Raw genomic sequence first — 144,179 nt, 5'->3', positions numbered from 1 at the left:
CCAGAATATCTCCAGAGAAGATCATGTATTTGGTCTACTTTGTATTCAGGACTAGTTTCAACTTAAATTAATCTTGTAATTTGTCAAATGCTTGTTGTGGGATTTTAGTGGCTCACTGTTCAGTGTTTAAAAAGCAGTACAAAACTTCATTATATGCATACAGATGGGCATCACAGTTTCTTATAGTAGATGCGATATATTTGACAGAAACTGTGAAGAAGACAGGACCCAAAATTGAACTTTGAGGAACCCAAAACTACTTTTCTGTAACAATTGCAGCTGCATATTATAGATGACAGCATTGGATGTTTCAGCTAAATCACACAGAGAGCAGCACAGTGTTTCCCTCTGCTGCGTTTGTCTACAGCAGATATTTGTAACCAATCAGATCCCAGAACCAGCTCAACTTGCTCCTTTTGATGTATGGAAGCAGCAACTATATTCCAAGCTCTCACTAGATGTTTGAGCTGCTCAACTGATCTCTAAGGCTGACCTGAATCAACCACTCAAGGAATTAATTTTGGGCACATATGTTTGCAGTCATATCCATTTGGTCACCAGGCAGAGCTCATGACCATGGGTGAGGGTTGGAACATAAACCAACTAGTGAATCTAGAACTTGCCTTCCAGCTCAGCTCCATCTTCACCACGACAGTCCAGTACTGCCAACACTTCCCCAATGCATCTGTTCATCTCATGCTCCACTTTCCCATCACTTGTGAATGTAAGTTCCTTCACTTGAGGCAGCAACTCACCCCCAACGCAGAAAGAGAAGTCCTACATCAGACAACCATGGCCTCAGTCCAGTGTACACTGAAGATCACAGTCTGATTAAGCCAACAGAACCAAGTCATCTGCAAAGAGCAGACACACCTTGGTAAAGATAAGCACTCACCAGAAACATGATTGACTTTGTACCCAGAATACAAACACAGCTTTCACTTTATTGGTCCACAGACCAGATGGTAGCAATGGCTCTGGTGCTCCATAGTCCTGCGGTATCCTCCAGAGAGGTGGCCTGATCCGAACAGTCTCTACCCAACCTTAACCAAACTGTGATTGCCATGTAACAAAATTGCAGAAATACTTATTAAAAAAGAAAATACTGAAGGTTTTGCATGATTGCCACCCTCAGTTTTCTTTCTGGAAACACGGTTGACAACCTTCTTTGCAATAAAGCCGATGTTCAGCATTACTGTTACACTACATTTGCCCACAGTATTACCTATTAAAAGGTCTGTCTGAATATCTCCAATGAAATGGCTTTAAAATCACCAAAGGCAAATGGCAACAATTTCTGTAACTCATTTTTACAACACTCCATCCCCAGGAAGCTGTAGAAAAATGTTAACTTTGCTCCTGCTGAAAAGTGAGTTCAGGCCCTTAAGCTCATCAGCAATTAATTAGAGATTTCTAATGATGGAACCACAGTTATGAATAATCACGTCTCAAACCACAGGAGTTAGCATATCCTGAAGGGAGAGCAACAAGCAGGCTTATTTTAATTATTATCAGTCTTATTTCATTTATTTATTTTTTCAGCCAGCACACATTAACCTTTGCTATCTAAACTGATAAAAATCTCTTTCGTTTTCAAAGCTCAAGTCAGGCATTAAATGAACAGATTAACCAACAGTTTCTTGTCATTAGCGATGCAATGGAACCATCCTTGTCTCCTTTTCTATCCATTATCTCTTGATGGTGTATTCTCAGATAAATAAATAGAAATGTTTTAAAGCAATTTCGTTTAAATGGAGTCAAATGCCTTTGGTCTGGTTTAACCTGGTTTTGCACTTGTAGGGTTTTTTTTTGTGAACACAAAAGGGTTCGAGTCAACACTGCTATCATGTCTAATCTATACCAGTTCAATCAGACATACACAAAAACAACCAGTACAAGGAGGAGCTGCACCTTCCTCATTTCTACCCATTGCATTTTTAACTTTGTGAGCTCTTTGACGATTTTGTGGCATCACTTAGTGTTTTCATATTAACATCACAGGAAGGATTACTGTTGTGGATTAGAGGGACTGAGTCATGTGTGGGTAGAACAGGTAAGCAGAAGCAGAAGTGTTGCTATGGTGTTGGATTTGAAAGTACTCTTTATGTTTCAAGATATCAGACTTGCGTGGGCAAAGTCTGTGCAGTTGTCATCCATCCGACCTCCAAGCTCAAGTCACATTTCTCTGTGCAGCATTTGATCTCAAATATAATGTCTCAAGAGAAATCAGAATGGTGTTCACAGAACTAAAACTGTGAAAATGAGTCAAAAAATCAGTGAAGCTCTTTTACAGAAACCAAGCCACAAGAGTAAAATATCACAATACCTTTTGCTTCTTAAAGGTCTTAATTGGAAAAATAATATATTTTACAGATGATAAAACACCTTCCTGTGAAGAATATAGCTGAAAGTGTATTTTGAGAAGAAACACAAAAAGGAAAATGGTTCAGCAAAAAAAGAGCCACAAGTTATCACCAGTAAAAGGAGCTTCCAGCAGGAGGCAGAAACCTGTTTTAGAAAATTTAATTGCATCTCATTAAATATAGATATGTTCATATAATAACTATGTCATCCAGTGGAGTCATTAAGTTTGCACTAGCCAATAGCCAAAACTAATTAAATTTTAGGTCAATTGTGTTGTGTGTCAACACATGAGGAGATCAGATCTTTGGCCCATAATTTATCCCTTGCAGGAAATGCTTTTTGGCATTCAATGCCACAAAAAGTATGCACATATTGTAAATCAATTAGACTAAGAGCTGTGAAATCAGAGCATGAGCACACAAAATTGGCAACATAAAAGAAAAAGAAAAAGGGATTGTATTTCAGCACAGTTTATAAATTCAGCCGAGTATATCATTGCTGAATAAAACATGTTATCATAGTTCTTTATGATTCTCCAGACACTTTCACCTGTGAAGTGAGCAACACAACCCCCATAGTTAAGCCCTGGCAAGAAACAGCAAAGTCTACAAAAGACGCACACACATACAAACATCGCACCACACAAACAGTTCACCTTTCCTTGTTTTCTACAGAAAGGCAACCCGGTGGGCTGAACATACTGGCTGCTATACAGCATGTGTACAAAAAAAAAAAAATCCCATCAGTGCAAAAATGTGATCCAGCTCAGTTCACAAATTGTTTGCCCTCTCTGCTACAAAACTGTGTGCTTGCAAATAATATTTTTAAGAGCCAGTACCTGAGAATGAACCTACCAGTTATCTGGCCTCAGTTCACTCTTCTGAACAGATTCAACTATTTGGTGTGTGCAAAGAGAGAATCTCTCAAAAGCAAGTGATTCAACAACACTTAAGTCGAAAATAGGAATGAAAAGAAAATTGATGAAGGTTGCTTGATAGTTTACAAATTAAACAGCAATATCTTCAATTACTAAGTCAATAAATAGGTGCGATCACTTCTTTTATGCTTCTGTTTTGATTCTTCATGGTTTTTCAGTTTCATGCTCCTATCTGTTCCATTTGTATGTGAAGTGAGCATTATGCAAAGTAAATTACTACATTCTCGATTACACCGTGGAGTGGGTAAGCTGGAGTCTGAAGCACAGGGATGTATCTAATGCTTCACTGCTAGTCAGGTGGGGGGGTGCACATGTGAACATATGTATGTACCGGTAATTACATGAGTGCACTGCATAAACGGTGGCTACAGTGCATTACAATGCTGCAGTTTCCTCCAACTTCAATTGATTTGCTGCGGCCTCCAGAAGTGATTAGAACTTGTTCTTCATACAGCGCCGTGCACTGCTGCCGCTCATCAAAGGAAGATAGTATCTTGACAGGGTCTGAATTAAAATAATTCTCACCTTCTACTATCCAGTCATCGCTTTACTCATCAACTTTGCATAAAATGTCAATTGCCCACACTGCTGTCACTTTGAAATTTCGTCAGAAAACCTTGTTACATTGTCTGATTTCTCTCTTTTTGAATGAATATGACATGACTTTATAATGTCACCACCATATGGCGCCTGTAATAAGGACTCCATTCACAGAAGTACTATTTAGCTGATTTATGTTGATAATCTGACATAATGATTGTGTTATTATCCAGATTTCATGGTGAAACTTCACAGATGCATCAGAGATTTACAACCGTACTGTATAAAAGCCAGTAAACCTGCTGTGCGCAACAATGTGGCCTTGTCATGTTATTTTAAGCATGGGAAGCATCCCAATAGACTCTTAAGCACTCACATTGATTAGCTGTTGCATAACCTGAAACAGTGCCAAAGGGTTAAAGCCTGGTTTTAATGTAGTTCAAGCATTACTAAGCTTCAGTCTTGGGCTGTTTTCCAAAAGGACAATTTAAGAGAATTACTGGAGGCACATCAAGTTGTCAAGATACCCATTCCATCAATGAAAGCCTAAAGAAACATTGTGCTGCTGAATAGAAATGCATCCCTCACATGTGGGCTTTGTTAATTTGCCGCATGCATATCCTAAATTAGCTTTAAGCTGCAACAGGACAGGGGAATGGCTGCAACATTGTATACACTCCTGTAAGGCTCCTTTACTGCATGCGGCGTGTTTCAGTTGTGTTTCTGAAAAGTGCACTGGGAACTGTGTGGGCTGACATCATGAAATAATAGCAGCAGTCTCTAGACTCCATTTGAGGGCATTTATAAAGAGCACAATTATTTGTGTTTGGAAGAGGTGAGAAGACTGTGTTGTTCATTTGGGTTTGCTGCACTTACATCCACAGGATATTTCGTGTGTCTGCTGCTCGGCATCACTGCCACTGCCATTATCTGCAATGTCTGATGTGAAAGCTAATAAACCGGGTGTATGAAACACAGAGGGACCTTTCTGGATATGGGTGCATTTTTGGTAAAATGGTAAATTAAAGTCATACTCACGTCAGCAGAAAGCCTTAAATAAAACAAGCACGTAAATGCATTATCACTTTTCAGAGCAGAACTAAACATCTGAATGCTATTTTTTAGGGTTGTGAGAGTGACTGTATATGCTTTTGGGACAAAACTATTCATATTTTCTGATCCAAAGGGAGGCTGCACAGTGGTTTGGTAGTTAGCACTGTCGTCTTGCAGCTAGAAGATCCCAGGTTCACATCCCGACCTGGTCCTGGGATCTTTCCGCATGGAATTTGCATGTTCTCGTTGTGCATGCGTGGGCTTTCTCCGGGTACTACGGCTTCCTCCCTGAAACATACTGAGGTTAATTGGTAATTGTAAATTGTCTGTAGGTGTGTATGTGAGTGTGCTTGTTTGTCTCTCTGTGTAACCCTAAGATAGGTTGATGACCTTCACCCGAAGTCAGCTGGGATAGGCTCCAGTGTATAAATAATGATGGATGGATAAACCAAAGGTATCTGTGGACATTGATGGAACCCTTTAAAACTCATCCTTGTGTATCAAAATTGCATATTTAGATTTTTTTTTCCCCATGAAAATAAGCAATGTATGCTTTAAAAATGGCTTAGATGTAACTTTACACCATTGTAATAATATGAAGGCTTATGAAGTCCCAGCCTCTTTCTCCACCAATCCCTCCATCACTTGCTGCAGCTTGAGCACACCAGCTCACTTACAACTCTGCTCAAACACTGTAAAACTACTCAACACCATACACCGATAAACTGTAATACTGGAATAATTCAGTCGTACATGTTAGAACTGGGGCTGCACGGTTGCTCGGTGGTTAGCACTGTCGTCTCACATTTGGAAGAACCCAGTTTACATCCCGGCCTGGGTTTGGGATCTTTCTGCATGGAGTTTGCATGTTCTCCCTGTGCATGTGTGTGTTTTCTCTGAGTACTCCGGCTTCCTCCCACAGTCCAAAAACATGCTCAGTTTAGTTGGTGATTCTACATTGTCCATTGGTGTGAATGTTAGTGTACTTGTTTGTCTCTATGTGTTTACCATAATGGATGGATGAATGTTAGAACCGGAAACTGGTTATGAAGAAAAATACTGAATTTTAAACCCCACCCTGAAACAGAGTGGAATTGGTTGATGAGGTTTGTTACATACAAAACACTGAAAGTTTATATCCGATTTTTTGAAACAGTAATTGGAATACTGCACTTTTGAGGTGAAAATGCACGGCATCGATTGCTAATTTTGCTCAAGATGTATCTTCCAGCTTCTGAAAAACACCATTTGAACATGTTAACAAGGTAAAAATCTTCATTTTTACTGGGGAGCATCAAATGTTTAATGGCACGTATATGCTCAAACTATAGGCTCAACTTTGTGCTAACACATCTACAGTTGTATAAAATAAAGGGCTTAACAGACATGTCAGCATTGGTTATTTGTAGACATTTGATCTTTTTTCAGTAAGACAACTTCAAATGGGCCATATTTGAGGAAAATGGCAATAATTAGGAATTGCATATAAACACAGAGCTGGGAGAGGAATCCGATAATCCTCGTACAGTTGGCTGGGCATTACAAAACTGTATTTTGGCTTATTACCAGTATTGTTTCGCAGTAGCAGAAAATACACCAACAACTTTAATGTACACAGAGTCTCTGTCTGTGTTTGCAGTCCTTCACTGTGACTGTGTAACAAAAGCTAATAAAAACAACTGGTGCGCTTGCAGTGCTGAGGAAAGGTCTGCAAAAAGAGACTGAATATACTTACCATCTCACCTGTTTCCTTCAAATGTACAGTCTATGTCACTATAAGGGACTGCTACACAATTCCTGTTTGGAATTTTAATAGTGTTTTGTTTATGACAAGCCAAATGGGTTAAAAAACATCTAAACTATTGGCACTGTCCAGACTTTATTTGTGCCAGATTTTTGATGAAATCCACAGTTGCTGGTTTAACCCCCATCAAAGCATCTAATTCCATATTTTTCATGAATTTTGTTCCTTTCCTCAGTGAGGTTGCAGCTGTTGGCAGAGTACCCGGGCAAAGGTTGCGTGAAGAGACACATCTGATATCCACTTTATGGAGTTATCTTGGCAGCTGATGTACAGTTACTAATTTAAAGTTGCAGTTGGATCAGACCCTTCTAGAGGCCCTGCAGCCCTCTGGTCCCTGTGGATTGTCCTCAGAGAAGAATTAACTTGATGTAACTTAAAAAAATCTCTGTAATTCATCATGTTGTTCAATATAAAGATCTTGTTTGTAAAATGCAGAGAAATAGGTGTGCTGTATTTCATAGGTTGTGTTTGAAAAGTGAATAATCGTGTGTATTTAAAGGGGAAACTGCTTAAAATCCATTCAGAGTGGTTGAGGAAGAACATATATAAACGTGTGAAAATAGCTGTATAAAGCTTGTAACGTCAGATAAATTATCTCAATGGATCACTTGTTTCAGCATTTGCCGGGACTAAGGAATGCAAATTTGAAAATGAAAATAAAAAGGTTACATTTATTTAAGCTTGACTCATATTCCTGCATTAAATCTATGCATAGCCTGTGTAAATTGCCTATGCTGCTGTGTTGAATTTCTTTGTGTATCTCAAGCAGCGGCATCTGAAATGAATCGTCTTGTGTTGGAGTTTAAGCCAATAAATTTTTTAACAAAAGTTATTTTAACCTAAGTTACTGCAACTCAAAAAACAGAGAACATATCAGAACCGACTGACGGCAGACTGCTGGAGTTATGAAAATGAGAAAATGGCATAAATATTACAAAAGTTTCACTTAAGCATTAACTTTGTGCAAATCAATTCAAGTCAGTCAAGCCATGTTACTACCAGGCAGACCAATGACAGGTCTTTATAGCAGTAATGTATAACTACCTCTGCATTCCAAATACTTTTTCTTTTTTACTTCCAGTAAGTACTACAGCTGCCCGTAAAGTACAGACCGTTACACGCAGTATGCATACAACTGTGACATAATACTATATATATTTAATGCTACTGTCTGTTGAAATTGGAACAACTTGCTCGTATTCCAAGAGCAGTCTGTAGCATGAAATCTGCTGCATAACAAATTGTGGGTCAAAATGGTCAGAAAAGCACACAGATTTGCACTGACCTGATGTAGGAGGACGTTCTATTATTTTGTGCATTTGACATAATATGTTGTAGGACATACTAAATGGGTATGGAAAGTGAAATACACCCTACAGTTCTGTGTTGGTGCAGGATCTGCAGCTTCACCATAAATACGGCTTAAATTTATTGCAGAGGTGCAAATCCCAATTCCAGTGAATATGGGACATGGTGTAAAATGTAAAAAAAAAACAAAAAAACCCAAAACAGAATACAATGATATTGAAATCTTGTTCAACCTATATTCAATCGAATATACTACAAAGACAAGATATTTAATATTCAAACTGATAAAGTTTGTTGTTTTCTTGCTAATATTCACTCATTTTGAAAAAAAAGCTGGGGCAGGGGAATGTTTACCACTATATTACCTCAACTTTTCTTTTAACAGCACCCAAGAAGTGTTTGGGAATTAAGGACATTAATTGTTGAAGCATTGTAGGTGGAATTCTTTCCCATTCTTGCTTGATGTATGACTTCAGTCGCTCAACAGTCCGGGGTCTCTGTTGTCCTATTTTACCCTTAATAATGTGAAACACATTTTCAATAGGAGACAGGTCGGGACTGCAGGCAGGCCAGTCTACAACCCCAACTTTTACTACAAAGTCATGGTGTTGTAACGCATGTAGAATGTTTCTTGCCATTGTATTGCTGAAATAAGCAGGGATGTCCCCGAAAAAGATGTTGCTGAATGGTCCTTTACACACACTTTTCCATTTTGTGTCAGTCCATCTCAGATGAACTCAGGCCCAGAGAACTCGGTGGCATGTCTGTGTGTTGTTAATATGTTGCATTCACTTTGCATGGTAGAAAACCCCATCCTTGCTTGTGAACGACTGAGCCTTTCAGGGATTCTCCTTTCCAACTGATCTGCTCACCTGTGGAATGTTCCAAACAGGAGTTTTTTGAGCATTTCTCAAACTTGCCAGTCTTTTGTTGTTCAATTCCCCTACTTTTTTTGGAATGTGTTGCAGGCATCAAATTCAAAATGAGTGAATATTTGCCAAAAAAGACAATAAAGTTTATCAGTTTCAACATTAAATATCTTGTCTTTGTAGTGTATTTGATTGAATATAGGTTGAAAAAGATTTGTAAATCATTGTTTTCTGTTTTATTTATATTTTACACAACGTCCCGAATTCCTTGGAATCGGGGTTTACAGGTAGAGATAAACTTTGAAAATAAGTGAGCAAACGTACATCTGCAGCCTCCCCTTAATGCTACATTAGAGGACAACTAGCATAGCATACCCAAATCTCTAACTAAAATGGTAATTGAGTTGCATTTTGGGCAATTTAGGCACCAGGATTTGATAAAGAGAGCATATCTGATACAATATAGCATAACTAGTTTACTTCTATCCATCCATCCATTATCTATACACCGCTTGATCCTCAGACTGGAGTCTGTCCCATCTGACTTAGGGTGAAGGCAGCGTACAACCTGGACAAGTCGCCAGTCTATCGCAGGGCTCCGTATATAGACAAACAATCACACTCACATTTACATCTATGGACAATTCAGAGTTACCAGTTAACCTCGGCATGTTTATGGACTGTAGGAGGAAGCCGGAGTACCTGGAGAAAACCCACGCACGCACAGGAAGAACATGGAAATTCCATACAGAAAGATTCCGGGAAGGCGGGGATGTGAACCAGGGATCTTCTCGCTGCAATGCAAAAGTGCTAACCACCAAGCCACTGTGCAGCCTACTTTACTTCGATCTCAGCATATATACAGATAATAAGGATTTCTTTTTTTTATATAAGAATTAGGATGTTTTCCTGAAGGCTTAAAGTGGAAACATTGCAATCAAGCAACCTCTAAGTGATTGTTTCTGGGGGGAATCTTTGTCTGGAAGATTCTTTTTTTTGATACCTTCTATTAAGAATATGAATAGACGGCTACTAAGATGACGACTAAGATGACCACAAGAGGGATCACAACATCCAGAGTGGAATAACTGCAGTTAAGCTGAATCTTGTCCAGCAGATCTTTAGTTTGGAGATTTCTTTGAGGGTTCTTGGATTCACCAATTTTTCCTTCTTCTAAAAAATCCCTCACCCCTGCCGTAGAGCCACACACACAAACAAACAAATCACAGCTATACAGAAACCCAAATAAAAGGATAGGATGGCCCTCACTTTTTTCAGTAGACGAGTTACTGTATCTGACCTCTCCTGATTATGTAAATGCTAAAAAAAAGGTTTGTCCGGCAGTTTAATTATTGCTTGCAGACGGAGGTTTTTTTTTGGATTTGGTCAAAAAATGAGAAATGTTACGTGGGAGTGCAGAATTTGCTTGCATTAGTATTTTCTTTGTTTTCCACTGGGAAAGCCCAGCCTGACCTGGTGTGCTCTGTGAAATTCTGGCCTGAGCTGATGGACACTGACTGAGCATAAATATTCAAACTCCACGGCACCATCTGTGCTGCCACATTAGAAACAGCACTATCATTTCACAAAACAAAAGCTTTAATGCCACATCTACTTGTAGAATTACAATATGTTGCTGCCGCTTCAAGAACATAGTGACATTTTTAAAAGTGCACCATTATTCAAACTCTACAGAAAATTTTAAAAAGGACGATTTACATAATGCAAAAGAGGGGATGAGCAGAGATTTACAAAGGACGTATTGTTATCTCTGACACAGAGGGTGTGCAGATGAACACGCTGGGAAATATAGATCAGTGCTATCCAAAAATTTCCAACAGAAGAAACATTATCTAATGTTATGTAATATTAGCAAAGATACAAGGACTTCATTTCCTTTGTGCTTTCATTTTAAACAATGCTTCAGCTTTGCTCTTCCCTGTTGTCAATATGCAAAGGCTATTTGTACGCGTATTCATTGTTGAATATTTCTAATGTGGTCTAGTGTTGCTACAAAAGCAGCTTTCCTTCTCTTGACTGCCACTGAATATAATCATCTGTAGGAAAAAGAAAAAAAAATGCATAAGCATAAGTGTTTTTTAATTAAAGACTCTTGCTTAGAAATGCCTGAAGCAGCCTCTAATCTCAAAGCAGCATGTTGTTGAGAATAGGGATGTATTATTTTCAGGTCAAAATTAAATTCTCTGCAAAGGTTCCTATCAGAATCAAAGGCCTGAAAAAATGGGCGTCACTTCTTCATGTTTTCAAATTGGATTTTGTTTCCCAGATATGAGGAAAAATAGGCTGTCTGATGTCTTTATTGCGTGGAGGAAGTTGGTGGAGCTTTTTATGTCGCCTTGCTGCTTTATTCAGGCCGGCTCCATTTACTTAGCACTAGTCACTTTTTTTTTTTATTGCAGCCTCTTTTACTCGTCTTGAATGGTGAAAAGTTAGCCGACTGCATGTGGATGTACCTGAAAGCACCTGGTAGAAAGAGAGAGAAAGCAATGTCTACACTTAACAGTTAGTAAAATATTCAGTTTGGTAATGTCAACATTCAACTTTAGTTAAATATTTAGCTTAGCAAACTCTTAATTTAGGATTTAGTTAAATATTTAGTTTGGCAAACTCTATGTATGATGTTCTTAAATATTTATTTAGAAAAATTTAACATGTAGTGAAATATTTAGTTTGGGATCAGCTTCTGTAGTGTCAAAATATGCATGTATTTTAACCAAAATCACAAAAGCATACTTCTGGAAACACAACGAATACAGGAAATTACATCCCGTTTGAAAACATGCTGTATTTTTGACTGCATTAGTTTGATCTATGCAGATGCTTTTTCAGCAGCCGAATTCATGTTTCTTGACATAAAAAGTGAGGAAACTATTCACTGTTTGTCTTCAGCAGCTATTTAAAGGTCGTGGCACCAGTTTTCCGCAGTACAGCATGCATTGTGAAATATGTTTATCACTTTGATGGCTAAGTTTGAATTCAAAGAAAGTTTCTGGAACTTGAAGAAATCTTCCCGGTGAACCTCCAGACCTGTTACTGTGGCAAACTAAAGGCCAATTCAGGGTTTCTGTATGAATGATGCAGACTTTGAAAGTGTATAGGGGATATGCCATGTGGTTCTATTCATACAATAACAGCTGCACAACATTGGTGCAGACAGCCTCAAAAACACATTGGCTCCCGTGGATTCTTCTGAAATGCTATGACTTCGCAATTTTTACAAGAAAAAACTGTTACAGAATTGGCGCCTTGTCAGAGATTATTCCTGAGGACTGCCAAACACAGCAGGCTAATATAGCAAAGGGCTTCTATCACCAACAATGGAAAGCATGTATAAATCAAAACACCTCCAAAGTCCAACAGTGTCTGCTTCAACTACAACTCTTGTAATGTTCAATTCTAAAAGTGTGGTCGACTGAGCATCTCTTAGTACAGTCTCTTCTCAAAATGATCATTTGTTTTCAGCACCATTCGTTTCAACTGGCACATGCGCAGATGGCATACTGGTTGTGCAGACAATCCACGCAGTCACAGATTCTTTGGCTGCCCCAGAATGTCCACGGAGGCGTCCATGTTGACCCACGCAGACTTGGGTGGAAATTTGCATCACGCAGACAGATCCTGGTGATCATGCCAACATGAAAAGCATGAACTGGTCCTAACCGCCTACATGTATCTGCAGACTGACTAAAGTTAGAATCAGTAAGAAGTAAGTTGGTGTGCTTGAGCTGCACTGAGCGGGGGAGTGGTGAGTTGAGAGAGAATTAGGGATTTCAAGCTATGATAAAACCTAACCAAGTGTTATTTGGCCTGTGATGTCACATCTTAAAACAAGAAAAGCAGTCAGAGAACGCAGGACTCTGCCAAGGCTGTTCATTCCTCAATTTGTGTATTCTGAAATCATGGCAACATAGAATGTAGCCATTTAATATAGATCTACCCACAAACTAAACAAATAAATAAAAAATTACCTTGCGGTGAGCAAGGTAATTGTGTTTTGCATGTGTATGTTATGTACAGATCCCGAATTGCCTGACTGAAATATGTAGCGGTGGTGCGAATTGATGTAGGCAGCTGACATAGCACACTTGTTGTCATAGTTACAGTGATGCCTTGCCACTATCTCGCAATGATACAGAAATCTTTAACAAATCTACGGATCCAGACCATAAGCTGCATCACTGCCAAAATCTAATGTGTGGGTCTCTGTGTCATTTCTGACCTTCCCTGAAAATTTCATCCACATCTGTTGGTCAGTTTTTGAGTAATGTTGTGAACAGACAGATTAACAGAAGGACAAACATACGCCGATCGTCACATAACTCCACCACGTTCCTTGGTGGAGTAATAAATGTTTTCCAAGGTAAAAGATTCATTTTTCACCCTGCCTATTCGCAAGTCAAATCAGAAGACACGTTAATTCAGTGTGGCCTTGTGAAAGGAACAATGGACATTCCCCACAGATAAGCCATGATGATTTAAAACAGTCTGGTTTTTGGATATTCAGTGCTAAAATCATGAAACATGCCCAGCCAAAAAGAAGTCCTGCATATAGCCCCTCAAACAAAAACAATGTCTCATTTTTACACTTCAGTTTTTGTATGAAATAAACAAAAACGATCTAACAAAATGAGTGAGCTTTGCAGGAGTTACAAGGGAGATTTTATTTAGCTGTTTCCCCCTGTTAAATGACTACTGTCTGCAGCGTCATGCTCACACTATAAGAGTCTCATTAAGAAAGCAAATCATCATATTTCTTCAACATCCAACTCTCTGTGCCACTATTAGACATTCATTCAGTTCAGTGTGATGGTTCTGCAGTCACACACAGAATGTAAAGTTAAGCCCCATGCCTTTCAATCCTCCCACATACGCTGAAACTTCAGATAAGCATTTCCAACAAACGACCTTGGACAAACAAATATACCCCGACCCTGAGCAGGAAACAGGAAAGGGCCAAACTTAACAATAGGCTAGTAAAGAAATATTAGACGTGTTTCTGTGAGATTTCTTTTTACGCTGCATGCTTGTGAAAAATTGGTCAAAACATCTTTGGGAGAAGAGGATGAAGCCACTGCGGCATTAAAAAACGAAATGCTGAATCAGAAAATACAATCAAATTCCATAACAGAGCTTTCTCTTATCATCCTGCTATTAAATCCTTTGTTGTTTACAAATGCATAATTGATACAGTTGCTATCTTTCATTAGTAACTTTTCACCGTCTGCATCCCAGCTCAGCTTCAAAGGGTTATGTGCAAATGTAGCAAAGATTAACAGTTTATTTTTTCCCCCCTCATTGAGCATCTGATAAGAAATCGGCACAATGAGTGGTGACAATCTCTTTCTGACACATGTTGAGAAATATGCTTATCGCTGCGTGACACGGGGGGAATGTTAATTGAGCAAAGTTTATCACGACGAAGAATTCAAATGACAACAGTATTTTTTTCGGGCAGATAAAATTATCATTTCAAATGTCTTCCCATTCACTCCCCCTCTCACCTCCCTGACCTCCCCCATAGAGGGAAAATGTCCTCTGAATTTTAAATCGCCACTGTAAAGATCCTTGTTGTGAAAAGGTTGGAAGGTCTTATTTTTTTCATTTAGCCTTTGAGACCATCACTGACGACCATGTTATTATTAGCAAACTAACTTTGGATCCAGGCCGCTGAAGTTCCTGACATGCAGTTGATGACATTAAACTTCCGGGTGTCACTTTAAATATTCATCGAAATTTTATGATCTATTTTGAGATGGAATGAAAATGCCATCTGGGCAACAAAACTTTCATGATTTATTGATTTAAAAGCTCACCCCTTTGAAGAGCGCGCTCACATCCTATATTTCTCACTCCATCTGCTATGTTGATTTGCCAGCTTTTATACACTGGCTTGTTTTTGGTTTTTTTCCTGCATACATGTTTGCAATTCCAAACTTTTGCCAAAGTAATATCTTTCCTGTGCTATAGAGTGGACAAGTAAACCTGTCTGTCGTGAGCCAGTTTTCTTTCTGAAGTCATACACAGGCAAAAAAAAAAGAAAAGGAAAAAAAAACATCACTGCCAGCAGCAAATTTCACTAATAATGTAAATTCAGCGCCTAATTGGCAGCACACCAGCTGTTTCCCATCAAAATAATGAGTATGTTTTTTTTTATGAGAAAATTATTTATCTTCTTTTAGACAGTGAGAGCTCAGCTTCAGTTTCCGTGTCTTTCCACGCCGACTGCAGCTCTACAGCCTGAGGTTTCCAGATCCAGCTTGAACCTGCCAGCAGCCAGAAAGGACAGGGGGAGGCTTTTCACCACCAACAGGCAGCTCAGGACTGACTGATTAATTTCCTGCCTTTGTTGATGAAGACAATATAAGCCCCTTCGTATGTCTTCCTCCTCGTCTTCCTCCTTGTTAATGGCTCGCTGCACAGTTTGATTGTATGCAGATGAGGGAACCTGATGAAGCCTGATGTCTGTGCACATGCATAACTGCAGGGTCTCAGATCTGCCACTTGAGTGCGACTTATTAATGATTTCTGGGACTCCAACTCATACATATGCGCTGCACAATATAAAAGGTTAATAGGTATTTTACTTTCACAGTCTAAAGGAAGGCAGGAGCTGCTGGTCACACTGCACTTCTTGCTGGGTATTAAATAAAAAAGCCTTCTGGCATCCAGCATTAGAGATTGAATGATAGCCATTCAGGAGCTTTAATGACTTGCTGATTTAATGAGATTGCTTCAACTTGTACTGTCTGTGAAACTGAAGGTATCCAGGTTCTCATTAAGTCCTTGTTGGATTTTAATGAGTAAATATTTTAAAAAGTGTCACAGATCAATATCTGCTTGCTGCTCATAAGAACATGGCCATGTGTTTGGATTTTATCTGGAAATGTGAAGTTACAGACATATAAAAATGTAGTCAGACAAAATACCATGAATCTACAGCCATATTAGCATCTCTGTGAGGGCATGATTGAAGTTAATTGCTAACATCAGCATGCTATACTCAATCAAGCGATCAGACATATTTATATTTAAAGTGCAAAATCACTATGCAGCGTAGTCTCAATATATTTACATGGGAGGAAACATACAGCAAGCAAATAGAATAATAAAAACTAAAAGACATCAATTAAAATTATAGTCATTCTAGAGAAAAGGGGCAAAATCAGCACATACTGTGAGGCCAGGTGTTTAATTTTCTTTTATATTTTTTTGTCAGCTGAAGAAATGACAAGAAGACCAGCATCTAGAGTGTGAAGGTGGTGAGCCGGTGTTTATGGCATGGCTAATTTAGATAAGTAAGGTGGTAAAATTCACATTTTTACTCACTGTGAGCTCATTTTCACTGCTTTATAAATTCCCTCACCTCTATCAAAACAGTACAATCATGGCTAAAAGTAGAGAGAACACAAAAATGTCTTTTGTGCAGCATGAAACAGATATAATGCCATAAATCAAATGAAAATTTAATTTGTTCAAATATTTACTTTGCAAATATTGAACAAACATAGAATGAAATGTGCAACAAGAAGTGGTTTTACATACGATACAAAGATAGATGTTTTACCAGTTAGATATTTAATTTGTTCCCATACTTGACTCCTCTTTGCTCTATGTGAACACAGCCTGCAGTTCAGCCGAGAGCCCCTGAACTTTTGACTGCAGCTCAAAATTTGACAGAATTTTTGTCTGTGGCTTTCAGTCATGGCTTCACAGTTGCAACAAGCACCAACTTTTTTTGTTTTTTTGTTGTCATTAGAATCAGGTTGCTGCAAATGATTTACTTTACTAGTTTTTTAAAGGAGATGTGCAGTATAAGGTGATTTTGCTGAAATATCATGATTAGATTTGGTTCCCGGTTGAACTCCATGTCACAGATGAGAAGTTCAAGGATAGTGACAAAGTTGGAAATAAGACAATTCTTTTTGTTTTCACAGCAAGTCTTCAGAGGGTTAAAACAAGAACCTTAAAATCAATTCTAGCTTGCACTGGCAGCCAGGATTGATATATATAACCCTATTTTTTGGCAATATTTTTGCTGTAGCATTCTGAGCTAGATGAAGCAGCACAACATAGCACAACAAGGAAGCTAGCATTTCCTATTTAGTGACAAATGCAAAGCAGAGGAGGAGGACAGATTGTTATTATTGTTTGTTGTTTTGCACATATTTGCTCAAAAATCTGGGCAATGATGATTTAAATACAAATCAGGGCATCAGTAGAGTCAAATGTCTGCACAAAAATCCACTCAGTACTCGAGTTTAGCTAAATAATGGCTCCAAAAGTGTAGATTTAGACACTGAATAACTCTGAAACATGAAATCGTGCAACATGTTCAAAGCACTTTAAGCATGTAAACCATACTGTTATCCACAGGTGACTTTTTATGAGAGCTTAGATTAATTTCAACATTCCATTAAGAGCACTCGTGTAATTTTCTTCCACGGCGAAGGAAATATTGCTAAGTGATTGCATGCAGTTATGTAGGTTGAACGATGCGACGCAGAAGGTACACAGCTTGTGATGTGATTAATTGTCACAGCATATGTTGCTCCATCTTGCCTTTTAGTGTTTCCTGCACACTGTTCATGTGAATCCCGCTCTCTATTTGTCTTCATGAACATTTGATATCAGCACATGTAAGTCTTTTAGAACTACGCTCATATTTAAAATCACAGATGCTGGTTAAAGAAACCAAACACGATTATCGATACGACAACTGTACTGCTGCTAGATTTATAGTAGTTTGTTTTACTAATCAGCATCAAAGAAGATTCTTTGATGTGATGAGACCAAACAGTGCACATCATCGGAAACACACCATCCCCACTGTGAAGCATGGTGGTGGCAGCATCATGATGTGAAGCATGACGGCGGCAGCATAATGGTGACGTTTCTCAGCAGCAGGCCCCAGAAGACTAGTAAAGGTAGAGATTATGATAAATGCAGCAGAGTAGCTTTGTTGTTTATCTGGACTGTGCAATTTGACCAGTCTAAGAGTTCCCCAAAACCAGTGCTGTTGGTATTCATTTGAAGGTTTTTAAAGTTAAGTACTATGATTTTGACTGTCGTAATGATGGTACTGGAAACAGACGCTCAAGAGGTTTTGTTGACATTTTTAGAAGCTTGAGAATTTGATTTAATCAGTCAAGCTGCCCTTTTAATGTTCTGATAATTTCTGCTAATTACATAGCGTGTGCAGCTCACTGTACATCCTCTCTGACTTCTTTATCTGTGTGCATCATGTAATAGAATTTCATTCATCCTCAAGACTAAAGGCATCAATCATTATAGGAATAAGCGCACTATTGATATAATGTACTTCATTTTTTTTTCTGAAAAGCCTTTAAATTTTATGAGACAGACTTCAGATTACAATTCTGCAACATTTTACATTCACATTATTGTTTTGATCATAATCATTTTGTCAAGGAACACGGCGGAGTTATGTGACGATCGGCTTACGTTTGTCTGTCCGTCTGTTATTCTGTCTGTTGGCAACATTATTCAAAAATGGACACAGATTTGGTTGAAATTTTCAGGAAAGCTCAGAAATGACACAAGGACCACCTCATTAGATATTGGCAGTGATACAGCTTATACTCTGGATCCATGGATTTGTTAAAGATTTCTGTATCATTGCAAGATAGCGACACAGCGCTGTAACTATGGCAACAAGTGAACACTATGTAAGCTGCCTGCTGACGATCACGCGATTGTGATCCTGCTACAAATCGACCATTGTGGACTTATCAGGACTTATCTGTCAGAAATGATACAAGGAACAATTGATTAAATTGTCGGGGTGTTTCTGAGTCCCATCAATTGCCGCTGCCCGCTACATATTTAGGTCTTGCAATTTGGTATCCGTACATAACGTTCACATGGATAACACATGCCTGTGCTCAGTGCAAAGTCATTTTGTTTCTAGGTACATCTATATTAAATGACCACATTCTATAGTGTCGTGATTTCCGATCATCAATAACTAATAAACAAATGCTGCATTTCTAAAAAAAAAAAAAAAAAAAAAAAAAAAAAATGCTGCATTTCTGACAATACGGGGGAATAACAGCCTTGGCGTTGTACTGCTCTCTCTGAGTGCTCTTCTTGTTACAGACATGTTGATAATGATAGTAAATGATACTTGTTGGGTATAATAGTGTGTCGCATTTACGGCACTTTAATGAGAATTCATGACGACACATATAGGCAACCTTGCATAATATCTCCTTGCAAGGGTGTTCAAATTCTACTGGGGCACACTGTAGGACTCATAAATCACTATACTGAATGTTGATTTGAAGGTGACCCCAACCTCAGCACAGTCATAAAAGACCTACACTGCTTCCTGTATTTCCACACACAAATAATTGAGTGATGGCTGCACTGAATGTTCTCCATTACCTATTAATTCATCCTCATAAATGGACTTTTATTTACAATCACAAGATGAATGTCTATTACAGTATTTGTGGCTATTAAAAAAAAGGTATAATCACCATGATTAATACATGCTGTGATCAGGTATAAGGTGCAGATATTGGTGCATGACAGCCGTATGTGCAAATTTTAACTAGAAGCAGTAAACTCCTTTTATTCGCTCTCTTTTTTTGTAAAAGTTAAGCCGATCCACATGCCACAGTGGTTTGACAAACAGAAACATAATAAATACTAATGCAGGCTGCAAACACGTTTGCCAGGAAATGTAGCCAACAGTCTGTTTGGAATAATTATCTTGGCACTTTTTGTACAGTCAGCTAACTAAATAGTTGTCTCATATTAGGCCTTATTCACAGATAAAGTCAACGATGGTGACAGTCAGGCTTGTTTGCATGGCAGCGGCTTGTTGCCTCACTGAAGACATGGGTATTAATAATGTTTATTCTGCTTGTTGGATGTTTTTCTTTAGAATTTATCCAGATTTGGCCTGAAAGCGGCGGCTCAACATACAGTTTGTATATTTGTGCTGCTAAAAAATGAGCAAAAAACCAATCACAAAATGCAAAAGGCCTCAACTAATGCCTGGAAGTTATTTTGGGAAGGAACATTTTACTGTTTAAATAAAAATCCAAATTGAACAGACCCATATGAAGCAACCCAGGAAGTCGCTCTCAGGTTTTATAAATTCTTTAATGAGACGTATTTAACCAAATACTCCAAGGCATCCTCTGAGACTTCCATTTGGAGTTTAATTTAATACCCTGCCTGGTTTTGATTTGATGTTCCAAAAACAATGAAAGAAGGAGAGAAAACTTGTAAAGTGACAGAGGAAAGTGTATAATTGAAAGTGAAATCATGGAGCCCCTGAAGAGACCGTAGTAATTTGCATTATAATGAATGTTTTATTGTGTAGTCCGGTACATGCTGTTTAGCTACACTAAGACTTTGAAATGGTTTGTTCCTGGGCTTTTGAACCTCTTGCTGTACGCCTGATGACTTTGTGCTGAGCGGAATGACAGGGAACTAATGAAAAACCATCTCTCGCACATCAGAGTTCTCTGTAAAATCATTTGAACACATCTGTTCCCCTGGAGTGTCATCAAGTGATGCAGCTGGAAAATGAGGGAGCATCATCCGTTAATGGGGAAGAGCACAAATGGCGAACACCACCCATCAGCCACCATTTATTTAGAAATAAAATGGGCTTATTTGTATATCCAGCCCCGTTTTGTCTGCTCAGGGGACAACTGAAATGATATCGAAGCAGCGGAAACAATGAACTGAAAACGCACCTAAATGTTGAATAGCTGCTATCTAATTTATCAATTAAAAAACCCGCCTCTCCTGCCCATATGCCTGCCATTAGCGGTCTGTTATTCACCGTGTTGGCGAACAAGTGTTTTTTGCCCTTGACCTGAATGAAATATTCAATAGAGCTTCACACAAACACACTGAGCTGGTGAAGCACATGCAGATGTTAGCTTCGAGTGGGCAACATACAGATGTCTTCATCTCCAGCAGCCGGAGTCACTGGGGTTGTCATTGCTCTGCTCTGACCTGCTCCCAGCTGCCTGACGCCTGAATCATTTTAATGGTTTCATCTCGTGGAGCCTCAGACATACAAGGAAGGATTACTGTGATTGCATCTGCCCCACTCCAGTGATATCTGTCTGTGCCGTGGCATCGCAGGGTCACGTATGTCTGTGATTGAAGAAGCCACGGCAGGTTTGAACTAACCTACAGAAACAAAACTCCAGTCAGGAGAAAGACAGAGAGAGACAGAGAGAGAGAAGCCTGTCCGGCATTTACATAGTTATTTTAGAGTTTTGTTGTCCCTTGATAATCCAAGTTAAAAAGCAATTTCATGTTGAGGGTTTTGGGATAATGTCTCAATTGAATCATATTCAGGTCAATGATGATGCCGAAAAAATATTTTAAAGCAGAGTTTTATAGGATATTTAAAATGTCAGTGGTTCAAGGAAAGTACACAAATCAGGTCTGTGGTCCTTTGAAATAAAAAAAATAAAAGATCAGTTTGACATTTTTGGGAAATAGGCTTATTTGCTCTTTTATCAAGAGTTACCTGAGGAGACAGATGCCACTCATGTCTGTTAGTAAATAGAGCTACTCCAGCAGTTAGGCTCTGCTCAAATTACACTTACAAGCCATTTTTTTACAAAGCATTTTTTTTGTACACCTGAAAGCAATGAGATATGGCTGGTTAATTAGTTTACTGGTGCTAATTCTGCTACCTTTGTAGATAGCACGATATATTATTTCCTCCTAATTTGATAAAATCTTTGTAGAAATTCTCTGCTTCAATGAAATCCACAGTGAAAAAGTCATGGCTGCTGTTTATTTGGGTTAACATATAATTGCAGGACTTTTTGCAACATAGTTGACAGGCGTCATAGTTGACATTTTAGCTGTTTTCAGGCCAAAAATCAACATGGCCGCCTATAACCAAACACCACATGACATTTTTACAGAAAGATTCTTATAAATATTATGTATACAACTGAGTAAAATTGAAATTGAAAGTGGTTTATAAAAATATTGTAGTAAACATGTTGATGTGATAAATCCACACTTGACTCACACACTACTTTATATTAAATAACTCAGAAAGCCTTGGAGTCTGGCCAGTCTTTTCTTCAGGAGGAAATGACATCATGTGGAGCAGATCATGTGATCTGGAATTAACACACTTCCTCTTTTCAAAACTTTCAGATTGCACAGGGATCATGAGTGAACAACATTTTTCAAGTCCAGCCACAAATTTTCATTTGGATTGAGGTCTGAACTCTGACTTGGAACATTCACCCTGTTGTCTTTAAACCATTTCTGTGTAGCTTTAGCTGTACACTTGGGGTTGTCTTGCTGGAAAACAAATCTCCCAAGTTACAGTTCTCTTGTAGACTACATCAGGCTGTCTTCCATGGTTTCCCTATACTGTGCTGCATTTATCATACCCTCTACCTTTATGAGTCTTCCAGGGCCTGCTGCTGAGAAGCTTCACCATAATGCTACCACCACCGTGCTTCACATTATGATGCTGCCACCACCGTGCTTCACATCATGATGGTGCCACCACCGTGCTTCACATCATGATGCTGCCACCACCGTGCTTCACAACATGATGCTGCCACCACCGTGCTTCACATCATGACGCTGCATCAAAGAATCTTCTTTCAGTTGGCCTCAGAGTCTCCCACATGCCGTCTGATGAACTCCAACTGAGATATAATATGTTTTTTCAACTTGGCTGAATACTTATGCAATCACATATTTTACATTTCATACTTTTAATTAATTGACATTACTTTGTAACAATCTGTTTTGAATTTTAACATGAAAGAGTCTTTTTTTTGGTAAATTCTTGTCAAGAAAGTCAAATTAAATTGGTCATGATTCAATGTTGTAAAAGCAATAAAGGGGGAAAACTTTCAAGGAGGGTGAATACTTTTTATAAGTACTGCAGATATGTGTGAAATATGAATGTGTTAATTAACAGTTCTTTTGCCTTTGGACAACCCAGATGAGATGTTTCCCTCTTATTTGCAGCCGTTGTTCTATGCAAAGCCGACTACCTGCCGGCTGTGTCTTCATATTTAAAACACGGACAAGGTGGTATTGATCTTCTCATCTGATTTTAAAAAGTAAGAATAAACATATTTTCAAAATTGTTGACTTTTCCTGTAAATTATATGGATTAAAACCAAAGGCATGGTTACGTACGTGCAGATCAAAATAGTCTTTTATGTTGTCTTAGCTGCGAGAGCCGGTGGGCTTTTCAGATGAATGCCTCCATATGCTGCCTACCTCACACATAAGAGCTGCAGGCCGGAAACAAGGCAGGAGCTGTTCTCAGTGGTCCATCCGACATGCTGCTTCTGTCTCTGGGGCTCTTAGGTTTGCATGTGTGAAACCAAACTCATACAGCATTAAAACCCTTCCTGTGTTCCACATAAAGCGCCTCATTTGCCCAAACCACTTTATCTGACAGTGCCTTTAACTTAAATGAATTTGTCATAATTTGACCCCGAAACTTTAAGTCTCCCTCTCAGGAATCTGCTGCAAAATTGACATAACCGTTTCATCATGATATCTTTTGCTGATCATTCATTGGATCATAGTAGCAACACCAGCTGCTGCCCTTACAGTTACTGATTTGCGTATTTGTGTTATATAAATACTGCATGTGGAAGTATTCAGAACTCTTCCTGGCAAACTGAATAGTACCAGAGAGTTAGAGCAATTTTTAAAATGTACAGTAATTATTAAAATGTTGCTTTTGCAAGCAGAAGAGACCCTCTGATTTATCTTCCTTTGGCTTCTGTACAGTCTCCTTTAAGGGACCCCCCAGTGATGTAGTCACTCGATTCAAAATGTTTTCCTCTGAGTGCGTCTCTTTTCAGAAAGTGATCTCTGCGAATCACAATCCTAATCAAAATAAAGTTCAGACGTACCGCGGCGCCAGCTTTATGGGAGATGCGCAGATGTTTCAGATGCTAAGAATCAGGTGTTACTCCTATTCTGCCACCAACAAATGATGTGATTTGCAAAAATTGAAGAAAACATTTCATATTTTATGTGAGTTGCAAGGCCTGGGAGTGCTTTCCTGGGACTTTTAGTAGCAACATCAGGGTGCTGCGGTGTGCAGGGCTGGGAAACACAGTCCGCCAGAGTATTTGTGGCAGAGGCTGTCAGGCAGTTAATACCTCATAAAATAATCCAGAGTTAAACAGGTGAGACCTGAGGAGCGATCAATATTTAATGACACTGTCAACATAATGTTAGCCCAGTGGAGCTACTGTGTAGTCTAACACACTGGCACCCACACACACACACACTATTGTTTTTGTCTATTCACGACTACAGAAAGAGAACTTGAAGGGTTGTAAGATGCACAAGGAACTTTATAGACCTGGCAACATTTATAGGTCCGACCAGGTTCAAATAACTGCATTCCCCAATGAGGAAAGCAGGTCTGTTAAAATCCCTGAGCACTGGGCTCATTTTTGTGCAGAGCCTAAGATCTCTTTGGTGCAAACTCACTATTCTGTATGAATGAAACATCCTTCATACTAATGTCACAGATCAGTAACTGGAACTATCTCCAAAAAGACCCTGCAGTCCTGTCTGTGCCATATCTCTGTTTGTATATCCTTGTGGTGACTAAAGCCCCAGTGCCCAGATGCCAGTTTGCAGTTTGTGCCACACAGGGCTCATGCATGACTTCATTTCATTCATAATTGTATTTCATTGTAAGCAGCCGTATCATATTTGCTCAGGATGGCATAGCTGGAGTTCGAGTGCAGCAAAAGTTCACCAGAAGCATTTTGCTGCACAATGCATCATTGAATTATGAAACAAGTTCCTTGAATTCTGCATTGTAGTTTAATTAAGCTGTGCTGCAGGCCTGAAGCTATGGTTTCTTCAAATTAAAGCAAAGGAGGCTTTTTAAAAAAAAAAAAAAGAGCTACACACAGAATATTAAAAACACATCCCTCCAAAATCCCTCTTGTGTAAAAACTTGGCAACCCACATGGAAGCAGCAAATGGTTGTATTTTCAATATTTGGATGACTTGGCAAGTAAAAAAGAGTCACATATCCTCACAACATAAGGCTGAATGCAGATGAGTTAAGCTTGCTGCTCATTCAGTCAAAAGCAGACATACTTCTTCTGTGGAAGCAGACAGTTTAGTGGTCATAGAATCATGTGGCCTTGAATATTATTATTAATAAGTGATCTGCTGCAGTGAGGTATTTTTACCAGCATCTCTATATTAATATTGAAAAACGGGTAATCTAAAATGAACAAAGTTATTACAAATAATGTACAATCTAATATGAGTTCATGAATAAATTCCTGTGTTAATGAGCTGTAATTAACATGTCAAGCTAATAGGCTTATGAGGGATTTCGTGGTGCATCGGAACCTTGATTGAAATTTCTGCTGAGACTGAAGCAGTAACAGGACTGTCAACTTAACAGAGACACATGCGCGGCTGTGTGCATGTTCATCCATGCCTTTTATCTTTGTGCGACCGCCATGCTGCTATTGCTTTATAGCTTCAATAACACCACCTGCAATAATAGCCGAACATGTGCCTGCTGCGTGTGAGTGCACTTCACTTGCCCTCTTGTCACCTTCACAGAAGCAATGGTGTTCAAAAGAATGAAGCGCTTTTAGCCCGAGTTTATCAAAACAATCCCTTTTCTCTGCACCATCTGTCAGAAATCATACACCGGCTCACAACCTTTATCCCACCTCTCTTTATTCAACCAACTCTGCAGTGCGGTAATGAAAAGTTTTAGAGGAACTGAGGCAAGTATTTCTCTAAACACTTTCCAACCTCCACCGATCATACACTTCACAATCTGCTGTGCTTTTTTCACCGTTACGTGAGCTGGGGAATCATTTAGACAACACAGTGTAGGCGGATGTCCTTTTGTCGGTATGCACAGCATCTGTGTGGGCTGCCTGCTGGGCTCAGCTCTCTTATGGATAGGGCACTGGAAGGCACCGTCTCCCTGGCTGCAGTCAGACAGATGCAGACTGGTGGGCGCCTCATTGCTAACTGCCTGCAGACAGACGCACAAACAGTGCACCGATGCTCAGTTTGAAACCACTGCGAGAGGGATGTGGGCATACCGCACATGTGTGCCGGAGTCCACTTCCCTGGCCTATGACCCGCCATCAGACTGTTTACATCCTATACGATGAGTCAGATGTTGTGAATGAAAAAAACAACACTGTGTAGGATGAAGGGGGTGTCATCAGCATGTATGCATTTATTATTATCTGAGCTGTTTTGTTTGTTTGGACTCTCATTAAATTACATAGACAAAAATGAATGTGGATTCAAGGAAGAGTTCATCATTTTGGGAACTTCTGTTTTTTGGTTTGTTGTCGAGACTTAGGTGAGAAGATCAGTATCTCTCATGTATGTATGTATGATAAATATGAAGCTTCATTCAGCAGCAGGAGGGCTTTGCACAAACACTGGAATTTTTTTTCTTCCATTTTTATGTTGGTTTTCAGATGGATTAACGCTAGCTAGCATGAAGCTATGGAAAAAAAAGAGATTTAAAAACAATAGCCATAAATACAATAACAAGAAAAGCACTCAGTACTCCACTAAGGCTGCTCATTCCCCCATATGGCATTAGAAATGCAGCACATTTATGTAGAAATGCAGCATTTTTGTTTATAAATCACAGCAAAATAGAAAGTGTCCATTTAAAATAGATGTATCCCCAAACAAAATGACCTTGCGCTAAGCACAGGCATGTGTTATGCATGTGTATGTTGTGTACAGATACCGAATCATGTCACCTAAATATGTAGCGTGTGCCAGGAATTGACGGGACTCAGAAACATCCCCACAATTTTATCAATTGTTCCTTGTGTCATTTCCAATGGATAAGTCCCGATAAGTCTGCAGCGGTGGATTTGTAGAAGTATTGCAATCATGTGATTGTCAGCACGCAGCTGACATAGTGTCCACTTGTTGCTATAGTTACAGTGATGCCGTGCCGCTATCTCGGAATAATACAGAAATCCTTAACAAATCCGTGAATCCAAAATATAAGCCGCATCACTGCCAAAATCTACTGAGGTGGTCCTTGTGTCATTTCTGACCTTCCCTGAGAATATCATTCAAATCCGTCATTCCATTTTTGAGTAATGTTGTGCACAGACAAACGTACGCTAAACGTCATATAACTCCGCCGCGTTCCTTGGCGGAGTAATAACGGAAAGAATCATCAGATTTTCACCTATCCCACAGTCTTTGAATTAATTATGTGTGACATGGAGTTTGAGCTTAAAATGGTGACATTTCATCAAAATCATGCTATACTACATTTAAACATTTGCAAAAAAAAAATAGTTTGCAGAACCAACATTCTAAAGAAAGCAAAAATTTCTGGGCAATTAAAGGGCACAAAGGGCAGCATCAACAAAGAACAGGACAAGAACAAACAGAACATCAGACAATAAAACTGACACAATGTTCTATAATTTCACATTTCAAATTCAGAAATTTTAAAAATTGCAGCTGTGACCAACAGTCACATGACAAAAATTCTGAAACATGTTAGCTGAACTGGACTGATCTACATTATACAGGGCAATGATAAAAGATTAAAAATGTAAATAGTAAAATATCTGATACATAGAGCCACTATTTATCCTAGTATTGGTTTAACCTGTGTGTACTTGAAAAAATGTCTTTTTTTTTTTGCAAGATAAGTAGTAAGAAAAAACTTTTCTGTCATTATAACCTCGTCATACTACACAGAAGACATTTTAAAATTTCTCTCCACTTCTATCTATTATTGTGCTGTTTCCATAGTGAACAACAATGAGCAACACAGTGAGTAAATGTGACAAGAGCAAAAAAAAATTCCAGAAACCACTTGAGGAATCGCATGTTAACTACTCAGCTTCAGCAGTCCTCGTAGGTGGAGGTAGTTACCATTAGACAGAGCCGTGTCACTCATTTCCACCTGTTTCCAGTCTTTATGGGAACTTAACCTAACAGGCATCATATTTAGGATACACGAATATTAGTGGTATCAATCTTCTCAACAAAAAAACACACATTATCCATATTTAACCAGAATGACATGAAGTTATTCATTAACTTCCATCTCTTGGCATTAATGAAACCCTAAAAAGCCCATCTCAAAATAACATATTTACAAGTTTGTTTGGTTTTTTTTGCCATGAAGATAATCCTTTCAAGCATTTAAAAGCTCACTTGCAACTCTACAGCGTTGCCTCCGTTACAATATGTGGTTCTATGAAGTCTCCGCCTCTTCCTCCACCCACGCCTCTGCTGCCGGCCTGCAGATGGAGCATACCTGTGGCAAGTTGTATTATTGGAGTGATTCAAATTGAATGTGTGGATGTGAAACTGAGTCTCATTGTGGGTTTTTTTTTTTTTTTTTTTTTGCATTCCTGGATATGTTGCTGCTCCATCACAGCAATATATCCAAGAACACAAAGGAATACATAGATGCACAGATCAATGGTTGTAATATTGATCAATGTGTCATGTAATTGTTCAGGGAATAGTATTCATGTGTTCTGCCTGCATTTTAAACTAAAAACTTAAGATGATGGTGTCAGCAGTAATTATTTTTTATACAAGGCCAGCATTTTCCTGGAAGCTACGAGTCTGACATAAAATATTGGCTGATATTAGCAGGTTTGTCTTAAGTTGGCTCAAATAATTACCACTAAAGAGGAAAGTATCTGAATGGGCAGCACATCCTTCTCAACTGAGAGTTTCCCCCCTCTCTGCTACATCTCCGTTGGTATACTGTATGTCTGTCTAGTTGAGATGTTTCTCAGGACATTTCGTGTGATGAAAGAAGGCATCAGTTCCACAGGATGAATAATTAACTAGTTATTTTTACCCCTCTGGGGCATGAAGCGGCTGCCAGTGTGTGTGCAGACAGGTGAGAGGATTGCTGACTGTATAAACGACGGCATTGAGTCAGAGGATCTCATGGCTTCACAGGCATGCAGCCAAGCTTGTTAATAAGAGGCACTAGTACGGGAATTGCGCTGCATTCTGAGTTTCAAATTTGAATAATTCAAATATAGAAGTTTATATATCCTGTGTTGCTGTCCTTGCATATAAAATCCCTATAAGCATTAGGAGGGAATCTAATAAACTGGTTTCCATTGTTCGGGTCTTAATGAAGCTATCGAGGCAAAGTTATCAACTTGACGGAAAACAACACGCAAAGCAGGCACTTTCCTTTCTCAAATTGTCATGACATTCAGGCTAAATCAATCTGTCACAGAACCTCAAACCTGAGTCAAGTCGTTGTACTTATTGATGATGGACAAATTGAGCCTACAAGGCAGAGCACGCCTCTGAATCATGCATGTAGTGCAATTCTCATCAGTGTGATGTGCAAAAATACAGGCATGGACCAATTTCCCCTTCTTGCCTCCAAGCTAATGGATGGGGAAGGAGTAGTAGGTAAAAAAAAAAAATAATAAAATGATCAGAGCAGGCACATAGGCACTTAGGCATTTTTAATTATATATGTTTTGCATTCCCTGTCAAAATAAACCCCACTCTGAATTCCCTGTAAGCGTATATGAGCCGGGCACTATTTACAGATCTCCCTTGGTTGCCGGGGGGGGAGGAGGGGAAGGGCAGCCAACCCTAAACCTCAACTAGAGTAGCTCAGCTGGGAGAGCTGAAAGTACCAGCATCAGGTATTTTCAGCCTTTCTTCCATCTAAACCATAAATAAACCTCGTTCGTTGCGGAGTCACAGGGTACGGGCTGCATGTCACAGCTGTTGGAATAGCCGTGTCTCTTTTGTAAGGCCTTTAGTGTAGGTGGTGTGTTTATCCCACCGGTCACGCTGAGGCAGCCACCATGGGGCCTCAGCCCTCCTCGCTGAGTGTTGGCTCGGAGTTTGCCCACGCTCTGCTCTCCACTGTGAGCAGTCTGTATCTTCCAGTACCCGAGCTGTCAACTATCTTCAGAGGAAACATACAGCGAGGAGGGCCGCTGAAAGGGGACACCGCTTTTGCTAAATTATAGAGCAAGCGTGACCCCCACGCATTATTTCTCTCTCTAGCTCTTGGGGAAATTATGAGGTAAGTTTGACACCTTGACTGCTGGATGACGAGTGTAGACACACTCAATGCTATGAGACAATACCAGTGGTAATACCTCCAGTTCAGCCACATTTCACTACCCCCGAAGAGCCGCTGATGAGACGATAAAATTTCAAATTGCTCTCCTTGTCTTCGTGGATGCGTGATTGATTATTTCAGCAGAACAAAAGATGTTTCTAACCGGCTGAACCCATACCTGTGGAGCCCCATGAAATGAAAACAATTCTTTCATCACTGACAAGACTGGTAGTCCCTTTTTCAGATCAGTAAAAAAAAAAGAAAGTTTTTAAAGTGGCTTTTATGAGAGGCATTATTATCTCAGTTTATCTGTGCTGACTAAATATTTAAATGAATGCAAATGGTACTCCCACAATGGCTCATGGCTTGGGTTCTGTGTCGTAACCTAGTTCCCACTCAGTGCTCTACCTAGTGGTTATGCAAATGAATTCTTCAGAGTTGGTTTGTTCCTTGCAATTCTTTGGTTGGTTCAGCACAGGTTAAACTGGTAGCTGCACGCATATTTCTTCTGCCTTTTAGTGCTCTGACTGGTTCTTCTTTTGCTGTTTGTTATGTCCGCTCAGTACAATTTTGCAGTTGAGCCCTTGAAGAGGAAAGACTTTCACATCTTTTGGTGGTCTCGTGCCTTGCTGTGTTAATGTTTAGTGGTGGAATGTAATAAATTATCAGTTATTTTTTATTGAATACAGCTGCAGTGTCCGACGTGAAGTGAAAGCCACATTTAAGACTGTTGAAAACAACAGATCGTACCTTTAGTTGACGAGGAACACAGATCTCAGAATGTTAACACGAGGTGAGATTCAATTTGTTGCTTTCAGTAGTTTGCAGGAGTCGTTCTTCTCTTCTCTTTTTGGTGATTCTTGGTTGACTCTTAACCATCGTGACGGATTGTCTCTTAGTAGCTGGTCATAGCTTGTGTTTTCTTCCTGATCATGGCAGTGACACCACTATACCATGAACTTTATACTTACAGTTGTTTGCACACTTGATTTTGGGATCTGTACCTGCTGTCCAGACTTGCTGAAGTCAATTATTAGATTTTTCAGGTCATCAGAGTCTGATGAGTATATCAGATGGGCCCTATTTACTATGATTAGGAAAAGTCAGCAGCTGAGATTCAGAGTTAGCAATGTTGTCACTGGGTTAGTGTTTTGTATTTTACCAGAATTAAGTGACTGTGTTGTTTCTATTTCTTACAATATTTGCCACATTATTAATATTGTCTTGCCTTTGTCTTTTGTTTTATTCCTGTATTTGTTAGCTGTAAACTGATGACAGAGAAAATGGTAACAGCACAAAGACATTCGTGCCATCTCATTTGGACGCCTTTCCAAGGTGCAGCACTCCATCTGTTTGCTGTGTTTGTGCATTGTGTGGAGGACAATAACAAGGTATGTAAGTATGTAAGTTTGCAAGGCTGAGTGCAGTTTCCTGCCTCTTCCACATAATATTATCATTGGTGAGGGAGCTCCACATGTCCCTCCCACCGCTTAGCCAGTAAGATAGATCTTCTGCACTTCCCTGACAGCAGATATTCCATTATATTACCCAGCAGTCACCGTCTCCTCCCCTGAATTATTGCCGGCCCTGTCACTTGCCTCAGCATCAAATTGGCTTAGGCAGTAAATGAAGGATTTGAATAATACAGTCCACCTTTATTCTCCACCCAGACTGCCTCGACTTCATTTAGTGACATTATAATCTTTTCATTTGTAGCAGTTTCTCCAGATACACTAAGCATTACCAGCACTCCCCAGTGCAAAATGAGTCGAACTGCCTGATAGGGAAAGAAGCATTACCGTCATTATTAACTATTTGGTGTTAGAGGTGAGTAAAAGAAGTTTAAATCAAAGATATGCTTGCTATTAGCTTTACTAAAACATGTAGTATTAGATGCCATTATTCTACTTCATCTCAAACACAACTGAGTATGAGACAAAGACCCCCTCTAATGTAAATCAATTTTTTTCCATATGAAGGTTTTTTTGTATTACATACATATATATATATATATATATATATATATATATATACATATATATATATATATATATATATATATATATATATATATATATATATATATATATATATATATATATATATATATATATATATATATACATATATATACATATATATACTAGAATTATGAGCAAAATAAGCAGTCAACACCATGACTAAGCATTTCCACCTTAAAACTGGAGTGACAGGCCAAAAAACACAAATACACACCTTAAGGGTTTCATATGTAAGAAACCTAAGGAACCGATCCTGTTGACTTGTTGGGTCAGGTTTCCATATTACTACTCTGCTCCAGAATCAGTTTCTGGTTGAAATAGTTTTACATTGTTTCATCAGAGTCATAGGTGAGCAGATGTGCTCGAGCTGCAGCGAGTGGGGAGTTCTTAGTCAAAGGAAAGGTGGATTCGCGCATTCTAAAGGAAACAATGGTGCAGAGTTAGGTGGGTAGGACTTAATTTCATGGATAAAAATCTAAATATGCAACTTTGATACACAGATATGAGTGGTAGGGGTTTAATCAGTGATCGGAGAGGGACGTTGAAGCTGTGTTGAAACCAAAGATTTAGCACAAATCCAGTGGCTGTATGTTGTGGCGCTAAAATACACACACACATACACAGAAAAATACAGTATTTACAGTTAAGTTTGGATCAGTTTCAGCATCAGCTTTATAACAAATTCTAATATTGAACTTGCTTTTTAAAAAAAAACATAGTTTAAGTGGTTTCTTGTTTATTAAATGTATATTGAAGTAAACCTAAGAAGAATTCAAATCTATATTGTTTGGTGTATATATTGCAAATTTAGATTTTGCTTTGCATTTCAAAAAACTTTTGAATATGAATTTGCTATTTGCCAATAGAGTCAGAAAATGCACACTACCATTCAAAAGTTTGAGGTCACCCAGGCAATTTCACGTTTTCCATGAAACTCGCACTTTCATTCATGTGCTAACATAATTGCACAAGGGTTTTCTAATCATCAATTAGCCTTTCAACACGAGTCAGTAACACAACGTACCATTAGAACACAGGAGTGATGGTTGCTGGAAATGTTCCTCTGTACCCCTATGGAGATATTCCATTAAAAATCAGCTGTTTCCAGCTACAATAGTCATTTACCACAATGTCTAGACTGTATTTCTGATTAATTTAATGTTACTTTCATTGAAAAAAACTGCTTTTCTTTCAAAAATACGGACATTTCTAAGTGTCCCCAAACTTTGAATGGTAATGTAGCTTTGAGAATATATAGACTGTCAAAGAGAGACAAACTAAGAGCTGTTCTTCCTTGTTTTAAAAAGACAATTACATTGAACATAATGTGCAACATCAACCTAAACCCCCAAGAGTGAGATTAATAGAAAATGTCATTAAACCATAAGTAGTAGAAATAAAACAGTTGCTATATTGGAAATAAAGCAAATGTCACCTGTGATAATATGCAAAATCTAGTATGATTTAACTTATTTCAGTCCTTAATGGCAATAAAGCTAGTCATGGATTGCCATTTGGTTCTATGACGAGAAATACACTCCCTTATATATATTTACTCTGCGGTGTACATAATAAACTATTACCTTGTTGTGAACAGACAGTTTTATCCACTGGGAATCAAAGCTTATACATGGATGACATGAAAGCAATTGTGCCCTGAAGGTAAATTGAGCTGGAAAGGCTCATTATGACAGTCCATCAAACCCTCCCCATCTGCTGCACTCTGGAACCAGCAGAGTCCTCATTTTGAATCAGAATTAAAAATCAGCAAAACAAAAAGCAATTATAAAGACTTCATTAAAAAGCAAGAACCTGTGAGTCCTCTCTTAAGTATCCTTAAAAAAATTGTCATGCAAAGCTTCAGAGCTGAGGCAGACCACTGGTATTTGTCAGAATTCTTGTAGCTTTCTCTCTTCAAAAGAAGAATAAGACCTTTTGGCGGAACCTGCTCTTCTTTATTCTGCCAGCTGCAGGTCCTGATATCTTTAAACCTTCTCTTATTTTTTTTGAATTTCGGGTGGAGTGCAGTGACAGCAGCGGGCTCAAAGGCAACGTCTGTGTGGGGTCACGTATCAGGCTCTCCTCAGGGCTGTGCAGATATTAGGGCGAATGATACAGCGTGCCTGTCATTCTTGGAGCTGCAGCTGCAGTGCTGTGACTTCCTGGCTGTCCATCTCCACATTTCACAGCTCCAACGTGACTGCTGCAATGAGACAAGGAATTGCGGCGTCTGTGCCAAGTCCTCACACAACCACTTGCTCCCTCTCAGAGAAGAGCATCTGCATCCTGGCTGCCACTTCCCGACTTGCTCGGGTCATCCCCCAGACTACGTCATTACAGAGGACATCAGGCTGCACTCTCCATAAATTAAATCTGGGACTGCATTTACACAGGGACAGACAATCTGGCTTTAACCCTTGAGGTACAGATCACATTTTGCCACAGCTTAGAGGGAAATGTCGTGTTTTCTTCTGTTTTCTGTATATTTGCCGTGCTTTTTGCTCTGTTTCTATTGAGTTTAGCCTTGCTATGGCAGGTTTAGCAACATTATCACATCTCAGTACCGCATTTAATATTTTAGCCCTGTTTAAAAACTCTGACATATCCATAGATAGATCTCTTGTTTATTTATAAGCGCCATCCTATATCACAATGTGCATGTCCGCATGGGTGGGAATTTGTATTCTGGTGCTTCTTGTATTCAATAATTTATCAATGATGTGTATTGATTTACTCTCACATGGCCCAGGGCTTGACCTCTCTTGTGAAGTATGGGCTACTTCAATAGCTCCCCTGGCTCCTCCCTTTCCTCCCACCTCAATTTAACCCTGGAAATTACAGGCCACTGCCATCCCAATGGGACATTTTTCACTTGTCTAAGGAGACTCTTTAAAGGGTTCCATTTAAATGAGTGCATCTGCCATGACACAAGCCTGTAATCCCATGAAAAAAGAAATATATATATAAAGCTATATCCATGCGCCCTGCAGGGACGTTTCTAAAGTACAGTTGCCAAATGGCCATATTAAGCACTTATTTTGATTACTGAGAGGCCCCCTGCTGGTTGGAGCAGCATACCTTCATGAGAGGAAGAAAATTACCGCCTTTCATGCAACAGCAAATTAAACATACACCCAACCAGACTGTGAAATTGAGCGATTCAAAATCATCTCCAGCGCGGTGGTGCAGCCCGAATACGCAGAGGAGGAAAAGTTTTGCCCACAGATATGCTGCTCAAGCCCTGAAGCCCCCATGTGACGCAACTGACACTTTTCTTTTCTCTCTCGCTCTCTCCCCCTCCCCCTCCTCTGACTGTCTTCATTAACTCGAAACTATTTTTTTTTTTATCCTTTACAAGACCCTGGCTATCATGCGCTTTTACGCTCCAGTCGCAGGAGTTGCCGTCACCCTCCCGGCGTCCGTGTGTCGGAGCAGCCACCATTTATAGCCCTGGCGGTGAGAAACAATCTTATTATGAGATTTAAACTTTGCCAGACGGATCAACATGCGCTCCCTCTCGCAGTTATTCCCCCCAACTGATACAGTAATACCGAGCCTACCTACACGTCTCCCTGTGATTGTGGTTAAACGCCGGTGTCAGCTCTCGGTGTAATAGAACAGAGAGAGGGGGGGAAAGACACATACATAAAGGCGAGCAATGAGAGGAGCTCAGCCCTGAATTAAATCACTCAGCGCTAAATGGATCTTTGAGACTCTCCTCCTTGATGCAGGCTGCAGCCGCGTCTCCACAACAGACAACTGGGATTCTTTTTTGTTTTTATTTTTTATTATTCCTATTATTTTGCTTTTGCACCATCTACCAGAAACATCTCCTGTCTTTGAACATGTCTTGTGTTCGTGGTGAGATACAGTAAGCTGACAGCTTTGTATCGGGAAGAGGCGATCGTTAAGCAGGTAAGCTGTTACCGGATTTTACACTTTAAAATTGCAGACTTTACGCACAGGATTCTGCACTTTATGTATTCTGTATGCGCATATGGACAGAGGTAGATTTTTTTAAAGATGAAAATGGGCAGCGATGTTAGAATTTGAATATAATTGTTGGACTCGTGTGCATATAGTAGAAGAAAATATCTCAAAGCTGAACTTGTGCACTTGCAAGCTGAAGTCGGTGCATGTCTTTCTGTGACATCTTCATGCGTAAGGAACTGCTTTTTTCGATCTACGTTGCGTTAACTTCCTTCTTTTCCACTTCTATCTCTCTCTTTTTCATCTGCCTAAACACCGATGCCTTTAAGGACACAGTAGATTTGCATTTTACCTGCAAGCCTTCAATCTGATACAGCCCCCAGTCAAAGTATACCGGCTACTTTGCAACTGTAAACCCTCCAGTCCGCTCCAAATACCGCTTCAGCACCACGGACAGCTCCACAGCCGCTTCGCTCTCTCAAGCAGGAACTTTTACTTCCCACCACAAATAAATAATAATAATTTAAAAATGATGTTAGTTAACATGAAAGCGTGAACTGGCTGCTACTGGGAAGCTTGGCTATTACTTTGTCTAATTATAAATTGAAATAAAAAAAATAAAATAAAGCTTCCTACATGGACAGGCCTACTCACAAATCTGCAGTCAGTGCGATTCAGATAACTTAAATGCATGCACAAATACTAAATGATCAGTGCATTGCATGGTCTGAACATACAGTATTGTATTGTCATTACACGCTCTTGTACTTAGAGCAGTCCTGTGCAGTCTCACTCAGATTAGCTGAGGATTTTACTGCATCTATGCCATCTGTCTGGGAAGCGAATTCTGTGTATGTACTGCATGCTAGATGTGTTGATTTATTGGACTTTGGCTTCATGTGGATTGATTTATCTCTAATATTCAAGGATGTTTGGCCAGCTCTAGAGCTCTTTAGTACAACTGAAGCTGGAGGAGGAGATGGTGTTAGTGGGTGGGTGGGGGGGGGGCATCTAGTCTCCAGCATAGAGGGAGTTTAAAAAAATGTTAAACATTGCCAGGTTTGATACAACCTAGACCTGTGGTCACACAGTCAAAGAAATTACAAGTCTATAAGATGAGTTCTCCATCTTTTCCACTTGCTGTGGATGTAGGAATGCTGTATCATTCCTGCTAAGTAATGTGTTACAGACCCAGTGACATTTAAAGTCTGAAAAACCATTGACGATATAAAGCTCGGACAATCTGTCTTATGTCACTGAAACTGCAGGCGTTTTTGTATTAATTGTGAGTGTTCCGCCCTCGTTCCGGTCATTTCATAAACCAAGATGAGCCACAGCTTCAGCCTCTAACATCAGCATGAATCACCATCTTCAAAACTTCCGATGTCAAGAGTTACAACTGTGTGAAAACATCTCAGTTTTGCTGCTGTTGCCAAAGCTGTCTCTCGCATTAGCCTTCACATCTCCCTTTTTCCTGTCCCCCATCTCCCTTATCTTGATTATGCAGCTGGATGATTGAGTCAGCTGTTTTGTATGCAAGTTGCCTTAGCTTGGTTCTTTGTGGAGGAGAGAGAGAGAAAGAGAGAAAGAGAGAGAGATCGTGCTGAGGATACTGAGAGAGAATTACAGCTTCTCATGACGATGAGCAGCAGAAAAGACGAGGTTGCCCTGTTCGATAAATTGCTATTTGAGAGAGATAGATATCCTGGGGGGACATCGGTTTTGGAAATGTGACCAACCTTTCTAAATGGAAATAGCAGTGCGTATTATAGTTTCCCGCAGCTCTGTGCTGTAGATGACTTGAAGTATCCAAAACTCTTCATTACCAAGCTAGCCTGATATAAAGCCATTTCTCCTTGAGAAAGACTGTAAAACCAACTCAATTTGCACTTCAAGTACACACAGATATTTATGTAGTAGCTGTAGAGAGGATCGTCCAAAAATCACTATTTGTAACTTCAACTACACAAAATCCTTGTTTTGTTCAGGAATTTTTTTGTCTTCTACTACGAACTCACAGCCAAAAATGCCCATAAAGTCATCTTGTAGCACTTCTTGTGTCGCCTAATCTGCTCATATCAACGTGTAGCATTTACAGTGTGTTGGTCTGTGTGTTCATTTGCTGAGATGCAGGTTTCGGAACACAAAACATTTCACGTGCAACACAAATATGGTTATATTTCCCGCTGGTTTTACGTTGTAGACAAAGTTACTAAGGCTCAGCCAACTGCATGTTGAAGTGGCGTTGCTCTGGTTGTCTGGTTAACAACGTGTAAAGTGTAATCAAAGGGAGCAGGCAGGGTTTGTAGACAAAGCTGTGAAACATATGGTCCAACAGCATGCTATACTTCAGCTCCACAGCTCCCCACAGCCATTACATTATATTGAAACTGAAACTTCCTGTTGGTGAGAGTAGTGTGTGCCATTGTAAATGTTTTTTTTTTTTTTACATGAGTGTCACACCGCCTCGGTCTCAAGTGCCACTCTGCTGTTTTATAAAAGGAAGAATGAGCAGGTTTGGGAAGAATACTGAAAAAAAGTAAAAATATCAAAGACAAAAATGTAATCTGTATGTCCAAATGGAGTGAAGATGTAGTTTTCTACAGTCTTTTTCAACAGATTAATGTTACTATTCATGGTTTGCATGTCATCAGCGCCATTTAGCATTTACACTCTGTAGTTCCGTATTCATATGCAGCATTAGCTTTTATTGTTATGGGAAAGGTTTGCCATTCATGTGCTGCATTCAAATCGCCTTCATTACAAAAGAAGTGATGCATGTGTGTAGCACAACTGTATGAATGAATTAACCAAGTGTTGCTGCTTCAGTCTAACACCATTCAACTTGCATCACATTGTTGTCTTTTATTGTGAAGGACTCAATGGAAATGCAAAGTACTGTCAACTAATCGCTCTTGTTCTGCTGTGTTGTTGCTCCTCTGTTTCTGTTCTGTTAAACTGCATTTGCTTTTTACCACCAGAATCTACAGGTGAACCTGAAACTTCTAGCCTGTTTGAACTATCCTTAGCTATCAGCCATTTATTACATCAAAAATATATAGTAATTCATGCAGTATGAAGGTTGCATTGAATTTTGTATTTCTAAACATTTCAGATTCAGCTGTTTTTCCAGTGCTAAGAGTTCTTTGTGGCGAAGGCCAGGACCATCAATGGTGCTGTCAGAGTTCTGCCTGAGGACAACAGGCATTAAAAGGAAACGTTATTGACAGTAACTTAGCATTCAGGAAAGGAAGGCAATTGGTTGACGATGTCCAACGTCTAACGAAGGCTGTAACGAGCAGATAAGGGCGAGAATACAAACTGCTGCCCCTCAAATGAAGCCGCCGTTGGGCACATTGTATTCAGTTGATGCAAAACTAAGATGCACCTTTTGCTGAGATGATATCGCTGGAAATGTATGCAAAACCATTAGCAAAACTTCACCTTGAATCAGCACCGCATGAGTCATTAACTGCCCATTGCATCCACAGAGCCTTGGCCTGGTCTCATCTCAGGGATGTATTTGAATTTAGTCAGGGGAGCTTATTGAAAATGGCAGTAATGGAACTTTGGATTCCAGGTGCATTTTAAGGAAGAAAAAAATACCTGGCAGGTGTTAACATTATCTCTTGGTAGCTCTTTTTTTTTGTTATCTTATGTGTTGATTACGGTTGAGAGGAAAATGAGATGATGGGCATTTCTGGTGTTTTTAACACATTCCCTGAAAAACCTTTCAGTCTATAGAAACAAGGAATACGTATGCACTTGAGAGGAGAGCTGCAGAAAGGCAAGTAGGAATGAGTTACTCTACCACTGACAGATTGTGGGGATCAACCCAGAGATGTAGGGATTCACTGGAGGGTGTGAATCAGTTATAATTAATTTAGGAGAGCACAAAAATTAATCCATCGGAGAATGCCAGAAACGTTTCTGTGTAGCTTCCTCAGCCACCTGCTGACTGCCTTATGATAGACGAAAACCTTTAGTAAACAAGCTTCGCAAAATGGCAGAGTGAGACGTATTAAACATCGCTCTGTCGCTTACTTGCCATCTTCTCTGCAGAGTAATTAGATGCTGGGATGCAAAACACCGAGCAGCATATCTGCAGGCACCTGCGTCGCTTGATGAAGATCCTTTACATGAGAGCCAGTTAAAGCTGGCGGTCCTGTCAAAGCTCAGCTCAGAAGCAGGATGGTGGCGTGTCAGAGGACATCCCTGATCACCTTCAATTAATGCTTTTTGTGACATCAGATTATGCATATGATGATGAACATAGCAGAGAGTGCAGCACATTATGCCGCGTAGGTCACCTTTTTATTGTAGTGCCAAGAGGACAGGCTGGGAGACTTTCAAAACTTCCAACAAAGTGGGGTTTGAGGATATACTGTACGCAAACATAGAGCTGGCTTATATATGTAGGGCTGTTGCAGCTCTGTGAGGCGTGCTGCTTATTTCCTCTGTGCATTGTGCACCGCACGGCACAAACAAATACATTGTACATAAATACACGATGCACAAGCACGGAAATCTCTCTATTTTCTTAGATATTTTATTTCATGAAACTTATATGGCTACTTTTAGCTTCACTTTTTGAGTTCTGGAATCAAACTGTAGCAGATGGTGGTTATAGTTTTCTAAGGGATGAGACTGAATATTAGCAATCAAAGAAACAGATACGCATTTGCAGTAAATATGAAAATCTATGTCGCAAAAATTCATATCACAAACTCAAACACAAACTATTCAGAATCTTTTTTGTTGGTGAATGGGATAATCAACCAATAATCAGTGAAGCTCTATCTGATTGTAAGACTCAATAATATGCACTATATATATACAATATTGCAAAGAAATAGCACAAATTTAAAAGGGCTCAAGATGAGATCTGGTTAATAACTAATTGCTGAAGCCAGTCCTTTAAAAATTAAGTTTTATTAACTATGTTGTATTGTCTTGTTTTATTTTTCTTCGTGCTGTTTGTGCTATGAGCACTTTTTTCTGAAAATCTGAATCATGTATGTAAATTTGTCACTGGCCTCCTGACTTGAAGTAAAGCAAGTTACATAAATTATAGCACTTAAAGAACATTTTATTGTAAATCATGGCTTTGATTTTAGTTTTGACTGAATGCAATTACAGCTCTGACAAAGACCGGCGTTCCATACAGTCACACACTGTAAGCCGTCAGTCAGAAAAGTAACAGCAGTTCTTGGGGATATTTTTAGCTATCATTAAGGTACTTATGTGGATACAGGTGTAATTATGCTCATTATTATTTTTTTTGTTCGTCATGCCAGAAAAGAATGAAAACTAAATGTGATCCCATGACTCTCGCTCAAAGGCTTCACCTTTTTGTAGCAGTTTGACAAACAAAGAGAGGATGAATAAATAGGTAGATGTGAGACAGCATACAGCAACTGAAGAGGAGGTGTTAAAAAAAAGAGACAACACATCCTATTCGGCAGCTCGATGATAGAAAGAATGAATCATAATACTGTATCCTCCAGTGCTGACCACCAAATCATTTTTTTCTCCATCGTCAACACTAAATGAACATGTACAATACACACATTAGTAGAATGCCTGGAATGTGATGAATAAGAAAAATAATTTGATTTGATTTGCCCGAACTACACACACAGTCCCGCCAGGCATGGGAATCTGGCCAATCATGTGGAGCCCTGGACACATGGGTCATTCATTTACACAATTTGGCCAATCAGATGGAGCCTGATGTAAGTGACCTGCAGGTTAATATATGTCAATATGGTGGTGACTGCGGGGTTTGCTGGCATGATGGGAAAGAAAGGAGAGTGAGGAAATATTAAAATAAACAGTGGAAATTAAAACTATATTTCTTACAATTTCCTATTTAAAATAATGTTTCGGCTCCCTGGTTGTAAATCCATGTGCAGTTATTATTCAGTACTTATTTATTGCAAGACAAATCATTGCACAATTAAACATTGTTATTGCATGGTACAGATTTTCCTCATATCATGCCGTGTCTTCTCATGTTTTCAGCACAAACCAGCTGCACCCAAAAGGACAGAGTTTTTGTTTTTTTTTTTTAGTCTTGGAGCACACTTGAGTTTGAATAGCTCTGCTCTCACCTGCTCTATCCAACAAACTGAAAGATGAAATACTGAAGGCTTTTCATGAATTAAATTCAACTGGCTGGGTGTGAATGCACCATCAGGTGTGAATGAACAATGTGACATGATGACATTTTTTTTTTCACTTATTGGATGTAGCAGGGAAACTTGAATGGAAACACAGCTTCGTAGCACAATACGGATTAGAGCTTAACATCTTAAGAATCATGAGAATGTTCGGTGCTCCATTCACTGTCCGACATTTTAATGACTCATGACTACTTGAAGGAAGTCCTTGTATTCTGTTCCCAGACACACAACGAGGCGTACATGTGCTGTGCAGAGGACACACACAGATACTCTCTCCTTCTCTCTATCACTAAAAAGACAGGACACCAAACACATTAATTGGTTCCTTGGGGAAATATAAAAAGCATGGATTAGGCCTGTAGAGTCCAAGGCACTCCAAGTCAAAAAAGAATAATGTATTTAAAGCTAGAGTATGCAAGATGGTAGGAACCAGCAAGTGTAGACTGGATTTTGAAAGCATAGAAATGGCAAAAAAAAAAAAAAACTACATGAGCATGCACTGCCTCTAAAATCACAATGTAGCATTTGCGACATTCAGAAGCTAAGCTAAGCTACAATACACACATAGACACGTGTAAATATACCCAAAAGAAACAGGAGGAGGATCACGATCACAAAGAAAGACGCACAAACACAAATTGATGCTATCATTTAACATATTTAGCGGTGCAGTATGTTTCAGATTTAGGTGGAACTGTACAATGTGGATGCATTCTGCTCGCTTAGCTTCAGCAATGTGTCCGCCTGGCCTTGTGGAACTCCATTGATGCCCAAAGAGTGTATGCAGGTAGGCAGTACAGCGTTAGACATGCAGTTAGACCATCCAATCACAGGCTTATAACCAGCGTGTAACTGCCAGAGCAGTTGATTTATTGATTGCTATCAGGATGTGAAGACACTTTCAACAAATACTACAATAAATTGCCGCTAGAATACATTACATACTCAAGCTTTCATGCTATGAGCTGCCACTCAGTCAAACTAAAGCCATGCGGGAGACTTGATATCCTGCAAGCCGTGCATCTTCCGTTCAGATAATTACATTAGATTTCTGTGCAGCTACAAATAGTTGCGAGAAGATGCCACTGATTAGATCCCTGATTGGTAATGTGGCATGATTAGGCAGTTTGCAGTTTCCTACCAATTATAAAATTTAAACCAACAAGCCTTTAAAGAGGACAGATGCTCGGTGAATAAAGCTGCTCCCACACGCTACACTGAAGGCAAAACGCCTTTCATTAGACAGGGAGAAAATGCTTTAAGGTTAATAGGTGCCAAAAGGGGCATCATGATAATCGATACATGGCCCTCCTTCCTATGAATGTCAAGTAACTCCGGTTTGTGCTTGTACACAGCTTCAGAAGTGCACTAAAGATGCACTTGAGAAAATTAACCCGTTCAATCAATTCTGCAAATATACTGCTAAATATGTTGCATGCAGTAGTGCAGATATTTACAACCTGGACCCTCTGTATTTCCATTTCATATCAAATAGTATTATTTTTCTTTTAGATTTTTAATTGCTTTGATATTATTTTATAGTTTTTCTGTGTATGCCCCTCGTTTCATATTAATTCATGCAAAACATGAAGGCAAAGTCGAATCAGGAGAGGACTTTGCACTTCTGTTTTCTCCTTGTAAACAGTCACACTGCTTCCAGGTTCCATTTTGTGTCTTTGCCACCAAAAAGGGTTGTTAATGTAGAAAAAACAGGGCTCCTGTCAATCACAATCCATTCAAGCCGACATCTGCATGCAAACTAACTTTTTTGCTATATTTGACTGCACCGTTGCAGCTGATGTAGTCTGTAAAATGGAGCATAAAGTAAAACTTGGTAGAACTAAAAATTGCTTAACTTTTCAAAAAAGGACAGCAGTAAAGTTAAATCAACACGAGGAGTCAATGAGCCCAACTTCTAGGTCAAAGAGCCTCTACACCTCCTGTACAGGATCAAACAGGCAGCCTTAAGAGATGCTTCAAAGTCTCCGACAAAGATCTACGATAAAACAAAAAATTCAAGTGTGTTCTAATGTAATCAAAGATCTTTAAAACACTTCAGGGAGCAGACTTTTGGAGAAAAAAAAAGACTTTTAGATGCCAAAGCTGCCTGTTCACATTTCTACAACAAACTTAAGGACCTCTGCCCCTCAGAGTCAAATCACACTGTTCTTGGATAACGTCCCTACTTCATAACCTCGAGCATTGATTTCGAAGCAGTTTTTTTTTACTCTGTGCACCCAATTGCCCCTCAACAAGTGAACAAACATTTCTTTAAGTGTACAATCATCTGAAGTGAAAGCCACGAAGACAAGCAGCAATCAGATGATCAGCCCAGGACTAATCTACACTTTGATGTTGTGTGAAGGTCGTTCCTTAATCTTCCTCCACACAGCGGCAGAGCACATTGTAGAACAGTTTGATGGATGATTTGAGCAAGTCGATTGCTTCCCATTGAGCCGACTGCAGAAAGGCCACTCAGGGGACATATTGCAACGGTCGTGAGTGCTTGACGCGTGATGGGCAACCCCCGCAAACATCCAGCTGACCCATATGACAAGGTTACCTCGGTCAGCATCTAACAGTGTTCTTGTGATCACAGAAATGTATAGACTGTGGCTGAAACTTCTGAGTTGCTAACATTATCATTATTATCTTGTTTCGGATGAATTTTATTATCACTTTGCTTCAAAACCCATCTGAGGAAGGAGCCTTATGCTGATTCAGAGGGAAAGAGGAAAAAAAACACCACAAGAATGAAATGGGCTAATACAACTAGCACGATATTAGAGTCAACCAGAAACTACTAAGTATAATGTTTGTGAGCATATAAATGCATACTTTTTGGTTTAAAGGTAGTGTAAGATTGCCTGCCGCTTGAAATGCAAAATCAATCAATCAATCAATAAATAAATAATAGGTTAATCAGGAATGCAGTGACACAAAATGACTTTCAAGAGTAGATTTCTCTCAGTCAATAGATATCTTATCAGACAATGAATCAATTGAAGGCTTTTCGAATGAAGCAATAAAAAAAAAGGGCTAAAATTTGGATAGGATTCTGAAATAATATTCAAAAACTATTTATGTTCTTGCTCTCTAATATAGTAAAGTGCATTTACTCCAGTAAATTACATTGTATTATGTTTATCATATATTATATTTTATTCATTTTTTAAAATAACCGTGGTTACTTTTTTTAGATTAGTTGTTTAGAAGTACAAAAACTAGCATATTAAATTACCTAAATTAGGTCAATTAGCTCCACCACCATCAAATAAAAGAGTAAAATGCTGATTCCAGATTAATGTATCTATTTTAACAATCCAGTCAATTAATATATGACAGAGAAACATTCACGTGGACACAAATATACTTCTTGATATGCAACGTGGCATGCAGATTTTGTTCTCATTCGAAATGAAGAACAATGTCACACAAGTGATTGCAAATGACAATTTACATTTCTTGCAATAACAGCCTCCTGACTCAGTGTGCGACTGCTGGAACAGAGGGCTTTTATCTCACAACAACCCCAGCATCTGTTTTACTACCCAAGTTCTGTATATCTGGCGAGAAAACAGCGTTAAAAAAATCCTTACATTTTAGTTTCCTGGACAGTTCTCTTACTGCAGGACTAATGCAGCTCTAAGTGTTTAAGGTTGGAGAAAAGCTGAGGTTTTCAACAAGCCGTCAGTAGCTGAACTGAGCTTTAAGTAGAGGCCAACAGCTTACAAGATCACAGAAAACAGGATCTAGAAAGTCAAGCTGCACTGAGTAAGAAGATGGCTGCTGTACAGACCAGCAGAGAAGGGCACGCTGTAAATAATAGGATGACTGACTCATCAATAATTTCATCAGCCATATGTCTAGCCTTTGCAACCTGCCAATGTCCTTGCTGGCTTTACTGCGTGGACCAAAGGTCAGTTTTGTGAGAAAATATCTAAGTAAAATGTCCTTTAATAGCAGCAGACTTACAGCAAGCTGCCAGAATACGTCTAATGCATTCCTGCATCTTTAAGCGCTTCTGTCAAGCTGGTGTACAGCCTTTAGGTTTTGGCTAGCGGGTAGCTTCGTTTATTTGAGCATGTGTCTCCTCATGATCATAGGGTATAATATGTTCCATGTCCTTGCAATAACGCCTGAATTGAGTTAATTGGTTTTCTACTGGTTAAATCTACAGATTGTCAGTGAGAAAATGAAGCTAGGACATTGTTACCATAGAAACTGCTTCCAAACTTGGAGCAAACATACTAGCATCTACTTATAAAAATGTGCCAGTATTCACACCATTAGCAGGCCACAGTGTACCATAACACTCATACTGGAGAGCATCGCTGCATACTTGACTTACTGTTCATTGACACTATCAGGAGGCTTTAATATGATGCAAATTATGCAAAGAGCCAGTTTCTACACAGTCATCTCGCTGAAGTCTTGAAAAGGTCTCAGTGTAAGTTCATGAACAAAATGACAACCATAAGGGACCTTGAAGTAGCTAAGATGATAAATTAATTAGTCCTCACACTGTAAAGAATCCCACTGAGTCACTTGTGTTTCTATCTTTGCTGCGGATTAAACATTGCAGCTGTTTGAAAAATGTGTCCTTTACAGAGAAGATTGATTGCAGAGCAACAAATAGAGGCAGAACACTAGACTTTCAAAGCAATAACTGAACCAAGCCACGTCAACTGGAAAAGAAAAAAAAAAAATCACTATATTCGGTGTGCCCAGAGCAATGAAGTCAGAGTCGCGCCGTGCCAAGTTTTGAGAGTGCCGTTACCAAATACTACAGATCATGATTCAGATAGGATGCAAGACCTTTCCTGGCAGCTTCTTGGTGCTTACAGCAGCAAATCAGAAACATATCAATATTTACCTGGAAAACTGCCATGCTGAGAGCTGATGTCTCTGAACAACAGCCAGATGAAGAACATCTTGCGAATATAACTTACTTCTCCCAACAGCTGATAGAAATCACAGACTAATAACTAGGTAGCATGAACACTTTTCACAAACATACTTTTTTTAATGATTATTATCGAGGCCGACAGCTGGCAAGAAAAGCAGTCCATCCCCAGCTGCAGAGCATCAATCTGATGCTCCACCTGTTGTCTTTTCACTCACGCCCTCCATTGCTCATTAAACAGCGCTGCCTTTCAGGCCAAATCAGCTCAGACTGGTGATCACCCACTGTGAGACCAGAGCACAGAGAAAGAGAGAGAGAGAGGATCTGGGGTGCCAGATTGTCAGGCCTGTGAGGTGCTATTCCTCAAATAAACATGGAGATTATGTGTAAAGCCTGTGTGCCAATTATGCTTTCCCACTTCTTCTATGTGAAGCTATGCACAATGAATAAAATCTACAGATAGGTCTTCTTGGTGATTTGATGAATATGTGCAATAAAAGTGACCAGGACCCAGAGAAATTTTATAATTGGGTTCTTTTGGTGGATACTCAGCACAAAACAGACTTTCTGCACATCCTCTGTTGGAGTGTCAACAATCATATTCACTGGGACAATGAATGCTTTGCATGACTCTACCCTTTCTCATGGGCATACATAACGGTGTGCTTCACCATCAAATCAAATCAAAACATACTTTATTAATCTCAAAGGAAATTGAGGTGTCCAGCAAGTCAGAGTTGTGCCATGCCATGCCAAGTTTTCGTGATTCAAGAAAATAGGATTTTCTGTTGTTTGATTCCAATTTGTTGCTTAAAAAGTGTCGGTTGGTATCCATGGTGCACATATCTCCCAAGAGGGAGTTCACTAGTCATCCTCACCAGTCCTCTAAAACCTTTCACTACGCGTTACAACAAAGAATATTCTACTCAAGAGACTAGCAGGGGTCAAGTTTAAAAGATTTTTACTACCATGCTGTGCAAAGATATAAATAACAGAACCCTTTCATAGGTGCAGCACACACATCCAAAAGCCCCATATTCATGTAATGGATCGCAACTACAATCATGGGTAAACAACAATGCACAGCTATTTTCAAGTCGGCGTTTATGAGATTCAATTTTTAAAAATGTCCCCTGTTACAAACGGAGGGTCATAATCTTCTGCACAGTGCGATTCAATAGTAAAAACGACTGTCTGCAGATTGTAATGACTCTCAACCACCGTCCCTTCATTGTTCTCTCTCATCTGGAGCAATGTTGGGGTTGTTACTCTTACGTTTATTATAATTAGTTACACTACTCGCTGCATGACTTTCGCATTACTCTGCACTATTGCCTGAGATGCATTTTCACACAATTGCAAGTGATCAGTGTAACATCAAACTTTATGTGTCCACATATCAGCACAAATCCATATTCTGATGACATGAACTACTGTTCAAATGTTTGGGGTCGCTTAGAAATGTCCTTATTTTTGAAAGAAAAGCAGTTTTGTTCAATGAAGATAACATTAAATTAATCAGAAATACCGTCTAGACATCGTTAATGTGGTAAATGACTATTCTAGCTGGAAATGGCTGATTTTTAATGGAATATCTACATAGAGGTACAGAGGAACATTTCCAGCAACCATCAATCCTGGGTTCTAATGTTACATTGTGTTAGCTAATAGTGTTGAAATGCTAACTGATGATTAGAAAACCCTTGTGCAATTATGCTAGCACATGAATAAAAATGGGAGTTTTCATGGAAAACATGAAATTGCCTGGGTGACCCCAAACTTTTGAACAGTAGTGTACATGCATGAGATCTTTTTTTTAGGCTTATATTTATTAAACCAAAACCAAAAGCAAAGTTGATGAAAACAAGTCCAAAGAGCAATGGACAGAAAAATGTTGCGTGTCTAAGAAGGCAACATTGCCTGTAACTATAACTTACTAGTAATTGTAATGAGATTTCTGAATTTGTTGTATTACTGCATTTTAATGAAATATGTTGCTTCATGAATTACCCTGATATTCATAGAGTAACTTCATTTCTCTCTCCAGCCAATGGTTCAACCCCTAACAACTCATCACCATGTATCAAAGTTGAAAAATTTTCAGACTTTCTCCACCAACCCCTCTGCTACTTGCTGCAGCTCAAGCACACCAGCTCACCCAGGACTCTGCTCAAATGTTGTAAAACTACTAAAATGTTTGTCCTAGAAGCCAATTTTTAAGATTAAGGATAAAGAAAGCCCCATCTTACAAGTTGAAAGGATTGGTTCCTTGTGTTTGTTACAAATGAAACCCTGAAAGTCTGAATCTGTGGTTTTTGGAGAGTCCATCTGATTTTTATTGGAGAGAGCCTCTCAAAGCAAACCTGAAAACATTTTCCATTTGTAGTCACAGAGGTAAGACCTTCAAATACTGTAGATAAACATAAACACCTGGTGTTAAACTACACTTTAGAGGAGATGTATATTTTTTAACCCAAGACTCAGTCAGCATTAGGGCTCTGCACCCTCTGGGTTCTCTACACAGGCCAGTCTCAGTCACCAGCAAAATTCAGTCACACTGATCAAAATCTAAGGCATGGACCACTGAAAAGAAATTATTATCATCAGACATCTCTTTCTCAGTAATTTGCAGCAGCTAAATAATAATAGCGGTGTTCGCTATGTAGCAATTCCAGCAAAATGATTTCTGCCTTTCCCCAGAATGTTGTTGATCTGCTATTTAGGAAGCGGTTCAGGTTTTGGAGTGGCGCAGCAGCGACGGACAAAGACCGTTTCAAGCTTTAACATTTCTATAATTTTCTTTTTCATTTCATATTGCGTCATGCATCTCAATCTCGGTAAAATTTCACTAAGGACAGAATTTTTTTTAAAACTATATATGAGTAATGTGTGGAAAAGCAAGTTTGTAAACATCACGTTTTACACATGCTTAATACGAAACTCTATGATTTGAATTTTTAGGAAATATTGGACTGCTATGTTGCGAGCTTTGAAGTATCATTTAAAAAAAAAGAAAAATCAAATTCTGGAAGCATTCCCTAACCTGTCTGAATTTAGATTCAGTCCAACCACTTTAGGCAAAACACATGGGCCAGTGATCTCCGCATTTGCAAACTGCTGCCAACACTGTTGGCAAAGTCCACATAAACCTGAAAGAAGCCATTTTTTATGTAGGCGATCCACCATCAAAATCACGACGCTTGATAAAGGTATTAAAACTATAAAACAGATCATAGAAATATCTCGAATACTGTGTGATTTCTCTATTCGATGCACATTATTTTCACTCCCTTCCATCCTACAGCCTATGTCGGCTCATCCTACTGTATCTCAGTAATTTGTATGAATCAAGAAGCTGTCTTAGTGTAAGTACGCATTTGAAAAAGCACTTCACGCTTTACCCTGTGAGTGGGTGACTAAATTGATCAAATCTAGTGATGAAGTCTATTCAAAGATGTTATAAGTAGTTGATTACAGATACAAAAGATCAAAGACCTGGACGAACTGAAAGAATTGGGGTGCTCCAGTGGTCAAAGCGCTACACAGAGATACAAATAACAGGGTGTCACAGTGTCAGCACACGAAAATAACCTGCAAATGAAGATTTGAACAGAGCGCTGAACTCCTGATAGAACCGTATCCCTGCACAGTTGCACTAAGCGTTTTCATCAGCGACATATACCAATGCGGTGTCCTTGCAGGAGTAAACGTCTCTGTAAACAAGCAGAGACAAAAGTGGGCCAATTTCCATGCCATTCTTTGTTTCCTGCCATGGAACTTGGACCTTTTGTCGCTGAATTGCCACACAAAGAGAAGAAGAACCCACACTGGGACAGGTGTCCTCCCTCCAGAGGTCGCCTCACTATGGGAGCAAGTAGATGGCGTCAAAGAAAGGAAAGATTTCTAAAGAGCATTACAGCACCGCGGATCGGCTAACCTCCAGGGGAAATGGAGAAGTGTTTAAAGGAACCTAAGTAAAAGAAACCGGGCTTCAGCTAATGGTTTCTATTGCATCATCCTCTATAATATGAAGGACGACACATATAGCTCCCTGCGCCAGACACACAACACTCGAGCTCCTCAATGTGCTCGGAGTGCTTCGTGGAGTGCTGGGCGAACCGGCGGAATCAGCCTGAGCAGTGAATATTACCACACTATACGCTGTGTGCTTTATTCGAGGACAGAGCCTCCCTTGAGGGCCAGAGTGCATATTAGCCCTGCGGGTGTGCCATGCTCAGACTTCAAGCCTATCTGCCGCCGGCGCAGTCCCTCTGTCAATTCCTCTGTGCTGTGCCTTCAGTTCCTCCTCCAGGGAGGTTTTCAAAGAGGTACATCTGTTATGTCACAGCAAAGTCAGTGATAACACGATGATAAACTTGTTTTGGTTGTTTGTAGATGATTCAAAAAGGATTCGATTTAAATCTACTGCACAGACAAACTGGCCGACTGTAATGAACAGTTACTGTAATGATTGGTTCAATTCAAATGCGGTTTATGAATTTTAGCCAAGCCTTATGCACGAGGGAGCTCAAAAGCCTCCCTTTTAATCAATAATACATTCAAAATTAATTATGTATATTTGTAATATTTTAGTAATGGGAATAAACACATTCCTGGAAATGAGTGCGAGAGCAGCCTTCAATACAGCATGTAATGTTAAAATTAGGTTTATTATAATTACATTAATCAGAGCATAAAAGAGGTTGAAATTTCAATTAATTTTTTTCCTGATAGTCGGCTAAGATATGAGCCCGATTAAAAAGTATAATCCATTCTGACCGGCGTATAAATCCACATCAGAGGAAGCGGATATGTCCGTGAGGAAAAGTGCACACTGTAGTGAGTGTCGGGCTCGGTACCTTGTTATTAGAGGTTCAGGCTTGACTAACTTTATCCTTTTCTGTCTAATCTGATTTACACAGTTAAATGCTTATGCCTAGTGCTACGTGCCAGTGTCACTGCACTTTTAATTAGGTCCTTCACTTTTCATTATTCTTGCTGTTAAAGATTTTCAGTATTCCCGTTTGCCTGATCTGATTACAAAGATACACAGTGCATCGGACTCTAGTAGACAGGAAACACTGAGCAACACAAGCCAGTAGTCACTTCACTTTAATTAGAAATGTGTAATAACACTGGTGACTTACACAATATATTCCATAATCTGTATCCAACAACTGGCACAAAGAAGAAAACCGTGATAAGCCTTGTTTGCATGCCAAAGTGGACTCACTTCTGGAACTGTGTGTCAGAATGCGGTTCAAAGCGTACTTATCTTTTCCACATTAATTACTTGTGTGAAATCTGCTTGATGAAAATGAGAAAATGTGTCGTCGGTGATGCATGGAACTTTTATGTGGACAGCGTTCAAAGCGATGACGCTGCAGCTTCTATACAAAGAGCACAGGATGCATCGGTCGTTAAAAATGAAATGTAAGTGGCCGGCGTGCACATCAAAGCTTTTAAAGTTTCTGCGTCTGAATACATCAGCGACTAAAGGCCGATGGACAGGAACTGGGTTCTGCAGGCGATCTTGGCTGTTGTCCCTGCAGCTCGGACTGCAGCCAGAGTTTCAAATGGGCTCAAAAAGATTGAGGGAACCTCCCATAAGAGAGATGCATTTGAACTTTGTATTTTATTGATTAAAAGAAGAGTTTTATGTGCAAATGAACTCCCTGATACAAAGTGACTTTGACCTTTCGTCCCAGCTTTTGTTTTATTCTTTGAAAAAATTCCCAACAAAAGTGCACAAACTTGCAGTTTTGTCCAGCAGTCTATAATACATTACAAATTACAAATACAGCAAGAAAGGGCCTTGTCAAGCACAGGCTCCATGAATATCTTCACCTAGTTTAAACAGCGGGAAGAAAAGCTGTAGTGCAATCATTTTTGTTTGTGCCAAGAATTTCTAAAGAGGTCTGAAGAGGTCACTTATCCTGTATGGGTCAGATGCTTATCATATAAATTGGCTGCTGCAAATGGTTTTACTGGGCTTAATGAGCTTATATTAGCTGTAAAGAAAGATTGAGTCGCACATGCTTGTATATAACATATATTAGAGAGGTCAAAACAACAGTTTGCTCAATTCAAAATTCGTTTAAAATATTGAATATGATAATTAAAAGGATCGTGGGATCTGTGTGAAAGGAATTGTAATAAGATTAAGCAGTTTGTTGAACCACCATGAGCTCATTACAACCCTTAGTTTAATCTGATTATTTTCGCAAAGCACAACATTTGCTATCAAAACCATTAATCTGCTTAAAAATGGCAAGTGGTAACCTCTGTGCTGTATTGTTTTTGTTACCATCTCAGAGCATAATCTTTAGTTTTATCCTTTTATTCTTCTCATCCTCAAATTTAAATGGCACTTTTTAAATAATTAAACAAATATCTTCTTCCCAGCTTTATGTATTTTTCTATATAAAGCCTAATGTCTGTGTCTGCTGTAGCCTGAACTGCCCTGCTATGACTCATTTGCTTTATATGCATCACAAAACATGCAAGGCCCAACCACATGGGGCTTCCTTGGTGACCCATGTTGTAAGACACGTACCATGTAATCACAATGTCCTCAGTATGAATCTGGCTGTGGGGCTTTGCCACATGTCATGTCCTGTTCTGCCCCACCGCAGGGTTTGTCACTCCACAGTTAGCTGTCGAAGAAAGTCAAAATACCGCTGCATAACGTATCAAAAAAAAAAAACAATTATTGAGAGAAACGTTATGTATTTGAACACACCAGATACACAAATAATGAGCTTCAGTCTGGTAATCGCACTTTATGCAGCAGTTATTCAGTGTCAAGTTGGAATTTTAAATTTTTAAACTGCTGCTTTACATATGAATGAGTTCATCCACTTATAGTAGGATAGACAGGCAGCGGTGGATGTTGCTGTACAGAATTCACCCCACTCTTGGTTTTGCGGCAAAAAAAAGCCAAAACAATGTTGTTCTTAAAGATACAACCCATTGATTTCTGTTGTTGTTGCTCCTTAAAGCCTCTCGGGAGTGAAAAGACCAAAATTATAGGACAGCCTATAGAATCAAAGAAAGGACTCCACTTGTTTTGCTGAACATGTGTGCCGTTATGTTTATTTTATTCACGGGAACTGATGCTCATAGTAAAATATAGTACGTGCAGAATGTCTTACGAATGGCACAGATTCTCAGCCCAGCTGCTGACTGATTCTTACGTTGCATGTGTGGCCCATATTCAAAACAATACGCCGTGTTCCCAACATTGTTCAACGCATGCACAGAGGATACACAGAAGATTTATCTGGATTTACATTTCACTCGACAAGTTCACATTCACAGAAAAATCGTTGTGTCTGCACATATTCTTTTATTTTGCTCTTTTCTGTTTGTGATTGAGCGGGTGGATTTTTTTGTCGACTGCCAGCCGTGTTGGTTTTAGCAATAGTCAAGTACGAGAAAACAGGCTCTTGTGGAATTACATAACAAGTCCTCTCACAAAACTGGAGAGATGCCAATGGCAGCTTTGAGGGACCAGCTAGACAGGGCTTCTCTACTCTTTTTAATGTGTTCTGGATACACAGCCATGAGCCATCACACATCCCCTGCTAGCCTACACAGACCCTCCTCCATTTATTTATTTTTTTTGTGTCTTCTGGATTTGGCCTCTATCTCCTGCAGTGTCTGCCTCTCCCCAAAACAGCAGCATTAGTTTTAAATGGGCAAGTGGGAGGACAACACAACTGCGTATATTGTTTTTAGTGACTCAGACTGTTGAGGAGCACAGAGTGAGAGCCTTGGACAGGAAACAGAGCAGTCGGATATTGTACTGGAGGTAGTTTATGTTCTGTCAACAGTTACTATGACAATGTATTTTTTTTGTGCTGTATTGCTGAGTAGGGCACAATGGTGAATCTAAAATCTATACCCTACAATTTTTAGATTGCTGAAAGGTGTAAAAATGTACATGTAGATAAGCATGAAAGATCCTAGTACTTGTTCTTGGCGTCCTAATTCCGCCAAACCTCAATACAAAGACACAATACACATATTTCCAGATTCAGTATGAGTCACACTTTGCACTCTTAATGGTGTGAATTTGATCAAATGTAAACAAATGCAGCTAAAAATGTCACAGAAGCTTCTCTGACATTGTACTTCCTTTTATTTTAATAAAGCCTATTTTCGAAAGCACGAGAAGCTAAAAATTAGACAAATAAAGTCCCATCAATGAATTTCATATATTCCTGATAAGCTGACACTCGCTTTTCTGGCTTGTATCAACAACTTGAAATTACATAAGATTTATTTTGGAATCACCTTGCACGTTGGAAAATGATTTTTACGTAGTCCTATATTTTGAAAAAAGGTACACCTAGCTACAACTTACAGCAACTCTGCTAAAAGCCTAAAATAACAAAACAAAAAAGGAATAACTGAGTGGTAAAACCTTGGTTTATTAAGGTAACACTTTGCACTGAATCCACTCCAATCCTGTCCTAATATTCACTGGATTTTACTTCAGAACATGTCAGGGCAGTCATAGAGTCACTGCCAAATGGACACGTAACCGTGATTTGCAAGATTTACTTTTTGCTCTCATTTATCACCATTAGAGCTCAGCTGAATTGGTTTTTAGCTCTTATAAAATACATGTTTATATGGACATGTATTGGAACTGTCAAGCACTTTGATTGCATGGAGTGTGGCAACCAAGGCCACACAAATGCCCTGCCACTCCTGCAAGCTGTGAGCTCTCCCATGCACTCCTCTGAATTACCTGTCAGCATCGATTACAGAGAGTCTATGTGGATGGGATCTTGGATTTTCTCTCGCTCAGAATTAAGATAAGCTCCTGCCTGCCTGTTTGAGATGCCCCTTGTTGACCCACCTGTTGAGTGTGATGTGAGATGTGTGTTCCGCCACTGTGGCCATATTATCCCCCAGCTACACACACATGAGCTCATGCCAAGCTGGCAGCTCTCACTGTCTTCATCTGTTCATTTCTCCCCATCGCCCCTGCTCCTCGTCTCTCCTCTCACCTTTGTTTTTTCAGTCCTTGTTTTTCTTCTCCCTTCTCTAACCCCTCTTGCTAAGCTATCTGTCAGCTCTTATTCAACCTCATCTCTCTCGCCACACCTCGTTGACAGCAAATTCCAAAGAGAATGTCCTATTTCTGCTGTTATCCAAGCAGAAATAAAGCATTCTGCTCATTTACTTTGTGAAATTGGAGATCTAAAAATTTACGTAGACTTTTACTGAACAGTTAAGGCGCACAGTTCTATCCGCCATGTCTTCTGAATATGACCAGTGTCTACTTGTATGTGCAGTATCTGTCTTTACCTATATAAAAGTCATACTGTACTTTAAGTTTTTCCTTAATATTTGACACCAAATTTCTGTTGAATTGTAGTTCAAGGTAGCAAGTTTACACCAATCAGCAGCAACCATTAAAACCACTGACAGGCGAAGTGAATAACACTGATTATTTGTTACAATGGCACCTGTCATGTGGTGGGTTATATTAGGCAGCCAGTGAACAGTCAGCTTTTGAAGTTGATGTGTTGGAAGCGAGAAAAATGGGCAAGCGTAAGAATCTGAGTGACTTTGACAAGACACAAATTGTGATGGCGAGATGACTGGGTCAGAACATCTTAAAAAATGGCAGCTTTTTGTGGAGGTGTTCCCAGTATGAAGTGTTGAGTCCGAACCAAAAGTGATTCAAGGAAAGACAACCGGGGAATGGATTATGAACACCCAAGGCTCACTGATGTACATTTGGAGGAAAGGCTGACCCATGTGGTCCCATAGGAGAGCTATTATAGGATATAGTGCTGAAAAACTCAATGGGAAACTTGGGTTCTGGATGGTACTTTAGCATGTGCCACCTACCTAAATATTGCTGCAGATCATCCTCATGCCCTCATGGCAACAGTGGTTTCTTTTAGCAGGAAAATGTGCCATCCCACACTGCAAAAATAGCTTAGAAATGGTTTGAGGAATTAGTTCAAGCTGTTGATTTGACCTCTACTTAACTATTTCTAGACCTTTTCCATCAGTGACGAAAATACAGTGTCACATGGACAAACAGATTGGGGCAGCAGTAATGTGGGCATTGTAATGTGAACAGGGAGCTGAGCCAGAAGCCAAAGCTCTTAAGTTGGTCTTCCTTCCAGCCCTCATTTCTGGTCATGAACTTAGGGTAGTGACTGAAATAATGAGATTGTGTACAGAACGGCCAAAATGGGTGACCTCTGTAGGGTGACTGGGCTTAGCCTTAGAGATAGGGTGAGGAACTCGAACATCTAAAGGCAGCCCAGTGTTCCTTTGGGTCAAATCCAGCAAGCTAAGGTGATCCGGGTGTCTGATTAGGATGTCTCCTGGGTGTCGTGTTTTGGAGATTCTCTGGGCACGTCCAACTGAAGAGGTAAACCCAGAACTTGATGAAGGGATTACGTATCTCACCTGACCTGGGGACACCATGGCATCCTCCAGAAGGAACCAAGAAGGAACCATTAACCAACACCAACATGGATGGATGGATGGATGGATGGGTGGGTGGATGGATGGATTGGTGTGAAATTTTTGGTTCATGCATCTGCTCATGCTCAAAAAAGAAGTCGATCTATGGGAGCTCCACTTTGCAGGACTTAAAGGACGTTGTGCTAATGTCGCATTCATTTGAAGTTCAACCATCATTCTTTTAATTATGTCATCTATTTATGCCCTTTGAAATGATTTAATGCCACTTGACAATCGAATTAGTGCTAATAACTATCTATCTTGATGCATCAAAGTCCTAACATTCAATCATCCTTTCAATTGCCACTTTTCCTATAAATGTATTACAATTTTTCCATATTTGAATGACAAATCATTACTGTCACACTGCTTCCTCTTTGTTCCTCACAGACAACAGTCACAATTCTTACAGCAGCTCTTTGTCACTTGTTCAACATACTGTATGTTGCTAATTTGCTGAAACAACTGATACTGTTATTTTGCTTGAAAAGACAGTGTACACTTGACACTACAAGAGTCCAGAACAGACAATTACTTCTACTCTCTAGAGGATGAATTACAAGAAACTTCAATAGCTATATATGTTGAGTAGCATTACTGGCAGTCGGAAACAAATTGAAATGTTTAAAAACTATGAATGTTTAAGATGAAAGCCTCTAAACCTCTGCATCAGCATATAGATTTATGCCAATTTGTTCGCACACCATACATGATGGAGTTTCTAATGTTTGCTTATCTCTGGTGAAACCTCTGAAAGATTAGAGTGCAGCCTTAAAACATCATTGTTGCTTTAGAAGACTATGACCTGCTAACATTCAGCTTTTTTCATGTCAGCAGGAAAAGAGATTTTCCTGACCTCTAATCCATTGCACACTATGTTTCACTAATACACAGCCTGATAGAGAAAGAAAGTGATTAAACGATGGAAAAAGTGACACTGGCAGTAAAGAGAATATTCTATTCTTAGCACACAGATCAATTTCCTTACCACTAGAATAATGTAAATCTCCTTGAGCTGCAGTTCAGACAAACTATTTATGAGCCATCCAAGTTCGTTTCCTATTCATTATCAATGAGGGCGCTCCGGGCCGTGCATCAATATGACGCTGCAGTTAAGTATTGGTTCTCTGGCTTTGAGAGGCGAGTTTTTCATCCTCATAGATTCTGATTATTCTCTCTAATACCCATAGAAAATGATATGTGACTTTGTGGCGTTCCTAAACCATCGTAAAAGGTTTCATCAGGGAGAAGAGAAGCCGGTGCTTAAATGAACGCTTTCCATGATTTGCGCGGCTTCAAGCTTAATGTTAAGTTGATGAGAGTCTCGTGGATGGGAGTCTGGAATCTAATATAATTTCAGCAGAGGGCTGATTACACTCTAAATGGTGTGCAGACTTTTCAATATGTTGGGTTAAGGAGATACAGAGAAAACGTATTCTTCGAGTTTCTGAGGGATTTCAATTTTACACATACTGATTGGACTTTTCAATGCCATGAGGACCAAAATGTGAGTTTGTAGGGGGTCTGTAAATGCAATATCAATTGAAACATTGCGCAATTGCTAAATTTATGGATCTGGAACATACAAACTACAAAATATTGAAAATTAATTCAGTGTGGGTCACAATAATACCAAAACAAAGTCAACAGGGCATTGTTTTGACCTAATATGTAGTATTCCAGCTCTTTTTGAACATTTATGTCACTATTTTTTATGGCTTGACAATCCCATGTGTATCCTTTGCAGTTTTGAATGCCATAATGCCACTAATAGTAGGTCAAAAGAACATACTTATGCCTGGCAAAGTCTACCAGGAGATTTTTTTAGTGAGCAGTCTAATTATTTCACCCTGTGGAAAAATCTTATTTCCTGTCCATTTCCCTGTAGTAGCCCATTTTTAAATGTGACAGTGAGTCAGGCTCTCACATCCACATGGCCTGCCTTTATCAGCGTGTCTCCAATGTGGCAGAGTAATTGTGTCCTCGTCAAGGCATTTTGTTATTGTACTTACAGTACCTAATCCCTCCCAGGTAATCCCATCGACTTCACTACAGCCACAACCTCCCTGCTTGAGCTCTCCTGGACAGCTGTCATCTGTTTCTATTTAACTGTCAAACGGTTTGGCCAAATATGAGTTTATTAGTAAGGCATGAGGAGGTCAACATCTTCATTTTTATATTTCTATTAGCTCTGGCTGGCTGACTAACTGCCCCTCTGAAGATGTAAGGACTTGTGAGGTGTGAGAACTGCCCTGTTATTGGATTCACTGGGACATGATCATTGTCCCCATTAGTGTCATTTGTGTACAGAGATGTAGACTCAATCTTTCATTGCCTTTCATTGCCTCCTCCCTCTCCCCTTGGAAATGAACAATTATCTCCCATAAATTGATTTCTGCCACACACCGAGTTGCACATCAAACACATGCACATAAAAAAATGCTCTGTCCGGCATGCCTTTTTCCTCTCACTTTGTGTCACATAGAGGCACACTGGGCTTTATCTTTTCCTGTGTGCGAACACACATCTAGGTCACGAGGAAATTCTAAACATATGATTCTTTTCATTTTTGCCTGCTTCTAATCCCCTAATGATATTTGTCATGCTCAGAATGTGCTCCTCGTGTTTGAACTTCAGTCGGATCGAGTGATTCTGGAGGAGAAAGGGACTCAAGAACTCAGTGGCAATCGTTATCAGCTGATAGTCAACACCGCCTCGGGCACATCCTATCCCGAGGTTGACACCATTTCTTTTGGTGCCATCACTGATCTAATGTGTCTGGCTTGACTTGGAGGGTCAGTGTATAAGCCAACTGCACAGACAGGATTTTACAGTACAGCTCCTGTGCAACAGAAAGACACCAAGATGCTCAAATCCTATTAGCTCCTGAATTGTCAGGGGCCCAAATCAGCTGATACTGCAGCTTGGTTTGATTTCCTACAATATCAAAGCTCAGAATACAATAAACTTAAGTCACATTGTTACAAATGACATCAGAATGTTTTCGTGTATAATTTTAGTCTCTCAAATTGACTATCTTTCTCGAATATTTTATTGGTTGCTATGGATTGTTTACATATTTATTCTTAACCATTTTTGATGGATTTGTTGTCTGTAACTCCATTTGTAAACAGTCAAAATAACTATATTTATTTATTTATTTATTTATTTATTTATTTATAATTAGGATTTATCCATTGTGTCATTTTATCTTATGTGCTTTCTTGTTGATGAGATTAATACCATTCATGCACCGTTTTGATGACCACTTGTTAGCGTAGCTTAGCACAATGACTGGAAAGCAGCAGGCCTTGGCTCTGCACCATACTTCTAAAGCTCACTGAATAGCGTGCTACATGACATCGTGTTTGCTGAAACTATGTGTAAGTGTAAAAACACGAGTTTTACAGTCATTTTACAGCTTTCATGTATGTACCGGCCAGGCACAGACCTCACTGGGTGTTTAACAACTGCTCAAAGCTAAGAAACGGTCCAAAACACATGTTAACAAATGTGCTTTTGAAGTATTGCGTAGGTGGACTGCTGTATGTTGCCTCTGGACAGAGAAAGGCAAGCTGTTCACCCCTTTCTCCAGGCAAATCAGCTGCAGCTTTACATGTATCACGCAGCTTTAAGAATGGATTCCCACCGATTAATACATCAATCGTCTCATCTAACATCAAAAAGCAAATAAATGTATTTCTCAATATTTTCCTTAAACCAATAATTGCATTTTTCTGGATCGAGATGGGAAGAATGAATTCTTTGTTCCTTGGCTCTGATTAACATAAATGTATTACTGTGATGCTGGTTGTAACGCAAACTAAACAATGAAATTCTGTCATAAATATCCCTGCGTCTTGAAGCCTTGTTTAAAAGATTAGAGGGAAAATCCACAGCAAAGTATAGCTTAATCTCTGCAAAAGGTCTTCGTGATCTTGGGATTTTTCCTTACATGCAAACACTGTGCAAACTGGGAAAGAAAGTTAAGCATTATAACAAAGCATTACTACACTGACTGCTGGCTGCTGAGCACCAAAAGAGCTTTGTATAGTGCCTTTACAAGCTGAGCTAAGGGGCAGGAGGTGCTCTGTACGTGCATAAGCTCGCCAGGTGTTGTCTAAGATGCAGTTGAGACCTCAGCCTCCCCTCTGCGGCTGCCTCCAGACTGTCCAGCCTCGGCTCTACAACACAGGCACACTGTCGCACTCTTTGTTTATCCTGAATGCCTCCACAAATTCATGCCACTAAGAGAGAAAAGCACTGATCGCCACTGACAGAGAGAATGTTTAATATAGTCTGTTACATGCATGGGCTGCACAGTGGCTTGGTTAGAACTTTTGCCTTGCAGTGAGAAGATCCCCGGTTCGCGTCCCCACCTTCGGATCTTTCTGCATGGAGTTTGCATGTTCTCTCTGTGTATGCAAGGGTTTTCTCTGGGTATTCTGGGTTCCTCCGGGTCCAAAAACATGCTGAGGTTAATTGGTGATTGTCTGAAGGCGTCCTTGTTTGTCTCTCTATGCAGTCCTGTCCAGGGTGTCCACTGCCTTCGCCCTAAGTCAGCTGGGATAGACTCCAGCCCCTCTGCGACCCTAATGCCGATTAAACGGTGTATAGATAATGGATGGATGGATGTTACATGCATTGAGCCTCAGCCTCAAGAAGAAAAAAAAACAGTTCACTCATTTTTGTGTGACTTTTTCCACTTCCAACCTCACACCGAGTGTTTACAGTGTTTTCTGGCTCTACTGGCAATCCATTCCTGTTTTTGTAGTTTATGTTTGTTGTTCTGTTGTTTGCACATTTTGAATTCATGCCTGAATATATTTAAGGATCTGTTTTTTCCCCTTTTTTCCCCTATGTGAAACAAAAGCTGAAAAATAAATGATTGGAAAAGACTTTGAAAACTGCACACTCTAATATAAATGAAATACCAAGGTGCAATTGTAATACATGTGCAACACTTACAACAAGTTCTTAGAGAAACGTGGCAAAAGAAACTTGTGTTGGCAATTTTTGTTTTATTACTTAAGATAGGGTCAGTTTAGGAAACTAAAACTAGTTGATTGAGGTTTTAATAATACCAGTATTCTCTAAAATGCAGCTTAGACAGGCAAAGAGACTGGGCTTTAAATCTTGATGGCTACATTTAAAATTTCCTTCTTAGATATTCAGGTATGATTCATGTAACACATCTACTGAGCAACTAATGCTCCAACACCAGATTCCTGCTGGTCTACACCCTCCAGAACAACATTTTTTTTGTTGAATGCCATTGAAAGTATCACTTTGTGGATTGCTGGTGTTATGGTTAAAATAGGAAATAATTTTATATTAGTGCCACAGCAAACTATAAATTTGAACTAAAACTAGTAACGAAAATTGCTATAAAAAAACTAAGAAAAAATCACTCTTGATTATGGTTAGGAAATGAGTCAGTCTCCAATAAAACAGAAAATGGTTGTTGGTAGAAAAGAGGACATAAACAGTAGTAAACTAATGCTGTGGTTACCCATAGATTTACTCCAATCTATATTTTAAAAACATATGGTTGGGGTATTTGCTGTAAGAGCTGATGCTGTTGATGATCTATGGAGAACAGTCTGCTACTAAGGCAGAGGCTGTAGCTGATGAAATCTTTCTCCAAAATCTTCAAAAAAAAAAAAAAAACCTTTCAGTGTTTATTTAATGGCTGCAGGAGAGAGGCAGGAAATAGGGTGAATTCTCAAGTACAAAAGTTCAGCAAGGGAAGTAAAAAGGTTGTGGCACAGCCCCCCGAAGTGTAACTTTTGCTCTGCATGTGGACAAACTCAATAGTCTGCCTGTCAAGTGGCAAGTAACCTAAAAGCTATGCCATGGTCCACTCACACTACTAGGAAGAAGTCATGGAAATCCTACAGTATGATTCAGATGTATAAGGTATCTTTGACAAATTCAACCATTTTTTTGTTTATCGTTACAAATTGTACTGTTCATTGGGTGTGTTAAAACAGTGGAAAAACATGTTTGCATATTTCTACACAAAAATAATTATCAAAAGCTATGATAATTCTGCTAAAGCCACTTTAAACATACTTCTGTAATCATATACCTAATTATTTTATGCAATTAGTTAAAATAATGCTATTCAAAGTGTACTCAGTCATAAAGAAGCATGTAAATTTCAGTGTAGGTTTAAAAAATTGGAGTGGATTCACTTCACTTTATACTGGAGGGACAGATAATCTGGAGAATCAATTTGTTTGGCCTACAGTAACACTAGTAAGAATGTTTTATGGTTATCATTCACCCCAGCACTCCTGCTCTGGTGCTCAGGTGCCTCATTTGTTGCAGTATAATATTACAGGATTTCAAACTTCTATATGTTAGGCTATGACCTGCATACTGAGATAAAACGCTTGTCCTCCGACGCCTATTTGGCTCCACAACAGCTCACATAGTCGACAAGGCTGACAAGGAAGGGAAGAAGCAGTAAACTGTCACACTGAAGTTGATTTTTTTTTTTCCAACCCCCGACAGACATGCAGCACCTTCCTGAGTACTAAGGCATGAGTCAATCAAAACTGGAAGCACAGGACATCTCTGCATGTCCTATCTTCCCCAGAGCTCCTCCAGCACATTACAGTGATGGACAGGTGTCAAGTGATGAGGGAAAAGTCAAGTGGCTTACACCACTCATTTGCTGCCTTACATCTCGGCGGTTCGGCGGCCTCATGTGAAAGGGAAGATAGACAGAAGTAAAGTGTTGCTCAGTTTTCTTGGAGAACACAGACCTCTTCCTACAGATCAGCTGTTAAACTCACTGAGCTGACAGTCGGCTCTTCTTTTTCCTCAAAGAAGCCGTAGTCTGCGTCTGCCATGGTGTGAAAATGTTCCATTTTTGAAACGCGGTTTCTTGCACAATATTCCTCTGAGTACATGTCCTGTTTGGAATGTTTTGTCTTTTCCTGGCTTGTAGAGGAGGCTCAAATGTTCTGACAATTTGTGCAGCCAATAGGTACAATCCCACACTGCACCACAGCTGCTGTTTTAGGGGATGCCGTGTTGGACTGCGGAACATCATCGGACACAAGTTATGACAGTCGGGTTGCACAAGTTTGGACAATATGATGATATGAGCTGCGGGGATTTTGCCAGACCTGCTTTATCATTTCCATCAGTGCTGTCAGAGGCCATTGAAGGAAATGTTACAAATCAATGAAGAGTGATTGATGGCAATACTTGATTTAGGATTTCTGCATCGACGCAGAGCTTAAAGGGTCAGCCTGTCGATCGGAATGACGGACAAAAAATGAGTCTGCAGCTGATTTGAAAATCAATTGATCATTTCAGCCATTTTTCCAAGCAGAAACAAAAACCACTATATCAAAATGTACATAATAAAAGTATTACGATTTAAGTTTAAAAAAAAAGATTTATTGAACGTCAGTCTTCTGGCATCAATTAAACCCATAAAAGAGATCTCTGTTTATCATAAATTACACATTTAATGGATTTTATTTTGATCTAGTACATAAACCAAGTCTGTCACCTTGAAATATGTAAATGTATTATTAAATAGTTTTCCTATTTATGTAGTGGTGGCATGTGTCGTTGCAGGTACCACGATCTTCCCAGACAACGTTCTTTTGAGTCAATGTAGCACTGCTGCAAAGGACTATTAGAGAGGATGTTGGGGTGGATGGTGGGTTTACACAGAGCATGACAAAGGTAGTAGCTAAGGTTAAAGTCACTCTTTGGTCAGAGAGACAGGAAAGTGGGGAGAAGAATGGGGGAAGAACCTGCATCAAAGGGCCATAGGCTGGATTCAAACCTATGGCTGATGCGTCAGGGACTATAGCTACTGTCTATGGGGCACACATGGGGAGGGTTTCTAAACCATGAAGGTGCACATATTGAATGAGATTATTAGTTTGTAGTACTAGTAGTAAATCATCAGCAAATACTATTCTTGGCTGTGAATGGTCAGATATAGGGACAGGCACAATAGTATTACTTCTAATGTGTAGGCTGCTAATTTTTAATAGTAAATACAGGGTGCCCTCATTCTCTGTAAAATATAATGTAATCCAATAGGTCAATCAAACAAAAAGCACAGTGAAACTACCGTTTTCTTTCCATCTTAGGTCGTGTTTTGCAATGTATATTATCAAAAAGTGTTTATCCGTTCACCTTGTGGTATAAATAGCATAATACCCTTTATGAATATGATTATTTGCTTTGAAAAGTTACATGTTAAAGTACTGATTGTTAAACCTAAGCAAACAAATGGCAGTGAATGTTGAACACAACTGTTCCTCTGCAACTTAGTTTGTTGCTGTGATTCCCGAGATGTAATGTCCCTTTTCATTGTGTTGACATTTTCATGCACCCCTCCGTCCTCACCACTCACAGCCATTATCTCACTTTAATACCGGTAATACTCAACGTTCAAGGGGATATTTAGCACTCATCATTAGTTTAGTTAGAAAATTTCTGGTTTATTTGCTGATTGGAACATCATGACGTGAAAACCACCAAATGGGCAGTCATTAAGGAAGCGAGCCATTTGTAGAGGCAAGAATCCTGCTGACTTTGACAGCACTTGTGGATCCATTGTTCGAAAGCGTCCATTAAGCACAACTCTGCAGATTGAAGAGAATGATTAAAAGTTGCCATGGTGATGAAAGTTACATACTGGAACTCCAGCTCTGTGATCACAGACGGAGCCCTTTAATGGGACTCTCTGCTCAGTGACATTTGCATACGCTCAGCCAAGCAGGATGGTCGAAAACAGTCCTACAGGGGCTACTTCAAAACATCACTTCTCTTAGGTGCTTTTGTGGTAAAGTGCAATTGCTGAGCCTCTGCCTTGACACCGACACAGTGACGTTTATTATCTCTGAAGCTGGTCCGATGCAGCTTGCATTGTTTAACCCTCATGTGGCAGGTCTGCAGGGATGCTCTGCCAATCCCCATCTACACTGATAGGCAGAAGCCGAAACAAGTTGTGTATCAACTCTGAGCGACACTAGACAACTGCCTAACAAGTCTGACAGGAACAATCCAACACATCCCACCTGTGTTAAGAAGCTGGTGGGTGGCCTGACGCAATCTCCCCGTGTGGGTCAGAATCCCACTGTGACGGACAAAACACAGTGCAAGATAATGACATTGATCTAAGTTTCTACAAGATGCTGTACCTGCAACTTCCAATTTAAAGCAATCAGACACCATGTCTTTTAACACTCAATCTTTGAAGCATTTTCATCGTTGGATTCTTAGAGTGAAGTTACAGTGCAGCACATAGTGATTCATCAAGCCTGAGCCCCTATAGACAAGAGAAAATGTAAGAACCTACCATTTTGCTATGCATGCACTCTTATTACAAAGAGAGGAACTACTGCTGCTGCGGTATTAGCAACCTAAAATGGTTTACTCCATTTGAATCACGACGCTTTGTGCTTTTCAAAAGATGATTCAGAACCGGTCGATGTCGCTCGGCCACCAGTGAGTTTAAAAGGGTTAAAGGTCACTTATTAAACTGTAGGGGGAAATACTAGGCAGATGAATCAATGTCAAGCCTCACATATCTGTTTCTAACACGATGATACATTTATGTTTTATTAATTCCACAAGACCTAAAGATGAAATAGAAATGTGTTGCTGGTAGAAGCATTTGTCATTAACCTATGGCAGATATAATCCATCTGCTTCTGGTGTTTTTGCTCAACATCTTCTAAATAAATAGGTGTACTGCTCCTGTAACGTCACTAGCTGGTGTAAGTAATTCACAGTGATCCAAGACTGCATGTTTGTGCTGACTGAATGTGGGTAAATGTTACCTGAAAACTAATTTTCTGTTGATTGCTAGGATCCACTTCAGTCTCTGGCTGGTACCTAAAGAAATATTTCCCTCAACCCACAAGTTCTCCATTTGGATTTTGCATGTGTTTACAGATTAGACCATAACTCTTCCTTGATGAACAATTCAATATTTTACTCAAGAGTATATTAACTGCCATCAATATATGTTAACGAATACCTGACTACTTGTTTAAAGGCTACTCTCTCAAGTAACATTGTTAAAACTGAGGTTATACTGTAAATTGAATACTGGATTCTTTATCACCCCCTAAGTGAGGAAAGGAAGAACATTACATCATGCTTTTATTGCTTTAGAGATCCTGCATTAGCCGTCGTAAGACTTTCAACCAATCATGGAAAGTTGATTCCACCTGAGGACTCCCTAAATCAGAGTCCTGTGGAAAGTACTGTAGCTTTTTCATTGAGAGAATATTCAATTGAGGTTTTACAATCCTCCATGTATGTCACATGCCCTTGTGTCATAACCTAGCCAGTGTTTTCTAGTGTTCTTCTGAATCGGACGGTTCAGGGCATTTTGGCAAACATCTCTTCCCAGAATAACGATGATGCAAGCACACAGGCTTTTAGTTTGCTGGTGTGCAGCCAGGTAGAATGACATATGGCAAGGAGGCATGAGCAATATGCTGCAAATCACACTTAGGTGAACACAATCTCTGCCTCGACTTTCACGTTTCATAAATAATTCAGCAGAGGCAAAGGAAAACATTTGGATTTCCCAGGAGTGAAGACAAATACCTTTAAAATTCCACTTTTAAGTGCACTTGTTTCTGAAAAAAAAAAAAAGAAGGGGAAGGAATATTCTTGTCGGCTGTCACTACACTATAGTAGAGGATTCTATCCAAGCGTTTAGTAGAGTAGGCTGGAAATAACACTTGTTTAACTTTGACCTGAAAAGCATTCATCTAGTTTAAAACATGACATGAATCCAACTCGAGTGGGGCTATAGGGCTTTGGCGAGGCCATGTTGAGACAGAGCAGTGGCTGGTTCATGTGGTCAGAGTTCAAACAGACTACAAATGAAGTCAAACACATTCATGATAAGTGAGTAGTTTTGCTATAAATAATTGGTCACACATTTAAACAGGCTATACTGATAAGTTTACTATAACTATAGTGTGAAAAACAGTGTTAAAAGTGTGTAAAAAAATACTCAGACTGTTGTGGTTCTTGTCATAAATTGGTTATAATCATGATAGGAGGGCTTGTTTAGAGTTCGTATGGCTTACTATAGTCATTTAAATCATGTTTTGGTGTATTGGATAATTTGAATATTACAAAAATGATCTTATTTAAACAAACAAATGGGATAATGGTTGCCCCTTAGGTGTCACATTCATTTCTTTTTCTTTTCCTACTAAAGGGGGTGGAACAGGTATTTCTGATTGTTCTAAACAGAAAATAAGCATAGATATCTCAAAAGCCTAAAGCCTGACGTTAGGGCGGACAGCACATTTCAAAGAGTAGTGACACTGAAATAACCCCAATAAGACATGTGGAAGATCACAAAAGCAGAGAGCCCAGTGCCAACAAATAGAAGTGACAATCCAGAAAATCAAAAGCAACAATGAAAAAAAGCCCCATGGAGCAACAAAATCGTCTTAGAACATGAGAAACACAAGAAAACTTCATATTTTGATGAAAAAAATCAGATTACAGCGATTGTTTACTGCAGTCACTAGTTCCATTTTTAAGGACTATATGTTGTTTTGTTGGGTTTTTTTGCATATCCAAACTGAAATGAGCCTGGACTGCATGTATTGTGTTTAAAAGGTGCACCGCAAACACTGTAGCACTGGAAACAAGTCAACGAATAAATGAGAGCAAAAGTGAAAAGGAGGGGGAAGAGAGACAAATGAGGAAAGAGAGAGCGAGAAATAAGGCTTTTCTCTCTCTGACAGCTTGTGGGCTTTTGTATGATAGCTGGTGGAGGCTGTGAAAAGATAAGGTTTACTAATGGGCTGTTCAGGAGAATGTTTCATTTATTATGATACTTTATGCGACTGTGGCAGCACTATTCATGCGGGCCCTGAGAGGTTTACATTGTAGGCACCGTTAGTGCTGCTTCCAAAACGGTTACCCCCTGGTTAGCTGCAGTCCTAAGAGCTTTGCTGTGAGGTGTGGCTTTAGAGCAGCGATTGGAAAAATCACATCCACAGACCTGATAGAGAGGCTTTATTCTTACCTATTCATATTCTCACTGTCTATTCCTCTGTACTAGTTTCGTCTTTCATCGTGACTGTGTGGACTGGATCATGTTTGATCGTCCAGCCGTCTGCAACAAACAACCACACATCTGTCATCACATTTTGATTCAAGTACAACTTGACTGTAGATGACATGTTTTTTCCACCTGAGCTTTTCCCACCTCAAGCCGGCACGGGCAGGAAGTGAAATAACTGCTAACACTGTTCTAAATTCTGCCGGAAACTGTATTTTCATGTACAGTAGGATACCGTCAGGAATAAGCGGATAGAGAAAATAGGCTTCTGGGACCTTTAAAGCAGCCATAGTATGTAAGATTCAGCTTGTTTTCCGGTATCATTACATGTCCCCTGTGTGTTTAAAGACCCACAATAAATGAGGAAAGACCACGTCGCTCTTAATGAGCTGTTTGCTGCATGTTGTGATGTCAAAATAGGCTAAGCACTGCCTTCGGTTGGCTCTTCTTGTTTTTCTAGACTCCTCGTTGCCAGTAGAGAGGTGGGTAGAGACTAATCGATCTGTGCAGTATTTTGAACTAAAGTTTGAAATACATGTTTTAAGGACATGTCAGACTTATATTAACCTTAAAGGAGTGTAATATAGGGTCATTTAAGAAATTTTATTATGTATTAAACTGTAATTTGACAATATATGTGTGTTTTTCTGCATTTGATAAGGTTCTAAACTCAGTAATTTGTCAATAAAGGCTGTCTGGGCACATTTTCTAAGAAATTCTTATTTCCACAATAATGCAGTAAGCAGGCCGCCATCAGTCCTACCAAGTTTTGATCTCAAGCCAAAAAGCAAATGAGAGGGCAGCATTGTTACTGCAGCAGCATTGTGATATACATTACAGCTGAACATTTTAGTTGGCTCTTTCCTGTGTTTTTGTTCGGCTTCTCATTCATCGCATGTGGCTTTATTATTTTGTTAAGATACCATAACTGGGGCTGCGTGTCCCAGAGTTTCTGCTGGAGATACTAAGGAACACCAGAAAGATTGTTTATCATGAAAAACCTCTAAACTATTATGAGACAGGAAATTATCCCTGTAAATGGAGGGAATGAAGGTTGTTATGAAACAAACATTCAGTAATGTTCCAACTGTTGCAAGTCATGCATTTTGTATTTGGATGTAGCAAAGTGTGCAAAAAAATGCCCAAAGCACTTGTAGTCATATCTGGAAAACCCATTTAAAGCCACTTTTTAACACTGGGTCAGAGGTAGGATTCTACCCTGTAAGTTTAACTCTGTAATTTTGAGGAGCTCAAAAAACACAAAAGGCCTAATCTTAAGAGTCCGAGGTAAGATAATCAAGATGCAAGAAACAGATGCTCAAATGACACAGCAAATAAAGGATTCCACGCAGAAGATAATCAACAGGAGGAGAAACATGCATGTGCTGGAAAAGATGTTTCCCACAGGTGACCAACCCTGAGGAGTTCTGGAGGCAGAGAAAGAAAAGCAAAGCCCAGGAACACAGCCAGAACAAACAGATGTTGGAAAATGTACCAAAATTATGTCTGAAGCAGGTGCTGGATGGCATAAAAATGCAAGAAATGTGCAGAAAGATCACTGAAAAAAAATTGCCAGGTCAAGTAAGCCAAATTGTGGTTAAAGGGGAATGGAAGCAAAATGATAACAAAAGCATACAAAAAACCCCCAAAAACAAACAAACAAAAAAAAGTATGCATGTCAGTACAGTTCAAGCTACAACTGTATAAAGGCACAAATGCAGGCTGCAGTGATCAAACTGTGTTCTTTGATAGTTCAAAGCTGGCAATTTTTCTCAAGCTGCATGCAACGAAAGTAAGTGTAAGCCTGTGTGGGATGTCATGTAAACGTCAGATGATTCAAAAGTGCATCGTATTATTTCTAAGTTGGAAAGCAGAGCAAGGGAAATGATACAAAAAGATCTGTGACCGACTGAAAAATCAGTCGCCACACAGTTGCAGCAGTAATCAGGAGGTATAGAATTTGCCATAGTACCCGTAATCAGGGCTGCAGTGGTTCCTAAAATGATGTCACGGAGAGTGCACTGTTTGCACAGTCTCGCTCTGAAAAACAGATGGGCAAGTGTTTTAAACTTGGCACAGGGGTTATCGGTGACAATCAGAGTTTCTGTGGCAGCTCAGACAGTGTGAAGGACAGTTCATAATATCAGCCTCTGTGGACGGTATCCAAGTAAAAGAACAAAAAACTTGCTTGCTGTTCAAATTGCAAGATGAATCTTTGGTAAAGACCATGAAAAGAAATCTGATGAATGCTGGGAACACATTCTTTGGTCAGATGAGATCAAGATCAATTTGTTCAGGTCAGATGGGGTTCAGCATATTTGGCATGGACCTAGCCAGAACAACCAAAATGAATGCATAGTCCCAACAGTGAAGCACGGAGGTGGGATAGTAATGATACGGGGCTGCATGAGTGCAAAAGGTGATGGAGAGATGACAGATGGCACCATGAATGCTGATGGATATATCAAAATGCTAGCTGACAAGATGACTCCTAGTCTGCAGGAGCTTGACAGAAGAAGAAAAGTCCAGCATGATAACGATCCAAAGCACACTGCTAAAGTCACACAGAAGTTGCTAAAAAAAAAAAGTGAAAACTATGACCTGGCCAAGTATGTCACCTGAGTCAAATCCAGTAGAACAGCTCTGAGGTAAAATTATCTCAGAACATCTGTCCAGAAATTTGATATTCTTCCAAGAAAGGAGGATTGATTCTGTAATAAAATAAAGATGGGCCCATTGTGCATTGAACAAAATAAAACAAAAACGAAAAAATGCTTTTGTGCCAACAGTGGGGCCTACATTTTTAATATATTTAATCTTATTTCTTACTTTTTAATTATGCACAGTGGCTATAAAAAAAACCCCAACCCTTGAGAGTTGTCCCCTTTTATGACTTGTCAATACTGAGCCATGGTCAGTGTCTTTTTTTAACAGGAATTTACTAAATTTTTTTTAAAAAAAGAAAGAAAATCTGTGTAGCTTTGGGTGTAAGCTTCAAATTATAGTCTTGCTGGAAGACAAAGCTTCTCCAAGGTCTAATTTCTCTTACAGACATCCTCCAGGATTTCCCTATAATTTGCAGCATTCGCTTTACCTTCTATCTTTACAAGCCCTATGGGGGCTTCATGATCACAGCATGATGCTGCCACCACCGTGCTTCACAGTGGGGATGGTGTGTTTGTGAGAATGTGCAGTTCTTGGTGCTCACCAAACATAACGTCTAGTCTAATGGCCAAAAAGAAGAACTGGAAGAAACATCTTCCAGAAGAAACATCTTTCAGTTGATTTCAGAGTCTCCCACATGCCTTCTGGCAAACTCTAGTCGAGGGGGTTTCAGGCACCGTATAAGAGGAAGTAATTCAATGTAGAAGGGATGCAGTTATTATATGGCATTACACTACCAGTCAAAAGTTTGGACACACCTTTTCATTCGATGTTTTTTATTTAATTATTTTATATATTGTCGATTAATGCTGAAGACATCAAAACTATTAAAAAATACATATAGAATTATGTGTAAACAAAAAGGTGTTAAAAATGTCAATGTACAAAATAATACAAATAAATAAAAAGTATTGAATGAGAAGATGTGTCCAAACTTTTGACTGGTATATTTTTTGAATCGTTGGGCATTGAAGCGATATTCCACAAGATTATGCTCACTTCTGTTCTGTATTGTACATGGATAATATAATTCTTGTAAAAAAATGGTTCACAGCATGCAGTCTGCAAAGTAGAAAATAGAGAAGAAAGTACCATGAATTTAAAAACAACAAACAACAAAGATTTAAAGGCAGGTTTTGTTGAGTTCTCTACACTAAAGGCTCAATCAGTTTAACTACATAGGGAACAACGATGAAGGCAGCCATACCATGCAAGACAAATGCAAGATTACACAGAAAGAATGATTAGGAAGCGGCAAAGAAATTGACAGTGCTGCTATGCACATGTTTTGCATGATGAAAGGAGAATTTATGTTTGACTACATAATGAGGAAGTAAAAGAAGTGCATGATGTTTCCCACAAAGACATTATTGTTGTCTCCAGCAGTCATCTCATCGCTTGATGCAGCCTGTGGATTTTGCCAAATCCCACTGCATTAAAGCAGCTGGAGTGCAAGCTGTTCAGTGATACTGCATAATATGTGGTATTTTTACTCGTGTAAACTTGTGCTGTTAACACCCTAACAAGGGAAGCCATAAAAATTCAGGTCAGTGAAAAGATAACCTATGCTTCCATGCTGATAACCAAAACTTCTTTTTTTAGATTGACAGATGAAAATGTCTTAACAACAAGTAAAAGCCTGAGACACTATATAAATTCACTGAACATAATTTGGTTGAAAGTCCAAGGTCGAAATTTGCTACAAAATATCTCACTTGTGTTCTTCCTTTCTCACTCAAGTCCTGTTTGGCAGTAAAGCCTCTTGAGGGAAAACAAGATCAAGAAGAGATGAGAGAAAGAGGCAAAGTGGAGGAAAATGGGTTTGCTTCTGTGCCTCAGCATTAGTAATGAGACCACTATGTACATGGAGCACTCAGAAAACCCAAGTACCTGAGTCACTGATGGGGAAGTAGAGATGTTACCATATTCAATGATCCACATAGAAAGAAATGGAAAAATCTGATAATATAATAACTGTATGTTAACATAATATGTATCAGGTGCATATACTGCTTTTACAATAGATATATCATTTTTTAATATATTTCTGTCATTTTGAATAATTTATTGTGCATAATTCTCTAAAATCCCTTCTGTTGTGCTTCTTGTGACACCTGTGTTGTCTTGATAAATGAGCCTCAAACTGAAGATAAAAGTTGTACCAAGAGCTCCTTCCTGTAATGCAGGACTACAAACTTTCTTAGATATTTGGTATGCAGTGACATTTAAACTTCAGCTCTATGCAATGAAACTTTACACCTCGAGGCAGGAAGTGGCCCAGCCCCTTTAAATTCAGTGATTTTTATCATCTTATCTCAGAGAATCCACATAAATTAGGCTTTGTTTGTGTTGATGTTAGCTAAGATAGGTCATCAGATAGATAATCCATCACAGTGATCAGCATCTCGCCTTGATTTATGTCAGAGTAATATTATTGTGGAATGCTAATATCGTCGAAAGCACTATGAAGACTTTGGGATTTTAAAGGGAACATTTTTTGTGCCTATGTGTCCATAACAGAGTTCAAGGCAAGTATAATTTCTCCATTTATTCATGCATATTATATATATGTAGCCAAAACACAGTAAGATGGGCTAGAAAAAATAATCTGTCACAAATTTCCAAACACGAAAACACTGAAATATGAGCTTGGGAGTATACATTTCAGCTTTTCACAAAAGTGGTTATTATTTTAGAAAAATTTTGATCCTTCGATAGTGGTTCTTCCTGTCATTATGAAGCAGAGTTCACTGAGCTCTGAACTGTTCACCCACTCGTAGGGAATGTTAGCTGGGCTTAGCTTTGATCGGCCTCGGAGAGCTGGCTTTGGTTGATGTGGAGAGCACACCATTGTGGAAGGTTTGAAGGTCTGAATTCCTGCCAGAAGTAGCCCAGAATAGATCTCACATTGCATGTTTGTGGAGAACCTGGTGCTAAATCACGTGCAGATGGCTTTGTAATAACAAAAAATATAGAATTCTGATTTAATTTTCACAATATGTTTTGAAATATACAATTCGAATAAACCACTATTAAGATTTCCAGTCCATTACTTTACCCTGAATATAGTAACAGATGGATTTTTTTCACCAATTTTTACAATTGGAGAGCATCAAAAGCGTAGTTTAATCAATATCCAACATGAGGTGCATGAAGATAATGCAAATTTAAGTAGTGCATGCAGTTGTTTGGTACAAAAATAAATTAGAATGTCATCAGCATAGAAACCAAGCTGTGGGTTCAGCATGATAGACATAAATATATTCTCGTCAATTATTTGTATCTCAAAACAGATCCTACAATATCTTACACTGTTGGTTTGAGCCCAACAAAAGTGTACTTTAAATTAGTCCTAGCACATAGTGACAAAGTTTAATCAAAAAAGAAATAAATTAATGACAAGTACATAATGATAATATCTTAAAAGAGAATCTAAATTTTACATATAAATGTGCAAAAGTACAAACTAAGTCCAAAGAGCATTAACTTAATGTGCTATAATAACAAAAGAAGTTTTAGTGGGTGAATAAATTCTGCTTCAATAAGTTAGTGAACTATTCTGGGCAATGAGTTCTTCTGCTGAGAATTTAATTACAACTTCAATCCTGGGATACTGTAGGTAATTTACCATTTATGTTTTATTACCGCCCTCTCTCTTTCTTTATGTGGATACACTGTGTTCACTAAATTACATGCTATCATTGTGTTCTCAGGGCATTACTATACATTTGCAAGACGTTTCCATTAAGATATAATGCAATCCCCAGCAAAAAAAAAAAAAGAATTAAGAAAATACCAGTAACTCGCTGTTTAAATATTTACACAAATTCTTACCTATTCACATTTTTCACTGTGCTGCAGAATATAAAACGCAATATTAAGTCTGAAACATTTATAAGTGTCCCTATATCATTAACATACCAGGAGAAATGATAGAACATTATTACCTCAAAATATTCCTATCTGTTTCTGCTCAGTCATGTGTCGTGACTGGAATAAAATAAGAAAGTCTCAACTTGCACTGAATGTTGACACTGTAGCCTCATCAGACTTCAAAGTGCATTACCAGCACCACTCCCAGCCTTTAATGAATCAGCTCTGGCAAGACCCATCAATATGAAGGCACTGAATAATGCCTTTAATGCAGACACTGTATTCATTCTATAAGTGCTGAATGAGGAAACAGGGGAATAGAGCTGCAGTGCTCTCATTTATGGTGTCAGCCTGAAATGTATCAATGGTAGGATTATTAATTTCTCATCGAGATATAGGCATTTTTATAGACAATGATATGTGGTTACTTATATTGATAGAACATAAAGAGATTAAAAAAAAAAAAAAAAAAGATTTTTCTCCTCGATGCCACACTGGAAATTGAACCATGAAATGCAACACCCACCTCTGAGCAGGTCTCTCCCACACAACAATACCTGTACATGCATGTATCTCGAGTTACTTTCTACTCTTTGTATTATAGATGATGTTCGTTCATTTTCCCTTTTTAATTATTCACTTCATGTAACGGAGCGGATTACATTAATCGTCCTTCATGTTGGAGTAAAAAACAACGAGGCCATAATGTCCATTTGTCGTCATTGTCAATAAAGAGATTAATTTTGCCTTTTTTTAAAATTTATTTTTAAAAATCTTAAAATAGAAAGCAAACCTTTTCTAGCCGAGAGTTTGCTGAGTCATGACTATTTATCCTCGCAGCCACTGACATCGGTGTCTTAGCGGCTGCAGAGTAAAGGCAGCGCTTTGCACTGTGATTTATTGAGTGGGCCTACTGCAGAGGGAAGCGGGGAGAATAAAGTGCTCTCACCTGGAAAGTGAGGCTCACTGTGGTCAGGGGAGATATTTTTTTTTTCTTTCCAAGGCTTCGCTGCTCACATTACTGTAAAAAGAGCCAATGAGGTCTGAACGGTTCCATATTCATGAATGGATTAATGAACAGTTGCAGGAATCTTGTCTGCGGAGGCAAATGAATTCTTAACATTTATCAGCGTTGAATATATGAATGGACAAGTGTGCAGGACGACCGCTGACCACTCGCTCTAAATAATGAACAGAGGAGGGAATGTGTGCATCTCTCTCTCTCCAGCATGTTCACTTGAGTGCCCGGGACATGCCCCTGTAAACTGCTTCAATGCACTCCCGGGATGAAGGCACGCTGCATGCTGTGTGTTTCCTACTTTGTGGCCTCGCAGGTTTCCGTGTTAACATATGTACAGCGCTGCCCCATGGGCCCATACCTCACTCTCCCTTGTGTCTGCTGAGCTTCCTGAGGTGAAGAGGGCAAGAGAAAGTGTGCCATTTTTTCATGTCAGATCACATCACAAATACCCAACAAGTACGGTGTGTTCATCACTTCATGCTTGAATTTTTAATGTAACACAGCGAAACTCTCGGTCTGGGCCGGTTCGGGCTTAGTAATAAACTTAAATATGAGCACTTTATGGCGCTCTATCATCTTGACAACCTCTGCAAACAACTCGAAGGCCTGAAGGGTGCTCACCAGGGATGCAGCAATTCCAGGCGTTTTACATCCGACAGTCCTCTAAAGTCTCCTCTGATCCCATCAATTAGACTGCAAGCTTCTCTTTATGCAAGGCTTATACCTTTTGTCCTTTACACAGGAAAGCCTGCCTTTAAAGCTATCCGCATAACCCGACTGTGACTTAGCTAATCACAGCACACTGCCATGACTGCGTCCATTTAAATTTTATATTGCTGACTATAATGTGTAGTCACTAGCAAAGAATCGATCCCATTAGGAGTGAAGAGTGCAGATCATTAAAATATGGACTTGGGCTGAGCCATATATTCAGTTCATTTGATTATTTATAATTTTTATTTTGGTGCAAAGTTAAACATGGCAAAATTATACACAACCAGTCAAAAGTTTGGACACACCTCCCCATTCAGTGGCTTTTATTTAATTATTTTATACATTGTAGATTAACACCGACGACATCAAAACTATAAAAGAATACATATGGAATTATGTTGTAAACAAAAAATTGTTAATCTTGAGTATTAATCTACAATGTAGAAAATAATACAAAAAAAAAGAGCATTGAATGAGAAGTTGTGTCCAAACTTTTGACTGGTAGTGTATATTTGACATATGTACTTCCTCAGTGTGTTGATAGTCACTATAAAAGCAGCCACCATCTCTCTCTCCACACAGATTGATTGGTTCCTTTATGATTTTTCCGACTGCATTTGCCACCCTGACATCCACATCTCATCTCTCTTTTTTCAATTTAATTTATGTTTTGTAAATAGCAAAATTAATTACATTCAGATACTAGTTCACATTCCAAAAACACAATTTAAAAAAAAAAATTGCCATTTTGTTCCTTGTGTCGACACGGCACTGGTGCAAGGAAATTACAGAAGCGCTGGCATTTAATACAGGGACAGCCATGGTACTCATTTTAAGTAGTAAAAAAAAAAAACAACCTGATTTGTCCATAGGGCAGAAAAAAAAATCAAAGATTTAATTTTACGGCCATATCATCCTACCCCAGCTGAACTAAACTAGTTTGAAGGAGAGGAAAATTATGATATTTCGGTCCATTTTTATTCAGGCCTGAACGTTGATTTTCCAGTGATGATCAATTAGACAGATTAGATTGTAAAATGCTCCGAGCAAATTAATGGGATGCTTCATGGACTTCTTTTAGCAGTTTGAATTCAGTGATGGTGCTGATGACAGGACTCATGGTGAATGAATGCTGAGGCTGTTGATTTGTTCTGCTGCACGTCTTAACTGAGTCTTTGCGGTGGTACAGGAGATGCTCTGCAGCTTGACATGGGTGTGATTGCAGCATCCAGGTTTCCTCAGGGTTAGATCATGAGAATATCACAGAAAGTACAACCTTTGTATGGACACTCTTATCAATTCTAGTATGCTCAACAGTTACACTACACATTCTGTGACCAGTTAACGATCCATATGTTGCAATGCTAGTTTATTCAGTTGCTTCACTATTCAGAAAAGTAAAAGAAAACACAGTAGGCGCTTTACATAACTTGCATCTCTGAGTGCACATTGTACCATGAGTCCTTTCTTTTCCTGAAAAGAGCCTCAGTGCATTAGTCTGTTCTCAGCGTTCCTCGCTATTCTTCTCAGGCAATCCTAGAATACCAGCGTAAAAGGCCCTCTTTAGCTGGTCCTGCCCTGAAGAAAATCTGCAGTAAAAACCATACAGAGCCCCTGTTATTTTTGTCATCCTACTTATTCTACCCCACTTATTGCAGATAATAGCAAATTACTGCCCATGTCACTCAAGTGATTTGACTTTGACCAAGAATAAAAAGTCATTATGGTGCCTCACAAGATGTTCCTGATGAATAATCCTGGAGTGGGAAAAAAAAAAAAAAAAAAACGAATATGGGAGCACATTAATGCCTTTGTCACATGCATGTGCGCCAGGCCACTCTTTGTCACAGACTCTGTTGCTATTCATCACTCTTCAGAGATGCCCTGGAAGCAAAGAGGAAGGAACTACGAAGTGAAGATCAGACATTAAATGAGTGATTCCCTTGGCAAAACAAAAGCGCCTTGAGTTTTTGCCACTTAATAGCTTTCCTGCTTTGGTACCCCAGGGTCCAGTCTGTGCACGGAGCACAGAAATGGCTTCAACAAAAGATTACGAATGCACTTGTGAAATGAAGTGTCAACAGCAGGGTTTCTTTCAATATGGCAAAGGTTAAGTGCACAGCTTTTCCGTGTTAAAACAGCACAAGGGGCACCGCACGAGATCTTTAAAGAGAACATATTCAATAAAGTACTGACAAGAAGTCGGAGCTCTACTATTAATGTTGAAAGTGAATCTAAATCTTAGTATTAAACCATATACTGTATGAAAGCATTGTTATATAGAAGCATGAAATAAAATACGTTGTGTTTGCTGTCAATATTTCCTCCTTGAGTTGCTCCTGGATTGAGCCAGCTTACTTCTCACCTTTGAGAATCTGACAGCTGCAGATCTGACACCACTGCACACTGGAGGTAGATGTTATGAAATATACAGTGAGACATATATGTTCCTTAAAAATTAATTAAAATAATATGAGATGGCAGTTACACTATTTAAATGTGTTGCCATTGGACTCAATCTACAAGTGGGAAAGAGCTACTCTGGTTTTATAGAGATTTGATTTAGGGTCTAAACAAAATTATTAAGGATGCAGAAAATAGGGAGATATACTTGTGCTGAAGGGATGTTGCAATTTCATGTTACATTTGATATTTAATTTTATTTAGAAATTAAAAAGACATCGGACTTGGTTTATTACCCCTGACGGTGACTTGAATCATGAAACACAACATGACTATAAAGAAGTATTTTTCTCAGAGAAGAAGACTGCAGATGGAGATTTGCAGCAACACATAAGCCTTGGACTGCTAGTATAATGAATACCTTGGTTAGCAGTAATCTGAAGCTAAATCACCGATTCTAAATGAACAAAACAACTATATAATTCAATACAGATCAAGCTTCAACCACAATATGTGAGATTAAAGAGTGAATGAAACAACCACTGCATTGAATTCCATCTATTTTCTTCAGTTTTTCATAAGGTAGCACTTACAATTTATCCTTGAATATATGACATTTTAGGACAAAGTGTCAGTTGTGCGTATAAGCCGTATTAAACTTCCACGAGCAAATCTCGGTAGCATAATATTCACTATGTTTTATTTTTATGTTTCTTGCAGGCGGGAACGCTTTCACTTCGATGTTGTGCATACGTTTGCCACTTTAGCAGCAAAGCCATGTTCTATTTTCTGTAAAGCCATTACAACTTCATTATGTGTGCTCTAGAAGGCATGCCATGCTACTTTAATATTGAATGAGTGAAGGAATAGCACACCAGTATCTTGGCTTTCATGAAGCTATCAGGAGAGCCATTCTGCCTCCAAATGTGTTTTTTACTCTAGATAGCATTAGCTGTGGTTGAGGGTACAGTAAGTATGCACGGCTATTTTTAGAAAGGCAATTTCAAAGTTTACTGTCTGCATATGTGTGTAAGCGGAAGAACTCTTGTGTGCTGCACATGTGTGTGTGTGTGCTGCTTTGCTTAAGGCTTGTTTGTGGCTTCAACAGGCAGCGCATACTTTCCCATTCTCCATAGGGGAAACCGGCTGAGTTGCTTTCCACTTATACCTTCAGACTTAACTGAGAACAGGTCACTCAGATGTAAAATCAAGAATTTCACCTCTGGAGGATTAACAGAATGTGTACAGTAAATCCAATAACTGGAATGCTTTGCTACTGTAATCACTAGATTCCGACACAAGCTCAGGTGGTGATTTCCCGCACCAGTAGCCAGCACCAACCCAACACAGGTCCGGTCAGAAAACCTAACAAAACCAGGCTGCGTTCACGACACGCCTCCTATCAAACACACTCTCTACATCAGAGTGGACCTTTCAAAGAGCAGCGATACCTTTCAGCCAGTCTGCTGCTCGCTTTGTGCAGTCTGTTGCGTACGACTGCAGCAGGCTACAAAGATTTGTTGTGCTTTTTTTGTACACCCTCCTCCACCCCAGCTGCCACGCTTTTAAGTGCAGCTACCTTATCGAGGCACAGCTTGATTGACGGCTCTGGATCAGTGAAATGCATAACAGGAAATTTATTCACCAGCAACCTTATCATCTTGCCAAAAATGTCCTAATCTAATACGAGGGAGTCTGACTCTGTACACTAAACACTTATGTCACATCTGAACATTTTGTTACATACAGGTTTATTTCTGCTTTCTGGCCAGTGGCCAGTGGGAGTTAATGCATTATATTACAAGACAATATAACATGTTCAGAATAGCCATTTGAATTTATTCTACAAGCTGGATGCCACAGGAAGCTGTCTACAGCATAACATAGCATATGGTACCAAGGTCAATACATTTTTAAGGACACTTTCTCTAAATTGCGGATGGCTGTTGGTAACACCTGATGCCCACAGGGTTCACCCAGAAGTACAACACTTGAGAGATGACTCCCACTAGAGGTAGAGGGAGCGCTGAAGTCATCTTTTTATGGAAACACTCTGAATCAGCCTTGGAGTTGCAGCCAATAAATTTAAACCTTTCTTTAGACTGCAATATTTGAGTTTATACACAGCACAATGCTAAAAATCTAAGTGGATCTTACTGCTAAGCACAGATGAATATCTAACTCAAAACCCAATTTAATAAATTCAATCAATGGTTGAAAAAAAACACAATATCAATGGATTACTTGAGTTTGATATGATTTTTAAAAATAGAATTAACAGTCTATTTAAAATCCATCATCATTATTAAGATAAGTTTTTCATATATAAAAAGCTCTTATCGTGATAAAGCACCAATTCAATCATCCATCCGTTATCTATACACCGCTAAATCCTCATTGGGGGACTGGAGTCTATCCCAGCCGACTTGGGGTGATTTTATGGACAGGTCACCAGTCTATCACAGGGCTACACATAGAGACAATCACTCTCACATTCACACCTATGGACAATTGAGAATCACCAGTTAACCTCAGCATGTTTTTGGACTGTGGGAGGAAGCCGGAGAACCCGGAGAAAACCCACGCATAGAACATGCAAACTCCATGCAGAAAGATCCCAGGCCAAGGCTAGGACCCGAATCGGGGGTCTTGTAGCTGCAAGGCAACAGTGCTAACCACCGAGCCACTGTGCAGCCCTTCAATCCAATCATTTACAAGTTCATGATACTAGCGTAGCCAAAATATTGCTTTTTCTTCCAGACCTTGACTTGATGCAAATAAGGAACAGCCAACATGATGCCCTGTCTCCTCAAACACAACACACTGCGATCAGAATGCTTTGGATGGCTGCTTACATTCACAAGGAATGAGAAGCATGGGTTCGACGGCTCCTGTTGATGTCCCGCAAGATTCACAAAGTAATTCGTACTTTTTCTTAACACAAACATGGAAGCACTTAGCTGGGAATTTTTAGAGAAAGTGGAACAGCAATTCAAAACCAATAACCATGGACTGGTCACCTGTTGGACGTCAGTACAGCCTAAGCTCAACTACTTTTTGCTTCTCTCCAGCTCTCTGTGCTCACATATACTGTATTTCAGTACAGCTGAAATCCCAATTAACCTGTTCTCTATTTCTGTTGCTGTTGTCAGACACCAAAATGAGTATGATATAGTGACTAAAATGCAAATATTTGATATGGACAGTCACTTCAGAGCCATTTCCAAAGTTGTGTCTCTTCACCGCTAAATGACTGATTACAGGACAGCTGTATTTAAAGCTTCAGAAACTGAAAAAGCCCATTTAGAACATGACCTCAATGTGAAATGAACAATCTTTGCAGTATTTTGAGCTCAAAAAAAGAGAACACAAAAAAGCACATCCTAGAGACTTTTGACTTTGCTGAAAAGGGGCACAGTATGGAACCTTTAAGTGCTGCTGAAGTCAGACTCTAACACTTAATGTGAAACAAATGCTCAGCAGCTCACAACAGCTCTAAGCTGCCACCGCAAAAACATTATGTGCAACATCAAAATAAGCTGAGGTGGTGCTGATGATGGCTGTAACATCTAATAGCCTCCACTGTCACAACTAACAATGAAGGCTATGGTACATTATGCCTGATATTGACAAAGTACATAGGGTTGCAAAATAGATAAAATGAATGAACTTTATGCTGTGGGCACCTACAGTATGTCACACAGCTGGGTAATAGGAGAATGTCCATTTTACAATAATATTAATTTAGGAAAATCTCACTCTGCTATCTTTATTTTATTACCGTCCTAATGCAGAGGCCTTTACTCTGCAAACCACTTAAGCACACTAATCTCTCACACTAATGAACAGCCACAACAAGGTGGTTTGGCTTTTTTTAAGCAGGAAGAGGAGGAGGGCACATATAATTTGACTCAGGGTCACTTCTTTTTTCAATATATTAGACTGCACATGACTAGCCTTCACTAGGAAATCCAAAACATCCTTCCTAACTCAATACAAACTGGGTTCTTTTTTTTTCTAAAGCTCTTAGTTTAATACAGCAATAGTAGGAATTATAATAAATTAGCTATATGCATGATGACTTAACATTGCTACCTTGTGATAATTCAGTCTTTCTTTGTTTAAATTTCATGCATACATAATTAAACTTTCTATGAATCAGCTCATTCGAAGTTGACGTGCAACAGAAGCATTTCACACTGATTTAAATTGTGAACAGTTGTGTGAAGCCGTGGAGCGTAGCGAGCTATTTTTGTCCTCATATCCATGCTGCACGTCAGCAGCTGCAGCAGAATCAGTCCGGTTGGTGCCAGTGCTCAACCTTTCAATGCCCTGGGTCAGCATCCTGGAGGTGTGCCAGAAATTCCAGCTCCTCAAGACCATATTGGGCCTGCTTCTCCTCCACCTTCTGCACCTCTTCCTCCAGGGCTGCAACCTGACCCATCCTCATGTACATCATGTCTTATGAAATGCAACACAAAAGATGAGGGTCTCAGAACACTAAGACTGTCTCTGTTCAAAAGAGGGATGTATACTGCCCTGCTCCTCCATATTAAACATTCCATCCCTCTCAGAAAAGGGGTGTTAAATATTCACTGTATATTTTTAGTCAGTGTTAATCCCAGAGGAAAACACTGGAATTCATGGTTTCATACATTATAGTAGGGAGTTTCTTTTTAAGTGGAAGATTCTTATTGCAATTGACTTACAAATGGAAACATGTGATTTGATTCTGAAATCTGCAACATCATTAGCACTATTCCACATCTCTTTAGTATTACATCTATCAATGAATGAATAAAAATCTGCATATGGTAAAAGAGGTAAATACCCCCAAACTACACCCTTAAACTCTTTACATTCATCTAACCGCGGCTTGTGGGTTTATGCTGTGTACAAGCTGTGATTTTCACCATATGAGGTTTGAACAGCAGACAGATGGGTGCCCAAGAGCAATGGACCCCTCTCCTGTTTTCACCTATAGCAGCGTGTAACTCTGAATATAAAACCAGCCAGCGCATCCAGAATCAATAAGGTTGCAGGAAAAACAAGTGAGCAGTCAAAGCGCAAAGCTGACTTCTGTGGCCAAACAAATGCAGTTTTGTTATTGTATCTCCACATCCCTGTTTCAGATGCAGATTTATATTGTATCACTGCTGGTGTTTACTCTCAACTGAATTTGGGGGTGGCTGACTTCCCAAAAACTTTACTTCACCGTGTTATTTTTTCCATATTCAACAATACATTTACGTAAATAAAAACCTTGATCTGAAGCCAGGTGTACCCAGTCGGATTAGGTTTTGAGCTAATATTGTGAATGGCAGTGGTAAATGGTTTGCATGCAGTGCTATTCTTAGTGAAGCAACGCAATGTTTCCCATTCACCTGTCCACACATGCACTCACACACCAATGGCAGCAGTTAACATATGTTACTCATGCTGTTTATTTACACTTGTGTCAGACGGCAGAAAGGTGGTGAGTTGTTAGGGTTTGGTTTGAAAAGCTATTTGTCTTGGTTTAAAAGGAAAAAATAATTCTGCAGTGACTTAAAGCACAAAACACTTGAGGACCCCCCTCTTGTGAAAATCAAGTTATTTTCAGACATTGTTAGCACGTCCACATGGTGTTCTATATATAGTAGCAAACATATCATTAGTGAAATAAGCAGACGACACCATGGCTGAGCATTTACACCTTGACACTATAATTCTGTGCATTCTAGACGATGCAACAGGGATTATTTTGATGGAAAAAAACTTCTACATGTATAACCTGGATACACATACATCAGGTTTTTAGGGGTTTGAATTAATGGCCGGTAATTGTTACTACCTGTAATTGTTTTTGCCACACTGCACTTTGCCCACCCACCATCCACCCCAACATCCTCCCTAAGACTCCATTGCAATTGATGAACGCCGCGCTAACATTCACTCAAAAAAGCATTGCCTGTGCACATCACGGAGCCAGCAATTACATTTGCCACCACAACGTAATTGGGAACACAATTTAGTAATAATTCTAGATGACAGAGTTGGTTTATGTGCAGGACCAAATTAACCTGTCAAGCTGGGCTTCAGAGAGTTACAACACAAGAAAAATGTTGTTACTACTATAGATGGGGAATCATTATTTAACATCGTAGCTGTACATATGGGTCAGATTGTTTACATCGCATCATGTAGGAATGAAGTTATTTACATACACAGAAGCCTATCTGTGTCAGCTTGGTGGCCGGTGCCAACATGGCCAGCCTGTCTTAAGCTGACGCGCAGCGACATTTGTGATGAATAATTATTTTCTTCCATATAATGAGCACCTCTTTGAACTGAATTCCTGCATGGGGTGACTTTCAGTCCATACCTAATATGTGAGGATGAAGCCTGTGTACACGTGTGTTCAGAGGGAAAATTCACGAGCGACCTGCCTGTTAGAAGCCAGTGTGGGAAAAAAAAAAAAAAAGTTCCCTCTTGGTAGAAACATGGCAGCAGGGGCAGCTGCAGAACTGACCCTGCCAAGGACAGAGAGCTTCCCATGCCTGTTCAATGCCGTAAAATGGGTCATTGAACAGCTAAATGGAGTCATTATGATGAGTAATTAAAAGAATTCGGCTGAAGACTCCCAAAGTCCCCTTTTCTTTTGGTTCCGCTGCTTTTTGTGTTGTCATGGGCCTTTGCTGAAAGGCAGCTGCCTTGGGCCACTTTAACTATCACCCCTTTCACTGGAATGGAAATAGCAGCCTTAGCAGCTAATTGAATCACATTATCTATTGTCCTCTCATTTACTGAAAATCTAGCCATTTTGCAGATTTCCATTACTGATTGTTGGAGATTGGATTTTGCCTGTGCTTTTCATCTGATACAACATGTCATACACTCTGAATCACAAGGGATGAGAACATGGAATTGTTTCATTAGAGCAAGAGCAGTAATATGAATACTGAGTGTGCAATAATCTGGAGCTCGTCTTATGCAGACATTAATATGTATGTAGGTGGGAAAATTGCAGCCTTGCACCGCTGCAACCAGCAGAGACTCTGTAAACACAATCCCAACAACAGGGATGAAGCATGGACAAAAGGTGACGAAATCATGTTTCATTTCTGTTTCGCTCATTGTGGTGAATACAAAACATCCATCTCGCTTTAATACAAAGCTCCTCTTTCTCTATATTTCAACCTCCAATAAAAATTCATGAAGATGTGCACTAGTAGCCCCTCCCTGGGCTATGTGAGCAGGGGGTGTGGGGTTATGTTTGATTAATTAGTAAAACTAACTTTGGCAAGGCTGGAAACTGAAACAGAGGATTTCATTAGCTTGTGCTTGTTAGATAAGGTTAATGAGGTGGTTCCGATTCTTGAAGAAAAGAGAGGGGAGAAAAAAAGAAAAAAAAAAGAAAAAAAAAAAACATCCATGCTGCTGAATTCATTTTGGAGATGGTGCTGCCAAAATAAGGTTATCATCTGAACAAGCAGTTTTTTTTCTTTTTTTAAAAAATTCATATTGGTCTCTGTGGATGTTGACTTAAATGCCTTCATGTTAGAAAGAAAGGTGAAGCGCTTTCAGGTGCTTGAAAACAAACTTCTTAAAAATTTACATGCATATCCGTCATTTCTCATCTTCCTCAGAGTTCAACAAGAGAAATCGGTGAATATCTGCACTGCTGGAGGACGCCGGGCATGCTTTCTCACACTGACGATTTCAGCCGAGATTACGGAGGTAAGTGCAGGTGTTTGGTTCAGTTGCTCACCTAGCTTGAGTCAACTGGAGCTCTGCATGAGCAAACGTCCCCTAAGAGGATCACTGGGAATCCATAGCTAATCCACTGGTCAATACACATGACAAGCACAGTACAGAGCCAAAGATAAGTCACCCAGAGGACATGTCATCCTGAGAGTGGACAGCATGAATATCCCATGTGTTCTCGTCTCCTCGTGTCTATTTTGGTTTGTTGCTTTTCCTTCACACCAACAGCGTATTAGCAACAGTAACTTCTGTGTTTAGTTACTGGATTTAGCAAGAGGCTTCAAATACTAGACTGTAATTATGTTTTCAACCCCGTAATGGGACGACAAATTAATTTTATTCTTTAAAACAATTATCTTTCATGATTAAAAACAACACTCTAATTACTGCATCCCTCCTCTGAAACTATTTACTGATTAATCTTAAAATTTTGGCTACATTACTGCACTTTAATTCAATTATAAGAGTAAGAAGTAAATATTTAAGGAAAACTTTTAACAGGGCTTTTATAACCCGACTTGCAAAGTACCAAATGAAGAGGAAACCAATGCCAGGTATGAAAATGATTTTAAATTTAATTAATGAGTGGTATAGTATAATCACTTCTCTGGGAAACTTTACTTTTAAAATATAAATGGAAGTCACTAATAATATAAACTGTGATCGAGTAGTATTATATCACACCATTGATTAGAGCTGTTTAACCTGACATGGTCTAATGGTTACTCCTCCACTGTGGCCTTTTCCCCCCTTTTTATTAAGATTCTTTTGAAAAGCTTGTTTATGTTATATTGAATCGAAACTCCTAATGTGCCCTGCCATTTCCATGATGACTGGAAACCTCTTTAGCAATCAATCACAGCACAAATGTGAACCAAGATGCAAACTTTCTCGAAAGGAATAAATCACTTTGCTCACCTACCGAAAGCATAATTCAGTTGAATGCCCTCTTGGTGACAGAAAAGCTTTTTTTCCCCCCTTTCTTCTGCTATTACTGAGTTCTGTCTTCTTTTCTTTTAATTTTGTGAGTTTTTTTTTGTGGTAACAAGTAAGTCCGTTGAGTGGCTGGTGTGAGTACTGTGACAGGAGGAGTGTGCACACACTGAACAATTAGTGCTAATTAAGTGACACTTCACAAAAGGAATGTGGTCCCGTGAATCATCCTCACTTTCTTGCAGCATATTTCCATAACCTGTGCTGCCTTTCAACTTAACTGACTCACTAATTACTCAGCTAGTCAGTCATGTAACGCAGTGCAGGAGGTGAGTGCACCGTGGCTTCATTACGGCACGAGGTTCAACAGCGACCACGAAGTTTGTGAAAATTTGACACGTCCCTCTTGCCCTTTACTTACTGTAATTGCGACTGAACTCGTATGCTCTAAAACACTTTATACCTAAGTGGAAGATAGGTGACAAGTGGCATTAAAGTTGCTGTAACAAGTAGAAAAGAGCTGTGCCTTGCTATAAAAGGGAAAAAATAATTAATTGTAATTTGTTTTTGTAAATTCAATCCTACAATGTAATAAAAAGTCATTCAAAGCAGGTAAAATGTCTGCATGTCAATGGCAGTTTATTACAATTAGCATGTTAGCAAGATATTAGCACTAACTTTTAGATGGACTTGAGTACCCATAATATACATTTCAATAAAGATAACATTAAATGAATCAGAAATACAGTCTAGACATTGTTGATGTGGTAAATGATTATTCTAGCTGGAAATGGCTGATTTTTAATGGAATATCTATATAGGGGTACAGAGGAACATTTCCAGCAACCATCACTCCTGTGTTCTAATGCTACATTGTGTTAGCTAATGGTGTTGAAAGGTTAATTGATGATTAGAAAACCCTTGTGCAACTATGTTAGCACATGAATAAAAGTGGGAGTTTTCATGGAAAACATGAAATTGCCTCGGCGACCCCAAACTTTTGAGTGGTAGTGTACATCTGAATTTTCTGAAAACAATTTGACCATTATTTCTACAAATTATCGACTATTCAAAAACCAAACTACAATAAATAGATAGATGCGACCACAAAATTGAGATGTCGCTAAATCAGAATCATAACAACAATGCTATAGAAACTACACAGCCATGAGCCAATACTTGACTGAAAGGTGTTTCACATTGTAGATCATTTATTCTCTAATCTAAGAATCACCACTTATATCTCCTTATAACAAAACATTCCATATTTGAGCTAATCTGCCAGAAAATGCTTAAATTGAAATCAAATCTGATGCCTCAGTGACTAAAAAAAACCTCTTTGTTGCATTTTGATGTATTTCTTAAAAAGAAGTTTATGCTTACATCATTTTCGGCGTTTTTGTTCGAAATAGGAGCATTTTGTTAATCAAAAATAAAGTTGAGAGACAGCGAATCTTTGCATATTTATCATTTGTATATATCCTTGTCAGTCATAGAAGTAAAAGCATGTTTGGACAGACTTCAAACATTCAATCCCCGTTGGACACGTCAGTGTGTCTGAGTGCCGAATCAATTGAATGACTTTGATTTAATCCCAGCTGCCTTTCAAACGCAGCTAAAGGGATTTTTTTCTTATGTTAATTTGTCCAGATGTATTTCTGCTTTACCAATTCTTAGGGTATAAATATGAAACCGCATTATGCAAGGAGCACAACAAGCCAATATACACTATACATACTATTTATTGCAGCCCCCAAAACAAGTTTGGCAGCCCATGAAAGAGCAGCGCAGCTGAGGTTTTAGCCACAGTCAATAAAACTGAAGATGTGGTGCTTTTGAGGTTTAAGTGACAGGTCTGTGGGTCCAGAGCCGGAGAGGGACCACAAAACTCCCAGTTTAATTATTTTATTTTTAAAAAGTGTCCAGAGCAATATTCTTTTAGGGGGACCCATATTTCCTAGTTTCTCTGGAGAGACATTTTACTTTGCTGATTTGTACAGGATGTGCAGTATGCTCAACAACAAGAAACACTACACTCTATCTACTTTGACAGGCTTTATTTTATTGTAAATGTTATGTAAACATTGTTGTTTCCTTATGGGATTTTGTGTTTACAACTAGAGCAAATGCAATTTTCCTCGTTTGTTCTGAAAATCTCTCAGATTTTTCGTTTTACTTATTAAATCAAGAGTGAAAGTTGACACGAGATTCGGAACATTATCAAGTCATTGGTCACAGTAATGATCATTCTCCAGTCCAGGTCATGACAGCTTTAGCCCTATCAAGCTGTTTGGTGTCAGCTCCTCCATCAACCTGGATTCCTAATTGATGGCACTAGAGAAGAGTTATTTGAATGGATTACCGTAAAGAGCATCATGGATTAGCCTGTGAGAGACATGGATCCCGAGGGAGCCTTAAATTGGTCACATAAAGTGATTATAAAACATCCGTATGGCCGGCAATTATTGGAATCCCTCCTCATCAAAGCAATTTAACCCTTCCTCATCATTTGCTCGGTGCATCGATATCACTTTGGCCTGTTTAAACCTCACGTTGGCTGCCGTGTGCATGTTGGCTGCAGTGGTGTTTGTCGGTGCCTGAACTGTATGATGTGATCAATGCCTACAGGATGGAAACACAACTGGTTGTAAATATAGCTTTGGTTTATGTAGTTGTCATTGATGACTTATTTACAAGCACGTCAAGCTGGTAACACATGGAGACCATATAAAACCAACCTGTCTTTTTGGAACCATTATGGTCTTTTAGGCAAGATTGATGCAACAAACCACATTCTCCATGACAGCACCATCCATATTTAAAGATTAAATGGCTGGTTTACACTTGTTGATTAATGATTCATGTGATTCCACTATTACTGGGAAAGACAGTGCTAAATCAGAATAAAAGAAAATCCGACAGTGCTGCCTCCTCAGTGGTACCATTGCAGTTTTGCATTGGTACATTTCCCAGATTTTAACTCCATCCGCTTGCCTTGCCCAGGCTGTCATCAGCCCTAATGTACTGTAATTTTTAGTGATCACTTTATTCAATTGATGCTACCTCAGTACATTAATTTGTCGAGGAGAGCCCATCTATCAGGAATACAGCCAGCGTTAATAGATTAGCCAAATGAAAGGCTTTTGCTATGTGAAAGGATGAGAGAATCCAAATTGGACCATAACATCAGAATCCAGCATCCTTCAGCAAACACCATGAACATGGTTTAGGTTTGTGTGTCAGCTGCTGTTAATACATTAGTATTATTTGTGGAACAAAACTATTAAACTCTAGGAGCAAAAGTACAAAAAGGGAGTTTACATGTCTGCATGACGGGCTTTTCTTGTAGTGAAATGTATAGTTCTTCTCGGGCATAAAACTCAAACACATTGAAAATCTGTTTTGCTCGGGATGGAAGTTCATGGCCCTCTAGTTGGCTCAGCTGTGTCCAGACTGAAAGTGAGCACACCATCAGAAGATCAAGCTTTAGAGCTTTAGAGATGGAAAAGCAGCTTCATTACAGATACAGAATTTGCTAAAAATAGAACACAAGGCCCCAGTCAGCTAAAGTCCTGTCAACAGAAGGCAGTCTAGTGGTGGTCTCAGAGGATCAGTATTGGCCTTTAGTCATTTCTCAGAAAGGGAAACAAGGCCTAATGACTTGGGGTCGGCTAAGAAAAACAAGCATTTTATAATATATGACTGGAATATAGTGGTAGTCACTGCCGAATCCAAGTTTAATACACAAGGGTGACAAACAAAGAAGAAATGATGATATCACAGTGTATCAAACCCACGATTTGATTATACCAGGAATACTCAAGGCTCTGAGGGAGTTTGGTGTCTGGAGTTAGACACCTGCATCAAATTGATTCCACATGGACCAAGGAAAACCCTTCAGAGACATGCTACACCCTCTGGTTTGCATCTCTGTGGAGAAGGATTCATACTGCAGCAGGATAATGAGCCCAAACACACCTCAAAGCTTTGCAAGAACTACTTAAAGACCACAGAAGACCAAGGGGTGCCTCTTGACTTCACACCACGGTTCTGTGAACTCAACCCCACTGAACATTTACAGAGGCACTTGAAGACTTAGAAACATTCCTGACATCACACAAAGATTTTTGGTGCACTGTCAGATCATGCTTGGATAACATGGGCGATGAGATTATCCAGATATGTGTAGAGTTGATGCAGTTTGTGTGATGTGCTCGAAAAAGCAAAAGAGATTTCACTTAAATGGTACATTGTTATGGTAGCAAAGGCAAAAATGTACAATGTGTTGTCCTATAATGTTGCGTTAGTTGTGTTTTGGGTCATTTAACACCCACTTAAAAGCAAACTTCTATAAAATCAACAACGTGACAACAAGTGCAACATCTAGAAATATACTCAATACATAAGCCAAAATTAGACTTAGAGTGCCGCGAAAAACTATAAAGCAAATCAACACACATCCTGCTCTTATAATGTCATCTCCATCCCTTTAATCAGATCCTATATTTTGCTAATAAAGACGTGCACATTAAACCAGCCTGTGACTTGGCAGGGAGAACGGCAATCATGGAGAAAATGAAAAGAAGTTAAAACACGGCAACACAGCGTTGACAGACAGCTGTCAGCCATTCATTACAAACTCCCTAATGATTTTTTTTTTTCGGTTTTTCCACATCACTGATGAAACGCTGCAGCACCTTTCTCTGCATGACAGGGGACTTTTCTCAAATCATGACACCTCAGTTCTTCCCTCTTATTACATGACATTCATTTCGTGAACACAAAAGCGAATCGTCTGCAGCCGAGTTTAAAGCGCAGCACAAAGACACTGCACGTTTAATACGCCTACTGTTTTAAAAGACAGATTCAGGTGTGTTCCCGAGTAAAAACAGAGGAGATAAGTGAGGCTTTGGTTTATCGTCTACAGAGGATTAAAACGCCAAGGCCACTCACCTTTAAAGAAGGATCTCTGACCATCTGCTTTTCAAAGCTGCGCTTGATTTTGGTCAGTTTTTTTTTTCCTTTAACATACAGTTCCATTGAATTTCCAGGATAAAACATTGAAACATTGGCCACCATGCTTGGTATTTAAGCAGTGAATTAGTAATGAATTTTGTGAAGATTATTAATATAACAGAAAAAAACATGATGGTAAATGGCACTTTAGCCTGTAATTATAGGCACCTATCAGCTATAAATGTTTATGACTCACAGTTTACAGAAAGTACCTAAAAAAGGACTTGAATACAGGTATATAGGCTTTTCATGGAGCTTTCAATCCCATTTAGTGATTTTCTTAAGGAGTTTTCTTTGGTCTAAAAGATAACAAGATAAGAAGGAGATGAGACAGCAGGCTACTCAAATGAGAAAACTGTCACAGCATCGGTTTGTCACAGCATCATTTGATTTGCTCGTCGCATTTTATTAGCTTTTAATCTCACTGACTCTCATCTTCTGTCCTTTTTTTGCCATTTTTCAGAGACAGTGGGAAAAAAAAAGATTATCTGTAATTTCCATCATGCCCTGCTGTGTTTGGTTATTCCTATTTAACAGGAAGTGACCTCACCATTTGAGGATTGATGTGTTTGTTTTGTTTTTTTTTTATCATTATTGTGCTTCTCGACTCCCTTATCCCCACAGAGGAAGATAGTACTACGGCTGAAAATTGCATCTCAAAAGGATTATAGATCGGTATCAGTGTCTGACTTTCCAACTTGTGCAGTAATGTGTCAGGATTGGATTCGACAAAGAATCACTCGGTCCGGTGTGTTTTGGAAAACCTGACTGGAGCAGTAATTCATGTATGAGAACGCTATCCTGCTGATATGAGTAAAAGAGTCAATAATATTTACGTTGCGTTGAACACATCCCCAGCAGCCTCCACGTTTATTGTACAGCAGCTGTATTTACTTATTGATTGACCCTAAATAAGTGAGAAGGAATAAAGTGATTAAATAAACAGCTGTAATGGTTGACTGTAACACTCTAAGACAGTGGCTGTGTGCACTTCATAAATAAAGGATCTGACCCCATGAGGAGTTACATCATTTCTAAAATGAGCACAGAGGAAAGTGCTTTAAGCTGCTAAAATCAAGCACTTTTTAGGCCAACATCTAATTAAATTACATGCAGAATTACATTATAAAACATTATTTGTTTATATGCAATGTTTTGGATCTTCATGAGGGCAAAAGTTTACAAATGGTTACCTCTCCTGTACACAGGAATCACCATTAGACTGATGACAACAGTAGTGTACCATTTAATCTACTCAGAGGGATAAACACCTCAAAACAACTAACTATTCCCCATGTATACTATGAAAACTTGATTAGTGGACATACACTACCATTCAAAAGTTTGGGGTCACCCAGATAATTTCATGTTTTCCATGAAAACTCACACTTTTATTCATGTGCTAACAAAATTGCACAAAGGTTTTCTAAGCATCAACTAGCCTTTCAACACCATTAGCTAACACAATGTAGCATTAGAACACAGGAGTGATGGTTGCTGGAAATGTTCCTCTGTACCCCTATGAAAATATTCTATTAAAAATCAGCTGTTTCCAGCTAGAACAGTCATTTACCACATTAACAATGTCTAGACTATATTTCTGATTCATTTAATTTAATTTATCTTCATTGAACAAAACTGCTTTTCTTTCAAAAATAAGGACATTTCTAAGTGACCCCAAACTTTTGAACGGTAGTGTATATTTGTAAAATATCATAAAAATATCAATTTTGAAAGTTCAGATATATATATAGCATCTTGTACATGGCTGCAATTAGTTGTGACCAAAAAATACAATACTATGAGAACATTTTAGCACCATTTCCACCCGTTTCACCTGTCAAGAAGAATTGAGGTATAAGATCCCAGAGCAGCCACGAACACTGAACTCTGGTGTTTAAGCGAATAGAAAAGCAGCATAAAGGGACTCTATGTTACAAGTATTATAACCTGATGATTCTACAAGTAATTATACCTTAAACTTAATGACGTTTTGATTGAGATGCCTTATGTTATGTTGATTTTATGTCTAATTGTGAATGTGCCTTGATGGTTCTTTGGTTAGCCATATTACAACCTGTTGGTCTTACAATCAGTCATGACAAAACTTAATGACTGCGATTAGCCTGGTGAGAAGCTGTTGAGTTGTAGGCGGTAAAGTTTTTCCAGATGTTTAAGAAAATCTACGGGTGTCTAGATAGTTCAGCTGGCTGGGTGGGGGACCCACGAACAAGGGCTATAGTTCCTGACACAGTGGTCATGGGTTTGAATCCAGCTCATGGCAATTTACTGCATGTCATTCCCCTACTCTTCTACCCATGTTTCCTCTCTCTCTCTCACTGTCCTATCCAATAAAGGCAAAAATGCCCCCAAATAATATTTTAAGATCTATAAGGACTGATAGTTAAAGTGGTAAAACTCTAGACCAGATGTTGGCGTTTCCACACTGTCAGGTTATAATGGGGTGTTGTTAGCCTAATAGTCAGCAGTTGTAATTCCTTAAATTGAGCTATTTCTCAGTTAAACAGGGAAATGGGTGAGGGATGAGACACTGCAAGGACCCGTGATTAGGAAAGTGAGAAAGGGTGCAAGTTCTGAGGGGGGAGAAGTGTTGTAGTGCATAAGTGTCCATGGAGAATTCAGCGATGGTACAAAAATGAATGGCTGAGACACGGTTTTAGGAGTTTTTGTGAGAGTTCTTCACAGAAAGCATCTGATGTCGGATCTCGTCAGATAACCACTGAGGAAGAGAGGAAAATACTTCGCAACTAGAGGGGTGCTCGGTACAGTCTGCACATCTGCTCAACAGTAGGAAATGGATTGTTTGCTCGGCCTTGCTTGGAGAATACAGAGGACTGTTTACTCAAATGGACTAGAGGAACAATATAGATACTAACTGGATTACAACTGGTTGGCCCACACGGAAAAAGGATATGTGTGGACTTAATTTGGATTGAGCCTCCTCTGCTCCCTCTGAACGAAGGAGAGCCTCGGCTGCCGTCGGGGAACCGGGATTTCGTAATCCCCCTTTGGAGGTATTCTCTGGGCATCAGGTCAGGACTGAAGAAGACAGCTTTGGCCGAGCTGTCCGCTCTAACCCTCCCAATTACTTATTCTGGCAATTTTTTATATAAGCTTAGTTCTATTCTGTCAATCAAAACAATTTATTAAAGCATATTATATTTTTTATTAAGAATCATTATCAGTTATAATCATGAACTATCTCTTTGCTCTTCCTGAAACTTTATAATAAAAACATTTATTCTGCAGATAAAGCTAACAGTTTGGAAAATCAATCAATCCCTATTATGTGTGTTAAGATTCCACAGTGGTAAAACATTAGGTTAATGTGTGCATAACATCTTACTGGTTCTTATTGTTTGCACTAGTCATTGAGGTTAAAATAAATTATTTAAACTTATCCCTGAGGTTACTCTTTCCAAACCTGTCAACTTAACAAGTGCCAGATCCATTAGGAGGTAAGCTGCCATTAACAGACGTGACTGATAGGCTAATTTAATTGCAAGAGGCTACTCATTTGCAATTGGCTATCAGAGTAAGTGGGATAGGGGTCTTGATGTAGGCAGTCAGACGCTAGGCGAGTTACCTCGTGCCCAGCTAAAGCTGTTCCTCATCTGCCTACAGGGTTAGACCGTCAGGGCTGGTGGAACCTCACCCTAAAAACGGAGCGCTAGGCCAGTGGCCCCTGTACTGGGGTGTAATTGGGATCAACACACCCTAGAAAAATTTCACACGTGCAAAACACATGTGATCCCATGGGCAAGTGTTTCTGCACTTGTAAAATGTATTGTGTGAAAACATGTTAAAATCATTTGTGAAATATGTGGAGCACATGGGAAACAAGTGGTTCCATGATGTACAGTATATATGTGAAATCCATTTGTATTCCCATGTGACACATTTTTCAAGTAAATATCTACTTATCACATCGCATATTAACATCCAGTTTAAAAGTCAGAATTACTAGTGAGAAATTTTACCACCATTCAAGCATAACATAGAGTAACTTTTGATGACATAATCCTGTCTGCAAGTAAAATGCGGTCTTGCAATATGGGGCTGAATCAGGTGCTTGTCAGATCACGGAGAAAAGACACTGGGGCACACTGATGGATTTTCTTTGTCCAGACACGTATTGAATTCATATTCTGAACACAGTTGAACCCTTTGGCCTTAATGAGTGGAATCTGCCAGACCTCTTCAGATTCATGATATATGTTTGCTGCAGAACATGTAGCTTTTGTGCTCGATATGATGTAACCCAGCTCAGGGACATATATACGCACTCTTGTTTTTCTGCCTTACTTTGTTGTCGCGCTTTAATGCCTCATATCTATTATTCATATTACATTTCTGTCCATCTAACTACTTACAAATATGCATTTATAGTGTTTTCTTTATGCTTTTGTCCTCAGACAGTAGTGATGCGACACTAGTCCATTTGCACTATTAAAGGCTGCAAATCAATCAGTGTCAGCCAGACATTTGGCTTTGTTTAATGAAGTCTCTCTCAAACTTCAACCTGGTGCAAAACACTGCTTTTATTTAACCATGTGTCACAGTGATAATGATATTTCTGTAGCCTGACTCGTTTTAACACTGCAAAAAGTCAAATGCTTCCATCGGGTAAACGATTAATCACATCACATACAACATCTGTCCAGTATATAATATATCATGTCATGTGACCTTTCGACTTTGTTGTAGAATGATAATTGCCCTCGCCTCATCTCCTTAGTAGGTTTTGACACAGATGACATTTATTGTCTGTACACTCTTGTACAAAGTACTTTACAAGAAGTGTGCAGAAGGCAATGAAGATGAAGAGCATAGTATGGAAGATTTGTATTACCCATGTAGGCTGCTATTTAAATCCTCATTGTCGTGTTTGTTTCTTTAAATAGCGGACGACATATCCTAATAAAATACCTGCCAGACAGGAGGCGTGAATGGCTTTTTGACTGTGACAACTATAGCATCACTTCAGAGAACTATTCAAGCACAAGGGGATTTTTTTTTTAAAAACACTGTCTGCTGGATGTAAATGAGTTTTTTTTTTCCCCTCAGGAAGAAACAGAATTGCAACCTCAGCAAAGCAAACACTCGTGTGAAAGTAAGTTCAAATGGACATCAATAAAGGAGTGCATTTTTTTTCTGTTTAACTCCACTAATGTCCATTAGGATTTACAGCACTTCTTTGTTGCATCCCCCACACTAACTGTGATAAAAGTCCTTCCAGCGGTGCTTCTGTCATCTCATGTTGAAATATCCTTCCAGTCCACATTTTGCTGTCTGTGGTGCACGAGCCAAAAAAACCTTTCACTCCTTTGATAGTCAAGCACAAGCTCTCTGTTGCATCCTCTGCCCCTTATTGAGCCTGAGAGAATTTGCCCTGTCAGAAACAATAACTTTCCTTTCAAGGCAGAGACACTTTTATTTTGCAGCAGAGCTATCACACAAGGTGGTTGTTTCCATTTGCCACCCTGGTGTTCCCTTTCATTCCTGCACTTGTAGATGGATCAAATTGCAGCAAAAAGTCAGACTTTCCTAACATCCTTGCTAGCACCGATTGATTTTGTTTCCTGTCACCTTGTCCGACTGTAATAGTCTTCTGGGCTCTGGAAAAAGGAGGTACTGTAAGCTCAGGCAGGAACGTGAAGTCATTATTCCTCCCTAAACCAGGTAGCTGATCTCCCTGACCACCACTGATACACATGCATTTACACAACAGATTACAATGCCTGCTTGATTAATGTGTTGCTACTGATGCTCCTATTTGCCGTCATCGATCACCAAGTGCTTAAATGGATGATTCATGGAGGGATTATTGAACAGGTCTTAGAGCATCTCGCAAGGGACTTAACATATGTTACTTAAAAGTCAGTTTAGCTGAACTAATGTAAAAAGATAAAATTGTCTGTTAACCAAACTGGCACTTCACAAAGCAGATTATCCAAGCCGTCTCACATTGTCTTCGAGCAGCTAATCTCAAAGTGATAATGTCCTCTTCCTAAATGTGTCAGATAGTCAATTGGGTGAGACGGATATAAACATTCAGTACAGGGAATGGCCGCTCTTGTTCGCAGCTCGTCAATCAGAGCACGATGGCAGGTGGAGCTGTCAGTCAGAAACAGGGTCCTGCCGTCCAGCATAATTGAAATAGCTCCAGTCTTCTTTTTCTGAAGGTTAATTGGTGGGGAAACCTCAGCTGAGCATGGCGAGGTAATTGACAAAGATAAGGATGGCTTTCTTATCGCAGATTTTGTCAGCATATGTGAACTTTATCATTCTCCCAAACATCAGATATTTAAACTATAAAGGCGTTAACACCAGTTAAAAACCCTCCCGGATTGTGAATCTTTTCATGACTTTGTGCCACGCTCAGGGCTCGGCAGGAGCTCCAACTTTTTAGTTCGATATGTCATGAGTCAGCAGCCAGAGACATTGCTGGCAGATGCTTTGGCTTGGAGGGCAAAGTAACGTGGCGAGCTGATGGTCAGTTGATGGTCTGGAAAATTGCATTTAAACCTTCAGGTGTTATTCCAAGTTGTATCTTACTCTCAAACATACAGAATTAAATTAAACCCTACTTTGCTCCCGTCCCTTTGATAAATGCTCTCTATAGTCCAGTTCCTTTTCCCCCATGTTCTGTATGCATCCTGTCGAGCTGAACTGTTATGGTTTTATTATAGAATGGCAGCTTTTTTAAATGTCTGCAGCACCGATATCATAGCAGAAATGTTAAGAAAGAGCAGTGGAAAGTTGAGCGGGATGAACTTTCCGCTTTCTTGTTTTTCTGGTAACAAGTGCTATGCTGGGCTGCTTTAATTCGCCTGCATCTGTTTTCATCAGTGCGGCGCAATTCCGTGCCATTCTCTATGGCTTATCATCTTTATAAGAGGTGTCACCCAAAGTAGGGCTTTTAGTTTGTAATGAGATTTTTTGCTCTCGTCTAAGCTTGAATCGTACTAGGTCATGAGCCTGCTGAAGGACTCTTGATACACTGAAGAACAATAGAGTGAGATATTGGGAATTTACAAGAGATGGCAGGGCAGTAAGTCATTTAAAGTTTTACAAAGTATGACACCTGTGTGGAATACCAAGTAGTAAGTGAGCTGAGTGTAACTTTTGAATACACCAAGAGGCAGTTTCCATTTCAAGGTGTCTGCGCATATCTGCATCAGCCCAACCTTTGCATTTGAGGCCTTAATTATCCAAAAAGGATCTGTTATTTGACATTTAGTGCTAATGTATCATCAGCACTAATTGATATCAACCAGGACTTCAGCAATACTTATTATCCTGATGCTAATTTGGAGCTAATTAGCAGAGACGGATGCTAATTGGCAGCAGTAAGATTGTGTGTCCTTTATTAATCTCTGCAACACATTAATGAACCAGGGGAGCTAGATAACAGAGAAAAGTAACAAATATTAATATTTGGTAATGTTCTTGTTTCATTCCTAGTTTAACAATTATGGAAATATTACAGACCTCAAGCACAAGTCAGCCATGAATGGAAGATGAGTCCTGTGTTGAGACAGGAGACGTCAGTTGTGTTCTTTCAACTGCGTTCTGCTTTTATTAAACAGAATTTATCTTTTTTTCTCTGTTATTTGAGCCTAGGAATTCTTTTTCCACACAGTAGGAGTCTGACAAATCACAATTTCACATGATGTGCTCACTCACTAGATGACTGACTAATGACTTGCAGCACCTGAATACATAAAAGTGTTGTTCAGTTGAACAAAAACTTAATATTTGGCTGTTTAACATCATCCATCTATGCTGCTACAACACGTTTTGCAACAGGAGTATGACTGCAGAGAAATATCTTTAGTGAATGACTGGAAGAATATAAATTACTATCCAATAACCATGCAATTTATTGGCCCAAACATGCTTTTTCTTGATGTATTTACAAAAGCTTTAGTTGAAGAGGAACTGTATGTCAAGGCTAAATGTCAAGGAGTTCCAGTGACGGTAAATAAAGTAAAATGCTGACAGTTAGGCTACCATTTTATTTCATATTTTGCTCACAGCTTGCAAGACTTAACCAGTCCAAACATGCAATTTTGTAAACTTTGTCAAAGCAGAAAGATTTTAAAGAGCTTGTATTACGCTTTTTGAATTTTCCCTTTTTGAGCTGCCTTTTATGCATGCAAAAGATCTGCAAACTTACAAAGCCAAATGTGCATACCAAAGGGATTTATCACTCCATACCAGTCCTGGCTTTTCTGACAATATTTATTTACATCACCGTGCAACACATTTGCATGACGCCTCCCTAGCTGCTACTTTGGCACGTCCTCAAAAAAAACAGTGAGAATGAAAGAATGACTGCTTCCTCACAGACCTCCATTGTTTCCTCACTAGAGACACTTCCAGTAGAGCTTCATCTCTCTGCCTGCACTCATAGATCTGCAGTTACAGTCACTGACTGTATAGAAAGATGGATGAACCCTCTGACGTCAACTGTAGATTTCCTTTACAGCGGTTTTGTGGCTCAGTGCAGAGGCTCCAGCCATGGCTGTCTTGGCAGTGCCTGATTCTGCTGTCAATATCCATTTTTTTGCTTGTTCAAGGATGCAAAGGTTGAGCGTCAGTGGAGGTGAGGTGGAAGCGAATGTCTGTCTTCCAAGTCGTAATTATGCATATATATAACATTTCAAATGGAAGGGTTCGCTAACAATTTACTTCTGTGCCGTTGTCATGCATAAGACAGTCAGCTATAGACATTAAAGCAATTTGCTGTATTAGGCTGTAAACATGTTTGTTTCTGCTATAAAGTTAAGCATTTCAGCATGGGGATCTATGGGGATTGACTCATTTTTGGAGCCAGCCTTAGTTGGTCATTTGAGGAATTGCAGCTGTTGGAGGTTAATGCTTGGTTAAGGTACATAACAACTGTCACCTTGCTTTTGCCAGCTGACCAATCAGAGCAGACTAGGCTTTTCAGGAAGTGGGACTTAAAGGCACAGAAGCTCAAATTGACCATTTCATAACAAGGGTTAGATGACAGGCTTGAAGAAATGCAGATGATGAGAAAAGTAATGTTTTGTAATGTCAACATTAAAGGTATTTTAGCAGATCACAAAATACAAACAGAAACCTGCAAAGGTGTCAAATAAGGGGCATTTCTTTGTTTACTGGCATGAGGAACAAAGCCATAGCAGAAGAACTACACTTCTAAGAGGTAAAGTTAAAATGTTGCTGTTGAAGTTTAGTGCTTCTACAGGTTCAAAATGCTGCAGTTAACCCTTAAACCATTTACACCAGGCCTTTCTCACAGATATACATAAAACAATAATTTCATAACATTGTTAGTATCCATTTTAGGTATATGTCATGCACACTTTGTGATAGTTTGTGAAATGCTCTCACTTCACTGTGGGGAATAAAGCGTTTCTAAGGAAAGTGTTGTTCTCAAGGCTTCTCACGGGGCTCATATTTAATCAGTGGCACGTCACTTATATTAACCAAGTCCAAATAGAGTTCTTTATCGCTAAATTTATCACCACTTATCATACATACAATTTATGATATTATCTTTATTTCAGCCCCAGGAGGTCATGTTGAGATTAATCCTGCAGTGAAAGCTTCTTCTGCCACCAACATTTACAGTGTGAGGAAGCAACTCCAATTGTCATGTGGGAATAAAAGGCTTTGTCGGGAAAGCAAATGAATCTATTGCATCGAAGTGGCACACAATAACCCTCACTCATATGAGGAGTTGAGTTAAGCAAAAATCCATTTGCTGAGCTCCTACCCACTAAAAACACATGCAAAGTCCAACAAGTATATCACTAAAGCCACAAAAGGTGCTCAACTTGTAGTGAACACTATTCAGTGAGGACAGAACCATCGATTCTTTTCTAGGCAATATTCCCTGAGTAATTAATGCATAAGTTTAATAACCTCTGATATACCTCCTCCAAAAGATGTGCCCTTGTTTTTTTTTATCTCACTAAGGCAATTCAGTACCTCAATGAGCACAATGTTTTCCTTCCCCAAGAGAAGTAGTTCCATTTCAACTCAATTGATTCTCCACTTCTGGTTTCCCATCTTTACTTTTCTTCATTCCCAGCAAGAAGTGCATGCATTTTCAATGACATCAAATAAAGGGCAGTCATTGGTATGGATGAGGAGGGTCCTTGGAGATTGAGGCACCTTCACCGTCACAAAAGCACAAGATAGGAAGCAAAGGGAGAAACAATAAAAAGCAGGCCCTCAAACTGTAAAAACAGATCCTTTGATACCGTGCTTCTTTTGTCGACACTCAGAGATTGAACAGAAAACTATTCATTTAGTATGCACAGTGAAATTGTTTGGACAGACACACCGACAAGCAGAGGGGGGACTGACGGGCGGAGATAGCCTGAGAGGGAGGCGAGGTGTAGCGTTGTGGTTTGCATACGATCAAGTGTTTGAGGAGACGGAGATGCTGTTTTTTCAAGATCTGTTTTGTCCATGTGGCGCTCTCGAGCTTCTGTCAAAGTTTGCCTTGAAGCTCTGGCTCTTGTGGAGGAGCAGCACTCCTGAGGCTCTGTGAGAGAGACTTTTCCTGCTTCACATTTAAAGAGTCCGTCCAGGCACACAGAGTCACTGCAGCTGAAAGATTTCCCCTTCAAGTACTACCCAACCTGTCACTATCGCTACTTCAACCCCCCCATCCAACAGCATTTCACCTGTCGTGTCACGTTCCACCGGACAACTCTAAAAAGTCAGGTTGTTTCCTTAAATTTATTTGTGAAAAATCATTCCGTGTGAGACAGACCTCCGTTTTTCCACAGTTACAGCTGCTTTTGTAACCTTTTTTCCCTCATAAAAAGGAAGCCGATGATGTGGCCGTGAGCAACTGGAACAGAAATTTACAAAGCTGTGTTTGAATCGTTCTTCAAGAGCAGGGTTTCAATAGGTTATCCACAGAAGAGGGAGAGAAAAAGAAAAGCCTTCATTACCCAGCGCATAAAGCCTAAATGGAAAAGAGACTGTGGAATGGCTGCCTGTGTCTGATAGGGGAATATACTCAGCTCTGATGCCTTGGGTGTTCTGGCCTGCTGCACTCAGGGCTAGCACTGGACCATACAGATTGCTGCCATTATGGAAAGTGGGTCTGTGGTGGCAAATAGACCTAAGCTCTCACAAGGCAACATACACTCCTGAGTGCCTGAGGCTCATTTAGAGATGTGAATATACAGTATGGTGTGATTTGCATGGAAAGTAAAGCTCTGGAAATTAATTTTAATGTTGCTGGTTGCTTTGTTTATCCCTGAACAACTTAACACTGCAGGCGTTGTTTTTGTTGGCATATGCTGTGGATTCATTGGGACATGAGTGCAAGAGGTAAATATTATACAATATTTAAATGCGCGGCCTGTGTTTTGTCAAGCAGAAGTTACGGTATTATCTATTAGCACAAGGACAGTTGTGTATTTGTGTTTACCCGTGGAAGGGGAACTAGCCTGACTCTAATGTGTGGAGTGGTTTCTGTGGTGAGACAGTGAATCAGTCGGTGGCTTACAAAAGTGAGTCACTGTGGACAAACAAAACACAGCCAATGCATTCGAAATGAGGAGAGACCTCTCAGGTTTAACTTAAACTTCCATTTAGCAACTAAAAGGATTTTGCACCAGTGCCACGCTGTGAGCAAGTGGAGGCCAGGCCAGATGAACTCAGCCTCTGCCGTGCGGTATTTGCGATAAAGGTCAGAGATTGAGGAATAATAACAAGACACCATTTTTCTTTAAGAGATCTCTTGCCTTGCCAGATATTCTGCAGAGCTGTATTTTTCATATTCATTTCATGGAACATTTGATTTGGAACCTCTTTCCTCCCGGGGGCTTTGAGAGTGTTCTTTTCTTCAATGCTCCTCTGCCACTGCTCTTTTGTCATCATGAAGGTGGTTTTGTAATGGCAGCCTTTGGCATTCTGTTGCAGTGCCCTCAAACACAGCATTTATTTCTGCTCTTTATCTGTGCTTGAATAGCTGACCGGTGCTTTTACTTGATTATCTTAGGCTCATTGCAGATAATTTCTTACTACTGCCTAAACCAAGGAGAATTGGGAACTGAAAGCTCCTTCTGTACTCCAAAATTGCCCTTCATTCGTGTTTTAAAGTGCCGTGTTTTTTTTACACTTCTGAATAAAATTCGCAACGTGCACTTTGAGGTGAGTATATGAACGGTCTTGCAGAAAGCCACTGTTGCACAGATCTGAACATCAGCGACTAGAGCTCAGTTGTGAAGCTGATGAAATCCTACAGCCGACTGCCACTAAACAAAATATTATCAGAGTTTATTCAGCGTTTTGCATGTGCCACATAGCAAGACAGCTTGCTGTACTATGCATTCATTTAACAGATTTGGTGGAATCAGAATGGGAAAGCAGAAATAGTGAATTGACAATGAATGAAGACATAGCAGCTTCCCTATTTACAGTGAATTTATGGAAAATAAAGGACAAATGGGCTAATCTTTAAGCTTTGGATTGACATGTAATCTCACCCTCTAGGCCAAATGCAATCTTTGTGAAACATACAAAGCCTCAGATTACAGTAGCAATGTCCCAGTGTCACTTTATCAGCATACTGCTCCTGTTGGAGATGATTCAGAGCTGGAATGTATGATAACATGCTGCAGATAACATGCTGCAGATAACATGCTGTGGATCATTTCTGTTATTAGTTATTGTGATGATTAAGTTGTTAATTTAAAATAATATGTAGCATGCAGTCCTTTGGTACTGTAGGATTTTGTCTGTGTATTATGGTTTGTTGGGAACATAAAAACACGTGAACAAAGTGGATCTGTATTATATTGATTTTAATTGCTTTACTGTATTTGCAAAAACAAACAAAAAAAAAAAACCAGGACTTTCCTTAACCATGAACATACTAAAGCTACCACAGCCCAAATATTGCATTCTTGGTAAAGACAAGATGTGTTTAGTTTGTTAACATTTAATCCAAATCTCAGTTTTTTCTTTCCTTAACTAAAGTGTCTTTGTTGCTTAAGCATAACCACACAGTCCTCAGTATACAAACCCCAATTTTCTATGTTACAGTCCTAAGCGTTGGACGCCCACTGATCGTTCCAACTACTTACCTATGACTTGCATAAAAATGCAGCATTTCCTTCACTTGAAAAAAACATTACTCCTGAACAGAATTTGGCCAGAAATTCAAAACTCAAAAAGTGATTGGCAAAACCAATTCGTATCACATAAATGCAACTTCAAGCAGATAGAGTTGTCGAAGGAGACTATACTTTGAAAATCCACGTAGAACTAAACATTTTTATGTAAAGTTTCTGTAGCATTTCTGCTATCTCCCTCACCTAAGGTACTGTTGATACCCATCCTATTAACGGACAAACAAAGGGGAGAAATTAGGGATTATGATTTAGTGCCGAGACAATCACTTCCCCTCAGTGTGTGATAAGCAAAACCACAATAGGAGTGGGACTGTAATGTGATAAGCTCATACAAAGGTCAAATGACAGTAGGAATGGTTTTTAGATGCACAGTGGCAAGTGGGGGTTCAATTTGAAGTATATTCTCTCTGCCATGAACTGTCACATCTACTCTCCTCTACCAGTGAGATTATCTCTGTTGTATAGAGTCACGTCCTCTAACACACAAAAAACACCTCGTTGCTCCTGGTGGCCCTCCTGTGAGAGGATTTTTGTATTTTTCCATGTTTTTGAGGTCATCTTTAAGTATTATTGTTGCAACACCACATATATAAACGACAATGAGGAGCAGAGGAAACTATAAGGAAGGGTACTAGCTACACTGGCAGTATTGTGTATTGTATTCTTTTCAGAGCAACAAATGGTCTACTTTGTCTTAATATAAAACTGAGGTGTCACTGATTAAAATCTATTATCTGGTAGCAGTCTGATTTACTAATTTGTAGATCTCTGGAGGAAAATCCAACATGATGTGAAAAAGGCTGTTTTCTTCAAAAACATCACCTCAGATATCAATTAATATAAACATTCCCTTGCTGAAAGTTAAAATCAAACTGGCAAATTACTTCAAATGACACATTATTACCAGTGATTGCAGTCTTTCAACCACTGGTGAATACCTCTGCACCAGGCAGCTTTGCTGTTTTTTGTTTTTTTTCTATTTTGACCCTTGAGCAATTAACGCTGTAATGAAGGCTGTAATAATGAGTAATTTAGTGATGTAATGGAGGACAGTTGTGCTCTGAATTCAATCAGAATGAATCTCTACGCTTTACAGTAATATTTTGGAACTTTCCAAAGACAAAACAGCACATTTATGAAGAAAAAGTTGAACACGAGCAATAAAACATGTATAACACACTCAGAGGTTTTACTGCCACATCTTTAATATGTATTTCATATGTTGTGCATTTAAGAACTGTGCAAGATCAATTTTCTACATTTACAAAAATCCGTATATCTGAATATTTTCTACTACAAAATAATTTGTATTTCTTATATCAGTATTTTCTATAAATGGAAAATTCTGTGCAATATCTTAATATCGACATGGAACAATCTATACATATATATATATATATATATATATATATATATATATATATATATATATATATATATATTTTTTTTTTTTTTTTTTTACTGAGGTTCCTTAATGAGTTTTATAGCTATATAATATATATCAATGCAGAATTTAAGGTAACTCAAGCTAGATATTGAGGCACAAGTGACGACATGGAGACAGTTTTCTGACTTTCTAGATTCCCTGTGCTTACATACACTTCTGTTACTCCACATTTTACAATTTAGCATTCACCTAACAGCAACCTGTGGCTTCAGTAGTCCATTTTCAGCAAAACCCACTTAGAATTGCTGTAAATATGGCGTGAAATTACCAGTAGATATGAAAATACTGGAAGAGGAGGAAAAATTGAGCCTTTTACACCCAACATTTTGGAATTAACATGTTACTGCAAGCTCTATAGTGATTAACTGGTATTAACAGTGCAAACAGCAAAAACAGAGTATTAAAAAGAACACAGAATTCTTGCAAGGATGTTACTATTATGAAAACAAAATCAATTTTCATTCTGCCATGGCTTATTCTGCAGATTACAGAGAGAGAGTTGCTGCTCCTTTTCCCGTCGTCCTTTGCAAACGATTTTCATCTAATTTAGAGCGATACGGTAATCACACCATATACATGATTTTCCCCTTTTCTCTTGTATAATTCAGTGCTCAAAAAGACTTTAATTTATGCATGAAGGTTTTCAGGAGGAAAATGCTAAATACATGATCTGAACTGTCACTTCACGTGGTGCTGTATAATTGATTTAATGCAGCTTCTTAACATCGGCCTCCCTCAGTTGCATCTGACAGTCCTCAGGTTAATGGTGTGAAAACAGGGACCCTGCTTTTCCCAACCTGTCAAGTGGTAATTGGCCAACAGTTTCCTTTAATAGTAGTCTGCCACAGGGAAGGCAAACACCTCCTAAATTGTGTACAAAATAATTGGGGGGGCATAAGCAGGGAGGGCTTTGGTAAACACAGACTTTCACTTTGAGTGGAATACTTCAATATGTAGCAGAAGTACATTTTACATCTTGTGTAGCTAATGTCTACTTTGTGTTCGTCTTTATTTTACAGGTAATTCATCCATGCACATGAGAGAGACGCAGAAAGGAGGAGAGCGGCAAAAACAATAAGATGAGACCACTTAATGATGGTTGCCTCTAAGAGAAAAAGCACAAGCCGAGCTGAGGTGGTGAAAGCTCTTGTAAGCATCCCCACAAGTTCACTGCAGGGAAATCAGAGTGAACGAGAATAAAGGCAAGAGACTCAACATTTTTTTCTAATTGGTACATGGGGACAATATCCACCATTATACATCTATCAATGAAGAGGAGGCAAATAAAAGGATTGTTTCTGGCTCTGAGAACAGTTGAACATTCAGCTGCTTCTCTGACAGGATCATCTGAGCTGTATTGAAACCACAGCGGTATCACCCTCCTTTCCTTTTTTTTGGCCCTTCACATGACTCTCACAGAAGCACCAATGGCCTGCAGCTTAGGCATGGTGATGAGTGCCTTGTTTTGGTCTGTAGCCATTGTATATTTCACTCATATTGGCAGAGTCAACGGAGACTGCTGGTTAATTGAGGGTGAAAAGGGCTTTGTATGGCTTGCAATTTGTAGCCAAAACCAACCACCTTATGAGGCCATTCCACAGCATATCAACAGCACCATCGTCGACCTTCGTCTGAATGAAAACAAAATCAAAAGCATCCATTACTCTGCCCTTAGTCGCTTTGCCAACTTGACCTACCTGAATCTGACCAAGAATGAAATTTCCTACATAGACGACGGGGCCTTTTCTGCTCAGTTTAACTTACAGGTCCTCCAAATGGGCTTCAACAAGTTGCGGAACCTGACGGAGGGGATCCTCAGGGGTTTAGGAAAGCTGCAGTACCTCTACCTCCAGGCAAACCTGATTGAGACTGTGACACCTAATGCCTTTTGGGAGTGCCCCAACATCGAGAACATTGACCTCTCCATGAACCGAATTCAGCAGTTAGATGGGTCCACGTTTACCAGTTTAACTAAACTCACCACCTGCGAGCTGTACACTAACCCCTTCAACTGCTCGTGTGAACTTCTTGGTTTTGTGAAATGGCTCTCAGTTTTCCCAAACAGGACGAATGAGCGGATGGTGTGCGACTCCCCATCTGGCGTGTCTGGCTATAGTTTACTGAGTCAGAACCCCAGCAATCCCACATTTCGAAATGCGCTTCACATGCTCACCACTGTGTGCACCGATGACTATGTGACGCCTTTTGTTACCGTGTCAATGGAGTCCACAACGCCACCACCAGACTCGACACTCTGTGGGATGGATGATTGTCCCTCAGGTGCAGGTCCGGAGGAGATTACAGTCAGTACAACTGAACTCCCTCAAGTATCCCCTTCGATGAAACTGAAGCAAGTAACAAACACCGCTGCCACCATCACGGTTACGATTCCTAATCCCTACAAGAAGATGTACATCCTGGTTCTTTACAACAACAGCTTTTTCACAGATATTCAAAACCTGAAAGAATTAAAGGAGGACATTGAACTAAAAACCCTTAAACCTCACACTAACTACACATACTGTGTCGCTTCGATACGTAACGCCCTAAGACACAACCATACTTGTCTGATGGTCTCTACTAGGCCTTGGAATGAAACCAATGGAGTCAAAAACAATGCAACTGCTACTCACTACATCATGACAATTTTAGGCTGCCTCTTTAGCATGGTCATTTTTCTGGGCGTTGTTTACTACTGCTTGCGAAGAAAGCGTCAGCAAGATGAAAAGCACAAAAAAGCAGGTAGTCTAAAGAAAAATATAATGGAGCTCAAATATGGACAAGAACTAGAGGGTGGGACTATTTCTCGAATGTCACAAAAACAGTTGCTGGCTGGAGAGAGCATGTCACGAATGCCATATTTGCCATCTGCAGGTGAAATGGAGCAGTACAAATTCCAAGAGATAAGCGATACTCCGAAAATGTTGAAGGGAAATTACATGGAGGTGCGAAGTGTGGATCATCACGAGCGCAGGGAGTGCGATATGGGAATGGCTGGGAATAGCCAGGGGTCAGTGGCGGAGATTTCCACCATTGCAAAAGAGGTGGACAAAGTAAATCAGATAATTAACAACTGCATAGATGCTCTAAAGTCAGAATCCACTTCTTTTCAAGGGGTGAAATCAGGAGCTGTGTCCACCGCAGAGCCCCAGCTCGTGCTAATATCAGAACACCCACAGAGTAAATCCGGCCTCCTGTCTCCTGTGTACAAAGACAGCTACCACCACTCTCTGCAGAGGCATCGGTCCTCTGATGTCTCGCCAAAGAGGCCCAGCACTGCCACAGGAGGGCCCATGCGAAGCCCCAGGCCTTATCGCTCCGAATCCAAGTACATAGAGAAAACCTCCCCCACAGGAGAGACCCTCCTCACTGTAACACCCGCTGCCGCCATCCTGAGGGCCGAGGCAGAGAAGATCCGTCAGTACAGCGACCACCGGCACTCGTATCCCGACGCTCAGATAGAGGAGCTCGAAGGACCCGACAGCCACAAGTCCTCCATGCTGGAGCCTCTCACTCACTCGCGCTCCAGAGACTTAGCATATTCCCAGATGTCATCGCAGTATCACAATCTAAGCTACTCGTCCAGCCCCGAATACTACTGCAAACCTTCTCACAGCATCTGGGAGCGCTTCAAGCTCCACCGGAAACGGCATAAAGATGAGGAGTACATGGCGGCGGGGCACGCGCTGCGTAAGAAAGTCCAGTTTGCAAAGGATGAGGACCTGCATGATATTTTAGACTACTGGAAAGGTGTATCAGCCCAACATAAAACCTAACCTATTTAGGTGTTTTTAAAATGGACCACATATTGCAGAAATGACACAAGAACCTCATCTGACAAGCGAATCAATGGATACTTCCATATTATAATCAACTCTTCACGTGTATCACATTCTCTTTTGACTGTGGAAAATGGGGTAAAGATTCGTTCAATTTGTCATATTATGTAAAGCATTCATCGGGAAAAAATATATTGCAAATTAATAATATATATGTTACAATGGATAATAGGTTTTTGGGTATCGCATGGCCAAGTCCTGTGACAGTGGATTTGCTGTTGTGTAATATGAAACTACTATATGAAGATATGTCTACTGAAACCTCAATATTTTTTTGAAGAACTATCTGGACCCTTCATTCAAAAAGAACTTTTTTTCTTCCTTCCCTGCATATATTTAATTCCAAACTATGTACAGATATGGGTTTCTATATTTGCAATGTTTGCTGTGTAAATGGAAAAGTATTAGTGGATGAAATCAGGTTTAATGAAATGGACCGCTGTTCATTTAGATGATCTTGTTGCTAAAGAATGGCCACTTTATGACCTGTCAGAACATTTGTCATTTTTAACCGTCACCGCCTGTTTCCTTTTTGCTTCCTTTTTTTACTTTTAAAGCTTTTTACACGATTCAGACGGATTCAGTTTTAAGTCCCCTGAATCACAGCGCTCACTGGATGGATCCTGAAAGACTTCATGCTGGCAAAAATTGCAGTATCCTGGAGATCGTGCTGTAGTGGAGGTCTCCATCATCAGTTTCATGACCCATCATTTAGTACCAAAGTAGAAAAAGCTGAAATGTTTACAATATTTCTGCACAGTCTGGGGATCATATCAGCAGTAGGTTCATATTCTTTTTTTTATTTTTATTTTTTTAATGCTGTTTGGTTAGCTACTCCTTCAAAAGAGATAACATTGGGAAATATCTACATACAGGATATGGTATGAGAGCCTACTATTAGTTACTTCAAAGGAAAGGCAACTGTACTTTGTTGCGTGTTATTTAAGTACACAGACGGATGTTCTACCCTGCAGGAGAGCCCGATGGATGAATGTAACAGATACATATTCTGGTCTGTCTATGGCAGCTTTTATGTATATTTTCAAGAAATAGTTATTTAAATGCTATTAACGACTGTGGGTTTTTTTTCCCTTTGCTTCAATATTTCTTCCAGTGTATTATATTGCATAATGTCTGATCCAATAAATGGAGGAAAGTAGGTTGTTATTCAGGTGGGCCTTGTTGCTTGCTGAGAGGTTTCATTTGATTTTTTTCAAACTGCTAGGCTGTTCGATCTTTTTGTATATTATGGAAGCTACGTACCAGGCGAAATATCAACATGCTAGAGTAAAATTTGAGAATGTGAAACTGAATCCTCTGACTTACTGGCTGTGAATTTGTATATCATGAAAAATAATTTTTTTGGGAGTAAATATAAGACTTAACGCTTTTTTTCTTTGTAAGATGTTTGTATAATTTATTCCGAAACAGGCTCATGATGATTCATTGCATATTTATGAATGAGTGATAAATATGTACTTTTGCTCTCTTGCTCATATGAGGAATTGTTATGATGTAACTCTAATGTATCGTCAATGCAGGATTTGGGTTGATTAAAAAGCAGAGAACATGTCTTTGTGGTTACACAGTTCAACTTCACGTCAGTCATTTTAAGCCTTGAATACAGAAGAAAATATCAGTATTGTTATTTACGTGTGCATTCAAATTTGACACAAATGTTAAATGAATTTCCATAAAATCTGCAAATCAGTGCACATATCCATGACTGCTTTGCGATTATTAGATGTTTGTTCATGAAGGCGAACATTCGGTGGCACTAATTGTCTGGTTGGGTGCCATTAAACGAGTGCAGAAGAAGAGGACGCAACAAGATGACATGATTTTTAAAAAATGAAAGAAAGCAATGCAGAAACTGTTTTCAGTTATGGAAACATGGCATCTACGTTTGGTTTATGTATTCATATGAGGAATGTTAAAGTGTTATCATGCCTCCACACAAATCATCATGATTAATTCACTAAACCTGTTTCCGATGCACTTTTTACCTCACCAACCTTCGCACTCTCTCATGTATTCCATTTAAATAAAACCAATTAACTCTTTGTTGTCCTGGATTCAAGTACAATCTTAAAGTAACTTTGCCCCAAATCTGCAATGGTTTGCACTAAACAGTGTCCCCAAGTGACAGACGATGCTCCAGCTAAAATAGTTTCCGGATTTTCCTCCGTAAGCCTGGGCAAACCGATTGTTTTCATTGTATTTCTTGCTGTATTTTACTAAAGAAACTCCACCTGTCACTCCACCTGCACTTCTTATTTCAGCGGGTAAAGAAAGTGAGGATAGTGACATCTGCCATTTAAGTATTACATCAGTGGAATGAAAAAAACAAAAAACAAAAAAACACGAAAGCAGGGTAGGCATATAGTGTTATGTATGCAGTGTGTCTGTTAAGGTGAGCAATCTGATAGCAGAGCTGACCTGAGGAAATAACGTTTTTCTGTCAGCTCTTTTGTTAGACAATGAGTATGTAAATATGGCTGCAGGTGTTTATTAGTCCATTTGTATTTTTTCTGTGTTGTTATACTGTGTCCATCTCATGTAAGTGTGTCACCACGCCGTTCTGATTCATTAATGTGAAATGAAGCATTCATGAGCCTGATGTGAATGTCTTATGTAAGCATCTTGTAAAGTGTTAACTGGGTTGTCTGACTTAATATTTCAATCGCCTTAAGATTTTGGGATATGTGTACAAGTGTAAATCTCCTTTTTTTTGGGTTTGATTTCCAATGTTGATACTGTTGTTGAGTCTCCATTTGTTATTTTTATAAAAAAGCATTTCAGTATCTTCTGAGAGCTGTCAGGTTTCTAGTTCATTTAGCTATTTAGCGACATGTTTTTATACTGCATATTGTAGCACTTATGTGTCTAATAAGAGTTTAAAGTGTTGAGAAATCCTTTAGAGAGATCAACAGTTGTTGTTCAAGTGCATCAAAAACAAACAAGAGCACAAAAATGTGTGTTTTTTTTTTAATTTCATTTCTTAATACTATGTTATCTGCTTTCAGACAAAGTACTGTGAAATAAAGTTAAGGGTGCACATACAGTATACACTCAGCATCTTTATTATGAGTTTTTATGCCAGAATAACCTTTTAAATATCCACTTGATCACTGCATCCCATTCAGGTTAAGGTACAACTGCCAGAGATGACGTGCTGAAATCAGTATTTGAGAGTATTTAAAAATTAAAAGAAGCAATATATCACAGTATTACTGTATATATGTTTCACAAAAATAACATTTAAAAAAAATACTAGAAGCAAAATGCACAACATTTTTTTCAAGTTCCCATAGATGGAAAAAACACACTGGCTGCACAAGTTATTTATGTTTTCCTACTTCCATTTTAAATTTGTTTCCCTGCTTGTCTCCTATCTAACACAGCCTGCAGTTCAACTGAGAATAAGTTCAGTCATGTTACTGTTTTTCTTGGTTGCACCAAGGAGCACAGAAGAGATTGTCTTTATAGAATCTGGTGCAAAGTAATTTTTTGATTATTTTTGTACTACAAATCAGATCAAACCTAGGCTAGCATTTCTCTATCATAGGCTGTTCTGTAAATGAATCAGCCACATTGCCACTTAAAATGAGTGATGAAAGAGAAAGTTAGGCAGAACAAAAGAACAGCCATAAAGCATCGGCTCCATCATCTAAATGAGCTTGTAAAACAGCTAAAAAGAAAAATGTCGGCAAAAGTTCAACTGAAAGAAGAGATGTTCCACTTTTGAAACATTCCCCGTAGACAGTGATAATTAGTCAAACACTTACATGCAACATTATTAACATCAACTGAGCAAAATCTTGAGCAAACATATCCTGTTTCAGTAAAATGTCACCCCAATGTCCAACTTCTGTTATTGTACAAGAAATCCACACTATAACACAGTTAAACAAAAGCGTTCCTGCTGTTTTACCTCATTAATGCACAGATTTAAGCAGCAAAGCACTTCCTAATCTAATCAAATTATCTACACTAAAGATCAGGCTTGCACTTAAAGCATAAAGTCTGTGGTATTTAAGGAACTGAACTCTTTTTTCTCACATTAAGAGAGTATGCAGGAGGATTTTGTCACCTTGCTTATTCCCATCTTATAAAATCATGTGCTACAACGGGTCCTGCGTGCACTAAAGATGTGGTTTAATACAAAATAAGTAGGCTTGTACACCTGCTGATGATGCACAAATATAGACCTCCCCAAAAATCACATCACTTCTTTCATGTTGGTTACGCTTGTCTGACTAAATTTTAGATAAATTCGTCATCCAGCAGGCATGTTCTTATGCACACAGAGTCACAGGTTTTAAATGATTAAGGTAATAATGACACTAAGTACTGAGGGTTGGATTAAGCCACTGCTTTAACTACCTTGTGGTTTCTGAACCCATGTAGCTATTTATTTATGTATGTATGCATGTTTCTAACTGGTTGGACAATGTGGTGCAGCCTGATGGTGATATTTGCAGTATATCTTTTTTTTTTCTAAGTACAAAAACATAAGCAGGAAGTCTTTAAATGCCATCTTGGTGCCTTAGAGTGACACCTTTCCTTGCCATCTTGCATCCATCATACAGTAACAAAAGGCACAGAAACACATTTTTATCTCACCAAAGTGGCTTCAACAGACCAAAACATAATGTTCATATTACAGGAGCTCTGCCAGTGTGTCGTGACTGCACACTCTCAACTGTGACAGATGGCAAAAAGCTACATTTCGAAGCTTAACTTCACCATTTTGCAAAAAATAAACGCGTTCACAATTCAAAATCATCATATTAAAGATTGTGTGTTCCCTCGTCCTATTTCTGCTCTCTGGGAAACACAATATGAGGAGTAAATATCTGCAGGGGTTGCTGATTAGTAACGGGACGTGAACATGGACACTGTCCAGGCTGCATTCAGAATCATCGGAGCACTGGCTGTGTTTTTATGTTGCTCGTCTCCATTAGTTCACTTAAAATGTCTGTATGCCACAAGCTATGGCAGATGACTTCCTGCAATTCTCCAGATAAAGAACAGAAAGAAGTTGGAAGCTAAAAATACTCAATCATCATGTTTCATACACTGTACACTACCTGGTAAAGGCTCATTACTACTTTCCAATAAAATGCACTCAAGTTCTACAAGAAAGCAACGGCCATATAGATGGACTTTGCTCAACTCACCTCTGCCATCGATAGCTTGTTTACAGTGTTTCTTTTGCTGCCTTTCTATTGCACTTTGCTTGTTTGGCTTGCCTGGAGGGAAATGAAGGGGAGAGACTGTGGAAGGCGTCTGCTTTGATTTGTTGTTCACATCACTGAACAACAGAGGCTGGCGTTAAGGCAGAAATTACACACAGACTCCACACATAATTCCTTCATTAATCTTTGTGTGGCCAAAGCACTGACCTCTGGAAGCTGAATGTTGGTTTGTTAATAGTCAGTTTTGGATAAAAACGCAAATATTGGATGATGATGAACAAGAAAAAAACAACTAGCAAATACAAGTGATGTCAACTTTACTGATGCAGAAATTCACTTGCCTGTGATGATGCAAAATGATGATGATAAGTGTCTGAAATCTGAATTCATGGCTCTCTAATCTATGCAGTGTTTACTATTTAGGAAATGAGTGAACAAGAAAGTGATCTTAGACACAGCCACAAACTCAACTCTAACCAACTGAAAAAAAAAAACATTCAATCGATAGACCGACATCTCCAAAACCACACCGCTAGCATGGCTTCAACCTTAATTTGACTGTTATGCAGTAGTGGGGATGCTTTGCAACATGAAGAGTGCTTTCTGTCTGGTTGGGTAACACTGCTCTCTCTGTTGGGGGCTCTTTTACAAAGCTTCAACTCTTGTGACCACACTCAGCCATAATGCATTTTCGGATAATGGGAAGATGACTCATAAAAGTCTGAAAATTGCTGGAATTTTAGCGAATAACCTATCAAGTGCTTGTTAGGGGATAATTAACCAGTGAGTGATTTCTGACACAGCAGAGACTGAATTCAGAGTCACAGACAGCATCATGAGAAAACAGAAGTGGGGATTTACCCGAGGGTTTATGTAGATCCCGAACAAACAAATATTTTAGGGGATAGCAGCTGGATAATAATGAGAAAAAGAAGGTCTGCGTAATCCTCAAACATATTTGTTTATGATGTTCCCAGTTTTCTAACCAGGAAGAGTAACACTGTGATTGTCAAGGTGGCGCAGAGGAACATGAGCTACACAGAAAGAACTAAAGAAAACTGTAGAAACAACTGCTTCTTTCTCATAATCACCCTCCTTGTCATCCTTTCTATGAAATATAGCGATGGAGACCCTCTACCCTCAATCCCTGGACATGGCAGAGTGCATTAATCAGCTGTCAGCAGAGCTGTAAGGCTGCGGATTTGAAGTAGATGAAGAGAGAAAACACCAAAGTTCCTCGGCTCTTGTCAAATTCAATGTCTAATTGGATATGGGTGATCAACTCAGAAGAACAGAGTATCTACAGTGGCCTCTAAAATGAGATCTGCACAAAGATCAAAGCTCAAATAGCTGGTATAATTAACAGATTGAGCTCGTATAAAGCTGCTTTGGAGGGTGATGAAATGAGCTAATAGCATTTCCAGCAGTGACAGTGACCGGCAGGGTCTCAGAGGAAAGTACGCCTCGCAAATAAAATTTTACTATGTTTAAAAAAAAAAAAATGCATTTGGCAGCAGTTGTGGAAAGTTGCTCAGCACATTTGTTCAGATAATGTCCTTAGGTACAGTTTTGAGGTATTTCTGCTTTACTTTAATGTTATGTTCGGTTTTACCTACTTTGTGATTCTCATCAATATATTTCAAAAGAAAACATTGTAACATTTTGTTTAAAATCACATTCCAGAATAAGATTTTAGAAAGATTAAAGATACATATATTCTTAAAGGATATTTTTAAACTAAAAAAGCAATGCATTTCTTAGAATAATGGCTACATTCAAGATTTTCTGTCATCACTGATTGAGTTTTCTGGAGCTTAAGGCTTTTTTTTGCCAAATATTTGTTAAAAACCCAAAGATGCCAACTTAAATACAAAACTAAAACAGAACAAACAGATTCTAGAATGGTTGCCATTTTTCGCTGGTAATGACTAACACGTATTATCAATGATCAAACAAGCTGCTGACTAATTCTCTGTGAATCAACTTGATTAATCATTGCAGCTGTACATATTCATGCATTTTTGTTAATCATCTCACATATACTCAGATATATTTTGTGAAGCAGCCCAACCAATAGAATTAGAGCCATTTAACCACTATCTACCAGTAAAGTAGATGCAATGAGCTTCATCTCAACCAGCTTTTAGTAACAAATGTATAGGGTTCATATATTCACCAAAATGAATAACAGGAGAACATGTCCTTGTAATGAAGTATTTTTACATGTTCATTAATACCCATACACCATTTTCACCAACCCATCCTCATTACATTGGTCCCAAATACTGACATTTTGTCAAAGCTACAACCAATAAAAAGATGCTCTCAGTGTGTCCTTTGGTGTTGGTGTTGAATGCAGATAATCACGTATGAGTTTTTCAGTTTAAAAGATCCTCATGAGGAGGTTGTAGAGCTGGAGAAAATATAAATTACAGAACTTTAAATCCAGGAGATATTCAGATTTTGTCTGATCAATATTTTTTTTGCACCTAGTTTTGTTTTATTTTGTGGTTTAAGTCTTGTTTTCACTCAGTGTATGCGGCAAAATGTAGGTGAAGATCCCTGTTTGGGTTCAAATACACCCTATAGCAGCATTAACCAAATGTTACAAGGCAAACTTCTCGTTTCCTGAGAAATGAACAGCAGAGAACATTCGGCTGTGGGCTTAATAGATTTTTATGGTCCATCAAACTACCCTGCATGTTAAAAAAAATCTTGCTCAAGGGGAACCAAATGCATTCAAATGTGACACCAAAGAGTTCTGACAAAGCAGCAGTATGGGCTCCCATGTAGCTAAGTGACTAATACTCTCACTATAGAGCAGCTTATTGCCAAAGAAAAACCATTATGAATGGATCTATCATGCCTTTACTAAAGGGTGTTGAAGCCTGTGATCTATGAGCACCTCCTTGTTGATGGGCTGAAACTCTTCATTCTTGTTAAAGCAGATTTATGCTGATGGATGAATCTGGAGCCAAAAAGACCCAGGACCCGCTCATTAATAGCGAGCGCAGCAGCTCGGGGATGAAAGCTCCGGTGATCGCCAAGTAGAACAAGCGAATGATCCTTCAAATGAGCGCTGTGCAGAGGCAGGTCACAGGGACGACCAGTCAACACTGCTGGCAGCGAGGAGAAGAGGAACTGCTGAGCACGGGAGCAGGGAAGACCGAACGGCTCGTTATGATATGAAAGTGAGAGCAAATCAAAGAGTCTTCACACACTAGAAAATGTAAGACATGTGCCCACACAGGTCACATGACTTTTGTTCCCGGAACTTTTGCTTCTGGCGATAATGAGCCAGCCTGTCTCTTCCCCCCATCTTTAGTCGTCTTCTTTTTTCCTGCCAAACAAAGACTCCTCTGATCATGGCTGAGTACAAACGAGAGGAGGCTCAGAGCGGGGAAAAAAAAAAAAAAAAAAAATCAATGGTTCCATTCTTGGGGAAGATAAAAAGCTTTTAGGTTTTAATTATTTTCCTCTCATCACCTTATGAATTTGCTGGCTGCTCAATTCAGAGGTGAGGACTCTCTTGAACACACAAACAATAGGCCGGATCAGTCCTGTCACCATATTTAAGATGACATGTTAATCATTTGCCTGCATTGAAGTCTTATGATCTATTGGGACACACATGTATATTTCATAGGTGGAATATACACTAAAAAAGCTCAAAAGACATCAATTTATTCTTTGCTTTTCGGTCCTTCCATCTGAACTCATCAGAGGCCTTCAGCTGAACCACCTCTGATCTCTTTAAAAAAAAATTATCCTAAACTTTAGCTATAGAAAATAATATCAGTGAAAATTTTATTTGATATAATAAGTTCTTTCCGAGATAGTTTTTATAGAAAACTCACTTTATGTAAAATTTTTCTCGCACATTGAAATTTGAGACCGTGTTTGAAAGACAATATCTCAATTAATAATTAAGAATCTGCAATGTTGTAGATCAAATGGTATCTGATTATAGGTGAATTGGAATATAAACAAAAACAGAAGCCGTTGTAAAAAGTTCCATCTTTGAACACGAATTAACAAAAAAGGATGTTGCAGGAATAAACTAGTATTGCTTTCAGAACACATGTAGTTGCATGTCCCATTAATACAAAGCAAAACATCGCAGATACTTTATACTATGATATATTTGGTCAAGGAACTGCAAAAAAAATTAGCTTTCTTGAATTTTCATAACCGATTCAGCAGGTATGACAAGTGGCACCACAAAAAAATATTACTTAATAGCCTTACCAATGCAAAAAAAATTCAACCTGATAGCAAAATGTTAGAATATTTATATATAATATTCTATGACACAGTAGGCAAAGATATCTGTTACATGAGCTGCTATAAAGATAAGGCATATGCCTAAAGATGAGAGTCAGGCTACATCACCTCTAGTGGACTCTTGTTTCAGTCTTTTTTCCAATCAGAAAGGATGGATCAGACACTAACTATTTGATCAGCCGATTAAATAAAAATGTGTCATATGCCTCTCGAAACTAGACAAAAGAAAAGTGGATGGAGAAAAGCTTAAACGAAAATATTTGTTAATAGCAGGACATTTTTAGAAAATATTTCAATTGTCGTATTACATCCATCTCTGAAAAATACATTTTCCAGAAACTAAACGCATGTCCTGGTGTTCCTGAATAAATTATGTTGAGTTATATGCAGGTAAATGACAACTAAGGACTTCAAAATGGACAGCTTTAAATAACAATGCATTTCATAAATACAGTCATTTGTTAAAGTAAGAACATAAAAACAGTTGACATTTGCTGAATGCATAATCCTTTTTGAAATGCTATGCATTAATATAAATATACCCAAAGAACTGACTTGTTAAATTTACATTTGGCAGTCATTTTAATACTTTAAATATTTAAAAACAACTGAAAAAGTAATTGCACCTTTTTCACACCTTCAAATCCATAAAATTGGAATCAGAGGTTCCAGATTAGGTGCCAATGATTAGAAGCTCCTCAGGGAGTGACAGGAGGAACCTGTATTATTTAAACCTCTGACATCTGGGGTCTGCTATTCTGTTTTCTACTGAAATGTGTGACATCATGCAGAGATCTCTCTCAGGAGCCCAGTATAGGACTTAAGATATAAGGCTGTGGATGCCGATGAGGAGGGTCAGGAATTTAAAAAGGTCTATACATAATAAAGCATTCTGCTGTGAGGTTAATCATCAACAAGTTGTTTAGATTTCAATGAGTTTGCTCAGGGCTAGCTGATCCAAAAAAACTTAGCCTACGAGCAGTCCATTTGATGCAAAAAAAAAAGTCTCAGAGAAGTGTAAAATTTCATCACAGCAACTATGAAACTGTTGGTTTCAAAGTGCATGATCTACAATTGGAAAGAAATGATACAGATTTGACCTGCATTGGAGAAATACCAAAAAAAACAGGCTTTTTCTGTCCAAAGAGTACATTAGAGCAAAACTACAGTTTGCAAATGGTCATACAGGCAAAGATCAGGCATTCTGGAATAACAGACTGCGTTCAGATAAATCAAAGATAGAGTTGTTTGGTTACAGTAACAGTAGAAAAGCTTTGTGCACACCAAAGGCAGCTTTTCAGGAAACCTCAAACCAGCTGTGAAATAAGCTTGTGGATATGTGCATGGTTTGGGGGTTGTTTCACCACTTGGGCAGCTTGCAGTCATTGATTCAGCGATGAATTCTGCATCATCAAAGAGTGCTTGAAGATAATGCGAGCCCATCTGTCGGAAAAGTTGAACTGGAAGTGGACCTTTCACTACCCGATAATGATCCAAAGCACACTGGTAAATCCACCAAAGCTCAAAAAGAAGAAATGGAGGGTTGTGGAGCAGTCTCGTGGAGAAGAAAAGCACACATTTGAATCTTATTGAAATATTGTGGCGGGGACTTGAAGCAGCCAATACATGCGAGAAAACCCTAAAACATCTTGAAAGTGAAGGAATGTTGCAAAGAGGAGTGGTTGGTAATTTCAGAAACTGGCGGACAATTATGCAAAACATCTACAAGAGGTCACTCCTGCTGAATAGGGCAAGATAGAGCGCTTTTGCTCAGGAAAATATTAAATCTATTGCTGTTTTTACTTAATAATGGCTGAAGATTTGCATTTCTCTTTATGAAAAGGATCAGATGTGTCAGAAAAGTCAACAATTCCCACGGGATGTAGTTTTGTTTTTTTTTTTTTTTAAGAAAACATTACTGTAAATTTTCAAGTGAAATGAGATAAAGCCATTTAGCTAATCACAGAAGTCCATTCCTGACCATTTGTGGGTAGCTAGGAGAGCAGTAGCTTGGGTCAGAGCGTGCGGATCTCGTCTATTTTCTGTATTTTCTCCCTCCTTCTCAAATAAAGCTGGTGGTGAGGTGTGGGTGGCAGCGAGCAGCCCTCCTCATATCTCTCTCCAGCTCCATATTACTCCATATCCACTGAGCCGTGCCCATTTGCGAGTGATCGACTTAAACCAGGAGAATGTGATTTAAATCCCGCCATGTAATTATGGACCACCTTCGTATTTTTGCTTCTCTCGCAAATACCTCACAGATGCTAAAGGTGCTCCTGTGACTTTGGATTGATTTTGAAATAAAGACGGTATACAGACGGTCCCTCCTACACACTTATTCCTGGTTAGACTGAAGACTGTGCTGAGACATGGAGGTTATGTCTGATTGGCATCTGTCTAATCCTGCTATTAGTTTGCTTGTTAGAGTGGGTGAAGTTCCACCTTTCTCCTTCTGACCGGTTCGGTGACCAGTAGATGATTATTATTGTGTGTTTACCGCTGTTGTCTTCAGCTTCACATATGTGGCACTTTGATGGTTTTATTTGCCATATGTGAGCATTAAACAAGCTTTTTCTTGCCACTGTCACCTTAGGGCTTGCTCTTGGGGTTCCAGCACATTGGTAATATGAACTGTAATTGGCACTATATGAATAAAATTGAATTGAATTGAATTGAATTGAATTGAATTGAATTGAATTGAATTGAATTGAATTGAATTAACTGAACATGTTCAGGATTATTGTTCAGATTCAACAATTGAACATTTGAAAATGATCATAAATTGCAGGTCCAGCATGATCAGAATAATAGACCATCGTTCATAAGTTTAAGAAGTCTATCTTTGCAGTGTTCTGACCAAGTGGATGGACTAAAGTAGCATTATGATAGAAAGCTCTGTTATGAAAACTAGAGGGACATAGAAAGGTGGTATTTCTCAGTCATTACAATAACCTGTTCAACAACACAGAAATAGAACTGGAAGAGTTATACGCACCTATATAAACATCTTAAATAGATCTTTGCTCTGATTTTTGCCATAAATTGGATATTAAACTGTACATGGAAATCCAAGCATTTTCCACGCATCCAATGCCAGACAAGCAGTGTGTCAACAAGACATATACCACTGTTCAAAAGTTTGGGCTCACTTAGAAATGTTCTTTTTTTTAAGAAAAGCTGTTTCTTTCAATGAAGATACCATTAAATGAATCAGAAATACAGTCTAGACATTGTTAATGTGGTAAATGACTATTCTGGCTGGAAACGGCTGATCTTTAATGGAATATCTACATAGGAGTACAGAGGAACATTTCCAGCAACTATCACTCCTGTGTTCTAATGCTACATTGTGTTAGCTAATAGTGTTGAATGGCTAATTGATGCTTAGAAAACCATTGTGCAATTATGTTAGCACATGAATAAAAGTGTGAGTTTTCATGGAAAACAGGAAATTGTCTAGATGACCCCAAACTTTTGAACGGTTGTGTATGTCTGCAGAATCTTTACTAAAGTGTTATAGTAAAAATGTATCCTTCACTGGGAAGCTTTGTTTGATTTTATTTCAAAGTTATTAACAGAACACTGTTGCTAATTTTCCAGTAGCTGTGGTGCCAAAAATTGTGGAAAATAACCATAAAATTATTAACATTTTTCACAATTAAAATAGAGATCCCAGCTTTGATGTTAAGTGAACTCATTTGTTGGATTTTAAATTTTCACTGAAGGATATTTACATGTGTAAAAACTATGGCTGAATGTTGCTGTAATGTATTACACTGCAAAAAGTGTCAGTATTAGTTAGGTTTCATAAAATAATTTCATGTAAAGTATCTTGCAAAAACATGTCAAAATAAAAATTGGAAAACTACTAATTCTGTTTCAAATTACAAGTATCAAATGTTAATTTTAAATTATAATAAGTGTAATGTGAATTTTACATGTAATGTTACATAAATCTTTTCAATTTAAGGGGTGTTTAATGTTAAAAAAATACCTCCACTCTTAACATTAATTGTTAAATCATGTGACAAAAACACTGGAGTGACACATCTTATATAAAAATGCATATATTCAACTTTTTTTATTATTACTTTGAAAGCTTCTGTAATTATACATGATATCTCTTATTTAAAGAATAATAATGTAAAATTACAGAACCAAAACTTCTTTTTCTGTTGTTACAATTTGTGTAGAATTTCAGAAAAATACCGTATCAGAATGTTAAACATGAATTTACCAGTTTCATTTATTGAATGAAAAATAAATATTTGTGAAATTATGATAAATTCTGCAAATGTATTTTAACTGTCTTCTTATGTCGAAAAAAAACATGTTCATGTTACTGGTACTTTGTAGTTTTATATTAGACAGTTCAATTTATTGTAGTTTTTTTTGTTTCATGTGTGTGCTTTTCTATTAAGATTTCTCATTATTTAAAAAAAGAAAAATAGAATTGAAAATTTCCTTTTTGTTTTGTTTTTTGTTTTTGTTGATTTACAGTTCAGGTACCCATTAAACATATTAACCCTGTGAAGTTTTGGCCAAATGCATTGCTACAACCTGTTAACTGTTCTGTTTGTTTTCATGCACAATCACACATTCCTTTTATTTATTTATTTATTTTTTTGGCCTATTTGCCTTTATTAAAGAGTACAGTGTAGAGAGAGAGAGGAAATGTGAGGAGAAGAGTGGGGGAAAGACATGCAGTCGATGGCCATGGATCGGACTCGAACTCATGACCGCTGCATCGGAGACTACAGCCCCTGTTTTTATGGGTCAGGAGCGCCTGCAATCACGCTTTCCTATTCCTGCCTGGTTTCATATTACATCAGTGACAGCCAAGCAGCTAAAGGAAGGGGAACTGAAGGGCTTAAAATACTTTGAAAATGTTATAAAAGGAAATCAATGCATTCAACATGTTTTTTTAGGCTTTTGAATGTGAACAGTAGCTGTCTGTATTTACGAGAAATCACCATTTCCTACCCTGGTACGTGAAACAGCACACAGAATGAAAAATGCTTCAAAGATTTTGCTATAACCCAGTTAGGGAACACATCAGATTTAACTGAGTGACTAAATCATCTTGTCTGAGGACCTGCTGAGCGGTACTTTCAGTGCATTTTCACTCTGAGCTTGAATTCGCTGTGTTTTGTGAAGCGACGCCCTGCTGCTGTTCCGCAGTGTTTTCTTCAGCAGTGATGTCACATGATGTGAGATTTCATTCCATCATACTTTGTTGGTGCTTTTGTCCCAGCTGGGAATTCACCACAGCAATGTCCTCAGTGTGATGTCTTTTAATCTCAAAGCGTTGCAATCACAACTTTTTTTTCCCCCCCGTCTCTACCAGAGGACACATTTCTGATTGCTGAGCCACTTATTATTTCCTGGATGAAGCTCTGATGCAAACTACAGTACTCTAATCTGTTCTGCAATCATAAAGTCACTGGAAGCTGTCACCGATTGCCCTGATAGTGACATGATTTGTAGAGACATGTAAGAAATTAAGTCATTCACTCATTGTCAAAGAAAGGCAATTTTAGCTGCTATCTCCTTAAATCCAACATCATCTCGTGTATTTGTAACAACCAAATATTTATCATCCAAGCTCATTTTAAATGCTCCTCAAAAAGCACCAGTTGTTTCATAGATAGTCTTCACATAGGACAGCAAATAAGCCTTTATCTCTATTTAGGCTCTTCTTTTTCATTTTTTTTCCAACTCTGAAATGACTTTGTGGTGCAGAAAAGAATCCAATTAGGCAGAAGCTTCATGACTTTAATAGCTTGGATTAGAATCCATTAAGAAACCGCATTTCCCATGATGTACTGGAAACGTTTTTAAAATTTTTCTGAACACTTGACACTTTATTATTTTCTCTTTTTAGTAAGAAACAATTCATTATTATCCCAATTGTGCTGTCTGTTCAATCACGCAGAAAAGGGAGGAAGCGCTACAATTTTCATTAGCAGGAGCGCTCGCCCTGCAGGCTGCTACATATTCTACACCAACAGCGCACTCGCGTTTTCCCTCGTCTTTTTTCTCTGACGCATGAATCCAGATATTAATGTGTGACAGCAGCTCGGAATCATTAGCAAATAAAAAAAACAAAAAGCTGATTAACATGAATGGAACATCTGCACAGAGTCGAAGTGAAAGTGACTCATTATTTGGATCAGATATCATGCAACTGTTTGGGACTTGGATTCAAATTCATATATTTACATTCTCTTGTCATGCCAGCAAGTCAAATGGGGGTTAGTGATGGGCAGAATTTGTAAAAATGCATTCACGCTCAGATTCACACCGCTGCTATTCTGTAGTGAGAAAGTGGAGGTTATTAATAGTTACAATATTTATTCAGCAATTCTGGAGAAAGATTGTTGATACACAGCTAGTTGGTATATTTAAATAGCTGGTAAGTGTCAAATTTGCTATTGTTCTCACTCCCACTGCACCCTTTACCCCGTACTGTGCCGGTGCAAACATGCATTTCCAGCTATTTCTGATTCATTTAATGTTATCTTCATTGAAAAAAATTTTTTTTTTCTTTTAAAAATAAGGACATTTCTAAGTGACCCCAAACTTTTGAACGGTAGTATATATGGCTTTATCACAGATTTGAATATTCTATTATGAAATAAATAAATACCTGCATTTTATTATTATTATTATTATTATTATTATCATTATGTTTGTAGTCACTGCATCATTCTGTTGCCACTTTGTACATACTTTGCATGTCATTGTAGTCATTTTGCATTACTTTGTGGAAGTTTGATTGACTTCGCACCAAGAAATGTTAGCAGTTATTCCATAGAGAGGTTATCATACTAACAAGTCACCTTCTGAATTTGGCAGAGGAGGCATTGGGGCAGCCAAGCAGATTCCACTGGTGACCTGTGCCCTTTTGACCACCTCCCTCTGGCCCTTCATCTGTTTCACCTTCAGTCCTAAGTGCACTTTGAACATGCCAGTCTCACAGAAATGACAACAAATGACCAAATACTCTAATCTACAGAAGAGCCTCTATGAAAGATTATAATAATCATTTGACATTTGGAGTTGTTGCTCTTTGTATATTTTGTTTTTAGATCTGAAGAATGTGCTTTGTCACTGCGACAGAAACTAGTTTTGAAGGATAAAGTCGGAGGAGAAAAGAAATTAGTGATAATTTGAACTGAGCCTCCTCTGCATTCTATTTAACAACAACGCTCATGCTGAATAGAGAATGAGACGCATCAAACCAGGGAATGGTGTGTTAGTATGCATTGTGACTGAAATTAAGCTTTGTTCTTCATTTTACATCCTTGGCATGCACAAACATCTGAATTCTACGGATATAGCTCCTGTAGGTGGCTGTGAAATAATTCATTACTTCCAGTTAAAAAAACAAAGCGTTATCAGCACCAACACGTCGTTCATGTTTACATAAAAAAAGAGCCGGAGTTCCTATCTAATAATGAAGTTCAAATATACACATTTCAGAGTATCAAAGGAAGGAAAGTGTCACTATCTGAAGAACTTCAAGTTTTCTGTTGATCAATATGTAACAGAAGAGATAGTGAGTTTGGTAGTAAGAGAGTTCATTTCATCCGTCTCTGTGTGAGTCACGGTGTTTTTATGTTCTGTGACTGTTCTGGTTTCCACCTACAGTACAAAGACATGCAGGTCAGGTGAAAGAAACGCCAAATTGCCTGTAGGTGTGAATGTAAGAGTGAAGGTGTTTCTCTGTCGGTATGCATTAGCCCTGGGATGGCCTGGTGACCTGTGCAGCAGTGTACACCACCTCTTACCAAGTGCATGCTGGGATAGGTTCAGGCCCCCGACAACCCTGAGCAGGATAAGGGTTGGATGGAGGATAAGAACACCATCTGAAATGCCTGCAAATGCTTTAGCTGCACTGAGTGGATTTCACGCCGACAGATTGATATGCTTCATTTCTGATTCAGTTCGTCTTTCACTATGAAAATGCTTCATGAAGAACCTGTTTACATCTCAGTATAGACTCAATTTTAAAGGTCCCATATTGTGGCACTACAGCAAATTACCATATTACCATTTAGCCCTGTTCTAAATGGGCTATTCAGTGTCTGTAGCTTTAAAATGCCGGCTGGCCACAACCCTTTTCAGGAAGAAGATTTGCTCTACCTATGTAATTGACAGTGTGGAGTACAACAATTGACTGCATGGCAGCCAACATACCTGAATAAGTGTGAGAAACCAGGACTTTCTATCAATTGTAACTGCAAAATTATCTGCACAGCTGCGGTTTTCAACTAATGTGTACGGTGAGTTTGTTAGACAATATTTATATAAAATTAATATTTTAGTGGTGCATAGTAGTAATTTGGAAATGGCTATGAAGTTACAAGTGTTTTACATATAGTCCCAATAGACTGCATTTCTGTCACTAGGTCATACTCATGCCACTATCTGACAAGAGAACCAAGAAATATATAACTGAAAATGTGGCATATGCGAGCACAGAGAGCATGAGAGAAGCCAACTGATGTCAGCACTGGCCAGCTTCAAGATGCAGTGACCCACAATCAGCATCATGACAACATAGTAACCCCCCTTGTTAATTGGCCCTAAGGACTCCACCATTTCTGAATCTCCCTCAGCATTACAGTATCCTGAGAGCTCTTACCTGTGGGCATATGATTGATGCCAATGGTGACAATGAATTCAATAACAAAAATAATCCACTTGATCTTTAGATACTCCGATGCTGGGTGTGCATGGAGACTTTAGTGTTCACTCTTGCAGCCAACAACAGAACACTTAGCATGCTTTGCCCAAGGCTGAGAAATTTTAGAGTTAGCAGAAATAGCTCTAGAAAGTGAGTCAACCTGGTGGACTGGTAGACAACCACTCATTTAAAATGGTCAATCTCACAAGTAGCAGATAGTGACGGGGCAGGAATACGCTAAATCTGAGCTAGAAAACTATTGTTTCCTTAGTTGGAGCATAGCTGCTGAGCAAAATTCTTACTGGGCTTGTAAGCTGGGAGGCTATTCAGTTGTGAGGGGGCTTGAGGAATGACAAAAGTAAATGTCTTCCAATCTTAACAGCTATCACTTTACACCTCCAAGTTTATAAAAAACACAAAACACAATAAAAATGGATTTTCTCCATATATGACCATCCATATTTCCTCAAACTTCACAACTGAAAACATCAGTTCAGTGACAAAGTGGTAGCTCAAAATGAGCAGTTACATAGTAGAAGAATAAGATTTATGAGGTGCCTGAGGGGGGTGAAATGCATTAATATACATAAATATGAAATATAAAGACTTGCCTCCTCTCAGTAAGACTCCACATTTTGTGTCTGGGTATGTACAGTATGTGTGTTTGTGTTTAGATACATTATTCTACACTTACCAAAAGCACTTCCCGGGACAGGAAGGGACACTTTGTGTGAATAAACCATGAATACAATACAAGCCTTAATGGGAGCACTTACTGAGCTACTAAAAGTTCTCAAAAAATGATTTCATTGTTAAACTGAGCATTGTGTTTATGATATTTCTATGCAAAACACACAGGTGGCATGTTAAACTCTTTTGTTTAGACAAGAGTTGCAGCTGATTAATACTGTGATTGTATTAATTGTATTGTAATGTAGTATTGTTAGAAGTTTCAGCTGCAAGCTAAATATATCTTGGAACTGGCAAGTAAGTCCCTGTAAACATATGCTTTATTATTACTGCATTACTGAATCACTGCTTCAGTGCCTTTTTCATTAAGGACTTTTTAACATGTCACTGTAAAAAATACATATGAAAAAAGAGTGCAGGTGTAAATAAGAAAATTAATGAGGGCTGAACTCCATTTAGCGGTTTTAGGGTTGTGGTACTGTGCTTGCTGGCTGGTCACGGTTTGTGTCACTTCCTCATTCACTCATTCGCTCCTCCATGTACAGTATAATAAACATTCAATTTGCTCTCTAGTGTGCACTAAATTCAGACTTTGGACATCACTGGTAGGTGTAAAACTACACTACATGCTCATTTTTGCATCTATAAAAAGCACCACATTAAATGGTGGGTTAGATCTTGGCGCGTAGCAGGCCCAAACTATAACCATAATCATGTAGTAAAAGTTTTAGTGACAGTTGGTATCAATATTGCATTTTTAACCACAGTGAATGAACACTCCTCAGGCTGTGACAACTCAGATAATTCACAAAGCTATAAAAGCGAAGCATGCCAAAAATATGCCTCTCTAGCCACTTCCAGACGGGACCCAATACCTTTATTATGGCTCCATCTCTTAGCAACTCCATCTTAAATTTCCCAGTATTGTGCTGCTTTACTGGCATACTGGGGCACCTGAATGACATTATTAATAATATAATAATGCATTTCTGCCACAGGGGTGAGGAAAAAGGTCTGAAACAAGTTCAGTTAACAACAAACATCACTCCTTTAAGCAGTTACGTCACGTAAAGTGAGAATAATCTACAACACTAAAGCCATTCAATGTCATTGATGCCAGGATGGCACAGGATGTGATTAAGACAATTAGATCCATCTGTTCTCTGCTGTCCCCTGTGTCCCTGTTGTTCACCAACCAAACTGCACCTGGTGATTAGATGCTGAAGGCAAAACACTCTCTAACCAAACACTGGACCACTTTTATCGAAAGAGTGTTTCTCATTTGGGAAGCACATCCGCTCCAGGCCCCGTGCATGTATTTTTCCAATCCAAGTGGCTGCCTTCTTTAGTTTCCTTCCAGTTTTTCAGGTCAGAATATTGTAAATAGGTTGTCTCAGTGAGAGGGTCAGGTATACATCTATAGTAGGACATATTCACTAAGATCATGAAAGTGTTACATTGCTATAAAATGGTGCAGACAGTATAGTGTGTCCAACTCTACTGATTGATCTTGGTTTGCCTGCTGCTCAGAAACAGCAGGAGGCCAGTCCAGGAGGACGAAGACAGCTACAGAGAAGATGTCCACGTGCTATAAAAATAAATCTGTTGATTCTGTTTATTTCCACCATTGTTCTTGGCTCAAAATGGGCCTTTCTTTAGGCGGAAGAACACACAAGACAGTAAGAGTGATCGGTCTGCAGAAATCTACACATTTTCCGGTTATTCCTGACCATTCGATTAATAGGAATATCGATTAAACATAAGTAAAATAAAATTTATGGAGTTGATAAAACTTTTTTGGGGGAAACAGAAATTCTTCTAAGCAGGAAAAACCATGACTCTTGCTCTTAGCAAAAGACAACTAGGAATGGCTTTTTGGTTCCCGAAGACATTTCACCTTTAATCCAAGAGGATTCTTCAGTTGTAACTGACTGATGTAGAATCCCAGATTTATACTGTCACCCAAAAATCTCCTGTTTCAGTTTAGCATACGTCTTCCTTAAACTGTAACTTCACTAATGAATTTAGTTTCTTTAAGTTTCACTAGAAAATGGATCGACATTCTTCTTTCTTTGATTTCAAAGTGTTGCTGTTTTTTTTTCTTTTACAGTAAAATCATCGTTGTTGTCCACATGCTGTAATATCTAAAATAAAAATACTTTCATCAAATTCAAAATTGTGAATTGTTGATTAAGCCCCAAAAAGGCAGGAAATCAGAATAAAAGTTAAACTGAAAGATACTTTTTTTTCCCCTTAGTTCTCAGGACAATATGTTTTGCATGTCTTTGTAGTCACCTTGCATGTCTTTGTTTACATTGCTTTTTGGTAGTTTGATGAACAAAAAAAAAAAAAAACTGACTATGCATTCTAGTAAGCATGAACAGTCTGCATAGACCAAAGGAAATGTGTCTGTGTTACCTTTTTTGACAGAAATCTATTTTATTGAGTAAATTAAACTAATCTGGGGGAGGCACAAACATTCCTCTTAGCAGGAAAAATCTAAATTCCATTTTTGCCTTGAAAACAAACATCTTGATTTTATTAAGATATTCATAGTCCTCAGAGGATTTCTGTATTTTTTTTTTGGATCTTTGTTTACAACACTGACCCTTCCTCTGTCTCCATCATCCATAACTGTCACTTGTCATAAAAAAAATATTGAGATCTTAATTTGGAAACCCACTCAGCTTCCCCTCCATGCAGCACTGCCCTCAGCACTAACATTCATAATTTAAGGGCAGATCTCAATTAAGTTTCATAGCCACATTAATGCAGTCTTGACATGATTAGGTGTTTAATTGATTAGTCATCAGAAATTTAATTCCAAACAATTTTAATAATTGATTAGCCATACTTGTCATTAATCAAGTAAAAATGGCAAAGATGTAGTGGTTCCAGCCTCTAAGGGCTTTTATGCTGATGCCACTTTGAACTCTAGTAAATATGCTGCGATATTTTCAGACATTTTTGATTGTTGCATCCTGGACAATACTGCTCATTTGTCTGTATATCCTATTGTGCAAATCCTGATACATTCAATTATATTAGTTACCGCTGTTATCAGGGATAACACTGTTTCTTCTAGGGGCAATAAGTGGAACTGTAACATTTAAAACTCATACTGCAGGACAGCTACTGTGGTTTTTAGTGATAATTACTCCAACATGGAAGGGCGGAGTTATGAGACAGTCGGTGTACGTTTTTCTGTCTGTTTGTCTGTGATTTTGTTTGTCTGTTACCAACATTACTCAGAAATGGACAGATTTCGATGAAATTTTCAGGAAAGGTCAGAAATGACACAAGGACCAAGTGATTAGACACCAAGTGAACACTACGTCAGCTGCCTGCTGACGATCACATGATTGCGACCCTACTACAAATCCACTGCTGCTCACTTATCAGGACTTATCCATCGGAAATGATACAAGGAACAATTGATTAAATTGTGGGGGTGTTTCTGAGTCCCATCAATTCCTACCGCCCGCTACATATTTAGGTCACGTGATTCGGTATCCGTACATAATGTACGTATGCAGAACACACGCCTGTGCTCACCCAAGGTCATTTTGTTTGTGGGTACATCTATATTAAATGACTACATTCTATGGTGTCGTGATTTCTGCCACGGATTTTTCAAGATTTCAGCGGTTGGAAATGACAGAACGACTGAGCAGCCTTGGAGGAGTATTGCACTCTCTGAGTGCTTTTTTTTTTGTTGTTGATCTTGTGTAAGCCAAGTGACAATTGTCCTTAAGCCCATTTTTGATAGATATTTGAAAATAAACTTGGACTGCTGTATTGCTCGGTGCTGTAAAATACCATTAGCTTCAGCTATCACTGTAAATGTATCCAATATTCAGGCACAGTGTCCCTCAGCCACTGCTCCTTCTGCTCCTACATGTGTACTCTTGTTCACTTCTGAGCAATGATTTGTGTACATATTAAAGCTCAGCCAGACTCCTTCACAGCAGCTGCACCCATGACAGCAGATCATCAGTCTCAGGTCTGCAACGTCTTCATTGACCTGCTCTGACTAGAGACACTTACATATTTTCCACCGGCTAATCCGTCTTGTTCACTCGTGTCCGTTTGTGACGCACTGTATCATCTGAAATGTTCTCTGCAAAACACTGAAAATGCAAAGTACTGTAAATCTGCCTTACAGTATTATGCAAAATGTCAAAATAAATACTCTGAGAGCCTTAACCCACACACACGGAGTCAAAGTCGTGAGCTACCTCCACTGTCTGATGCAGATTTACTTTACCTCCCGGGGGTAGGGGTCTAAGGATCCAAATGTTTTCATATATTCATTAAAATTTCAGGTGGTTGCCTGACTGTCATAATCCATCATTTTATTTAATAGCATGTCAGCTGTTCCCACTATGCCTTGAATGCCACAATCATGGCAGCTGGATCAAAAGCAGGGAACAGGTCTTGGAGATCATTATGTGAAGCAGCGAAGAAGTCTTTTTCTACACCTTGAGCTTTATTTGAGCCAAGGTAGGGAGAAAATGATGGGTAAAAACTGAAAGATATAATCAGGAAGGTAAGTTTTAACTTCTGTGTTGGAGTAAGTTTGAATCTGCTTTAGCAAAACACATTAAGAACACCGTGACATTACATTAAATCATTAGGTTATTTGTTTGTTTTTTTAAGCAGAAACATTGGAAGTAAGATGGAAACAATTGTGGTTCTTGTTTTTTCCTTACCCATCACAAGACTAGCAAACAGCTGACATATGCTTATTAGGAAACCAGCAGATACATTGTCATTAGATTCAGCCACACTGTTGTCTCCAGAAAGCGCCTGTTAAAAAAATGCAACATCGCAAAAGACACTCCAATTGTGCCATTCAAAATGTGGAAAAAGACTATTTATTTATAATATTTGGCAATCTGCACTGTGCTCAATCTTCAATTTCTTAAGAAAAAAAACTCCTTAATGTTTATCTTTCATTGTTTTCAGTTATTAAGTTAGTAGCATCATGTCACAAGAAGTAGAATGAGAACAAATAATACAGTGTATATTCTTGCAACTTTCTATAGAGTAGTGATTGAATGTTGAGACAGAGTGGGCTGCTCTGTCTGCTCTTAAAAGATTAAAAATCCTCCCATTTGGCCTCAAAATAAAGTCCAAAATTACATAGATACACAAACAGAAAGAAACCAAAAGGCAACGTTGGCCCTCGTCTTTTGTATTCAGGTTGACAGATGTCTGGGACCTATATATCGGTACAAAGTGGGCAAAAGGATGCAAACACACATTGCCAGCCTGTGACAGAGCTAACAAAGACAAATACATCACCTTCACATCTGTGGGCAACAAGATAGATTAGAGTCTGTAACTATGACTCGTTGATCTTTAAACTGGGAGGAAGCAGAGACAAACATGAACAGAATGTCCAAACTCCACTTTACTGGACTTTTATTTTTTTTTTGCTTCAAAATTACATTTGTAACATTTTTAAAAGTGTTTACAGTAATTACTGAGAGTAATTTGCATGGGAGATAGTGGGCAGTTTTGACTCTGACAAGCAATCTGAAGTCTAAAACCATTAAGAGGAGCTACAGATCAAACGCTGTACTGCATTTTAACGCCGCAGAGTGCATCGTGACTTCAATAACAATAAGTGACATACGCAAGCACAATACGCTGGTAGTGCTAATTAACAACAATAACGCCGTGAGCTGGGACCTCTGCTAATATGATGTGCAGTTTTAGACTAAATCCTTTTTCTTAATATCTCCCAAACAGGACCATGAAAAACCAATTTACTGCTAATTCATTGTTCAGGTCAGCATGTCAGTCACTAAGAAGCTTTGTGTGTGACAGCTTTGTCTCTTCTGTCAGCTCTCGCGACGAAATAGTTTCATATTTTGGCTGCTGGCAGAAGTCTTTTCAAAAAGGTGTAGGTGGACTGAGGTGCAAAATGTAGTGATTATGTGATGCTCTTGCAATGTTCCTGGCTTCTGGATCTTTTGAAATGTGTTCCTCTGTCTAATCCAATGCAATCCCAAAAAGCATTTTTAACTTCACCAAAATAGGCAAGCTGATTTCATGTTCATACTTGCAGACCGTGTCACAACCAAGTCTAAATTTCCTCAGCGTTTTAAATTCACTGAGTGGGAACTGGGAAATATGAGGAAAGTACATCTGAGATCAAAGCCTCTGGCGTCGCAGTGAGCAGAAGTAAAATGCCTGTGGTGAAAAAAAGAGCCATTTCTATGCTGTGAGATGTGCAAAAAAAAAAAAAAAACTCAATAACTCTGGTATTATTGTAATAGGGTCACACCCATTTTATTTCATTACATTTTCATTCCATGGCTGCAATGAATCCTCAATTCTGAATGGCTCGAGGGGTGTTGATTAATTTCAGATAAGAGCATATTGACAGGTTTCTTATCACCATTTCATGTTAATGCATCACTACGGTGTAAGACTACTGAAACCATCAGTCCAATGTAAAGGACTGAGGATGAACACGTACTATTAAGCATAGATTCTGATAATAAATGAACTTCACTTATTTTTTTGTCTGTTTGTTTGATTTCTTACATTTTTCCATTAAATGCCACATCCAGAATACCTCAGTAATCAGTAGTCGAGCTTTATTTACCACCATAGCAGTCAAACAGTTCTTATTACCACTAACAAGCTTTCTACATGTCTCCACTGGGATATTGGATCACACTTTTACATTCAAAGACCTCCTTGCCATCACTCTGATCACCAGTTCCCTCCACACTTTCTTGTTGGGATTCAGATATGGTCTCTGCCTGAACTACTCCAAAATATTGATATTGTTGTCTTTTAACCATTTCTTTACCACCATGACTGTATGTTTCAGATCCTTGTCTTGCTGGAAGGCCCAATGCTGCCCAAGGCCACGTTTTTCTGCAGACTGCCCGACATTTTCCTCCAGAATCTTAATGTAGTTTTTCTTTTCTCATGAAGCCCTTTGCCTTGGCAAGGTAGCCTGGTTCATTAGCTGAAAAAACAGCCCCAAAGCATTACATTCCCACCACCTTGTTTGACTGCGGGGGGTGTGTTCTTGGGATTGAACGCTTCTTCTTAAATTCACCAGAAGAAATGCATGTCCTCGTGTGGAAACAACTCCATCTTTGTCTGATCCTACCACAGAATTTCCAAACAAAAATTACCCATGTGAGCTTCTGCACAGTCACTGTGAACTTTTGTATATCAAATCTCGCCTTGTGTATTGTCTGCTGGAGTGTCTGTCTTGAGGTTTTGGTACTGAACTGCTCAGATTCATGAGGATGATTTTGGTGGAGAACCCTGAATTGTCACTGGCCTCGCATACTACCATGATTGCCAGTGCAGGAGTCACGTTTGGCTTCCTACCACGCCTTTTGAGATTTTTTTCTGCACGTGACCACTGTAACTTGAAAACACTAGTCTTTTCCTGTCTTGTGAGAGAAACTCTTTTGCTCAGTGACTGACTATGGAAGGGCTTTATCAGCCATTCTTAATAGCGGGACCATTTAGAATGGTGCAGAAGTTTGCATTTTCTAAAATAAAGTTACAAAAATTTCGAAGAATGAGATTAATTTTGGACATGGCATCTATAGTAAAAATGCAAAAAATCTAATAAAGTAAAATAAAAAAAATACGTAAATGAACTGAAATTTTTAAAATCTTGCATCACTATCTCTAACCCACTGTCTTACTATCTTTTGTCAGTTGTTTACATCTTTTCAAGCAGTATAGATACACAGATTTTCTTTAAAAAATACCATAAATCAAAATTTGGCATGACTCACAACAACAAAAAAATTCTGAGTCACTGGAGATCAACGTCGATCCAAAATGGAACGATCATTGCCAAGAAGACCATTCTTAAAGTCTGGAACAAACAAAATCTTTACTTTGCTTTGAAATTTGGCTCATAGAACCTCAGAGTACTTTATAAATGGAAAAGATCCGATATGAGATGTGGGGAGAGCAAAACAGTCCAAACACAAACTTTATGTCAGCCATTTCTTCAGTATATCACAGTATTTATGGAACCCTAATGACATTTCAACTTTAAGCAGAATGTAATTGAATATTGTAACTGAAATGGATAACCACAAAAACCTACGGAAAAGGAGTAACTTTCTGTTCAGTTTTTCTTTTTGAGGCAAGGGTTATTGCTCAGTTACTGCCTTAGTGTTTGCTCTTTTTCAATGTCTGTTCTGCAAAAAAATAAAAGCACAGCTATAAAGTTTGAAAAAAAATGTCATCAGTCAAAGAAAAATGTTTTAATCCAGAAAATAAAGATTTTTATTTTTTTTTTGACAGTAAAATGAAATAGCAGATTCTACTCAAGTTACACTACACGGTATAAATATGTCCAATATAAGTAATTCATCACCTACCTGTTGGATGGTAACTTGATAACATTGCTCTCCATTATTATTTATTAACTATAATATTTGGATGGTGGACAGCTATAATGGGTTATCATCACCAGGTGTTCCGTTCTGTATTGCTTGTCGTCATGTTGCAGCAGAAGCAATGGCTGACATTGTTTCAAGCTTCTGCGTAGGTAGTGAGATGAATGTCTGGCTGCAAACCCTCCCTGTCTCTCTGATAAAATCTCCACCAACAAACTATAGCCTCGACATCTTCTGGCCTAACTGCAAAAATCAATTTTATAGATCTGATCTCGGTTTTGACATATGAAGGAAAGATGCAACAAATTAAAGACGTGTGCAAGTGAACCAATGGTGTATTAGAGCAATTCAATATGGTCATAATGTTTAAAATTCCCCACACAGAAATGCAAATGAAAGATGATCATCTGTTTCATGAATAAAATAAATGATGACACACTTAAGGCCTAGCTGACACGCTGAGATAAGAGGAATTTACTAATGTATGGCATGAAAAAGGACTAATTGCGTCATTTAAGTAATGCAAATAATCTTAGAATCTAAAAGCTGAACAGGTTAAATGTTTCTTATGAAGGGTTTAGTGACCAAAGTATGTGTGAACCCCAACAAATGTGTCAGTGCTTTCAGTGCAAATGAGAATGCAATTAAATGAAAATGCGCTCATTTCACTTCATTTGGCTCTGATCTACAGGGGGTTCATCCAGCTGGAAACCACACAGCATGTTGTCTAACAAGATGGACAAAGTGCTTATGACATTATAATGCCAGGCCATTAAAGAACAACAGGAAAACTACAACAAAAAATGTCTATTGTGAGGAACTGCACTGTGACTATGGGTGTTTGTGGGGCAACATTTGACAGACTTATTGTCTAAGAAGAAATGTTATACCTAAAAAAGTTGTTAAAGACAGACGGATTACATTTTTTTTCCTCTACGAAAGAATAGTTTCTAAAGATTCACAGCTTTTACTTATCTAACATGAACCAGTTGAATCTGGGGAGAGTTCTCACATGTCTTTTTACAGACTCTTTGATTTTTTTCCTCACTTTTTCTTTGTGGCTCCTTCCCACATCTCCCCTGGTGCACTTGTACCATAATGTAACACCCACCACAATAAAAGACTTGGATATTAAATAGCTGGATAGAGATGGAAGCAGTGCTGGATGGGCTGTGAACAGGAATTGCTTTGAGACAAATACCCCCGTATATCTGTGATAAAGGCACAGCTGTGTTTATTTTTCACCTGTGCAAACGAAACAGCTTTAACATACGTGGTAAAATGATGACCTTGTCTTACTGAATCTGCTTTAGTCGTTCTGTTATGAATCCAGGCTTTGCAACTTTAGCTTAAGCAATGAAAATGGAGGAGAGTAAAAAGTTGCAAGGCTGTCTGATTATTACATTTGAGCCGATGATCTCAGGTCAACACTTTAGAGAGCTGAGACATTAAGAACGGAAGATCTGCAGACTCACTCATCTCCGAAGTGATCTGACTTAGATATAGGAAGACAGAAAAATACATATTTTTAAGGACTAATGTGTGTTTGATAAATCAGTTGGAGATTGACTACATAAGACAATGGAACCTCATGTGTTCATGTAGATGCCATTGAAGGTCTCCAGAGGAGCAAGAGGATTGATCATTTCTTAAAACATGATGTGTTTACGATTCAGGGCAAAGGTAAGAGGAAAGATATGCAGATATGCCACCATAAAAACTAACAAAGAGATTGACCACATCTGACTTTACAACTGATGATAGTTCTTCCCATCTGTAACTGTGTGGATTTTTTCATTATGAAAGCAACATATCTAGAACTATAGCCAGATTTTTTTTCTGCTAACATAGTTTTGTTCCTTTATATCTTGTATTACGCTGACAAGGAACGTGGCAGAGTTATGTGATGATTGGTTTGTCTGCCTGTTGATGTGCAACATTACTCAAAAATGGAATAATGTATTTGGATGAGATTTTCAGGAAAGGTCACAAAATAACAGAAGGACCATCTCATTAGATTTTAGCAGTGATGCAGCTTATATTCTGGATCCACAGATTTGTTAAGGATATCTGTATCATTGCAAGATAGCAGCACGGCGTCACTGTAACTATGACTACATGTGAACACTATGTCAGCTGTCTGCTGACGATCACATGATTGAGATCCTACTACAAATCCACCGCTTATTATAAATGCTACAGGGAACAATTGATTAAATCGTGAGGGTGTTTCAGAGTCCCATCAATTCCTGCCGCCCGCTACATATTTAGGTCACGTGATTCGGTATCCGTATATAACGTACACATCAATCAATCAATCAATCAATCAATCAATCAATCAAAGTTTATTTCTATAGCTCTTTACAACAGCCCAAAGGGTGACCAAAGTGCTTTACAGTGAAAAACAAGAAATCCATAACACACGCCTGTGCTCAGTGCAAGGTCATTCTGTTTGTGGGTGCATCTATATTAAATGGCCACATTCTATAGTGCCGTGATTTCTGATCATAACTAATAAAAAAATGCTGCATTTCTACAAAAATATGCTGCATTTCTGACAATGCCACATGGGGGAATGAACAGCCTTGGCGTGATTTGACTCTTCTTTAGGTAAAAACAATGTTTGCAGGTGCCATTCTATGCATACAGTATGACTTTCAGAATAATGTTAGTTCTTACGCAAACAAATAAGCAAACTAGAAAAGTACTCAGAGAGCGCAATTCGCCATAATGCTATCTCACAATGATACAGAAGTCTTTAATAAAACTGTGGATCCAGACTATAAGCCACATCACTGCCGAAATCTAATCACTTGGCCCTTGTGTCATTTATGACCTTCCCTAAAAATTTTATCCAAATTCGTTTGTTTTTGAGTCATGTTGCTAACAGACAGACACAGACAAACAAACCAACGTCAATCGTTACATAACTCTGCCGCGTTCCTTGGCAGAGTAATTATACAAACGTCAAATTACAGTACAATCCCTAATATTTTAATGATATCAAGCATGTTCTGTAATACAACCAAATACAGGCCTCCCTTTAAATGACTAACCTGTAGCCTGGCATAACTGATGAAATGCACACAAGTAGAAACTGCTACATCAGATAAATAATTAACAGTCATGCTGCGTATGCGTGTGCTACAAAGCAAGTTTGATATAGCCGGGGTTTCTTTGTGTTAGCTGGACCAACAAAACCTAGAACCCCACTCAGAGATGAGTATCACGATGATGGTTGTCATTTTTTTAATTGTTTTTGCCAACCCAGGTTTAGTTTTTTTCCATCAGACTCCATGTGCACTAACATAAAAAGGGGCATTTGAAGCGTGATTTGACTCTTCTTTTGCACAAACTGGGCCGACGGTGTGTCGGCTTTTTCAGTCAAGAGGAACAGAAACTGTTGTAATGGTCAGCAATGAGAAATATGAAAATATATTAGGGTAAAAAGAAAAGAAATTCAGGCAAAGAAACTGCAATGGTGCAAGAGAGGATATAATAGTTCCTTGTCTAAATTAATATATTTATTTTACCACTCAGTGGCACTCCAACAGCTGCACATCAGAGCTGTTAAACTTTAAACTTCATAGATTAAATATGATACTAAAGAAGTGCATTCAGGTCTGACACAGTCCCATAATGAAATATACATGGAAATCACTTCTTTTAGTTTTTGGCCAAATTAAAGTGAAACTGATGTTATTGAATGCATACAGTTGGCACTACTAGAATTGCATGGCATCTTTTATTGGGTTGACTAGTGTATGGCTATATAGGTTTGCAGATGTAACGTATTCCTTCAGATGGGAATATGTGTCGCTCACAGGAAATGTTGTTAGGAAAAGGACTGGTGAATGGGGCATGCATATTATAGCCAATCTCAAGTTAGTTGTGCAAAATCAGTTACCATAGTGATCTAACCTGGTTAAAAGAAAGCCACCTTTGTGACATTGAAACCGTCACTTTATGCTTAACACACCTCACTAACCCATTAATCTCACTTCATAGTCTGCCCCTCAGGTCAATTAAAGTGGTGCAGACCAGAAGTTCAAACTACCCTTCCCTAATTACTGAGCAGTTAATTAAATGAAGTCACAACACTGCTGATGGAATCTCTTTTAAAACTAAATGTAAAGTTAAGATATCCTGACTCTGCTGAAGTTCAGAGGCACTTTGGTGTTGCTTGTTAGACATTATTGTGCAAACGTTTAAGGTAAAAGTGATTAAACGTAAGTATGCTTTCAAAAGAAATGCTATTGTTTGGCACATAAGTTGATTCAAACATGTTCGAGAAGTAGGAACAGAACTTCAGTGGATATAAGTTGCCTCTGTTGGGCTGTGGAGGTTATGCAGGACACTAGTTCCTCTTGTAGCTTCTCGTAGATGAATGTTAAGAATTTTTGCTGTGTTTGGTGGTATTATGATGCAGAATGCACAATCT

The 144,179-nt window shown here is 38.9% G+C and overlaps 1 protein-coding gene across 1 annotated transcript; it reads left to right on the top strand.

The window, feature by feature from the left end:
• The first annotated feature begins 35,306 nt into the window (after positions 1 to 35,306).
• elfn1a (extracellular leucine-rich repeat and fibronectin type III domain containing 1a) lies at positions 35,307 to 115,539 on the top strand. The gene is made up of 3 exons (XM_023271415.3): positions 35,307 to 35,950; positions 87,945 to 88,035; positions 109,653 to 115,539. Exon 3 carries the CDS (start codon positions 110,040 to 110,042, stop codon positions 112,407 to 112,409), a length of 2,370 nt encoding a protein of 789 aa, XP_023127183.1. The 5' UTR covers positions 35,307 to 35,950; positions 87,945 to 88,035; positions 109,653 to 110,039; the 3' UTR covers positions 112,410 to 115,539.
• Positions 115,540 to 144,179: the final 28,640 nt, after the last annotated feature.

The sequence above is a fragment of the Amphiprion ocellaris genome, chromosome 19 (genome assembly GCF_022539595.1).
Source record: "Amphiprion ocellaris isolate individual 3 ecotype Okinawa chromosome 19, ASM2253959v1, whole genome shotgun sequence".
Classification (NCBI taxonomy): Eukaryota; Metazoa; Chordata; class Actinopteri; family Pomacentridae; genus Amphiprion; species Amphiprion ocellaris.
The sequence above is the reverse complement of the archived record's forward strand: the minus strand, read 5'-3'. Positions and strand labels throughout refer to the sequence as shown.

Bases quoted from the DNA above. Each gene is read 5' to 3' on its own strand.
- elfn1a (XM_023271415.3), top strand. From the start codon at position 110,040: ATGACTCTCACAGAAGCACCAATGGCCTGCAGCTTAGGCATGGTGATG.